General features: G+C 40.0%; 2 protein-coding genes across 7 annotated transcripts; both read left to right on the top strand.

The window, feature by feature from the left end:
* Positions 1 to 69,200: 69,200 nt before the first annotated feature.
* Positions 69,201 to 89,902, top strand: LOC108719064 (DOMON domain-containing protein FRRS1L). 4 transcript variants are annotated; one of them, XM_018267671.2, is made up of 7 exons: positions 69,201 to 69,427; positions 71,666 to 71,821; positions 72,895 to 73,091; positions 77,170 to 77,254; positions 83,300 to 83,438; positions 88,754 to 89,000; positions 89,463 to 89,902. In XM_018267671.2, the coding sequence occupies exons 2-7, from the start codon at positions 71,757 to 71,759 to the stop codon at positions 89,633 to 89,635; spliced, it is 906 nt and encodes a 301-aa protein (XP_018123160.1). In that variant the 5' UTR covers positions 69,201 to 69,427; positions 71,666 to 71,756; the 3' UTR covers positions 89,636 to 89,902. The 4 variants fall into 4 exon arrangements, with proteins under 4 accessions (XP_018123160.1, XP_018123159.1, XP_018123162.1 ...); XM_018267670.2 differs by having other exon boundaries at positions 71,625 to 71,821; XM_018267673.2 differs by lacking the exon at positions 72,895 to 73,091 and having other exon boundaries at positions 69,203 to 69,427; positions 71,625 to 71,821.
* Positions 89,903 to 110,139: 20,237 nt separating this feature from the next.
* Positions 110,140 to 143,575, top strand: bag1.L (BAG cochaperone 1 L homeolog). 3 transcript variants are annotated; one of them, XM_018267669.2, is made up of 7 exons: positions 110,140 to 110,161; positions 116,291 to 116,419; positions 132,991 to 133,073; positions 141,507 to 141,620; positions 142,597 to 142,704; positions 143,107 to 143,169; positions 143,287 to 143,575. In XM_018267669.2, exons 2-7 carry the CDS (start codon positions 116,356 to 116,358, stop codon positions 143,374 to 143,376), a joined length of 522 nt encoding a protein of 173 aa, XP_018123158.1. In that variant the 5' UTR covers positions 110,140 to 110,161; positions 116,291 to 116,355; the 3' UTR covers positions 143,377 to 143,575. The 3 variants fall into 3 exon arrangements, with proteins under 3 accessions (XP_018123158.1, XP_018123157.1, XP_018123156.1); XM_018267668.2 differs by lacking the exon at positions 110,140 to 110,161 and adding an exon at positions 110,231 to 110,415; XM_018267667.2 differs by lacking the exon at positions 110,140 to 110,161 and adding an exon at positions 110,943 to 111,167.
* The last annotated feature ends 604 nt before the right edge of the window (positions 143,576 to 144,179 follow it).

Below are 144,179 nucleotides of genomic sequence, written 5' to 3'. Positions count from 1 at the left end.
TCCCCCAGGAGATTCGTGAGTACGGGGGTGAGCCCAACTTATCTGTTTGCTTACAGGTAGTCCACAAGGGGCCCAATTCATGTGTTAAGGTAGAGCCCAGAGTGCAGGATTTATTTTTATGATTTGTTTTGTATTCTGAAATGGTCACCTCTGTGTGTAAATAAACTGCCTTAAAGAGAAGAAAAGTGTCTGTTATGGATCCCACAGCTTACAAGGGATAAAGCCTAACCCCTTATTGATAAGTTCTTTCTCATCATATATAATCACATACAGACTGTTCACTAAGGATAATTACCTTCTGTTGTGATTCAACTCTTGTTAGGGACGTTAAAACTGCCTCTGTGTTGGTTTCCTTTGAGATCTCCTTTGTATGCCTTCCTCTGCGCCGACGGCCCCTGTGGTGCTGTGTTCCTGTGTGCGGTTCCATTCTCCTCCACCACCCGCATCTCTCCCCTGCCAACCATGGCTGGAAAAAGGACGTGGTCGTTGGTTGTGATCATCCTGGTTGCTGTAGGAGAAGTCATTTGACTCTCTTCCACCGGGGCTCCACTGTGTCCATCCAGCATGGCGTCTCCCAGTATGCGCATCACGTGTTCTACGGTGTCCCGACAGTCCAAACTCAGTTGCACGTTGCTGCCTCAGGGACCCTTCTTTACAGGCATACACTTTACCGGCACCATAAATTTGTGTCATTTTAAGTAAATCAACTTAGAATAACATTTGTATCTTTTTTTTTTTATTCTTTATTTTAGCTTGTATAGTAGTAAAATATGTTTGCAAATTACACATAATCATGGCCTATCATCTTATGTTACATGTGACTTATTGCATGAAGTCTGTTCCTAAGTCATGATATGAGGTAAAAGCAGTTTAATGGATTTCGACATTGGTCTATCGTGAGGCAAGGGAGTAGCTATCAGTTGGTTAACTATAGTTATAGTTGTCTGTGAAGGGTCTTGGTGTAAGGAATGAAGTGGATCTGAGTTATTTAGGCTACCAGGGCAGAATATTTTAGGGATTCAGCAAACTCTAGCCAGTGAGACCATTTTTGAGTTAATTTCTCCTGCTGTTTTGATTTACTTCTTTCTACTTTATGTTGCCCGAACTGGTATATCTCATGCACCTTAAGTGCCCAGACTTTGAGTGTGGGAATAATGTTTGATTTCCAAAAAAGTGGTATCAGTGCCTTTGCCACTGTTTTTAAAATTGAGATTACTGATTTTTTTATATTGTGTTAGCGACATATCATTGTGGTGTAGCAGGAAGAAAGATGCTGAATCAGGTATAGCCATAAAAGTGAATCTAAACAAGATTTATTTAATATGGTTGAATATGGTTAAATGAGTCCAATATGGTTGAATGTTAGGGCATTGCCACATGATATGGGTAAGATGGTCATCTGCTTGACCACACCTCCAGCAGTTATCCAGGAAATCTGGCAACATTTTAAACAGTTTGCTTGGCACTCTGTACCATTGTGAAAGTATTTTATAGTTGTTTTCCTGTAGTTTGGCACATAGGGTTAACTTATATGATTTTGCCGCCATCAGTTCCCATTCTTTCTCTGTAAAAGTGAAGTGTAATTTTTTCTCCATTTTCATTTAAAGTCTCTCAGTGGTGCATCTGGGCCGCTTATTCGAATTTTATAGACTGCGGAGATTTCATGAGCGGTGCACTCTTGTTAATAGTTGTTTGAATGAAGTATCCTCTGGTCATGTAGCATCCATGATCAGTTTAGCGTTTAGAAAGTACTGGATTTGGTACAATCGTACATCAAGTGATGGGATATCCTCTGTTAGTATGATATCTTCTATGCATTTGCATATTCTGCCATCTAGCAGTTGGAAGGCCCATAATGACCGTGATTGGGTCCAGTTTTTAAAAATTTTCAAATATAAGAAGTTTTTTTATATTTGTGTGTCCCAGGTGGTGATAATTTCCTTAATAATTGGGTCATGTGCTTTTGACACAGGGTGACAGTCTTTAGGTAGCCACAAAAGTGTGTCCAATGGGATCTCATAACTTTCTTTGTACAATTGTAGTCCATCATTTAGAGGTCTTGGACATCTTTAAATCTATTATTCTTTGTAGGACTGTAGCCTTAGGGTGAGGATACTGGGGGAGATAAGTTGCCGAACGACAAATTGCCTCTTCTTCGGCGACTAATCTCCCCTAAATGCCTTCCCACCGGCGATTTAAATTCAAGCACTCGGAATGGTTCGTTTTCAGAAGTTGCCTCACGAGGAAACTTAGTGCGACTTTGTGTTTCAATGTTTTTTATTGGGGTTTTTCAAGAAAATTATTACAGCCATTGGAAAGAGAAAAAAAAAATAGGCATGTTGTAAATAAGTAATATGTTTACATTAAAGGTTGTACATATATGCAGCGGACCAACATCAGCATCGCAGCACAATAAACAAATTACCAATATGCCACTAACTGTAAAACAGTGTTATCAAAGTGGAGCAGAGTCTCCCTGGCAACCTCCGGAAGACGCATCCACATCTTTATATTAATATGTATCATAAGATGTGTGACACTTAACAATAAACTTGTGGAATACTATATTTTTATTACTTAATGATAAATTTTTATTAAATAAACTATTTTACCCCATGGTCATCAGGTAACTGTTTTTAAATTATCTAAACCTAAATCTAAGGGGGAACTAAAGAAAAAGGAAATTATCCAACCGGACAAATTGCTTAAGACTTAGTTATTCATTTTTCTCTGTCTGATGGAAATATTACACAGAGTCAACTAGAAAATATAGGACTGTGGGAGGTCAAGAATTCAGTGCTTCAAGAAGCTATATCTCAAATAATTTTGACTGAGGATATAATGAGGACCATAAGCTAGTTCTATTGAGGAATGGTTGTAAGTTGTCTGATTTCATTGCCCAGTACTTTTCTGCTCGTAGGTTGAACTCCACCATCTTAAGGATGTCTTCAAATCTTGGTATATGTTCAGATTTCCAGTTATCTACTATCTGCATTCTCGTTGCTATAAATATATGATTAAATAAGATTCTCTCTTTGGGGGGTAATTCAATTGTTTTTATATGCAGTAATGACATATATGGGGGAATATGGACAAGGTTTACTGGTAATTTTTTGAGACAGACTTCCACTTTTTTCCATAAAGGTTGAATCCTTGGACAATGCCAAAAAATGTGTTCCAAGGAACCCACTTGATTGCATTTCCTCCAGCAAAGTGGTGAAACCTGGGAATCAAACTTGGAGATTTTTTCAGGTGTGAGGTACCACCGCCAGATCATTTTAAGTAAATTTTCCTGATGAGAAACACAGTGGGAAGATTTCTTTACAGATTTAATAGCTAATTCCCAGTCACCCTGTTCTATATCTGTTTGAAAGTGTTCCTGCCAGCTTCTTAGCTGCCATTTAGGGATGCCCTCTTTGTTAGTTAATAATGTTCTATAAAACAAGGCAGTACCTTTCATATAAGTTTTATCAGGTGACAATAGTTTATTAATTTGTGGGGGTAAAGAAATTGTAAGAGGAGTATGTCTTGAGAAATATTTTTGTATTTTAGAGTATTTATGAGCCTCCGATCTAGGTATGTTATACAGATCAGACAACTCCTCAAAGGATTTTTGGCCTGACTCTCCAAAGAGTTTATCAATTAGTGCGACTTTGGAGAGCCAAAGTGATCCGAGTGCCATCCCGCTGGCGATTTACATTCTAGCTTGCAGGAAGGCATTTAGGGGAGATTAGTCGCCCCAGTCTGCCACCACCCTTATAGTATGCCCAGAAATATGGTAATCCTAGGCCTCCTCTCTCCTTTGGCTGTGTTAGATTGCCCAATTTCTGTGCAATTTTTGTTCTGTTCAACCAATGTATATATATATATGTAATCATGTATACCACATTGGATGAAGCACACAAACATTTCCCTGCAACAGCAACAGATGTGAATCCTGCAAATATATCCTGTGCAAATATCAAGTTGCTATACCAAATACACAAAAAGTCTATACCATTCTGGACTACTATTCGAATTCTTCATCCAATGTGGTATACGTAGATGATTATATCTGCTAGGTGCTCTACAGGAGGCATATACATTGGTGAAACAGCACAAAAATTGCGCACAAAGGATGAACCATCACAGACATAAAATCAACACCAAATCATGTGATACACCAGTGGTGCAACACTTCTGCAGTCAAAATCACAGTCTTCAGGACATGCAGGTCTTAATTCTAAAAGGGAACTTTAACACTGTACGGGAAAGGAAGATTTATAAATTCAAATGTATGGAGTTATTTAACACATTAAGACAGGGCCTTAATTTAGGGTCAGGTTCCATGTCACACTATGTGACATGACTGAATCCAGACTCCTGGATAATTACACCCCACCCTAATTCATTGTATTATCTCTATAATTGATCTCTATCTATCTGTAACTTCCTGATTGCCCATGAATACCTTTCACTGATCTAACAGTATATATGCTGTGCCTTTCTAGCTTTCATTTGTATTTTGCCTGACGAAGGGGCCTTGGTGCTCCAAAAGCTTGCAAATTATTTGTTTTGTTAGCAAATATAGGTATCACTCCAACAATACTTTTTGTATTTGTTTTTAAAAAACATTTTGGGTGCCTGGAACGGGATTGTTTGAAACAGGTACAGCAAGTGAGGAAGAGTGTTCATTTTAATTCTATTAAAAGTCATATGAAAAAGTTTGGGAACCCCTCTTAATTCTTTGGAGTTTTGTTTATCATTGGCTGAGCAACTTCCTTTTAATATATAACAAGTCTTATGGAAACAGTAGTATTTCAGCAGTGACATAAAGTTTATGCGATTGACAAAAAATATGCAATATGCATCATAACAAAATTATACAGGTGCATAAATTTGGGCACCCGTACAGAAATATTACATCAATACTTAGTTGAGTCTCCTTTTGCAAATGTAACGGCCTCTAGGCGCCTCCTATAGCCTTTGATAAGTGTCATGTATGTTCAATTTAGGTCAGCTCCATTTTGATGTACCGGGTGCTCAGCCACCAGCGTTCCCACTGTAATCAGATATGCAAAAAGATGGAAAGGCGGCACTCCGGTTAAAAAAGAAGGTGGTTTATTGCAACAGGTCACAAACCAACATCACCTGATGCGTTTCGGAAGCAACTCCCTTAATCATAGGCTTACAGATACATTTGTGTTACTTCCTTAAATATGCCATACAACAGTGACCTCTATAGGAATTACTGAAAAATACTACATAAAAAACAATGTGAATTCGCCTCCTGGTGTGTCTTATGTTGAATTAACCATATAAATGCCTGAATAAAAAACTTTTTATTAGACAATTTAAAATCAATAGTACTGTTTAAAATAGCCACAGTGCACTCCAAAGGGAGCCATTGTGGCTAGTAGCTGAGACATGTGTCTAACTCAGTCAATATCAAGTATTTAGGTTTTCGATTAGCTCAAGCATAAGAACTATGTGTTAAGTAGGGGTTACATAAAGTGAGCATATACTGGTGTTGTTCAAATTCCTGTGGGTCAATATATAAATGTAAATAATTATTTTATTGATTAAGTTAAGCTAGCCTTGCTGCTGGTAATTATGTTAGAGATGGCTAGGTATTAGATATTGATTATTTAAAAAGGGACTTAAAATAACTCCTCTTTCTTAAGTCAAGATAAATACATATGGTCTCTTTAGTCAATATACAGTAAATACATAAGATCATGTCTTGTGTTTAGACCTGTTGGTGTTCTGGTGTCCAATTCCAGAATCCAATAATCTTCCCTCAAATTCAAGGGGCGTAAAGTATCCCCTCCTCTCAGGGGAGTCTTCATCTGTTCTATGACTTTTACCCCTAGATCCTGTGTACCTCTAGGGGAGCATAATGAAGAAATGTTTGCCTATAGGTGACTTGTCGTCTTTACTTTCAATTGCCCTAATATGCTCCCTTAAACGTGTATTATCTAACACCATTAAAGCCTTAAGACATTATCACTACAGCTATGTTAAACCCTCAATTAACACTTATACATTTACTCACTGACTAGATGGGAGAAGGGCGTCTCTGTCTCACTTGTATGACACAAAACAATGTTCTCCTTCTCCAATGCTGTAACAAAAAAATGAACACAATTATAAAAAGCTGCTTAATCCCCAACTCTTGTTTAAGACCTTAGGGGACAATGTATCCAATCTTGCTTCCCTCTGTAACAGTTTCTTGTCAATATCTCTTTGGTTTGTCTTAACCTCTTCTAGTACTTGCCAGCGTAATTGGCATATATTATATTTATGTTGGCTCACTCAAGTAATCCTAGTCTTGGCACTGCGTATTGCGCTACGATGTTCATTAAGCTTAACCGTACCATCCTATTTGTTTTACCTACATATCCTTTCCCACAGGGGCATTTCAGATAATAGATTACACTTTTCGATATATATGTATGGTATCCTCTAAGATTTATTTTTGTCCCTTGTGTTGGATGTAGAACTACATCTCCCTTTATTATGCTATTACAATTCTGGCATGAGAGGCAGGGGAAGGTTCCCATTATTGGTTTAACCAAAAATCTTTGACTGGGTTCTTTTGGGATTTTTCGAATCAGCTCGTACCACATGATTTCCTAAATTCTTTCCCCTCTTATATGCAAATAAAGGGTATTCAATAAACTATTTAGATGTGGTTGGATCATTCATAAGTATTCTTTTTTGGGGTTCCAGTAATAGCTCTTTGCATTGGTTGTACCATACTGCCTGTGGGTTCAAGTTGGGGTTTGCGTTCTCTGTAAAATGATTTATCAATAATTCTGAAATATGTTTAGTGGCGGAGGTATCTTCAAATAGTGCTTCATTTAGTTTCCATTGCCAGTTTTTGCGCAGAGAAATTGTAGGAACACAGGTCTGACCATGTAATGGGGCCGATGGTAGCTTCTGCACATCTGGAAAGGGCATTATGGGGTGTAAGGAAGTATTCTATTCTGGAGTATTGTTGGTGCGCATTGGAGAAAAAAGAATAATCCTTTACTTTGGGTGTCAGGATTTACCAGTATAATCCAGACGTAGAAGAGGCTGGAGCAGAAGTTAATGAACCCACAAGCGCCTCACACAACCGCTACCCACCTGGAGTGGAACAGGGAGCAGGGTTGTGGAGAGTAGCCAGTGAGACGGTCAGCGAAGTACAAGGGATTAGGCAAAGTCGTAGTCAGGAGATCCGAGGTCAAAAGGCAGGCAGCAAAATTCGTAATCGATAAACAGGCAAGAAGGTCGAGACAGGCGGCAGTAATCAAAGTCCGGGTTCAGGCAAGGGTCAATAATCGGGAATCCAAAGTTCAGAGTCGCTAGGGTTTCAGTCAAATAACCTAATAACCAGGCAATGCATGTTAATCTGGTTTGGGTTTAAATACAGAGGTTTTGGCGCCAAACTGGCGTCATTGCGCTGACGTCATGGAACTGACGCCAGCACGTCCGTCACAGGCGTTTCCGCCTACGTCCTTGCGCCCGCGACCGTCGCCGGCGCCTCCGCGTCCACGACCGTCGCCAGCGTCCCGCGTCAGACGCCGACGCGCATCAGCGCGTCCACGCCTGCGCCGGACAGGACGCAAGCGTGCGTTCTCACATTGCCCCCCATCAAGGAGCGGCCTCAGGACGCGACCACCAGAAGGCTTACCAGGGTGAGTTCTATGGAATTTCTCCAGCAACTCAGGAGCGTGGATATTCGACGTTGGTTCCCAGGAATTTTCTTCCGGACCGTAACCCTTCCATCTCACCAGGTACTGGAGCCGCTTGCCTCTTAGTCTGGAATCCAGGATCTCCTCAACCTCAAATTCTTCCTGACCGTTGACCACCACAGGTAGCGGAGGAGGAGCCGAACGCCCAGGAAATCGGAATGTTGAGGCTGGTTTTAGAAGAGCAGCATGAAACACAGGATGGATGTGCCAGGAAGCTGGAAGTTTAAGTTGAAAAGCCACAGGATTGATTTGGCGAATAATAGGGAAGGGACCCAGGAAACGTTGACCCAACTTCCTACTGGGACAAGAAAGCTTAAGGTTAACAGTTGATAACCAAAGACGGTCACCCACCTTGAACTCTGGGTCACCTCTCCGTCTCCGATCGGCATAAATCTTGAAATTTTGTTGGGCCTGCTTCATGTTTTCCTGGATTTTTTGAAAATTATTGGATAAGAAAGTTAATCGGTCTTGGACAGCAGGAACTAGAATGTCAGAAACAATGGCAGAGGGAAAAGTTACTGGATGAAAACCATAGTTTGCGAAGAAAGGGGACTGATTGATTGAAGAATGATGGGAATTATTATAAGCGAACTCGGCTAAAGGAAGAAGATTCACCCAGTCATCTTGGAGGTATGAAGAATAACATCTCAAATATTGCTCGAGAGTCTGATTAGTTCGTTCGGTCTGACCATTGGACTGAGGGTGAAAGGCAGAGGAAAGGGACACCAAAATCTTGAGTGCTCCACACAACGATCTCCAAAACTGAGAAGTGAATTCCAAACTATATAAACTTTTAGTGGATACCTTGTCAGTAGGCCCAGACTCTCAACGTCAGGAATGGGCAGAAGAATTAAACATAGAGATAAATGATATTATGTGGAAAGACATTCTGAAATCCATATCTCTGACATCAAAAGCCGCCAGAACTAGAGAAGCGGCATATAAACTGCTAACACGTTGGCATTATACGCCAAGGAAGATGAAAAAACTTTACCCTAATAATACTGATATATGCTGGAGATGTAATATATCAGAGGGAAACCACACGCATCTGTGGATAACCTGTCCAGGTATTCAGGCATACTGGAAAGAGGTCCTCCAGATAATTAATGAGGTTACACAACAAGACATACAAATAGATATGCCCCAGACAATCTTGTTGAATGTGAAACACGATAGGAGTACAACGTTAAAAGACCCACTTACCCTGCATTTATTACAGTCCACTAAAGCTTTAATTCCAATAAAGTGGAAGTCAATAGAAGCTCCAACGAGTAAAGAATGGCTATATAAGTTAGATGAATTGAGACAAATGGAGGAAATTACTTGTCTTAGTCATAATCAAAGTGACAAATATTGGACAATATGGCATCCATGGGTAGAATTCATGAAGACGATAAAATAACACTCATGTGAATTATTTATTTATTTTTTTGTTTGTTTGGTTTTTGATCTAAGAAAGAACTTGCTGTTCTATGCCATAATTGTATTTAATGTACATAAGGTGAATTGGAACCATACTTCTCCCCCCCTTCCCTACTTTTTCTTCTTTTGTACCCCTTCCCCCCTTCCTAAATTTTATTTTTCTGTTTCTAAAAAAATGAGAAAATAAAGAATTGTTAAAAAAAAGATGGTGTAAAACTACAACCCACAGGCTAATTAGTGTGAAAGATAGATTAATTGGACGCCAGGAGGTTCTTTATGCAGTAAAACAGGTGAGATGGTTTATTGAACAGAATATGCAAAGACAATTGACCACAGGTTTACTCATGCAGGAGTTGTAGTAGGAGTTAGCATATCACAGAGGAGAAAGGATAGCATTGATGATGATGCAGTATGTACAGGTGTCACTCCTCAAGTCAAACAGTAGGAAGAATATCTCACTCTCAAAGACCAGCGACCAATGTGAAACAGGATCGATCAAGTAGGGGTCAGGCAGTGCTCTGCTAAACTGAATTCCCTATCACTGAGTTCCCTACACTAAAGGCAACCTTAGAAGCCTTTGGGAGGCTACTCCCTGCTATTCTCCTTGATGGAGCATACAACTGCTCATACTACATAAATCTGGCTATCTCTCTCTCCTAGAGAGACTATTACAGAATCTTCCCTAATGATAACTAATCCTCGATCACGGGATTGCCTGGTTCCCGACTTCAGCACCAAAGGTACAGGTCCCTTTGGGGTAAATGGTTTACTGGGGCCTTGGTGATCCCAGGCTCAATGGGAAACACCTAGCAGCACAGACACCAGGAGCCAAAGAGGAAGAGGCCACTCCCTACACAACACTATATAGCAGTGTGGCAGGGGAGTGTCATTACACTCTTTGTCCAATAGGTGTAGATGTTACACTTTACCAGTTAGAAGGGCTTGGCCCAATAACAAGGGAAATGAGAACTTAAGTAAAGGTAGGGGATTAACTCTATAGGAGCCTAATAGATCCTATAGGTCCCTACAGTTGTATAAAAGTTTTGAGTATGTCTGTATTGTGTGAGTGTCTGTCAGTGTGTGTGACCAGTGTGCGAGAGAGAGCAAACTGCTCTTTGTCCAAAGATATATTCAAAACCTGTGGGATACACCTCCCCCAGCCTACCCATAAGACATTCCATATGTTTCCTGTAACCTAATCCCTCCAGACTTTAAGGAACAAATGGAGTATGGGAACCAATGTGTGAAGGATGTGTGAATGACAAGTCATGAGTGCACAAATGAAACATATTCAAACTTAATCAATACCGGGGTATAACAATTTTTCCAATACCCAATATTTAACAAGCGCCAAACACAGAATGTTGCATTCCATCCATTCAGAGCTTACATGCGTCTGTGTCAGTATGGGAAAGAAAATGCAGCATGTGGCATCTTGATGAAACACTCAAACCTCAAATGCATAAAATAATACCCCTGTGTATGAGCCCTAGGAGTGAATGTTCTCTAATTAGAGAATCTGATAAGTCATTATTTTGATTTGGTATATATTATTAGGGATGCACCGAATCCAGAATTCTGCCTTTTTCAGCAGGATTCGGCCGAATCCTTCTGCCCGGCCGAATCGAATCCTAATTTACATATGCAAATTAGAGGCGGGAGGGAAATCGCATGACTTTTTGTCATGAAACAAGGAAGTAAAAAATGGTTTCCCCTTTCCACCCCTAATTTGCATATGCAAATTAGGATTCGGTTTCAGTTCGGTATTCGGCCGAATCTTTCACAAAGTATTAGGGGGTACGGCCGAATCCGAAATAGTGGATTCGGCGCATCCCTATATATTATAGTATAGTATCTATCCTGACAAAAATGCCTAAAATACATTATGCAGCAATCCAAATGAATCCCAATAACATTTACTTCTTTTCCCGATATTAAACTGGATCACCGCTATGATGTTTTGGCAAGGAGAAAGCATTTTCATGAGATTTCTTGCCCATAGTAAACATGAACTACAGGTATGGAATGCATAATTCAGAAACCCATTATCCAGAAAGATCTGAATCACAGAAAGACTCCATTCTATCCTAATTTTTAAAAATGATTTCCTTTTTCTCTGCAGTAATAAAACAGTAGCTTTTACTTGGGTTTATTTAATGTTTACTTCATTTTCTAGTCGACTTAAGGTATAAGGATCCAAATTCTGGAAAGATCCGCTATCTGGAAAACCCCAGGTCCTGAGCACTCAGGTCCCATATCTATACCACAACATGTGTGCCAGTACTCTGGGAATTCTGCTTTTGGTCGATATGTAATATGTAATAGTACCCTACTTTTCAAAACCATAAAAAAATCCCTGTAGCTAGTATTGTGTGTCGTTTGTGTATAAATTAGATTAAATAGCAATGGGGATTGATTTTTCACAGAAAACAGGTCAGTTTAAGTACTAGCAGCATTATCGGTCTATTAAATCTGACAAACACACAAAATTCACTACAGGTATGGGACCTGTTATCCAGAATGCTCAGGACCTGGGGTTTTCCAGATAATGGATCTTTCCATAATTTGGGTCTTCATGCCTTAAGTCTACTAGAAATTAATTTAAACATTAAATAAACCCAATAGGCTGGTTTTGCCTCCAATAAGGATTAATTATATCTTAGTTGGGATCAAGTACAACAAAAGCTACAGTTTTATTATTACAGAGAAAAAGGAAATCATTTGTAAAAATTTGGATTATTTGGATAAAATGGAGTCTATGGGAGACAGACATTCTGTGATTCTGAGTTTTCTGGATATCGGGTTTCCGGATAAGGGATCCTATACCTGTATTGTCCACCAGGCAGTTCTTCTGCTATTGCCTTTTAATATTAATACTTTATATCCTCATATTTGCACAATTATCAGAAATCCCTTACTGTATATATATATATATATATATTTTTTTTTTTTTTTTTTTCCCTTCATTGACACAGCTACACAGGAGTTGAAGGTTAATAATAAATCCCAGGGCTGCCTGGTTTTTACATCATGATTATAGAGTAATTAATAAAATAAATTCTCTTATTTCAGCAAATACTGCTAAAATGTAATGTATGTGACACAGACAGAGTTGTGTTTGGAAAGTTAAAGTGCACAGTCATTTGAGTATACAGAATACAGACACAATAAGAACACTCTGTTAAGGTGATGTTGAATTGCTCATTTATTGGTACAGCTTGTTGTGCAGAACATATTCCATTTTAAGTATCATATGAAAGACATACTCCATAACCAAGATGAGCCCCACCCTCTCAAGACTCTCTAGAATATGGAGTCTGTCAACTGTAGCACCCTATTATGTGTGCAGACTGTTTGAACATTATAATGCGGGACTATAATTAGTATTAAAGGAAAACTATACCCCCAAAATGAACACTTAAGCAACAGATAGTTCATATCATATTAAGTGGCATATTTTTTTTTTTATTATTTCAATACTTTTTATTTTAGGGCATATCAGACAAATTACAACATGGTTAGAAAACAAAAGAAAAAGAAAAAGATTTAGGTCCAATTGTACATCATGTTCTTCACACTTAAGAATCAGTTTATACAGAAAAATAAAAGTTGAGCATTAAAGCTTCGATTTAATTGACGCATGAAGATATGAAAACAGTCTCATTTACAGACTTTTAAAGAAGTATATATATATATTTATAATTGTTAAGAGCTACATTCCCAAGTCCCCACACAAAGAAAAAAAATGGTCTACAAATCTTTTGAGGTTTAAGATAAAACGGTAACCCCTGATGCTTTAATGGACAATGGATTACTAAATTGCTCCCCTGATGTGATAAAACAGAGACTGCAAACGTTTGATATTTCTGGAGGCAGAACTGTTGCTTGGGGTTAAGAACTACATTTCCAACAAGCCCTTGCTACAGGAAGTGCACTGAGACAGCCAATAGAACAGCCCAGAGAACCTGAAGAAGAGGGGGAATTAACCAGCAAGGAGGACTGTGCTGGAAGACTTGGTGACTGGGACAGTTGTGTTGCAGCCAGTTTTAGTGATTAGCCAGAAAGAGAAGCTGTCACTAATCTGCAGAGGAAAACACTGCAGTTTTGCTGAAAGTTGGTTCCTGTTATTCCCTGGAGGGAAAGTGCACAAGGTCCCAGTAGCCAGTGTGATCCTGGGTTGTGGCCTTCCAGCCAATTTGATCAGGACAAAGCTACAGTGAGAGGAGAAGCAGAATTCCCTTTGAACTGAGAGTCACCTTTAACCCCTGCCTTGCCCTTTTGGGAGATTAATATTCATATTGTATCAGTGAGACAGTGTGGCTTCTATGGACAGAGGAGCACCTAAGTTGCTGGATGTTTCCACAGTGCTCAGATGTGTCTCCCTCATTATTACAATCATCATCTGAGAGTGTTTCAGTGAACCTGCAAAGCTATTGAGGTGAATTCAGGGATTACACAGCCGCCTCATCCACCTGCAAGGATTGTAAGTAAGGCTGACAGCATTGCTTTCATCACAAGGGGCCCCCAACGGTGTACACTATATCCAGCTGGCAACTTGTCGGGGTGAACTTAGGTGTGCACACCAGGGTTATGCTGGGGCTTTTCTTATTGAAATCTCATTGTTGTTACAGTAATATGTTACCTATTTTACTCCATATCTAACCTTTTCTTACAGCTTCAGCTGTTTAATAAAATAAGGCTGTGCCTGTTGCATTGCCATTCTTGTTTGCCTGTTCACTGGATCTGGGGTGTCACCAGTATACTTTGCAAGATCAATACCATTTACTTACCCCCAAACACTGAAAAAGGGTCAGCTGAACCCTGCCTGAAAGTGACTGAGCTCTCCCTCCACATGCGACTATACACCAGCACTCCCCAAGTACAAAAACGTCACTTCTCTCCTCAGAGTGTGTTATCACTGCCACCCTCCACACACACACAAAAGACATAGTTCTCCCTCCTCACATGTGGTATCCCTAAGACAATTCGGGATTTTGGAAACAATAGGCTGGAGGTATTTATCTACGAATTTGGAGAAAGGTTCAAGTACAGACCCAATAGCAGATATTATAACAGATATTATAGGGCGTCCCGGTGGTGTTTGTAATGTTTTATGTATTTTAGGTAGTAGATACAGGACAGGGGTATGAGGGTGTTTAACACGTAAAAACTCCCATTCCAGTTTGGTAATTATCTTATTTTCATCTACCTCTTTTTTACACTAAACACTGGGTCATTTGTTATCCTCTCATAATGATCACTAACATTAACCCTTTAAGTGCCAGCAGAATTTCACATTTTGGTTACGCGAAATGCCAGCCGTTTTTGAAACATTTTGTGCTCTCTCACTTTAGGGGCATTTTCTGAGGGGAAACCTATAGTTTACCTAGGAAAACTATACATTGTTTTTTTCGTGAGAAACTGAGCTTTCTAAATCTGCCTGAGTTTCATGTATTTCCACCTGTGCAAAAAAATTTATAGCGCTAAATACAAAAAAAAAAGAAAAATTCGCCAGAGAGGGAAGGTCAGCACAAGATGGCGCCTCTCTCTCCAGGCCTAGCTCCCCGGACCCTGATGATCCTGCGACGAGCCGGAGACGGCGGAACCCACACTGACTTGTCGGCGGAGATCCGCTTCACAAGAGAAACATGTGCTTCCCTGATTACGGCCACAACGGAGGAGATCAAGGTAGATCTTTCCATTATTAAACATGATATGCAGAAAATCAGGGAAAGGGCCAAGATGGCGGAGCAGCGGATTAGCACGCTAGAAGATACATGCCTGCCTTTACCTAAATCTATACAACAGCTATAGCAGTCCCTGAAACAGGCCCAGCACAAAGCAGATGATATGGAGAATAGGCTTCGTCGAAACAACTTGAGATTTGTGGGCTTTCTTAACGATTGGCTTGACCGCAATGGGTGTCGGGGAGATCCAGCGCACCCGAACCCGCTGGAACTCTCTCCTCGACTTAACCCAGTATCATTCTGAGGTAACGGCCTCACACAACAGCGCCCTGATTACTCTTGCACTTATACTATCACTGCTTGACCCTATCCCCTGCTTAAAAATCCCTGTTATGAGTTGGTCCTTGGATCCCTGCACAGAAAAGGGCGTAAGAGCCACTAGGGTATACAATACCCTGTTTCTCATTTATTTATCATCTGGGGCATATGACTATCTAGTGAACCTAGAGGTATAATATGCATGTTGGACCTATTTAGGTACGCTGCCAATGTGCACCTGGACAAAGGAGGGAAGGCACCGCATGGAACTGTTCCAGTTGCTTCTCTTTTAGCTCAGTTTAAGTTTAATGTTTTGACCACCCCAGAGTGACCCCTCACTTATTGCTATGGGAAACATTCTACCTAAGGTTGGGGAAAATGGTAAAAAAGGGAGAGTTATTGAAAATCACAATGTTTGTTTTTGAAAATCTATGCTCAGAACATGTTCAGGAAAGGTAAAGTCAACAACAATGTAGATACACAAGATCAGTCCCCCTTTAGACAAAATCCTCCATGACTTTAAACCTGATTAGTTGGAATGTGAGGGGTATGAATATTCGCATCAAAAGGAGGCTGGTAATGGATTACCTGAAGCGATGTGGTGTGGGCATTGCACTCCTGCAAGAAACGCACCTGTCAGGTATTAAAATACTGGCCCTAAAGAAACCCTGGGTAGGCTGGCACTTTCATGCAACACATAGCACACACTCCTCAGGAGTGGCGATTCTGGTGGCCAAACATATCCCCTTCCAACTATTGGAGATTCAATCAGATGCAAAGGGGAGATATTTTTTTATGCATGCTAATGTTTTCCATCATGAATATATAGTTGCTAATATATACATCCCACCCCCATATGAGCCCACTTGTGTCAGACAACTAACTCAATTTATGGCCCAGCACCCTCATGCACGGGTTATAGCAGCCGCGGACTTTAATACTTTGCTTGACACAGAGTTAGATAGGCTACGGATCGCCCCCATGGTGGGTTAGATGCACGCTCTAATTTATCTGAATTGGTAAAGGGTGTGGGGCTCACTGAAATATGGAGACATTTACACCCGCTTGATTGATAAGCAATACTCTTGTTTTTCTACCTCACACTTAGTACTGTCCAGAATTGACTTTGCTTTTGTTAATGATATCTCTCTTGCATGTATTAAAAGGGCGGAATACCTTCCTAGGGGCACCTTTAGAGCTTACCCTTACATTGGATAAGCCACAGCTACAGAGCCGGTGGGCACTGAACCCGGTTTGGTTAAAAATCCTGGATAACGATAAAGAGCACAAGGGGTTATTAAAGGAATTTTTTCAAATCAATGCTAGTACTACGGACCTGAATGTTTTATGGGATTCCTTCAAAGCATACTTAAGGGGTCAGCTAAATAATGAGATTATAAGGTACAAAAAGCAGTCCAGACAACAGCAAACGCAACTGTTGCAACGCAACATTGCACATGCTGAAACCCAACTTGCCAACTCCCCCTCCCCTCTGCATTACACCCAATTAAAACAAATACAGGAAAAATACTCGCAACATATGTGGGAAAAGTCACAACATAAGCATCTGTTTACAAAAGCCAAGGTACTAGAGCAAGGGGAGAAAGCAGGCAGAATGTTAGCACTCCTTACGAGAGAACAGACTCCCCCCCAGTAATTACAAAGATTAATAAAAATGAACAGAGTTTACTTCAGACCCAGCAGAAATTAAGCAACTGATGGCAAGTTATTATGCTATGCTCTATAGCTCTAAATTAACTGATGGGGGCTCTGCTGTGGATGAGTTCCTAAAAAACTTAATGTTTCCAACTCTAGCAGAATTTAGGGAATACCTAGACCAAACCCTAACGGCTGCTGAAATTGTGGAGGCAATAGAATCATTTCCAGTGGGTAAAGCACCAGGTGCAGACGGGTTGCCCATAGAAATTTACAAGAGGCATGCTGCTACTTTGGCACCTCTCCTTCAAAGAACATATGAGTTTGCCCTGCAATAAAAGTGGGCATATTTATGGAAAGTAATGAAAGCTTTTGGTATTGGCCCATACTTTACTTCGCTTACTCAAATTCTATACGAGGCCCCAATTGCTTCCTTGAGAGTTAACTCCTCCCAGACCAGCAGATTTGAACTAACCAGAGGCACCCGTCAGGGGTGTCCTCTGTCGCCCCTGCTCTTTGCCCTAGCAATCGAACCATTGGGGCTTGCAATTAGGCAAAACCCTCAAATCAGGGATCTCCAAACTAGTAAACAAGAGGAAAAAGTACAAATGTACGCGGATGACACGTTAGTGTACTTAGGGGACACCCTGGGCTCACTCGAGGCACTACTGGTCCTTACTAAAGAGTTTGGAGAAGTCTCAGGTCTTCAAACAAACCTGGCTAAGTCCTCCTTATTCCTGATTGACCAAGTGGAGAACTATAAATTTCCTACAACAATTTCTTTACAGAAAGCCTCTGAATTTACATATCTGGGAGTGAAGGTGGCCTTACCAGTAACAGCATTTTATATGCATAACATTGCCCCTCTGCTACAATGGTCCCGTGACAAATTTCAAGTCTGGAAACAACTTCAATTGGGCCCAACAGGGTGTATACAGCTCATTAAAATTGTGATAGCCCCAAAAATTCTGTACATGCTATGGCAGGCGCCTATTAAAATACAAAGGCCTAACACAAATTTTTAGGCAGTTTATATGGGGTAAATCTAGAAGCAGACTCTCCATTGCAACCCTTCAAAGGCCAAAAGATTCAGGGGGAATGGCCCTACCGGATATGCAGCTTTATTACCTGGCATCACAGCTATCACAAGTATGGACCCTTAGACATTCAGATAAAGAGGAGGCACTATACCAGCTTTGGCAGGAGGTACTGCAGACAGAGCTACCTCCAATACATGCTTTAGAGACTACAAGCCCAGGGTGTTCTAAAACCATTAATAACCCAATACTAATTTCCCAGAAGTACATTCTCACTTTGGCAAACCACACTATCAGGGCTGAGAAGCTGGGTCCACTTACGCCACTTTGTCGAAATAAGCTTGCCCCACTTGATAAGCTATCCCACCTAAATCCTGGTTGGAAGCTGGCATTTACACCCTAGGGCAGGTATGGACAGATCAGGGTATAGCCTCCTTCGCCCACTTAAAAGAGACCTAACTCACAATGGTTTACCTACTATAAAATTCAGAAAGTGGTGCAATGATCCCTCAATTTTAGAAACACTCAGTTGTATGTATCCTCAGTGGTAGAAGTGTTCAAGCAGGAACAAACTGGCCACAAAATAACATTGTTTTATAGATCCCTTATGACACTCATAATACAGAGATCCCCACTGAAAGTTAGGGATAGATGGGAAACCAATATTGAACAGATATCAGATGACCAATGGGACCCCACTATTGATCTCTCCCATATATACGTATAGACTATTGCAACTATATTTTATCCATAGGGCATATTACACAAGAACCCTTCTACACAAATTTAACCCGGAGATTTCCCCCATGTAACATAGTAACATAGTAGCGACGAAGAGTGAAGCAGAGCACACTCCTGGAGATTGGATAACGAGAACTCCTGGTGCTCAGTGCTAGGAGTCCGGCGACCTCCAATATGACATCAAATGGTAAACACATTGGCACACAAGGAACTTTATGCAGGGTTACCCCTTGCGTTTATTAAGTGCGGACGTGCAACGTTTCGGGGGCGAGCCCCTTTATCAAGCAACATAGTAACATAGTAACATAGTAAGTAAGGTTGAAAAAAGACACATGTCCATCGAGTTCAACCTTTTTTTTTAACTACCTATCTGCCAGTTGATCCAGAGGAAGGCAAAAAAAACCATCTGAAGCCTCTCCAATTTGCCTTAGAGGGGGAAAAATTCCTTCCTGACTCCAAAATGGCAATCGGACTAGTCCCTGGATCAACTTGGACTATGAGCTATTTCCCATAACCCTGTATTCCCTCACTTGCTAAAAAGCTATCCAACCCCTTCTTAAAGCTATCTAATGTATCAGCCTGTACAACTGATTCAGGGAGAGAATTCCACATCTTCACAGCTCTCACTGTAAAAAACCCCTTCCGAATATTTAGGCGGAACCTCTTTTCTTCCAATCGGAATGGGTGACCTCGTGTCAGCTGGAAAGACCTACTGGTAAATAAAGCATTAGAGAGATTATTATATGATCCCCTTATATATTTATAAATAGTCATCATATCACCCCTTAAGCGCCTCTTCTCCAGCGTGAACATCCCCAATTCGGCCAGTCTTTCCTCATAGCTAAGATTTTCAATACCTTTTACCAGCTTAGTTGCCCTTTTCTGTACCCTCTCTAATTCAATAGTGTCCTGTTTGAGTGATGGAGACCAAAACTGTACGGCATATTCTAGATGGGGCATTATAAGTGCTCTATACAGTGGAAGAATGACCCCCTCCTCCCTTGACTCTATGCCCCTTTTAATACAGCTCAAGACCTTATTTGCCCTTGATGCTGCCGACTGGCATTCCTTGCTACAGCCAAGTTTATCATCTACAAGGACTCCAAGGTCCTTTTCCATAATGGATTTGCCTAGTGCAGTCCCATTAAGGGTATAAGTGGCTTGGATATTTTTACATCCCAGGTGCAGGACTTTACATTTATCAACATTGAATCTCATTTGCCACTTAGCTGCCCAGATTGCCAGTTTGTCAAGATCATGTTGCAAGGATGCCACATCCTGGATGGAATTAATTGGGCTGGATAATTTTGTGTCATCTGCAAACACTGATACATTACTTACAACACCCTCCCCTAAGTCATTAATGAACAAGTTAAATAAAAGTGGACCCAATACTGAGCCCTGGTGGACCCCACTAAGAACCTCCAAGTAGAGAATGTCCCATTAACAACCACCCTCTGTACCCGATCCTGTAGCCAGTTTCCTATACACGTGCAAACTACTTCATTAAGCCCAATAGACCTTAGTTTATAAAGCAGTAGTTTGTGGGGCACAGTATCAAACGCTTTGGCAAAATCCAAATAGATCACATCTACTGCCCCCCCCCCACTGTCCAGAATCTTACTTACCACATCATAAAATGCAATCAGATTCGTCTGACATGACCTATCCTTCATAAAGCCATGCTGATTGTTGCTCATAATGCCATTCATTAGGACAAAATTTTGAATGTGATCCCTTAACAAGCCTTCAAATAATTTGCCCACCACAGATGTCAAGCTTACTGGCCTATAATTGCCAGGCTGAGATCGTAATCCCTTTTTAAATATTGGAATAACATCATCTTTTCTCCAATCCATAGGCACCATACCAGATGACAGTGAATCTGAGAAAATCAGAAATAAGGGCTGATCTAAAACTGAACTATGCTCTCGTAGAACCTGGGGGTGTATGCCATCAGGCCCTGGAGCCTTGTTTACATTAATTTGTATTAAAGCTTTTTGAATCATATCCTGAGTCAGCCACTGACTAGATTGAGCTGAACCATTCGTGCAGTTATTAAGTGAGCCTGTGAACCCAGACTCCTCTATTGTATACACTGAAGAAAAGAACTGATTTAACACATTTGCCTTATCTGTATCTGTTACAACCATACTGGTACCATTATTTAAGGGAGCAACACTCTCAACCTGCATCTTTTTACTATTAATATATTTAAAAAACTTTTTAGGGTTAGTTTTCACCTCCACCGCAATTAACTCTTCATTTCTTTTCTTAGCCTTCCGGATTGCTAATTTACAACATTTATTAAAGTGTTTATATTCATTAAATGCAGCTTCTGTCCCTACAGATTTGTAGTTTTTAAATGCCTTTCTCTTCTTTCCCATTAACTTCTTTACTTCTGTATTAAGCCACACAGGATGATTCTTAGAGCTTCTACGTTTAGTCCTTAAGGGAATAAATTGAGAACAGTAATGATGTAATATCATTTTAAAGGACAACCATTTCTGTTCTGTGTTTTTAGCTGAAAACCTAATGCCCCAATCAATGCTCTGTAGGGCAGCCCTCAAGGCACTAAAATTAGCTTTTCCAAAATTCATGGTTTTTGTTGGCCCAGTATATTTTTGTTTTTTGCACCAGACATAGTTACATAGTTACATAGTTAAATTGGGTTGAAAAAAGACAAAGTCCATCAAGTTCAACCCCTCCAAATGAAAACCCAGCATCCATACACACACCCCTCCCTACTTTTAATTAAAATTCTATATACCCATACCTATACTAACTATAGAGTTTAGTATCACAATAGCCTTTGATATTATGTCTGTCCAAAAAATCATCCAAGCCATTCTTAAAGGCATTAACTGAATCAGCCATCACAACATCACCCGGCAGTGCATTCCACAACCTCACTGGCCTGACTGTGAAGAACCCTCTACGTTGCTTCAAATGAAAGTTCTTTTCTTCTAGTCTAAAGGGCTGGCCTCTGGTACGGTGATCCTCTTTATGGGTAAAAAGGTCCCCTGCCATTTGTCTATAATGTCCTCTAATGTACTTGTAAAGTGTAATCATGTCCCCTCGTAAGCGCCTTTTTTCCAGAGAAAACAACCCCAACCTTGACAGTCTACCCTCATAATTTAAGTCTTCCGTCCCTCTAACCAATTTAGTTGCACGTCTCTGCACTCTCTCCAGCTCATTTATATCCCTCTTAAGGACTGGAGTCCAAAACTGAACTGCATACTCCAGATGAGGCCTTACCAGGGACCTATAAAGAGGCATAATTATGTTTTCATCCCTTGAGTTAATGCCCTTTTTTATGCAAGACAGAACTTTATTTGCTTTAGTAGCCACAGAATGACACTGCCCAGAATTAGACAACGTGTTTTCTACAAAGACCCCTAGATCCTTTTAATTTAAGGAAACTCCCAACACATTGCCATTTAGTGTATAACTTGCATTTATATTATTTTTGCCAAAGTGCATAACCTTGCATTTATCAACATTGAACCTCATTTTCCAGTTTGCTGCCCAGTTTTCCAGACATTAAAAGATATAACATTATGGTCACTATTACCCAGGGGTTCAATGACTTGCACCTTTGCTATAAGTTCTGGGTCATTTGAGATCACTAAATCAAGAATAGCATTTTTTTCTGGTAGGCTCCTCAACAACCTGTGCTAAAAAATTGTCATGCAATAAGTTTATAAACTTGTTCCCATTAACTGATCTGGCAGTACCGTTGCTCCAGTCAATATCTGGGTAATTAAAATCCCCCATTATCATTACTTTACCTAAACTAGCAGCCTTTTCTATTTGCATTAGGAGCTTTGTCTCTTCCTCCTCACTTACATTAGGGGGTCTATAGCATACGCCTACAATTAATTTGCTGGATTCTTTACAATTGGTGAAGAACTCCACCCATATGACTTCTGCCCCCTCATTTTCTAACATAACCTCCTCCTTTATATGAGCTTTTAAATCCTGCCTAACATACAGACATACCCCTCCTCCTTTTCTATTGCCTCTATCCCTCCGAAACAAAGTATAGCCACTGATATTTACTGCCCAGTCATGTGACTCATTCAGCCATGTTTCGGCCACACCAATCACATCATATTTTCCTTCCAACACCAGCAGCTCCAGCTCTCCCATTTTACCAGTCAGACTTCTTGCATTTGTAAACATACATTTAATACTGGTACCATATTGAACATATGACATGTGGTCCTCCCTATCCTTAACAGTATCCCCAGCCAAATCTCCTCCCCCATTTTCCCTTTCTTTGCCCACTATCTCATCTAACCTGTCTTCCACTGAATCTTTTACTGAACCCTCCCCCCCCCCACACCTAGTTTAAAATCTCCTTAAAAATGTGTTTAAGATGTAACCAGGAAGAGGGGACTCTATTACATACCTTCTGGTCACGTAGCAAAATAAAACCATACTGGCTAGCAATACAAGAGAGAATTACTAAATTGCTGGGGTTTGAGATCCCGCTCGATCCAAAATGGTACCTTATGGGGATGGATCCTCCCAACCAGCTAACGCGCCCAGCCAAAAAAATCATACTTAAATTGTTGTTTCAGGCCCGTAGACTTATAGGTCAACACTGGAAGGAAATTACCCCACCTACCTACCCTGAATGGGAAAAATCAATTCAGGAAACACAGGCAGTAGAACATTTGATTGCTAGGAAAAATGGTACAGTCAAACAACACCTTTCTATCTGGCAGCTATGGATACTGGAAAGTGTTTAAATATGTGTATGCGAATGTAAGACATAGATGTACATGATAATTTTACGCTTTATTACACTGTTTGTAAACTGCTGAACTGTGCTTTTGTGATCTCATTGATGTACCTGCAACTGTTGTTCAAATAAAACTTACTTGAACAAAAAAAAAATGATTGCCAGGGGTTCGCCAAACAGTTTAGTGCCAATTGTGCATAGGTTTACCAAAGTATCTAGCATTTAGAGGCCCCAAAATAAAGTTAGCACATACAAATGGTCCTGTGGGTAACTTCAGCTAATAAAAAACCATATATTTTTGGAAAGTACACATTCTACTGAATCTAAAATGGGTACCCATGCCTTTCTGCTCCAAACTACTGAGTCGCAAGGCTTTCCCAAAATTGTCGGTTTTGGTGAAATATCTGAAAATTGCCTCGATGCTTCAACTTTCCAGCATCATATTGCCCATGTATCATTACGTACCAAGAAAAAGCATCCTAACTATGATTGCCAGGGGCAGGGGTGCTCCGCCAATGAGGCAAGTTGAGGCTGTCTCCTCAGGCGGCAGCGCCCCACTAGGTACCAGGGGCAGCAAAAATGCTGCTCCTGGTACTTTAAGAGCGAATTTCCAGGGGAGGGGGGGCAGCAGCAACTGCTGCTGCCTCAGGTGGTGGAGGTCCTCCAAACAGTTTGGTGTCCACTGTGCATAGGTTTACCAAAGTATATGGCATCTGGAGGCCCCAAAATGAAGTTAGCGCATAGTCCTATGAGTAACTTCAGCTATTGAAAAATCAACACATTGACTGCATTTTTGTGGGGTAAAAACACAGAAATATATGTTTACCCCCCCAGAACTATATATTTTTGGAAAGTACACATTCTACAGAATCTAAAATGGGTACCCATGCCTTTCTGTTTCAAACTACTGAGTCGCAAGGCTTTCCCAAAATTGTCGGTTTTGGTGAAATATCTGAAAATTGCCTCAATGCTTCAAATTTCCAGCATCATATCGCCCATGTATCATTACGTACCAAGAAAAAGCATCCTAATTAGGATTGCCAGGGGTCCTCCAAACAGTTTGGTGCCCACTGTGCATAGGTTTACCAAAGTATATGGCATTTAGAGGCCCCAAAAAGAAGTTAGTGCATACAAATAGTCCTATGAGTAACTAACTCCAAACTACTGAGTTGCAAGGCGAAATTTGGCGGTTTTGGTGAAATACCTGAAAATTGCCTCAAAGCTTCAACTTTCCAGCATCATATTGTCCATGTATCATTACCAGCATAAAGCATCCTAAATATAAACACGGGGGTCTACTAAACAGTTTGATGCCCAATATGCATAGATTTACCAAACTATTTGAACCCCAAGTTCAAATAGTGTATATGAATTTTCACGTATGACACTCTGGCTACCACAGTTTAAGCACCTGGTATGTGTATTATGTGCCATGAGACCCCCTAACAGTGAGTAGACCCTAGAAAACCATATATTTTCCAAAAGTACACATTCAAAAGCAGTCAATTACATCTTTCTACTGCAAACTACCAAACCGCAAAGCTATGCTAAACATAACGCTTTTTTTTTTTTAAATCTCTGAAAATCGTCACAAAGCTTGGATTTTCCCCCATTATATGCCCCACATTTTGTAACATATCAGCATAAAACATCCTAAATATGAATGCCAGGGGTCTACTGAACACTTTGATGCCCAATATGCATAGATATACCAAACTATGTTTCGCACAGAGACCCCCAAATGACAATAGTGTATATACATTTTCAATGCTGACGTGCTTGCTGCTGCAATATAAGCACCCGGTTAGTGTATTATGTGACATGAGACCCGCTAACAGTACAGATACCCTAGAAAACCATATATTTTCAGAAAGTACACATTCTGATGAATCCAATATGGGTAAATATGTGTTTCTTCTGTAAACTGCCAAACTGCAAAGCAATGCTGAACGTAACGCTTTTTATCAAATTTCTGAAAATCGTCACAAAGCTTGAATTTTACCCCATTATATGCCCCACATATCGTAACATATCAGCAAAAAAAAACTAAATATGAAGGCATGGGGTCTACTGAACACTCTGATGCCCAATATGCATAGATATACCAAACAATGTGTATATGTGTATATAAATTTTCACTGCTGACGTGCTGGCTGCTGCAATATAAGAACCCAGTTAGTGTATTATGTGACATAAGACCCCCTAACAGTACAGAGACCCTACAAAACCATATATTTTCAGAAAGTACACATTCTGACGAATCCAATATGGATAAATATGTGTTTCTACTGCAAACTGCCAAACTGCAAAGCAATGCTGAACGTAACGCTTTTTATCAAATTTCTGAAAATCGTCACAAAGCTTGAATTTTTCCCCATTATATGCCCCACATTTCGTAACGTATTAGCATAAAACATCCTAAATATGAAGGGGTCTACTGAACACTTTGATGCCCAATATGCATAGATATACCAAACTATGTGGCGCACAGAGACCCCCAAATGACAATAGTGTATATACATTTTCACTGGCTGCTGCAATCTAAGCACCTGGTGTGTGTATTATGCGACATTAGACCCCCCCCCAACAGTACAGAGACCCCAGAAAACCATATATTTTCAGAAAGTACACATTCTGACAAATCCAATATGGGTAAATATGTGCTTCTACTGCAAACTGCCAAACTGCAAAGAAATGCTGAACCTAATGCTTTTTATCAAATTTTTGAAAATTGTCACAAAGCTTGAATTTTACCCCATTATATACATAGTTACACAGTTAAATTGGTTTGAAAAAAGACAAAGTCCATCAAGTTCAACCCCTCCAAATGAAAACCCAGCATCCATACACACACCCCTCCCTACTTTTAATTAAATTCTATATACCCATACCTATACTAACTATAGAGCTTAGTATCACAATAGCCTTTGATATTATGTCTGTCCAAAAAATCATCCAAGCCATTCTTAAAGGCATTAACTGAATCAGCCATCACAACATCAACTGGCAGTGCATTCCACAACCTTACTGTCCTGACTGTGAAGAACCCCCTACGTTGCTTCAAATGAAAGTTCTTTTCTTCTAGTCTAAAGGGGTGGCCTCTAGTATGGTGATCCACTTTATGGGTAAAAAGGTCCCCTGCTATTTGTGTATAATGTCCTCTAATGTACTTGTAAAGTGTAATCATGTCACCTCGGAAAGCGCCTTTTTTCCAGAGAAAGCAACCCCAACCTTGACAGACTCCCCTCATAATTTAATTCTTCCCTCTAACCAATTTAGTTGCACGTCTCTGCAGCTCATTTATATCCTTCTTAAAGAGAAGCTGACACCAAAAAAACTTCTTTTAAAAAAATGATTCTTCATTTGAAGTTACCTATATGTCATGCTGACTGTTTTCTCCTTAAAGCTTTCTTTCACTTAATAAACCCAGTTCTGCATCCGACTGTGGCCGACTGTGGCAGCCAGACTCCTGCTTCCTGTCAGAATGTGAGCTTGATGATGTCACAAAGGGGGCGGAGCTTCCCCCTCCTCTCCTCTATATCTCTCTGGCGTCTGTGAACCACGTGTGCTTTAGTAACTGATTTGCTAAGTACTGTAACTTGGTCATCAGTTATATAGTTTCTTTATTATTATATAATGAAGTATAAATGCATATTCATTCTCTTTCTCACAGTGTCACACTGTTTCGGTGACTTGCGGCTGCCGCTGCGGAACTGTTATGTCCTCCTCCTCCTGGGGCTTCTCCGATCCAGCCGGCAAGACTGTGGCAGCAGCTGAGGACAAACACAGGCCCCTGTCCTGGAGTCGGAAGGGCTCTCCTCCTGACGGGCGAGTGTTGGCGCAGAGAAGATGCGCACGGAACTAGCACGTCTCTTAGCGCGCAAATGACGTCACCAAATCCATCCGCCCTCCACCCAGTGCACCGCGTGATGTATCAAGGCCCGGCGAGCAGACTGTCTTCGGTGCTAAGAGACGTGCTAGTTCCGTGCGCATCTTCTCTGCGCCAAAACTCGCCCGTCAGGAGGAGAGCCCTTCCGACTCCAGGACAGGGGCCTGTGTTTGTCCTCAGCTGCTGCCACAGTCTTGCCGGCTGGATCGGAGAAGCCCCAGGAGGAGGAGGACATAACAGTTCCGCAGCGGCAGCCGCAGGTCACCGAAACAGTGTGACACTGTGAGAAAGAGAATGAATATGCATTTATACTTCATTATATAATAATAAAGAAACTATATAAATGATGACCAAGTTACAGTACTTAGCAAATCAGTTACTAAAGCACACATGGTTCACAGACGCCAGAGAGATATAGCGGAGAGGAGGAGGAAGCTCCGCCCCCTTTGTGACATCATCGAGCTCACATTCTGACAGGAAGCAGGAGTCTGGCTGCCACAGTCGGCCACAGTCGGATGCAGAACTGGGTTTATTAAGTGAAAGAAAGCTTTAAGGAGAAAACAGTCAGCATGACATATAGGTAACTTCAAATGAAAAATCATTTTTTTAAAAGAAGTTTTTTTGGTGTCAGCTTCCCTTTAAGGACTGGAGTCCAAACTGCACTGCATACTCCAGATGAGGCCTTACCAGGGACCTTATAAAGAGGCATAATTATGTTTTCATCCCTTGCGTTAATGCCCTTTTTTATGCAAGACAGAACTTTATTTGCTTTAGTAGCCACAGAATGACACTGCCCAGAATTAGACAACGTGTTATCTACAAAGACCCCTAGATCCTTCTCATTTAAGGAAACTCCCAACACACTTGCATTTATATTATTTTTGCCAAAGTGCATAACCTTGCATTTATCAACATTGAACCTCATTTTCCAGTTTGCTGTCCAGTTTTCCAATTTATATGCCCCACATTTCATAACGTATCAGTATAAAACATCCTAAATATGAATGCCAGGGGTCTACTGAACACTTTGATGCCCAATATGCATAGATATACCAAACTATGTGATGCACAGAGACCCCCAAATGGATATATAGTAGATAAAATTTACAAGGCAAAACAAAATAAGGCAGTAAAGAGTGAAATGCAAAGAAATCCAATAAAACCACAAAAATCAATGTTTTTTTTCCAGACTAGTGTAATCGGACATCAGAATCACAGTTTGAATATTTTAGCTGGGCCAAATAGGTTATACAGACAGAAACAAGTGAACACGACATATGCAGAGCTGAAAATGCAATAAAATGGCTAAAAATTCAATGAAATGGCTAAAAATGCACCAAAATTGCAATATATCACTGAAATTACATACAAAAGGTATTGCACAGTAAGGTTATCAAATACGCTATTCGCAATGGCAATACAAATTTTTTTCAGCCAAAAAAGAGACGATGCGATAAGAAAAAAAAAAGCCATAATGCCATGTATGTGCGTATGTATAATTGGTAAATTACATGTTATGTGCGCGTGTGTGCATGTGTGTGTGAGTGCAGTGAATGACCCCCCCAATCCCCAAAAATGTATGTGTAAGTGTGTGTAAGTGTGAATGTAAGTGTGTATTACTGTAATAAGTGTGTGTTGGTGTGTTTGTGTGTGTAATTGTTGCACTAACCTGGAAAAGTCGCTGAAGATTATTGCAGACGATCTGGAGGGGCCCCAGGAAGAGATTTGCAATGTCATCCGTGTCCCTGTGCTGTGGGGGCGGAGCTGGGCGGCGCAGTGCAGGGTGCAGCAGCAGGACACGTAAGTAACACGTGCCTACTACTGCTTTGGGGCCCCTGGGCGATCGCGCCCCAGGGACCACTCGATCCCCCGCTCTGCTCGTTGCGTAGGGACAGGGGATGGAATAGGAAAGGAGCAAGCGGCTCAAACAGCCGCACCTTCGCTCCAGAACCCGGAAGTGCTGCAGAATGTAGAATCTATGTGGCATTTCAAGTTACTTTTCCACAGAACATAGATTCTACGTTCTGTGGCACTTAAAGGGTTAGGTTGTCTGTAGGCCTCTTCTACATATTTATGTTTGTCCATGACAACGATTGCACCACCTTTATCTGCAGATTTTATAATAATTTCTTTATTATTCTGTAGGGTTATAAGGGCTTGTTTTTGTTTTGATCAAATTGTCTGTTATATATACATTGTTTCTTATGTGACTTATCCCATATGACTTATACCATATGCTAGTTACTTCATTTAATACAATGTTCAGTAATAATGTAAGCATTATCAACAGTAGGTATAAATTTCCTAGGTTTTTTAAACTCATTTACTTTATGTAATCCTTCAAATTCAGGTAAGTCCATAAAATGCATTTTAAGTTTCCTGATAAATTTTAAAAATTCTATTTCCCTGTCCAACATCGTTCTCATAGAACGGCACATAACCTAGTCCCTTGTTTAAAATGGACCTCTCACTGGAAGAAAGCGTATAAGATGAAATATTAATGCATAAGTCATTTACCTCCGGTGGGTGTGGGTCCCCTGTGGGTATTCCTCTCGTGTGATAGGGGCTCTCGGATTCTTGTACTGACGCCTTGGCTCTTGCGCTATCTCCTGTGAGCACCGTTCTGGAAAATGGGTCGAAGAGGGTGACAGATTCACATAGTCGCTGCTCGTGGAGGTCCCGCTCCTCTGACCTCTGTAGGTAGGAAATCGCCCTCTCCGATGAGGGGCAGACAGTCTGGTCCAGATCTTCTCTAGGAGTGCTGCCGATACCTTCCCTTCTCTGCTCTGTATTACTCCCTCCTGCGATCCTCCCATTGACCAGCACGGGATTCCCACTCGATGGGGGCGGTGGTCGCTCCGTCATTCGCCAATATCTTTGTACATCATATAGAGCAAGCAATATTCACGAAAGGACCATACAGCAGTCAAATCATAAAGTATTGTAGATATGTGGATGACATACTTGTCATATGGAAGGGTACTGTATCCGAATTCCACAAAATGATTGAGATGGCGAATAGTAAATTTACCAGTGAAATTTCTGATAAGTCGATTAATTTCCTCGATGTAAGGATAAGCATTCATGATAATGACATAATGTCAACAATGTTCTCAAGCCTACAGATCGCAATACGTTACTTAACCCTGATAGTTTCCGCAACCCAAAGATTTTAAAAGCTATACCAAAGGGACAGTACACCAGGGCACGACGTATATTTTCCAACGCAGAACAGTTTCATGCCGCAACAGATACAATCACAAATAGATTCCTAAATAGGGGTTATAAGAAGAAGGATCTAACACCTGTTATCCAGGAAGTGGGAGAGATAGATAGAACTGTGCTCTTAACTAAAAAAAGTAGAACCAAGGATATTAAGGCTAGAATCCCCTTTGTATCCAAATTGGGCAAACAAAGCAAGTGTATAGAACGGATTATTAAACAATATTGGCCTATTCTGCAACATGATACAAAATTCGGACATCTCTTTAAAACCCCTCACCTGTTTTGCTACACTAGGGGTCGCTCACTAAGGGATATACTATGCCCCTCCAACAGCTCGGGTGTAGAAATGCAGAATTTGTTTTTTGGTAAACCAAAAAAAGGGACCTATCCATGTTTAAATTGCATTTGTTGCGCGTTCGTTATAAAAGGCAATAGAGTCTGTCTAAAGATTATGCTATGTGTGTGTCTAAGTAAGTAGTAGTAAGTAGTATATATGCTGAAATGCCCTTGTGGACAGGCATATATTGGACAGACTACCAGAGCAATTAAGGAGCACATAAAGGAACACAGAGGTAATATAAGAAATTTTAAAGCAGGTTCTGCTACAGACACAACAGTATCAAGACATTTTCATACCGCAGGTCATAACCTGAACCAGTTAAAATGGTTGGTACTAGAGAAGGCAAAGATGCCAAAGAGAGGTGGAGACATTAAAACAATCTTAGCACAAAAAGACGCATATTGGATTAAAAGAATGCATACTATGTCCCCAGTAGGTTTGAATGATAGTTGGTGCCTTTATTCCTTTTTGTAAATATGTAACCTATGTTTGCTTCTTTGTCCTCAGATACTAAAGACTGTATGTTAGAATAATTTAAATGCCTAAACTCATCTAATGGTAAGATTTATAAAATGTTTTTGTAAATTAGAGGGCTGCAGTTCAGTATGACACATAAAGTAAACCTATGCTAATTGAGGTAGGCTCAAAAAGATGAGCAGTTCCTTGCAATTTTTTTTTTATAATCTTTTTTATTGCTTTTTCAAAACAAAGTACAAAGAAAAAAGAAAGGTTGGTGGAGAAACAAGTCACAGTAATTGACATTCAGTGTTGTACATATGCATATCCGTACACATGACCAGGTACATAACTGTGCATTACACCCCATACAACATAATATTTACACAATGACAAATCTTACAGGTACAATTTCTCAGGTAGGATCAGCCCCTGGCCGCAAAGCTTCCACCCACCCCCTCCAGACCAAGTCAAACCTATGTGGTGTATCTCTCTGGATGTAGACTAACCGTGCCAGCGTAATATGTTCCTGCAAAAGGTTTTTCCACATCTGTACAGTGGGGGAGTCACCCGACAACCACTTAAGTGCTATGCATTTGCGTGCGAGGAAGAGCGATTCTCTCAGAGACACTAACACATAGGGGGACCCAGAGAGATATGTAATAACACCTAGCAGGCACACTTTTGGGTTTACAGGTATATTTATTTCAGTTATATGGGTGAGTTCCTCACAGACTTTCGCCCAAAACAAAGCCACCTCTGTGCAGCTCCACATCAGGTGAAGAAAATCGGCCCCTGGCAAATGACATTTGGGACAGCAGTCATCTGGTCTTATATTTTCCCTGTGCATATGTACAGGTGTGATATATGCCTGATGCAGAATAAGTGTTTGGGAGAATCTACTTCTTACATTAAAGGACACCAGACTGGAAGCCTCCAAAGCTTCCTCCCACTCCTCATCCTCCAAGTCACTCATAGCTGATTCCCACCTTCCTCTAAAATTACCCGCTATACACTTCTTGTTTTTCATTAACACAGAGTAGAGCCATGATAGGGGATGATTTCTGCAGAAGCTAGTGAGGTATTCCAACATATTTTCCAGTGGTGATTTAGTTATAACAACTGGGGATAGTGACCATTGAGCCCTGTTTAAGTTGTTAATATTGTAACCAGGCTGTAACCACCACATCATAATCAGTCTCAAACTGCTCGGAGTTTTAAAAACACCGTCCACATATAGATCCTCAATGACCTGTACCCCCTGTGTTTGCCAAAATAACTGCAAGTCTGCATGCCGGAAATGGGGGGTCCCCTCATTTTCCCAGAGTGGAGTATTTGGGGAAATTCCTTGATAATGAATAAGCTTCAGTGCCACCTCCCATACCTTAAAAAGTGTTCCTAACAGTGAAAGGGGGCAGTGAAAGTTCTGTATGTGTTCTAAAAATATTAGCGGCGGTACCGCCTTACTACCCCAACACTCCCTAGGAACCACATAGGAAGAATCAGTTACATCTAATTTAGACCACGGCAGGAGATGCTGCAATTGTGACGCTAAGTAATAAGATCTCCAATCTGGAAGGGCCATCCCACCTTGCAGGCTCGGAAGTTGTAAAACTGAGTACGCCAGTCTGCTGCGCTTGCCTGCCCACACAAATGTTTTAGTATCAGAATCAAGTCGTGTAAATACCTGTTTTGGTATGTAAACTGGGGAATTTACAAATACATACAAAAGCTGCGGCAAAAAGATCATTTTACAAATAACCACTTTTCCCGGTGGCGTTAAGGGGAGGGAACTCCATTCGTTTGACTAGATATTTTAGCAAGTATAGGGTTCAAGTTATCTTGCATGTAATTACGGTGGTTTTTGGTAAAGGATGTTCCTAAGTACTAAAGTCAGGTGACCCATCGCAAAAGCTGTCCAGGTAATTGATAATGAGGGGCTTCGTGATCCAAAGGAAATATATAAGATTTACCCCAGTTTATAAGCAGACCCGAAACGTTTTGACCACATGGAGGAGTCTATCTAGTGATTCCGCCAGATCTGCTAGAAACAGCAACATATCGTCCGCATATAACGCTATCTTTTCCTCTATATCCCCGTATTTACAGCCCACAATATTATCATCCGCCCTTACCATAATGGCTAGCACTTCAATGGCCAGTGCAAACAGGACTGGGGATAAAGGACAGCTCTGTCTGGTACCCCTTTCCAGTGCAATAGATTCAGAAATCGAATTGTTCGTACACACTTTTGCGACAGGGCAAGAATATAACAACTGCACCCAACCAATAAACTTTTCCCCAAAGCCAAACCCCGTTAGTGTTTCCCACAAGTAACCCCATTCAACAGTATCGAACGCTTTTGCGGCATAAAGAGAAAGGATAACCCTCCTGCCCTGATTTATGTGAGGTAACTGAAGATTTGCAAAAAGTCTTCTAACATTTGTAACAGTAGCCCTCCCTGGCATGAACCCCGTTTGGTCTCTATGTACTAACTTAAGAATAACCGTATTTAATCGGGCCGCCAGAATTTTTGCTAAAATTTTTATATCACCATTAAGAAGCGAGATAGGTCTGTATGACTCGCAATGTGTGGGGTCCTTCCCTTTCTTGGGAATCAATACTATGAGTGCCTCTTTCATGGAGAGAGGAAGAGTCCCAGCAGATAGTGCCTGACCAAAGCAGTGTTTTAAGCAGGGCACTAACATGTCCTTATATTGTTTATAGAATTCCATAGGGATTCCATCTGTCCCCGGGGCCTTACCATTAGGGAATGAACTGATTGCGTCCTCAATTTCCTGCACAGTAATGTCACCCTCCAAAGAGATTCTGTCTTATACACTTAGTGTGGGAAAAGGCACCTGTTTCAAATACTCCTGCAAGTCCCCCTGTGTGTAAGTGACTCTCGTCCTATAGGCCTCAGAGAAGTATTCCTGAAATGTCTTGTTTATCCCTAACATGTCTGAAATCACTACACCAGCTGCGGATTGGATATTCATTATCGTGGTAGATGGGGCTATTTCCCTACACATCAACGCAAGGAGGTGACCAGTTCTGTCCCCAAATTGGGTAATTTTATGTTTGGAATATAATATACTTTTGTGGGCCTGCTGCACCAAATAGTTTTGTTGGTCCTGCGACTTAAGAAGTCAATTTGCTTTATTTTCTGGATTAGGCTGTACAATATATTGGGCCTCCGCCTCAGATGCATCCCTTTCCAGGCGTATTCCCTTCTCCTCCCTTCTCTTTTTCCAGCTATTAACTCTGGACTTAACTAACCCTCTAACAAATGCCTTCATCACATCCCATTCACTGGAATCTGTTGCTGTGTGCTCATTAAGTACCCAATAATCAATTACTTGAGGGAGTCCCTCAGATACATCTGGGAGCTTCAACCAGTAGGGCTGCATCCTCCATGGTCTACTGCCACGTGCTGAAGTGGAGACCGTAAGAGAAATTGGTGAGTGGTCTGAGATCCCACGGGGCATAATGTGTATATGTTGTATCATTGGTAACAAATCAGTAGATAATAAGGCTATTCTGGACATTGACCCATGAGTTGTGGAGTAACACGTGTATTGTTTTAAAGTAGGGTTCCTAGCCCTCCATGCATCTACCAGTCCCAAAGCCGTTAAACATTGCTGAAACCTATGAGACGGTCTAGTAACTACCTGAGCATTGGGGGTAAATGTATCCAGTTGTACATCCTGAATGGAGTTGAAATCCCCCATGCAAATTATTGGCAAACGAGGGAACAGAGATATTGGGGAAAGACACTCAGTTAACATGGCCATTGTAAACGGAGGGGGAACATAAACCCCAACAATCAAGAATTCCCTCTCATCAATTCTAGCATGTACATATATAAATTTGTACCTTGGGTCTGTTTTGATGTTAACAGGCTGGAACGCGAGTCCCCTTCTAACCAATATTGAGACCCCTTTAGCATAGCTGGAGTAACATGCATGATAAGAAGCGCCTAGTCTTATCAGGCGTCATATGGGTCTCTTGCAATATAATAATATCATGGGGGTGTTTTTTTAGAAAATTGAAAACTAAGGACCTTTTAAGTTTGTCCCGCAGTCCCCTGACGTTCCAATTTATCAATCTCAATCCCTCACAAGCCATTGTATAAAGCAGTAAGGACTATGAAGAATATCAACTAGGACCCTCCAAACAGAATATGTCGGTCCTCCACAGCATTATCACCAGTGTTTGCATGCATAATAAGTAATCTCTCACCAACCTAAAAAACATTACCCCCACCCTGCTTTCAACCCATATCCCCAACCTGGGTTCAGCTTACATGGATCCCAAACCATCAAAAAACCTAAAAAAGGAAAAAGAAAGAAAAAAATAAAATAGAAAAAAAGGTCCTGAAGGTAGAAAGCTGCGGGGGAGCCAAAAAGGACTCAAATATGGGCAGCTAACCTTGTTAGTCACCAGTACCTTATCCACGTCCCAAGGCAAAGTCACTCCTGGATACAAGTGCCCATAAGATGCAAAGGTCGTTATTTTCAACTAGACCACAGATAAGGCCAAAACAGGTATAAGAAACAAGACCCGCCAACAGAAGAGAAGGGTAGCCTGCATATACCTTCCAGGTTCAGGCCTGCCCCAGCTGAATAGGGTCTGCACTGCTCCGTGGATGAGTAGATGGGGTGGACTCCAACCAGTCCACTGCTTGGTGTGGGGAGGAGAAAAAAAAGGATTTTCCAGCATGGACCACACGAAGTTTGGCAGGAAAAAGCATAGCATATTGAATATTTAGCTGTCGCAGCCTCCTCTTCACTTATAAATTGCAACCATTGTTTCCTCACCTCTATTGAAAAATAGGGAGACAGTAGAATTTTGTAAACAAAGCTCTTTGGTGTGTGCCTCTCTAAGTGCTGTGTCTCGATCACGATAGTTTAACAAGCGTGCAATCACCGGTCTGGGCCCTGCGCCTGGTGGTAATGGCCACGCTGGAACCTGATGCGCATGTTCAATTAGGAACATGGAGGAGAAGGCCTTCTCTCCAAGCTGTGTTAGCCGAAACTGTTCCACATAAGTTTCCATTGCAGTACTCTCAGCTCCCTCTGGCACTCCCACCAGCCGTATATTGTTACGGCGCAGACGATTTTCGAGGTCGTCCGTCTTAAATTCTAATGCCTGTATGCGCTTAGCAGCCTCCTTGGCTCCTTTTCCCAGTGGGCCACATATGTCTTCCAACTCCCCAATCCTGCGCTCCGCCTCGCTGGTACGGTCTCTCAGCTTAGAAATGTCTTGTTTCATCGTGGCAAACTCCGTTTTAAGCCCATCTATTTTATCAACCAACATCGCATGATGTTGTTTCATAATATGCGCAATTTCCAGCAGGGAAGGCTCCGCTCCATCATCCGGGCCAGCAGTTATGGCTGGTGAGTGAGGGGAGGACGGTGGACTGTCGGGTGGGAGGTCTGTCTCGACCGTGGCAGGGGAGCTGAGGGCAGAAGTAGTCGGGTCATGTGCAAAAACTTCCAAGTGCTTGGCCGCAGAGGCACTCACGTCCGCTTTCTTAGCACTGACCTTAGTTTTGGAGGGAGAGGTCTCCGATATGGGGCCGACGCCATTTTGGCCGTGTGCGGAGTCCTTACGATCAGACCTTTTCACAGCAGTTGCTGGGGCTTTAATCGCAGAATTCCTCCTCATAATGGCAGAATAGGTTCACCTCTATCTGGTACAGGCTCCGGTGCAAATTCCGTACTTCAATGTGCACTTTAAAACAGGATAAGTTCAGGATCAATGCAGGAGCAACGGGACACACGTCCTCTCACAAGCTCATGCCGGCCATACCCCCCTCCTTGCAATTTTTTAACTGTTTAAATTTTGTAATATTTGTATATTTATATGTAATTTATCACCAGTTTCTTCAAGATACGGCAAGATATGGAATTAGTTGCCGTTCAGTGACTTTAAATGTGGTATTCATGGACATAAAAAAAGACTATACCACGCAGGGGTAATGGTTTGTGCTGTGGTAATTGGGGGTGGGGTTTTTTACTCTGACCTTTAAAATGCTTGTTTTGCACTGATTTGAACACACTTGAGAAAGGGCCTTCAACGCCCAAAACATGTCGTGTGGACAAAAATAAATGCTTAATAGCAGTTAATTATCTGCCTAGTGTATGATTCCCAACCTTCTATGATGACATGAATACCATCTTGCCCTGGACCTTTGTTTATCCTAACATGTTCTAGTCTCTTTTGAATTTCTTCATGTGTGAATCATGCATCATTAGTTGTATTACTAGAATTGGAACCAGGGCCGGATTTACGTAGTGGGCGCCCCTAGGCCCACTGCCATTGGTCCCCCGGTCCCTCCCCTTTATTCGTGCAAATCTGGACAGGAGCAATGGGGATTGGTGCATGGGAATATTAAAAAAATGATTGTATCTCCAGTGCATCCCCAGTGTTTTGGAACTAATGTGGGTGTGGTTGGGCAGCATGCTGCCCCCCTAGGCCTGGGCCTAGGTGGCCTTTCCACAAATCCGGGCCTGATTGGAACTATTAATAAGGAAACCTTCATTAGCTGGTTCCTCATTTGTGTAGAGAGACGAAAAATAGGAGTTCAGAATCTGAACCTTTTTTTTTCAACCAGCTGACCCCCCCCTGATATTAAAGGTCCCACCCCTTCCTACTTAATTTTTTTTTTAGTATTAACATATTTAAAAAATAATTTTGGATACTTTTTACTACTTACTAATATCCTTTTCCATATCAATTTTAGCTTGCCTGATTTTTTTGCACGATTTATTGGCCTCCTTGTTCCTTATAAATGATTTGACTGTCCCAGCTACTTGAAAGCCTTAAAGCATGTCTTTTCTTACCCAGCTCAACGCCAACACTTCTATTGAACCAAAAAGGTTTTGCTTTGCAACGACGTTCCTTGCTTACAAGGGGAATATACTGACATGTATATTTATAAAGCAGCATTTTAAAGACTTCCCATTTTTGTTCTGTGTTTAGCCCTGTGAAAAGCATTTCCCACTTAATATGTTGCAGAGATGCTCTTATATTGTCAAAGTTTGCATGTCTGAAATTTAGTGTTTTAGTTACTCCCTTATAGAATTGTCTCTGCAACCGAATCTCAAAGGAGACCATGTTATGATCACTATTCTCTAAATGTTCACCCACACAAATGCTAGAGATGAGTTCAGTATTATTAGCTATTACAAGATCCAAAAGAGAGTTATTCCTAGTAGGTTCTTGAACAAGCTGGAACAAAAAGTTGTCATTCAGCATATTTATAAACCTAGTAGCTTTTTCTGTCTTGGCAACCCCATTACCCAGGGTAGGACTGGCCATGAGGGACACTGGGAAAAAAACAGACCCCCTCTCCTGATATTGGGATATGACAAAAAAATGTTTTTTGCCGGCGCTGCGCAGCCGAGTGACGCTGTTCACGCATGCGCACTGAGCAGCTCCTTCGTGCATTCACACTGAGCCAGCACATCACAGTAGGGGGCAGGGGGCTCTGGACAGCAGTCCCAGTGGCCCCCAGTCTGACGCTGCCATTACCCCAGTCAATGTATGGATAATGAAGTCACCCATAGTTATAACTTGACCTAGTTGTGAAGCCGCTTCTATTAGTAAGAGTAGCTGGGCTTCATACTCGTCACTTATACAAGGTGGTTTATAGCATACACCAAAGGGTGTCAGTTAAGCTTGACAAAGGGTCAGGTGTGACCCGAAACGTTGCTGTAATGCCCTAAAGGGTTCCAATAAAGGCGTTTTAATTTCTAAAAAGAAGGTGGTGCGGTTTCGTCTTGTACTACTAAGTGTATACCCGTGGAAAAGTGGCCACTGGATAACTTGCACCACAAGAAAGAAAAAGCCAGGAGGCTGTGCTGACTACCTTGTATATACCATTGGTTTCCACGTAAGTCGTGCATAGCTGGCAAAATGACTTTTGTTTATTCAGATGCGGACATTACTCGTATTACTGGCATGATCAAACAGACTGACAATTTTCTTAATATGCCAGATGCTGCTACCGAATTTAAGGAACTAGAGAAATTGAAACGTAAATGCATAGCATATGAATTGCACCAACAAACACTTGCAGAATATGTGAAATGTAACCGTATTCCTCGGGGACTCCGGTCACACCTGAGACCCACTATGTTCAGCAACAAAGAGAGCTTTTGCCAGAAATGGGAAGCTATTCTAAATAAATGCTCATTAGATCTAATGGTCGCCATTGTGGAAGAAATCCAAATTGAAACACCTACCCTGACACGCGCTAGTGAGGAACTGGAAAACAAACTCCGGAACCATGCTACTCCGGCGCTGTTTGCAGAGGGGGAAAGAAAATTGGCGGACCAGCTGCAGCGCTTCCGTGGAGAGGTGCAAGCGCGTAAGAGAAGTAAACTCCAGCGTGATGCTGCCGATTATATGAACGGAGCGGTCTATACCTGGGCCCCGATGTCGGGTGAATGGAGGGCCAAAGGAGTCCGGAATCCAAGGGATTGGACCCGCAGAGGTGTCACTCCAGCAAAGACACGCACCTCAACCGAGCGCTCTGATTCACATGACACGTCTCTTTCTTTTTTAAGTGGATCGCAAGGATCGCTAGCCCCAGACGAAGGAAACGAGGAGGGCGCAAACATCGCAAGAAACAAAACGCAGAAGCAATCCAAACGACGCCGGATGCGGTGGTGAATATTTCAAGCCTTGAATTAACCGATATAGAACTGCAGGTATTACAAAAAGGTCTCTCATTTAGTATAGTTAACCAACCTGATTTTTTTCTTCTTGATTTGGAATTATTCAGACTGTTCAGGACTTTAAGGTTAAAAACTCAATTTCATAATGTTGTTAACATAGAACAAAATGTGCCATGTAACACTTTCTGTGGGGATACACTAGGTTTGAAACCAGTTAGTGATTTTATGCCTAAATGTGACAATATGTTCGTAGAAGCTTATATTGGGCATGTGCTAAGAGAAGTCAAGGCACTTGAGGAGAAATATAAAAAAGGTGATATACATCTGCTGCCATGTAACATGTCGAAAATAGAGTTAAAAACATTGGATAATCTGACAAAAAAAACTGAGATTATAATCAAGGCGGCTGACAAGGGAGGGGCAGTGGTTGTAATGAACAAGGTGGATTACGTTAGCGAAGTAAAACGCCAATTAGCTGATTCATCTACTTACCAAAAACTTAATAGTAATCCTATAGGTGGGATTCAAGTGAAAATCAAGGCACTATTAGATGAGGCCATTAATTTACAGGTTATTGATAGCAAATTGGCGTTTTATCTACAACAACCGTATCCACTGACCCCTCTCTTGTATATTTTACCTAAAATACACAAGAGGCTTGAACATCCACCTGGGAGGCCTATTGTCTCCAGTGTGGATTCTGTTTTCTCCCCCATTGCAATTTTTGTGGATAAGATAATTAGACCTTATGTAAAGGAACATCAATCGTATATCCAAGATACTAGTGAATTTCTAAAAAAAGTAGAACAAATAACCGAAGATGTGAGTGAGTGGTTTTTGGTCACCCTGGATGTAGAGAGCCTCTACACCTCCATCCCACATGATGGGGGTGTAGAGGCTGTCACAGTTGAACTTCTGGGGGACCAATCCATGGATGGTGCTCAAAAAAAGTTTGTAATTCAATGTTTATCCTTATTGCTGCATAATAACTATTTTTCATTTGAGGAGGAATTCTTTATGCAAATCAAAGGTACAGCAATGGGGTCCAATGTGGCCCCCTCCTACGCAAACATATTCATGAATCAATTTGAGAAAAGATTCGTATATACGAATAATTTATATAAAAATTACTGTACGATGTGGATTCGGTACATCGATGATGTGTTTGCGCTATGGGCGGGGCCCCATTGGACCCTTGAGGCATTTGTTTCGGAAATTAATAATGCTCTTGGTCAAATCAGATTTACACTGAACTCTAGTCAAACTGAGATCCCCTTTCTAGACACGCTCGTGTATAAACAAAACAACAGATTACTCACTGATTTATATGTAAAACCAACAGATCGTAACCTTTTACTACATTTCAACTCTTTTCACCCGCCGCAGCTGAAAAAGGCTCTACCCAAATCACAGTTGGCAAGGGTCAAACGGATAGTTACGGCGGATGATAAAGTAGAAGTGAGACTATCAGAAATGTGCCAGAAATTTCAAGTAAGGGGATATCCAAAAGACCTCTTGAAAAAACAATGTGCTGATATGAAAACAAGAAGTAGGGTGGATATGTTTGAAAAGAAAGAGAAAAAAACTGGCAATCATGTAGCATTTGTGACACGCTACAATGTCTTAAGTAGACATATAGCAAAAATTTTAAGAGGCCATTGGTCTCTTTTAAAAGACAATTTTCCTCAAATTGAAGCCTTTAAGAGACCCCCAGTTATTGCCTATAAGAAAGGGAGGAATCTAGGTTCAGTACTAGTTAAATCTGACTTGAGCACGAAAAATGTAGATTTGAAATATGGGAATAAAAAAGGAACTTTTCCATGTCTTGACTGCAACTGCTGCTCCAATGTCCAAAAAGGCGAATTTCTATACCATCCAAGGAAGGGTAATCCAATTCAGATTCCCGGGCGGTTCACTTGTAGTTCCACCTACGCTGTGTATGTTATCAAATGCCCATGTGGGCTTGCGTATGTGGGCCAGACAACTAGAACCGTCCGGGAACGTATTCGTGAACATAAGTCGGCGATTAGGACTGGCAAAAAGGAGCAGGCAGTTGCGGGTCATTTTAATGCATTGGGACATAATGTGAACCAATTGCGGTTTCAGATCATTGAGGTAGTAGAACCAAAACGTAGAGGGGGTGATAGACTCAAGGAGTTACTATTCAAGGAGGCTTCCTGGATTAGGAAACTCGAAACATTAGCCCCTCTAGGTTTAAACAAAGAATATGATCTGAAACCTATTTTTAGATAAAACTATCTTTATACAAAATATTTTAATAATTTTTATGTCTCTACTTTGTATTTTTTTCACAGATTTGCTACACATGAATCGTGTTATCTTTTGCATTATTGGAAACAGTGTTGGATATTTAAAAAGGTTAATATGTTGGAAACATTGTTAGATATTTAAAAGGTTAATATGTTACCTATCACATGTTATGTATCAACCACTAGGTGGAGAGGTGGGGGTATAAATTGGTGTGTTGTAAAATGTCAGTTAAGATTGACAAAGGGTCAGGTGTGACCAGAAACGTTGCTGTAATGCCCTAAAGGGTTCCAATAAAGGCGTTTTAATTTCTAAAAAGAAGGTGGTGCTGTTTCGTCTTGTACTACTAAGTGTATACCCGTGGAAAAGTGGCCACTGGATAACTTGCACCACAAGAAAGAAAAAGCCAGGAGGCTGTGCTGACTACCTTGTATATACACCAAAGGGTGTAGCCATTTAAATTCACAGTCCAGTCACATGTTTCATCCCACCAGGTCTCAGTGATACCAATTATATCATCATTTTTAGAGCATGCAATTAATTCTAGGTCTCCCATTTTACCTGACAAAACTCTGTGCATTTGGCAGCATACAGCAGAGGTTACTACTTTTACTTTTTAAATTTGCATTCACCTCAGTCCCAAGGTGCAAAATCAAAATTACTGTGTCCAAACGGAATGTGAGGATCTCCAAAAAACGTGTTTCGTGCCTATTGGGGCACTTACTCCTATGAGTAAGTGCCCCAATAGGCACGAAACGCGTTAGGTATCATGTCCTAATACATTTTCTACTTTTTCATTTGTTTTTGCATTTTTTGGAGATCCTCACATTCCGTTTGGACACAGTCATCACTTGCACAGTCTTGATATGATGGTACATAAGTTTAAGATGACTATTCACATTACAACTTTAACATTGCAATTTTGGGGAAGGGGGAACTTTAGTACATAAAAACAGAATAAAGAAAAAAAAAAACTACAATAAAACTAAGAAAAGGAATGAAGACTACCTGTCATGTCTCCAGCATAAACTGTTATCATGCTATTTCATTGCTCCTGACGAACTCCCTCCGCTGGATGCTTGCTGTAATTGCGCAAGGCCACTTCCTGTATTTATTCTGCACCTCCACATGGCTTATGGCAGAACTGCATTTGGACTTTACCATGTGACCCAGTACAGTGCCTTGTGGGAGCCAAGACTCCATTTTACAGTCCATGCTGTGGAAGAAGCACACAGTTCTGTATTCTCCTTTTATGGTAACATCGCTGGTAAGCAAATAGACTGAAAGGGGCACCAAATCACCTCTACAACTGCCAGTATCCCCAAAAACATTACTGTATATATATATTTCATGTCAGCTAATGTGTTTATGTTGCAGTATGTACTCTTACATGTTTTATATTATTGTTCATTGCAAACATACTTATTGTATTTTCTGTATTTGTTACAGTTTCACCTCTCCACTCAGCTCTTTATCTATTCCACTTGACTAACCAGTAAAATCTACAGACTCCAAGCTCAGTCTCTTTATTGGATTATGGGGAGGTTTAGCTGCATGTCGAACTACACACTGCCCCAGGGTAATACGTAGGGAGAACATACACGCGCAAACCGACTACAACCACGGGGTAGGGTTCTCACCAATCCAGTCTGGTCACGTGGGTTGAAACAAGCAGAAGGAATTAAAGGCGCATCCGCTGGCTCAATGATAGGGTAGAAGAGCAACAATGTAGAAGTAAAAAATCACGTTTATTGTGTCAATTAAAAACATGAAAAAATTCAAAAATGGATGAGCGAGACAGGGGAGTGCATGGCTCTACACATTTTGTGACTACAATGGTCACTTCGTCAGAAGCCAAAAGCGCCCCCTGCTGACAATATTTATATTTATTTCATATATAGTGATCTTAACCCCTTCCACAATAATATTGTGCGTTATCTGAGATACATCGACGATCTGATCTTTATATGGGATGGTGATTTTTCTTCAGTTAATGAATTTGTACAATGTTGTAATGACACAGGGTGGGGCATTTCTTTTACCAGCGAAATGAGTTCTCATAAGATTGCTTACCTCGATGTCAAATTCATTTCAAATACAGGAGTGATAGACACAGATTTATATCGTAAGCCCATCACCCGCAATACCTTATTACATGCGAATAGCAGCCATCCCAAACATGTACCACATGGGACTCTTTTAATTCTCAAGCTATGGCCTTGTGGGACCGCTTTGTAGAAAGGGGCTATGCCACCATTGATATTAAAAGAGCATATCACAGAGCGGTAGGTGCTAACCAATGTGATTTATTAAAAGGCATGTCTAATTGTGGTGTCAGAACACAGTGTCTTAGGAACAAACATCCAAATAGATCCAGTGGAGAAACTTTGCAACTCTCTGATACTCTTTATGGGTTTCCCAGTGTTATTACTACATACTCTAGGGAAACCCTGTACTTAAAGAGAATAATACGCAAACATTTGGGGATTCTAACACAGGATCCTGTCTTGAAAACCATGTTACCATCTCAACCTGGATTTGTCTTTAAGTGGGGGAAAACCATTGGTTCCTCCTTATCCCCTAGTCTGTTTTTGGAGGAAACACAAATAGGCCCCTCTAATTGGCTTAGTGTCAAGGGCTTTTATAGGTGTGGCAGACCACGATGCCATGCTTGTGCCCTGATGAATCCCTTGAAGACTTTCAGGTCTAGAAGTAATCCGTATAATCATAAGATCAGGTTTTATGCCAATTGTCGTACCAAACATGTAATATATTTCATCACCTGTGCTTGTGGTGTACAATATATTGGCAAGAGTAATAGACCAGTGAGAAGATGGATATCAGAACACATGAATGGGGTATCGAGAGGAAACAAGAGTTCTGCTGTAGCTAAACATTTGATCGACCAACATGAACGAAAAAAACGTGTTTCTTTTCAAGTCATAGATAGAGTGGTTCAGGTATTAGGAAAGGTGATATTACAACACGCTAATTAATACTTTAATGAATATTTATGTTTATATATATTCATTCCATTAACTATTTTGATGTTATCGTGACTATATTTTTAATTGTATTGCTGAAATCACCTGGTGTTTTTAACATGTTATAAATATGATGTCAGCAGGGGGCGCTTTTGGTTTTTGACAAAGTGACCATTGTAGTCACGAAACGCGTAGAGCCATTCACTCCCCTGCCTCGCTCATCCATTTTTGAATTTTGAATTTCTTCATGTTTTTAATTGACACAATAAACGTGATTTTTTACTTCTACATTATTGCTCTTCTACCCTACCATTGAGCCAGCGGATGCGCCTTTTATTCCTTCTGCTTAATACGCAGGGAGGACAGAACACTACTGGTTCATTTCTTTTATGCTAGAGCCATTTACTGTTTGGATTTGCAATAATTTACACCATAGTTTTATATGTTTATCCATTTGGTCTGTTAATAAAGCATTTAAATACAATAAATTTTGTGTAGTGTTTATTGTAGTGTATTCTTCCCTCTAACTCATGAGTCGTAATAAGCTTTTGTAACCATTGTTTTGCTAGGTTAATCCTAGCTGCTACTAAGATCTGAGATCTGAGTTTATTGTGGTATTTATTTAGTGCCTTGGTAGGGAGTGCTAGCAAGGCTAAGTGATCTTTCTTTCTGTATTGGTTTCTGGAATAATGTTTGTATTAGTCTAAAAATATCTTCCCAGTATGCGACTGCCACTGGGCATGTCCACCAAGTGTGTATAAAATTGCCTATTTCTCCACGTCCTCGAAAGAACATTCGAGACGAGGAAGGGTTAATTTTATGCTTCCTTTTAGGAGTGATGTACAACCGTGTCTGTACTTTGTAGGCCAATTCTTTTATGGTGTATTGGGGGAGATCTTTGTAATGGAGTTCCATATTGAATTCCACGTCTTTTGTGAGATCTCTTGTTCCAGATCTCTTTCCCAGTCTGTCATATATTTTAGAGTGGTATCAGAATTTTGAGATAGTAGTATATAAAAGCAAAAATTATCCCTTGAGTTTGCCTGCCTGTTGGGAGCAAGTTTCTAATAGGGGGGGGGGTCATTCCTGAAAGAGGGGTTTATTGTTTTGATAAAGTGATGTAATTGGGTATATCTAAAGGTTTCTCTTTCTGGCATGTCCTGTGCAAATTGCATGTAGTCTATTGATTTGATGCCGGTGGTGAGAAGGAGAGCTTTGATTCTGAGGATATCATTATCTTTCCACCACTTGAATGCTGATTTAGCTAGGCCGGGAGGGAACAGAGGATTGTTATGTATGGGGGTTAAGCTGGCCATAGACGCAAAGATCTGATCGTACGAATCGAGGATTCGTACAATTTTCGAACCGTGTGTGGAGAGTCGCGACATTTTTCGTCCGGGGGAGATCGGTCGTTTGGTCGATCGGACAGGTTAGAAAATTTCTGTCAGCTGCCGATAATATCTCTGCGTGTATTGCCGATCCAACGATTTTCAGTGGGAGACTGTCACTAGCTTTGGTTGGACATAGATATCGTACGATTGCTGTCAGGGGCAAAACATTGCTGATCTGTTCTTTAACTAATCTGACTGGTAAGACTTTGATCTGAATGGTTAGTGGCGGGTCGGGAGATGGGAAAGTCCGATCGTAAGATGATTCATACGATCGGATCTTTGCATCTATGGCCAGCTTTAGAGTGCTTTGAGGTTAGGTTATTTAAGAATTATGGAGCTATGAGTGTTGTGGGGTTGTAATTTTCCTTTGAGTTTTATCCCAGGTCTATGGGATGTGCAGCAAAATGCCTCAAGGTGGACCCATCGGGACTCTGCATGAGGTAAATGCCACAATGTGGTTTGGGAAAGTCATGCAGCCTTATAGTAGGTCAATCAGTTTGGAAATCTGAGACCTCCATTAAAAGGTGGTCTGTACATTGTCATGGCATTAAAGCTGGTCATAGACGAAAAGATCTGATCGTACGAATCGAGGATTCGTACGAAATTCGGACCGTGTGTGGAGAGTCCTGATATTTTTCATCCGGTGGAGATCGGTTGTTTGGTCGATCAGACAGGTTAAAAGATTTCTGTCGGCTGCCGATAATATCTCTGCATGTATTGCCGATCGTACGATTTTTAGAGGGAGACTGTCACTAGCTTTGGTCGGACGTAACTTATGTATGATTGCTGTCAGGGGCAGAACATCGGCTGATCTGTTCTTTTCTACTTTATTTGATCGGAATGGTTAGTGGCAGGCCGGGAGATGGGGATGTCCGATCGTACGAATCTTTGCGTCTATGGCCAGCTTTACCCATGGGGGTTTCCCCAAACATATAAATGACTTTATCTTGCTTTGAAGTTGCTTTACGTCTTTATTGTTAATTGCTATTGGTAAGGTACAAAATTGATAATAATAAAGAATAACCTGGGAAGTAAGGTCATTTTGATTGTATAGATTTCCCAAACCATGAGATTGAGTATCTTGACCATTCTTCCATATTCCAGTTTTGGGTAGTTGGCTTTTTAGAGTGTAGCGTATGTGGGTGTTATGTTAACTTCTAGATATTCAACAAAGGAACGCCTCCAATAGAGTGGGAAGTTGAGTTGGAGAAGTTTTACTGTGTGTTTGGGGATATTTATAGGCATGGCTTGTGATTTTGGGATGTTAACCTCAAGCCCTGAGACTTGAGAGAATTTTTCTAGGAGTACAAACAAGTTGGGCAATGATATTTGAGGCCTTGTGAGGGTTAGACAGATATCATCTGCATGGGCTGTCCATATTAGAGTCGATGATAAAGCGTCATCTAAGTTATTTAAAGGAAAACTATACCCCCAAACAATGTAGGTCTCTATAAAAAGATATTGCATAAAACAGCTCATATGTAAAACCCTGCTTCATGTAAATAAACCATTTTCATAATAATACACTTTTCTAGTAGTATGTGCCATTGGGTAATCATAAATAGAAAATTGCCATTTTAAAAAATAAGGGCCGCCCCCTGGGATCGTGGGATTCACTGTACTCACAAACAAACCATACATGTTAGGTCACATGAGCCAATTAACAGACAGAGTTGTGTCTTTTGCTTCAACACTTCTTCCTGTTACAGTTAGAGTTGTAGTATTTCTGGTCAGGTGATCTCTGAGACAGCACACAGACCATCACGAAATGGTGGCTCAAGGCAAGAGATGTAAAAGGGCAATATTTACTTAAATATATATTCCAGTTTGGTGAGATTCTTTTATATGCCACTTAATATGATATGAATTATCTGTTGCTTAAGTGTTCATTTTGGGGGTATAGTTTTCCTTTAAGAAATATTCCTCTATTTCATTGGTAATTTGGTTAGCAATCACGGGGAATGATAATAAAGCTTCATTAAGACACCAATTTGCCCTGGGGCCTAAAATAGGTTGGTGTCTCAGTGACATAGTAATGGCTGCATGATCAGACAAAGTGATTGGTTGAATATTGGTATCAGTGATTGAAGGAATCATGGAGGTTGGTTTTATCAATTTGCATTGCGCGTCAAAAAATAATGTCACTTGCCAAAACACAGATGCGCATTCGCATCAAACTACTTTTGATGCGCAACATAATTGCTGCATGTGTCAAAAGAGTTTCACTAATTTTTTTTTGCTAAATTCACTAATTTTTCGGCAAAGCAAAATGCCACAGATTCGCCCATCACTAGTGTATTCATGTTTGCTTGTTTTTCCTTTTTCAGTTTGAATCCTTGGGCAATGAGGTGACCTCTGGTTACACATTTAATTGTTTCCCATAGAATGCCCCAGGTACACTGTTTTTCATTATTGTTTCCATTATTGTTTGTTGTATTTTTGTTGCTAGGAGTTTTTTTTTTTATTTCCCCATGTAGCAAATAGTTATTCAGTTCCAAATATATTCTGGTTTAGTGGAATTTGGTATGTTAAATTTAGTTATCACTGGTGCATGGTCAAAAAGTAGTATTTCTCCAATAAATGTTTTGGTGGTCAGATGCAGCCAGTTTTCATTAATGAAGAGCAACTGTAGTCTATTCTGTTGTAGCATTTAAAGACTTTAGAGTAATGGGTGTAGTCTCTTGTTTTGGGATTCATAAGTCTCCATGTGTCTAAAAGGTGCATTTTGGAAACAGCTTGTTTTACCTGCTCAAGTCTTTTTTATAAAACATTGAATTTATTTTTAGAGGAATAGCAAGTTGGATTGAGAGCTAAATTGAGGTCTCCCCCTAAGAGAATTAGGCCTTCAGCTAAAGATTCTAGTTCTGTTAGTGCTTGTCATAGGTCATTGACTTAGCCAGAGTTAGGGACGTATAAATTAGCAATTGTTAATTTTGTATTGTTTACCATGCCTTTAATCATTATGTATCTGACTTTTGAATCCTGTTTTGAGGAAATAAGTTTAAAGGGAAAGGTTTTGTGTAACATAATGATGACTCCTGTTGCTTTTTTAATAGGATTATTGCTCATATACCCAGAATTGTATGTGTGTGTGGGTATTTTCTGAGACTTATTTTCCTTTAAGTGAGTTTCCTGTATAATACTATTTTTGATCCTGCTTTTAAACATTCCTTATAGATCTGGGCTCTTTTCTTTGGTTCTTTCAAACCATTTAGTTCGGTGAATAAACAACACATTTATCTAATACCATTGTGATCATAAAATATATACGTTTAACATAACTAGAATATTGTGTATATAAACCCAAAATTCACATGGGCAAATACAAGAGGTCCTCTGCACACAACCCATTATCAATATATTAAATATATTAATATATTAAACACAAAATGTTTCAATCCCATAATATATTGTTAATGGGTTGAGTGCAGAGGACTTCTTGTATTTGTCAATGTGAATTTTGTGGTCGCAACTTCATTGCACCCCCACTTAATGTTTTGAAAATTTAGTGGTGAGCACAACTTTCCTTGTTTGTTATAATTTATACAGGAGCAGTGGCGAGCTCCATGTTGTAGCTCCCACCTTTTCCAGCAATAGTCAGGTGGCCAATAAAAGGGAAAACAAGTTTTGGAGTTTTACTTTGAAGGCAGCAAGTAAGTTGCAGGTAAAACTTAGTCCCTTTATAAAATGTATATTGAAGGAATTGAATTCTTAATGAATCAGATGAAAGTTCATTGTAGGACTGGCCATACCAGGGATGACTTAAATATATTGCAATATATGGACAAACAATCCCTGTTTTATTTAAAGGGTAAGGCATTTTTAGTAGCTTTTAGTAGCTTAAGGAACAAAATATTTCAATGTCCTTAATATATTGATAATGGGTTGAGTGCAGAGGACCTCTTGTATTTGTCCATGTGAATTTTGTGGTCACAACCTCATTGCACCCCCATTTAAAGAGATACTGACACAAGAAATTAAACCTTTTTTACATCTATCATAATATTGTCTTGCGATCTATAATTTTACCATGAAGGTATTTGCTGATATTTTTACATTACCCATGTTACATGACCCATGTTATGGGGGGCTGCCATATTTGAGCTTCATCAGTCTGTTAGAAACTCTAACTGACATGTTGAGCAGGGACAGTCAGGTTGGCAAAACAGTCAGGTTTAGGAACTTCAAGTAACAATTACTTACAAAAGCAGCCCTATCAGTGAAAAATGATCAATATGAGCTATAGGTAACTTTTGATGTACATTAATATTTTGAATAATAATTTTTTAGTGTCAGTATCACTTTAATGTTTTTAAAATTTATTGGTGAGCACAACTTTCCTTGTTTGTTATGTTCATAGAAACCAGCTCTCTGTTGAGGAGCGGTACAGTAGGTTGAAGTAATGTGAGTAAGTTAGCTGAGTTGGGAAAATAATGTATTAGGACAGTGCTGTCCAACTTCTGTGGTACCGAAGGCCGGAATTTTTCTGACCTACATGAATTTTTCTGATAATGGAAGCCAGCATTGGCCACTTGTTTTTATATATTTTAAACCACACCCATTTCACCACAAGACCACATCCACATTAATGGTGGTAACACACAAAAAAAATCAAATGGTTGGTGCTCTCTGCAGTGATATCACTCATCACTCAATATGTGAAAAAGTCATAGTAAGACATACCCTTTAATCCATATGCCTCATCCTCCCCTGTGGATAACACCACCCCAGCACATGATTAAACACCTTTGGGGCCCCTACCAATAATTTTCAAGGGAGCATGAGGCGGGCAGATTATGGCACATACAGGGAGCATGGGGCGGGTTGAGTATGGCACACCCAGGGAACATAGGGAAGGCAGAGTAAGGCACAAACAGGGAGCATATGGCAGGCAGAACAGAGAAGGAGACAGGGAAACATAATAGGACTACTCTAAGATGTACTACATAGAGTGACACAGTGCTGGTGCCCCTTCAGCCGTTTTTATAAGTGTGAACTATGTGGCCAGTTACAGTCTGGAATTTAGGTGTGAACAGTAGGTTGTGACTGTTGTATAAATGGGAACAATGCAGGGTGAATTACAGGTGTGAATACATGGGATTACAGACTGAATTTGAAGTTTAAACACTGCAGGGGCCAGTTAATCTCTGTAGTGATACCTTTTAAAGCTTGCAAATGGTAAGCAGACACAGCAAGAAGACTTTCATGTGGGGGGCCACACATGGGGGGTCGCCAGTTGGACAGCCCTGTATTAGGGTATCTTGCCGCAACAAAACAGGGCCAGGAGTTATCCTGGGGGAATCTGGGTTCCGTATCGGCTTTCATATGTGATAGGGAGGTATGTGGTCGCCGTGACAAGGGACGACCATATGGGATGTTAGTGTTAAGTACATTATTGAACCTAACAGTGTCAGGCCTGAATCATTTCACTAGGGTGTTATAATAAGGATAGCTAGAAGGAAGATATAACATAACTTCTATTTCTTTGTGTGTCATAGTGTGTTAAAGGAGACACTAAAATGGAAAGCGATTTTTAACACCACAAAACATTGCAAAACAATCAACAATCAACATACAGAAAATTGCCATTTATAAAAGTATAATAAAAGTATAATAACCGCATATATTTTTTACAATTGTGCTTTCTGTAACTCATTAACTGTCATTAAGCATAGTTTCCGATTGTTCAGAGATCCAATGACCTCTGTTTTTAGGAGTACATGGTGTACATCGGGGAGTACAATGTAATTCTCCTACCGCACACCTGTAGTTCACCAATCCTGCAAACTGGTGGTGCGTTCCTTCCGTTGACCCAGCCGGGTCCCTTAGCAACCAATGTGTAAAAGAAACGGATCCGCACACACACCGATTAGTGCAGTCTGGGATTATCCCCTTTTATTCAGCCACCAAACATCAACGTTTCGGGGGGGAACACCCACCCTTCATCAGGAACATGATGAAGGGTGGGTGTTCCCCCCCGAAACGTTGATGTTTGGTGGCTGAATAAAAGGGGAACATGATGAAGGGTGGGTGTTCCCCCCCGAAACGTTGATGTTTGGTGGCTGAATAAAAGGGGATAATCCCCGACTGCACTAATCGGTGTGTGTGCGGATCCGTTTCTTTTACACATTGGTACATCGGGGAGTAGCTGTTTTCCATTCACCCTGCAAAGTAAAATCCAGATCTGCACCTTTGTCTGCTATGTCCCATCCTGGTAATGCGAGTGATTCAATTTGTAGATTGTGTAGAAAAGATTCAGTATCTCGGGAAGATCTGAGATTGTACTGTATTCCATCTTTCCTGGCCATTAGGCTGAAAAGGTGTCCCCATTTGTATTGAATACTTTTGTCTCTTAGAATGTCAGTAAGAGGTTTCAATTGTTTCCTCTTTATAAGCGTGAGCCTGGAAATGTCTTGAAATTGAGATTCTGTTTCCTTCATATGTTATTTGCTTGACTTACCTTGCTTTTTGTAGTATTTTTTCTTTTTCTTTAAAGTAATGTATGCAACAGAGTATGTCTCTGGGCATTTATAGGTGCATATTTTGGTTTTGGTACCCTGTGTGCTTTGTCTATGTGGATTTCGGTTGCAGGGTCTCTATTTAAAATGCTATTGAATATCTGCAGAACAGTATGTATTTCCTCAGCTTTAATCATTTCTGGGAACCCTCTCACTCTGATATTGTTCCTTCTCCCTTTATTTTCTAAATCGTCTATCTGACGTTTTAGGTCCTCTATGTATTTATTTTGTTTCTGCAGCAAGTTGTTAAGTGATTTTTGGTTGCATATCAACTTACTTTGATTTGTCTCTATTTTGTATGTTCTTGAAGAAAATGTCAGCATGTCTTTTTTTATTTCCAGTAGGTCCTCTTTTATGGTGGATGTAACCTCCTGCAGCATTGCCTTAATATCTGACTTGGAAGGCAAGCTTTTCAGGTCCTGTTCCTCCTCACACTCACTTTCAGCATCTGATGTGTCAGGCTGCAGCGAGTCTCTCTCTCTCTGCCCAAAATGTATCTGACTTTTTAATTAAAAATGTCCAACCAAACAAGAATCCACGATTTGTAGTATTGATAAAAAATAATAATAATCAGGGACAAGCGGAAAAATAGAGCGGAAATTTGATTTGTACGATATTTTTTTTCTTTTTCCTGAAAAGTCCGAATTTTTTCGGATTTTTGTCCAAAATAGTCGGATTTTCAGGCTAATTCCGGCGCAGACCTCAGAAACTTCCAAATATAATAGGTAACTCTCCCATTGACTTATATACATCCTCGGCAGGTCTGAGATGCCAGATTTTCGTATTCTGACTTTTTTTCATCCTTTTTTCCACTTTAATAATAAAAACCCTAGATGTGAGATTAAGAATGTTATCTACTTATTGAAATATCCTTGTGGAATGGTGTACATTAGACAAATGTCTAGGTCAGGTAATGAACACAAGAGTGATATAAGACTTGCCAAAGACAATGACCAGACTGTAAGGCGCCCCGCAGGAGACAGGCGCACTTTACTTACAAACAAGCCGGTCCCGGTATTCTCTAGGCTCAGGTACACTGAAGCGCATGCGCAAGGACGTATGCGATGACATGCGCGATGCGTGCGTCGTGATGTCAGCGGCCAATTTCAAAAATAAAAGACGATTGATGCTATTTTTCTTTGCCCAAGCTGGTCTTCAGTTTTGCTGATCCTGCCTAAGCCTTGTATCCTTGTTTGTGACCCTTTGCCTGAACTTAACCACTGAATCCTTGCTGCCTGCCATCAACCCTTGCCTGAACTTGACCACTGAATCCTTGCTGTCTGCCATTGACCTTTGCCTGTACGACCACGTCTCTGCTGGATCCTTTTGTTACCGCACTCAGATCTACCTTGGCCGTGTGTAGGATCCTTACCTGCCCCTCGCAGCAGAAAGCCCCGGGCCCCAAAAGGGCGTCGGTGAACACCGGGGGGTAGGCAGGGCTTTCTATTTCACCCAAATGGTAAGCCCTAGCAGTGTTAAGGGCTTCTAATACACGGGTTCGTAACACAGACATTTAGTAGAACAAGGACATAATGTGCCACAGTTATTCTGGCAGAACTTGGAAAGGTGAGCCTTAAAGGGAGGAAAGTTTCACTAAAAGACTGCTTAGAATGGAAAATTATTGGATTTGGACGTAAGATCATTGAAACCAAAATGCATTAATGATGAATATAATCTAGCTTGTTTTCTGTGCAACCTACAGTTCTTTCTTTCGAGGTATACATAAAGTAATTGAAATAATAGATATGCAGTCAACTAGACAGTCAGGGAATATTTATACGTTTTGCATGCTCTTTCATTGGCTGCTGCAGAATATTGTAATGTTAAGAGATTACTTTGCTATTGCTACTCATTATTATAATAAAATCTACTACTAATACTTGTCAGGATCAGCCCAGGACTCAAACTCTTGTTCATGCTGTTCTGGACATTATTGCACTTACCATGTGAGCCACTGGAGGCTCGTAGGGCTGGTCCTGATCTTGTCTTTGATGTTCCTGTATTTCTGCCTGTTTCCAGTTTGTCTCCTCCCTTCTCGTTACCCTCATGTGCTTTCTATTCCCAATCACCTGCCCTTTATAAACCCCACCCTGAGCTTTGCTCAGGGCTGAGTCATTGAATGTTTTTGTTTGTTCCTGGATAACCTTTGTTCCTTGTTCCTGAAATCCTAGTTCCAGTGTTCTTGTTCCTGTGATCTTGTTCCAGTATTCCTTGCCCTCCTCTTTGTCTTGACCTTGTATTTGATTTTGCCTGTTCCTGTTTTCTTCTGTTACCATTAAACCTGCAATATCACTATGTCCTCTACAATGGTTTATGGCTATCCCCCTGGGCTTCCACAATACCCACTTCCCGCTGTGAATGTTACACTACTGTTGGTTATAATAATAAATGATTGTCAGCTTTGTCAAATCTGTTTATTTAATAAGACTCACTATTAAAAAGATTCTGTCATGGTTTTTATGGTGTTGTTGTTATTACTAAATTACACTGTCTATGTTGTACCATTTAAAACTGTATTCTTGAACCAAAAAATTTATTTGTTTAGTTGTAATATTGGTGTGTGGGTAGATATCTCAGGCCATTGTGCCAGGTCATGTGCTTTCAGAAAGAGCCAGCAATTCACAAGGGAACTGCTTTCAGATAAGCTTTTGTTTCTCCTACTCAATGTAACTTAAGGAGTCGCGACTTAGGTTAGCCGGACCTGGATTTTTCTCTATTGATTGCTGTTCTCATATCTACCACTAGGTAAATGGGAGCATTTCTAACAATGCAGGTGTCAAGGAGCTGTTTTCTAGTTACCTTCCCATTAGTAATATCACTCCAATTTGCAGTGCAGCAGTAAAGAGTCAAAATATAATAAAGGGAGCACTCACTGATCCATACAGCATGTTCCGCTGTGCTGCCACGTGTAGACGCCGCTGAATGGGGGAAAGTCTGAATTAATTTCTTGGACACGGAGCACTCGCAGAGCTAAAATCAATGCTTTATAGAAAATATTTTAAAATCATAGAGTGCACAAAAAGATACACGATTGACGTGCTTCGTGGTCAAAGCCACTTCCTCAAAAGCCACGAAATATGTCAAGCGTGTATCTTTCTGTGCAATATATGATTTTAAACTATTTTAAATAAAGCATTGATTTTAGTTCCGGGAGTGCTCCGTGTCCAAGAAATTCATTCAACAGTAAAGAGTGACTGAAGTTTATCAGAGCACAAGTAATACGGCTGGTTGCACCTGGGAAACTAATAGCATGTCTAGCACCACATCAAATTTCAAAATTATATATATATATATATATATATATATATATATATATATATATAAAAATCTGTTTGCTCTTTTGAAAAATGTTTTTCAATGCTGTATTCTGCCGGGTGAGCGCAATTAACTGATGCAATTTGTTAAAAAAAAACCATATTCTCCCGTGACAGAATCCCTTTAACACACACATGGAATTGTTTTTTCCCCCTTTAACTTGCACTAATTGACTTTTTTCAACATGTGGACTATGATATGGACAATTGTTTTGGACTGTTTGGAAGTTTTCATGCAACACTACGGAACACCTTTTGGTTAATTACTTGTCAGCCTTGCACCTCTTTGGGAGTAAATCTGGAGGTATATGTATAAAGATGGTTTGTAATCAGTCACTTGAACAGAATAGAATAGTTGTGCACCCCTTTTTCTAAAATAAATGTGGCTATAAGCCTTGCACCTTTCTTATCTGTGTTGCTCCATGTTCCTTTATAGGACTGTTTTTCAACAACTTTCCCTGAGTATCTTGAGTATCTTGGCTATTACATTATATTTTTTAACGAAAGATGGAATCTGTTTAACTGTAACTTGTAAATTCAGTGCTGTACTCTGTATAACCTTTGGACAGAGGACATTGACAGATACACAGAGGACACTGTAATTTACTATATACAGGCTTGGCAGGCTGCAACTCCCTGCAAACCCCTAGTATAGCTTGCAGTCAGGGTTGGACTGGCCCAACAGGATACCATTAAAACTCCTGGTGGGCCCTCCTACTCACTCAATAATTTGGTTTTATATGCCTCTACCATGGATATTGTCCATTTCTGTACCAGATCAAAAGGTTAAATGGAGGGAAGGATAGAGAAGAGACCTGGGGAATAAAGAAGTTTATTGAGGAGTGGAGGAAAAATAGTATGGAAAGTCAGCCTGTGGACTAATGTTTTCTGTAGGACCCCTGCCATCCCTGTCCAACATGGCATGTGGTACAGGTGACTGTACCCAGGATTTCAGGTGCAGCGTCACAGGGACAACATATAGAATGCACATGAACGTTAATTGCAACACTACTTGTGGTTTGTCCTTTAGTGTCCTTCTTGAACTGCAACAAGCAGTATGTAGGGTTTACTTCAAGACTCAGGAATCGAATAGGGAGCACATTAATTAAGTGGTATCAGGTCAGAGATATCCACAGTATCTAAGCACTTTATGGAGTGCAATGGTGGTAAAACTGCTTGCCTACAAATACAGGGTATTGTGCAAATTTCCCATCAAAGGGGGCTTTTGTGTAGGGAGGTTTATTGGATTTTTACAAGACATCCCACAGGTCTTGATAAAAGTTTTGATGTCACGTGTTTTGTCAGACTTTGCTTTTGATAACATTAGTTAATAACTGTGGCACTGGCAGTTATATATGTTTTTGTTTTAGCTCTTTTAATATTACAGTCAAATCTGTATTCTTGCTTTAATGTCTGGAAGTTGGTACCATATCTGTAAGGCTACTCACCGTTGTATGGAAGGGATGTCTGGCCCTGTACGTCCCTGCAGGCAAGTAGTTGGTCGCAGTCGCCGGTGAAAGCGCGCTTGTGCGCGAGCGTGCGCCTTGATGCGCGTACGTTCGTGCGTTGAGTCGCCCTGCGTTTCTGCGCATGCGAGTTCACGCTAGGCCTATATCAACTCAGTTGACATACAAACAAATTGCTAGGTTATCTTAGTTCATTTCCAAGAGACCCCAGCATTATATATTTGATCTCCTGTTGTTGACCCGGCTATTCCGGACTCGCTTGAACTCTGCCTGCACCCGACCTCGGCCTGATATTGACTACGAACCTAATCTGCCTGCATCTGACCTCGGCCTGACTCCGTTTACGAATCTGAGCTGCCTGCCTCTGACCCGACCTGTTTGACCACGGCCTTCACACCCTTGTTACTTCGTCCGGACTCTCCGGCCTCTTTTCACAGCGCATTCTTCCTGTTTCACCTTCAGGTTAGTCTGTCACTGGTGGAAGCTGCTTGTGAGCCCTCTTCTACAAATTGATCCGCATAAAGCCTTATACATATCGCAGTTAATGGTAAAACAATGTAATTATCTGTATTTAGTATTTCAAATATTTTGACTTTTTTATTGCAAATGTATCAATTTAGTTACTAGTTTCCCATTAAGGTTTATGAAACATTTAATAACTTTACTATTGATATTTGTTTTTAAATGGTGTGCGGAATTTCTGTAACTCTTTTCACATCATTGCATTTGTTCTAGAAAGCTTTGAAGTGAGAACTGACATTATGAAAGAGAGAGTTCCCCTTTATTGTTTGAGAAGCATACAAATATTACAAATGTTTGTAAGTACCCATCGTTGTTTTGTGCTAGGGTATGCACTATCTCTTAGCGGTTTAAAGGGCAACCTAACCCTGGCACACTATATCTTTTGGTGGTATAAAGGGGAACTCTATCCAGTGGATGTGGTGTAGATAACATGTGTAACTTCCAAAAGTAGTGTAACATCAAAAAAGGTGTGATACGTTTTGAAATCAATATTACACTATATTATTAATTGTTTTGCTGTCTATCCCTGAGCTTTTTTTGAAAGCCCTGTTTCACAGTATTTGGATTTTTTTTTTTTTTTGCAAAATTTACCAGTTGGAGAACAAATTGTATAAAACAGCTAAGGGAGTGAACTTACAGATACCCTGTGAACTTTTCTTCAAGTTGTCCTCACTTCCTATTTACGGCTTTTTGAATATGTATACTTTAGCCTATGACTACGTATAGGTATATATGAAATACATCAGGCAATTTGTGATTTTAATGGTGTGAAATAAAAGCTTTGTTTTACCCTTTATGCCGGTGCACCAGAGTGCTTGCCGATTTTGAATCTTCAAGAGTCTTTCTCCCACTTCAAGCAACAGGTCTGGGGCAAGGCACCCAGACCACCAGGATGTACCTGTGATCTTAGTCGGGTCTTAGTTGATTGGATTACATTTGTAAATTTCTTCAAGCAACAGCCTAGAGTCATAATTTTATATGGTTAGCGTTCATTTTACTTTTTAGCTGAGTGGCATAAGATTTTTAGAGACAAGATGTGTCACCCATGTTAAGTCTACGCTACCATGGGCGACACAATTTCCCAAACCACCCCCTTCACTAACATTTGTATTGCCACAAATAAATCACATTACTCTTGACAATCTGGCTTAATGGCAGGGAAATACCATATTTTACATTTTCCCATGATACTGCCAAATCACATTGAGTACTATGTTTTACTTGTAATTTAATTGTAAGGCTAGTGGCTACACAGGCAATAGCCTCCTCTTCTTTTCAAATCCAAAAACGCAAAGTCTTGTTAACACAACGGTTCTGGATGTGAAAAGAAGAGGAGGCCTGCATATTTCAGTAGACTGATTTCAGCCAGCATTGGGCTTAGAGAAATAAATGTTATTTTCAGGAGATTTGTTGTCTGTGCTGATTTACTAAGGGGGTCAAATGCTCTTGTCTGCCATGGTCCTTACATTGGTTGCATTGATATAATTATTATTGATATCCTGGCCTATTTAAAGGACATGTAAACCCTCCACAAAAATGTAATCAGTAAACAGCCTCTTTGAAATCTTCAAATACCTGCCAATCAGGTTATTGTAAGATTTATAGTAAGGCTGCTGCATCTACTTAAAGGACCAGTAACATAAAAAAAAATGTTTAAAAATTCGTTAGTGCACAACGAAAAATAAACACTAAGACAAAAGAAACTTTTAGATAGCAAAGCCTTTATTAAAAAATAACTTACAGAATGTCCACTTCCTGTCTGCTTCAGAAACGGCGAAAAGGCGACCATCCATCCTGCAACGATCAATTTCTTCTCCCTGGCTATTCACTGACAGGCATCGCTTTCACCACCTCCTGGTCTCCCGACGCACACTTCTTTCTGCTACTGTTGTGAGGAAGTGAGTTCTGGAGGCGGCGGTAGTGCTGGTTGACGGACCGTGTTCACTGCCCTGCCGGCTGCGCTGTAGTCTGTACCATTTCCCCCCTGAGGGGAGTGCAGTGCCCCAGCCGCTACCCCTCCGCTTCCTGCACTACCGCCGCCACCAGTACTGAAGTGTCGGCTGCGCTGGGACCATGGGAAAGGGATGGCTTGGCAGAGGCAGCGCAGGGAGCACAGTGTCAGCAGCCAGTCACGGGCACACAGCGGGAGCAGCAGCCACGGACACGAAGCAGCAGCCATGAAGGAGGGACATGACTACAGCTCCTACTCCAGGACTTTGCACATCGATCCAGCCGGCTCCAAGTTCCCACCAACTGGAGGCCCCTCCAGCCGAACTCACTTCCCCACAACAGTAGCAGAAAGAAGTGTGCGTTGGGAGACCAGGAGGTGGATGAAAGCTATGCCTGTCAGTGAATAGCCAGGGAGAAGAAATTGATCGTTGCAGGATGGATGGTCGCCTTTTCGCCGTTTCTGAAGCAGACAGGAAGTGGACATTCTGTAAGTTATTTTTTAATAAAGGATTTGCTATTTAAAAGTTTCTTTTGTCTTAGTGTTTATGAATTTTTAAACATTTTTTTTATGTTACTGGTCCTTTAATCACTTAGGATTCCTTCTCCTTCCTCTAAGCCCCTCTGCTCCCTCCCTTGGAAATTTACTTTGGCTGTTGGCTACTTATCATGCTCAGTTCTTCTCAACTCAGATTATTAAACACACCCTTCAGTCTAGTAGCCAATAAAGATATGGCATTGATGGTTCCCATAAAGGCTCTAACTGTCTACTCCTGTTTTTTTTCTGCTAAGCTACTCTCCTGAGCTCAGCTTAACCATTACAGTACTCAATCCATGCAGAACTTTTTATAAAAGTACCGTATATACTCGAGTATAAGCCGACCCGAGTATAAGCCGAGGTACCTAATTTTACCTACAAAAACTTGTAAAACTTATTGACTCGAGTATATGGGGGTGAGAAATGCATTTTAGGACATCTTCGGCAGAACACATGCTCCTGCGTGCACTCTGCTAGGGAAGAACTCACCTAGGGTAATTTAGACTCTAACAACCAGACTGCTGAAATTGCAAACTGCTGAATAAAAAGCGAAATAACTCAAAAAACCACAAATAATAAAAACCAATTGCAAGTTGTCTCAGAATCTCACTCTATCCATCCTACTAAAAGTTAATTTAAGGGAAGACAGAGGTTACAAATTATCCAACCAGCTGTTGGTGAGACAGTGGGAGGTGTAGTCCAACAACAGCTGGATTGCTGCAAGCTTAACATTCCTGATCAGTATAATGAATATATCTAACATATGTTTTACATGGATTGTAAATAATATTGAGGATTACTGGAGGCCTAGTGCAAAAGCCTTCTCTGCCCTCCAGTAAAACCGACCCTGCTCAGTAGACTATTACGATAAATCTAACCGGCAATCGCCCTCTCTCTCCTCACCGGTGGGCACTGAGCTACAGGGAGCTTCCCGATCAGACGCAACCCGATATACCGGTAATCTTCTCCCTCCATAGCAGGCGAACTAGCACAGGTCACATGACTTCTGTCATGCCACTTCCTATTTCCTCAACTAATCTGCAGCGCAAACATCGGCTTTCCTGGAAGACGTCGCTTCGCGTCATGTGACACAAGAGTCAAGAGTCGGCGTCGTGTCAGCAGTGCACTGTGCTTGGGAAATGAACTGTGTCAGGAGATAGACGTGAGGCACTGCAGGACTGCAGCGGCGGGGAGGCTGCAGTAGGAGGAACATACTCTGATGACGTCACATGAGCAGGAGGTGCCGGGGAGATGCAGGCCTGGTAGGAAGTGAATGGTGTGGGCATGCAGTGTGTTCTGCTGAAGCGGAGCCATTGACTCGAGTATAAGCCGAGGTAGACTTTTTCAGCACATTTTGGGTGCTGAAAAACTCGGCTTATACTCGAGTATATACGGTAAGTTCCGCCTGTGTAAGCCTGCATTTTTGATTGCATGAACTTTACAGAGGACATGTGCTTTTTGCATATGTAAATATGAGGAAAATGTGATGGTGCTGATGAACAGCGGGGATATATGTAGCACAAATGATGTGGTTCAGGTGGGGGGCATATATACATGTATATATGCCCCCCACCTGAACCACATCATTTGTGCTACATATAGACAAGATGGTACGAGAATGTAGAGTTTACATGAACTTTAAACAAGTAACTGATTGGTCGATGGGGCAAGAGTCTGCACCTACTTTGGCCTCTCAGAAGTGAGTGAGATGGGCAGAAGATAGTGTGGACTCAAATGGTATTTCTCCCAGTCTTTGACTGCTCAGCCCCTTTAATGAAGAAAAAGAGAATGAGCAGCACCCGAACAACCTGCCCAGTAAATCCTATACACCAGAGTAGCCCAGCAAAAGTGTCCCAAACCTCCAACACTCCAGTGCAAATCATCAGTTCTGTGAATGACCTGTGAATTTATCCTTGATGGTCCTAATGTAGGATTGAAAATGTTAGAATCGCAGTAACATGGAGGAATAAAGAAAATGTATTATTTTTTTTAAAATTATGGAGTGCTGGTCCTTACACCTTGCATAATGTAAGGGCCCGAAGGCGCAGTTGAAGTGCGGACCAAGGAGGAGGCAGGTAGTCAGCGAGTTCGTGGTACAAAGGGATCAGGCAGAAGAATAGTCGAGGTACAGGCAAAGGGTTCAATCCAGGCAGCAAAGGGTCAATCCGAATAACAGGCAAGGTTGGAACACAAGAAATCAGTCAATAATATAAAACCCAGGAATCACGAAGATGAACCTATACTTGGGCAATGTTAGCAATGTCCAGGGGGTTTAAATAGGCGAGTTTTGGCGCCAAGATTTGGACGTGATGACGTCATGACGCTGATGCCGGCGTCAAGACGCTAACGTCGTGGCGCCGATGCACGTTCTGACGCCGGCGACCGTTCCGTCGCCGGCGACCAATCGGAGAGCGGGAGGCAGCCGACGTCATCACACAGGGACCAGCAGGATCCACATGGGGGAGGAAGGAGTCACCATCTTGGACGCCGTCGCCATCTTGGACGCCGTCGCTATCTTGGATGCCATGGCCAACACGAGGGTGAGAAACTTCAGTTTCCATTACAGTACCCCCTTCCTTAGGGGGGGCCTCAGGACCACCGAAACCGGGACTGGAAGGAAATTGCTTGTGGAATCTTCGAATAAGAAGAGGAGCATGGACGTCAGAGTCCTTCACCCAGGAGCATTTCTCTGGACCAAAACCCTTCCATTCGATTAAATACTGTAACCTACCCCTGGAAATTCGAGAGTCCAGAATTCTTTTGACTTCAAATTCTTGGTGTCCATCAATAAGAACAGGAGTAGGAGAAGACGAGGAAGAAGAAGAAGAATCTTTTGCCGGTTTGAGAAGAGATACATGGAAGACATTGGGAATCCGCATCTCGGGGGAAAGCTGAAGACGAACTGCCACGGGATTGATGATTTCAACAATGGGGAAAGGGCCGATGAACTTGGGGCTGAGTTTAGGAGGAGGAACTTTAAGATGAATGTTCCGTGTAGACAGCCAAACCTTATCACCGAGGCAATATTGTGGGGAAGAAATTCTTCTCTTGTCCGCGAATTTCTTCTGAGACAGAGAACTCTTTTCCAAATTAGCTTTAGTGGCAACCCAGATAGCAAGCATATGAGCGGCCTGATCATTGGCAGCAGGGACGTTAGTGAGAAGAAGATCTTGCGGAAAAGCTAGAGGATTCTGACCACAGACACAAAAGAACGGAGACTTTTCAGAAGAAGCGTGCATAGCATTGTTGTGAGCAAATTCTGCCCAAGGAAGAAGGTCTGCCCAGTCGTCTTGGCACAAAGAGACATGGCAACGAAGAAATTGCTCCAATGCTTGGTTGACTCTCTCAGCAGCTCCGTTAGATTGAGGGTGATAGGCAGAGGAAAACTGGAGAGAAATATGAAGTGCCTTGCATAACGATCTCCAAAATTTGGAAACGAATTGGGAACCTCTGTCCGACACCACTTCAGCCGGGAATCCGTGAAGACGAAAGATATGTTGGATGAATAATTTGGAGAGTTCCTGAGCAGAAGGTAGCTTTCGCAGGGGAATAAAATGGGCCATCTTGCTGAATCGGTCAACCACCACCCAGATAACAGTATGACCGAGGGAAACAGGCAAATCCACAATGAAATCCATCGCCAGGTGAGTCCATGGACGAGAGGGAATAGGTAAAGGTAAAAGTAATCCTTTGGGAGGAGAGTGGCCAGACTTGAAAGCTGCACAAACAGAACAGGAGGAGACGAAATCCTTGACGTCCTTTCGGAGAGAAGGCCACCACACTAGGCGAGACAGGAGTTCAGTAGTTTTCTTGATACCCGGATGGCCGGCTTGTCTGGAATTATGAGACTGAGCAAGGATAGAATGACGAAGATCAGGAGGAACAAAAGCAACCCCCAAAGGAGTACTGTCAGGAGCAGAGGACTGTGCGGACAATAACTGAGAGGCCATGGTGGGGAATAAGGCAGCAATAATTTTGACAGGAGGCACAATGGGTTCAGGGTCTTCGGAACACGAATCCTCGAGAATGAAGCTTCTGGAAAAAGCGTCAGCTTTCTTGTTTCTGGACCCCGGGCGGAATGTGATCACGAAATTGAATTTGGAGAAGAAAAGTGCCCATCTAGCTTGTCTGGGATTGAGGCGTTTAAGGGACTGGATGAATTCAAGGTTCTTGTGATCCGTAAAGATAGATACTGGCACCGAAGAACCTTCCAACAGATGTCTCCACTCTTCAAGAGCTAGTTTAACTGCCAATAGCTCACGGTTTCCCACGTCATAGTTCTGCTCAGAAGAAGAAAACTTTTTAGAAAAGAAAGCACAAGGATGAAGTTTGCCATTATTAGAAGACCTTTGGGACAACACCGCACCAGCCTCTACGTTGGAGGCATCCACCTCAATGGGGCCAATCCTGGATCGCTGAGACTTTGGCCGGATCCATCTTGAAGCCTTGTTGGGAAATAATGTACCCCAAAAAAGGAATAGAAGAAACTTCGAAGGAACACTTTTCCAACTCGGCAAACAGGTTATTTTTCCTTAAACGAGACAAAACTTCCCGTACCTGGATTCGATGCTCGGAAAGGTTTGAAAAAAAAATTAGAATGTCGTCTAGGTATACGACCACACTTATGCCAAGTAAGTCCCGGAAGACATCATTTACCAGCTCTTGGAAAACCACAGGGGCGTTACAGAGTCCAAAGGGCATCACGAGATACTCGTAGTGCCCATCACGAGTATTAAATGCGGTTTTCCATTCGTCCCCTTCTCTGATCCGAATGAGATTGTAGGCTCCACGAAGATCAAGCTTGGTAAAGATGCTGGCGCCTTTGATCTGGTCAAATAACTCGGAAATAAGGGGGAGCGGATAGCGGTTTTTCACAGTAATCTTGTTCAATCCGCGATAATCAATGCAGGGACGTAGACCGCCATCTTTCTTTTCTACGAAGAAGAAGCCTGCTCCTGCAGGAGACGAAGAAGGGCGAATTAAGCCCCTAAGCAGATTTTCCTGGATGTACTCTTTCATCGCCGCAGTTTCAGAGGGGGAGAGTGGGTAAGTACGTCCTCTAGGAGGCATGGTTTCAGGAAGAAGCTCAATGGGACAATCATAGGGCCGGTGGGGTGGCAGGACTTCAGCAGATTTCTTGTTGAACACATCGGAGAAATCTTGATAAACAGGAGGAATTGAAGAATTTGAAACAACAGAGGATACCTTGACCAAGGACTGGGCTGGAAGACAGTTCTGTTGACAAAAGAAACCCCAACGAGAAATTTGAGTTGCGGACCAGTCAATGACTGGATTGTGGGTGCGCAACCAAGGGAGTCCAAGGACTACAGGAGTCGAGGGGCAATCAATAATCAAGAATGAAAGTCTCTCGGTATGCAGGGTGCCCACTTTGAAGGATAATTCTTGCGAAGACTTGGAGATGAAGGCAGATGAAAGAGGCCGATCATCAATGGCAAGAACACGAAGTGGAACAGCCAGGCTTTGGAGAGGAATAGAATGTTGTTCTGCGAAGGCTTTATCCAAGAAGTTCCCAGCTGCACCGGAGTCAAGGAAAGCTTGGGTAGAGATGGTCTTGGAAGCCAACTGGAACTGTACAGGGAGAAGGAAACGATGAGTAGAAGCTTGGGGAAGTTGATTAATCCCACCCAGGTAAGTTTCCCCAAACTTACCTAGGCACTGGCGTTTCCCGACTTCGCAGGGCATTCATGGGCAAAGTGGGATTTGCCCCCACAGTATAAACAGAGTCCAGCAGCCCTTCTCCTTAACTTTTCCTGTTCAGAAAGACGGGCACGACCAATCTGCATAGGCTCTTCTGGGGTGGAGGGAAAAGAAGCCGGAGTAGAAGAAGAAGAAGAAGAAGTGCTGGGAAGAACAGGTCTCTGGAAACGAGGAGCCAGGGGAGGTTGAAACTTCCTCACACGTTCCTTTACGGCAAGATGCTCTCTTTGGCGGGTGTCCACTTTGACTGCCAGAGCCACCAAATCTTCCCAACGAGTAGGCAATTCACGTGAAACCAAATCGTCCTTCAGACGCATGGACAACCCGTTGTAGAAGGCAGCGTGATAACTATCGTTGTTCCAGCTGGTCTCGGCCACCAGAGTACGGAATTCGATGGCATATTCTGGCACCGAATGTGTACCTTGGCGGATCTGGAACAAGCGAGAGGAGGCAGATGCAGACCGGCCAGGAGCATTGAACACTGTGCGTAGCTCACGAATAAAGGCCTTCGAATCATCTATCAGGGGGTCCTCTTTCTCCCACAATGGTGATGCCCATTCCACAGCTTTCCAAGTCAAGCGGGTAATGATGTATCCCACCTTGGCACGCTCTGAGACATATTGATGAGGTAGCAGAGTGAACTGGATCTCACACTGGTTGATGAATCCTCTACAAGCCTCAGAATCACCACTGAAGAGCGGAGGTGCCGGAATCCGGGGTTCGGAGACATGGAACGGCGCCACAGGAATAGTGGCCGGAGCAGGAACCTGAGCCGTAGGAGAGAGAGCCGATAACTTGTCCAAAATGGCCTCAAGAGCTTGGCCAAAATGTGACTGCTGAGCTTCATAGGCCTCCATGCGTGAGGCAATCCCACGAAAGGCTCTTCCGAAATCTGGTTGAGCCGCAGCCTCCTCAGATGGGTCCATGGCCCAAGTATAATGTAAGGGCCCGAAGGCGCAGTTGAAGTGCGGACCAAGGAGGAGGCAGGTAGTCAGCGAGTTCGTGGTACAAAGGGATCAGGCAGAAGAATAGTCGAGGTACAGGCAAAGGGTTCAATCCAGGCAGCAAAGGGTCAATCCGAATAACAGGCAAGGTTGGTACACAAGAAATCAGTCAATAATATAACACCCAGGAATCACGAAGATGAACCTATACTTGGGCAATGTTAGCAATGTCCAGGGGGTTTAAATAGGCGAGTTTTGGCACCAAGATTTGGACGCGATGACGTCATGACGCCGACGCACGTTCTGACGCCGGCGACCGTTCCGTCGCCGGCGACCAATCGGAAAGCGGGAGGCAGCCGACGTTATCACACAGGGACCAGCAGGATCCACATGGGGGAGGAAGGAGTCGCCATCTTTAGAGTTATTGGCTGTGCACCATTTAGTGGTTTAAAGGAGAATTTAACCCTGCCAACTAATAAAAACCCCTACCCTACATAGTCCTCCCTCCCTGCTCCCCCCCCACACACAGGTGTTAACACCTGTAAATGCCACTAATCCTGTAATTACCCCTTGTTGCATAGTCAGCGCAGTGGAGCTCACGGGTGCCATCTTCTTCAGAAAGTAAGTACTGTATTGGCGCAAGCACAGTTGGAGCAGTCTTCCGCATCGTGATAACTGCGCATGCGCCAAAAGTGACAAAAATTGCAGAAGGGAAGGAAAAAGACCTGAAGATTACCGAAGCGCCTGTAGATGGAGCCTGTGATCTCCACTGCGCTGACTCAGCAAAGAGGGGTAATTACAGGATATGGGGCATTTACAGATGTTAGCACCTGTGCGGTGTATTATTATTATATTTATTAATACAAAATATAATCGTCTGCCTGGGTGTTGGTAACAAATAATGTAATAGTTCAGTAAAGTACAGCACTCAACAGGTCTTGTGCAAACAAAAACTAGTTTTTTTTATTTAATTTACAAACCTGACATTTCTGTCACTGCCTGTGACCTTTCTCAAGGGAATACAACAAACAGTGGAATGAAAATGCAGAAAAACAGCAAAAAACAGCATTCAGAGCAAAATCAGGCATATAGTGTTAGAATATAGATATGCCAAACTGCTACTTACAACTACATCCACATGACAGAAGAGACAGCTTGCTGGCCCTATTAAAATATGATTATGAATTTTATATAGATAGATAGGATAGTCCAGTGAAGTACAGCACTCAACAGATCAAAAGGTGTCAGCAGCAAATACTGTTGTTTCACAGGGAATATTAAAGGAGAAGGTAACCTGGAAAAATAAATTCACTCTCTGCTGTTAGTCTAAACGACCTCACCTGAAACGCCACCTCATTTCACGCACTAGTCATTCAAAAATCACCCCATTTCATAGTTTGCATATTCTTCTATCAGCGTCACTTCCCCTCCACTTCCCGACTATGTCATAAATCACATGCACATGCCTGTATAATAAGAAACCTGCAGTATATCTGCATCGCCACTGGCTCACCGCACATTCAGCTGCTCCTCAGCTCGTTGCTACACTCAGAGTGGTATCTTCAAAGCTGCCCTTCACCTCGGGGGCGTCTCCATGGCAAAAGCATTCCATTAATCCTACAGGCATGTGAGCTAGAGCAGACGGTGGCAGAGAGGTCAGTGATGACAACGGTTAGGTCACGTGACCTGAACGGCATCACTACACGGGAAGCTTAGGTACTAATACGCATGCACAGGGTTCCTCAGAAGATAACAGCGCTTGTGTGTCCTAAATGAACGAATTTATGGACTACAGCAGAGATATATTTTACAGAACATCTTAAAACCTATTTTAAAAACGATTGCATCTTCAGAATAACTGACTGATTGCAAAAGGAAATTACTAATGGTATGTATATATACATTTACTGGGCAATAATTTGAGCTTTATTTAATTTTAGCCTTTCATTTTCCTTTAACCACAGACCATAAAAGAGGTGTAAAATATTGTGTTTAAGGGTAGCATACACCACCCAGAGAACCAAATTAATAGAGTGAAATACTAGAAAAGAACTGTAAAACAAAGCAGAATACCTAAAGTAAATCAACTGGCAAACAGGAATACCTAAATACAAGTTTCGAAACAATCAGCGGTGGGACAAGTTTTCTGTGCCAGGACTGTCGCTCTGTATCTAAGCCTGTGAATAAACCATAAGACACTGTTTTGTAGAGGTTGCGGATAACGGAACTTAGTCTCATATTTATTTGTCCCTTATTCTAGAGCATATTAAAGGCCTTTACAGGTATATTCACTCAGTTATACACATGGCAGGAAACCCTTTTCATGCAGAAAATTATATTGGGCCACAAAAACACATACTAGCAAGTTGAGAATTATAGTTCTGCAATAGTGTAACAGCAAAATTGGCCATTATTGCTCAGGGACTAATCTCAAACAGTGGCAACTGGGTTTAATTGTTATAGTCCTTTATTATTGCCCAAACCGCTTGTAATTATAAGTGAGAAATTAAGTAAGGAAGCCATAAAAACCCTAAAGGCTGATTGTGAGCTGTGCATAAAAGGGGTGCTATAGTCCGTTGTGAGAGAGTTTAGTAGTGGGACATTCATGATAAAGGCTAATTCGTACAGACATTAAAATACACTGTAAATAAATAATACCTTGGTGCTTTTATGATCCTGTAACAGTGCCAAACACTATGAACAGGCAGACTTTAAAGGAATTGTTCAGTGTAAAAATAAAAACTTGGTAAATAGATAGGCTGTGCAAAATAAAAAATGTTTCTAATATAGTTAGTTAGGCACAAATGTAATGTATAAAGGCTGGAGTGATTGGATGTATAACATGTCAGTCTGAACTCTACTTCCTGCTTTTCAGCTCTCTTGGTTTACACTGACTGGTTGCCCTGGCTACCAGCCAGTAACCAATCAGAGACTTGAGGGGGGGCCACATGGGTCATTTCTGTTGCTTTTGAATCTGAGCTGAATGCTGAGGATCAATTACAAACTCACTGAACAGAAATGTACCATGTGGCCCCCCTTCAAGTCGCTGACTAACTCAGAGTTATAGAGCTGAAAAGCAGGAAGTTGGATTCTGGCTGTTTTATTAGACATCTGTTCACTCCAGCCTTTATATATTACATTTTTGGCTAACTAACTATATTAGAAACATTTTTTATTTTGCACAGCCTATCTATTTACCCAGTTTTTATTTTCACACTGAACTGTTCCTTTAAAAGAATAATATAACTATGCTACACTGTGAGCTGTGGATAAAAGGGGTGCTATAGTCTGTTGTGAGAGAGTTTAGTAGTGGGACATCATACCTCCCAACATTTTGGAAGTAAAAAGAGGGACACAAAAAAAATTTCTGCACGTAGCGCAGGAATTTTTTTGACCACACCTTTCTGTGGCCACACCCCCTAATTACCATGTTTGTTTTACAAAATTTGGCAGGTTATGAAAGTTTGAAAATATTTCTCCTTATCTAAACTGTGTTTTTGTGTCTCAAAATTGTTACAAAGTATCTTATTTGCACCTGTTAGGTGTTCTGGGCTCTCTGCTAAAAGCCAATTAAGTGAGAAACTTTGTTTATTTTTCTGGCTGTTCAGTGCATAGAAAAGAGGGACTTTCCAGTACAAATGAGGGACTGCGGGTTGAGCTGTCAAAAGAGGGACTGTCCCTCCGAAAAAAGGGACAGTTGGGAGGTATGGGACAGTCATGATAAAGGCTGATTCGTACAGACATTAAAATACACTGTAAATAAATAATACCTTGGTGCTTTTATGATCCTGTAACAGTGCCAAACACTATGAACAGGCAGACTTTAAAAGAATAATATGACTATGCTACACTACAACTCACATAAGCTCTCTTGCAATTGCTGTCATGTGGATGTAGTTGTAAGTAGCAGTTTGGCATAACTATAGAACACTGTATGCCTGATGTTGCTCTGAATGCTGTTTTGTGCTTTTTTTTTTTCATTTTCATCAGGAGGAGGAGAATAACATAAAGCATGGCTGTACAATCCCTCTTCACAAGTACAGATTTTTAAACTGCTTTGTTTTACCATTGTTATTCTTTCCCAGACCACAGATGGAAATCAATAGTGAAATCATTGTTCCTTTAGGGGAGTGAATTCTGCTGCCTCTCTCCCTGCCTTCTGGCTCAGCGTGAGCATTTGGGGGAGGGCAAAACACAGTAGAGGCGAAAGGAGCTGGATGCTTTATTTGATTGTCGGTTGGGTTCATGTTAAACCAGGGCATCGCTTTTCTCGCAGACAAAGGTACTTTTTTGGTTTTTGGGTTATTTTTGCTTGTTCTTACTGAGCTGCAGTGTAATGTCAGGCAGTACATGTCTTGTTACATATAAAATAGCTGTTTCAGCACCATAACTCCCTGTTACTATTGGCAAACATTTGTTCGATAGGATGCACTGCAAGATGTCGGTTTTCATGCCCTACATTTTGTAGTGTGCCAATGATTTCAAAGAAAAGCATGACAAGATGAATACTGTTATTGGTATATTTTTAAAGAGGGCATCTAGCCCTGCTCTGCATTATTTGTTTTATGCTTGCAGTATGACTGGAATCGAGCATGTTTGTTGCCTTAGCAATGCAACACCAATAACTGGTGTTGCAAATTAATTATACTGCTCTTCTTAGGAGCTAACAGTATGGAATTTCCCTCCCTATATCTGTAGATATAAACATACAGGGGATGTTTAGTCTGTGTTTTAAACAGGATACATATACATTTCTTTTTGTATCAAAATTCCCTAAACATTTACTATATTTTCATTCTGCTGTATTTCTGGCAACACCCCTGATAAAGTGACTTTGTTTGGGTGATCCAGAACATAATTAAGAGGGGAACTATTGCAAAAATGACAATTTAATATTAGCTTCATCATACTGAAATAAAAAAAAATTAAATAAAATCAATTAAAAAGTCTGTACTGTTTCTGAAATAATCAAGTTTATCTTCACTATTCCTCTCTCAGCATCTTGTGTTTTCCTCATTCTGTCTTCATTCAGGAGTTGGGTGTCAAATGAATGTTGCAGATATAGCAGAACTAGTGGTATACTGTATAGGGGGTTACTTTTGCCTAGAAGATGTATTAGAGCTGACTATTAAAATCACCAGAAATCCTGTCTCTCTCTGTATGCAGAATTTGTGCAAAAGGCAGTTATTTTGTTTGTAATGGAATCAGTTATTTGAGTGAGCTCTAATACATCTGCTGGGAAAGGGAGTCCCCCTATAAGATATATTGGATCATTCATCTAACACCCAACTGCTAACAACTGCCTTCCATCTGCCCCCTCACCTCTACTTCCCCATACATCTCTTGCTCTTTTAGTGTGATGATTCTGCTGTGCCAGAGTGTGGGAGCCTGGTTACTTTTTGCATATGCAGTTAGTGCCAGCCCTGCTGATGAGAGTGCCACGCGTGGGAGCCGGAGAGACAAGGGTGATCCAGCATTAGATGAGAAGCACCAAGATACTTACGGCACATTTGCTTCTGAGTTTTATGACTTGAGATATCTTTCAGAAGAAGGTGTGATTTTTGATAAAATTAATATAACATTAGCATAACCTAAGCATATTTCGAATTGTTATGGACAATGTGTAACCCCAAATTTAGCTTTTCAATGTGGGGTCATGCACAGTTAGTATATGTCTTCTAATTTACTTTTTATGTACTGCATAGTGATGCAGGAAATTCAACACTTAAGCGGGTACTCTACAGGGCTGTATTTATGTCTATTGCCAACCGACCTTTCTACATTGCTAACTGCACTTTTGGGGGTAAGTGATCCCTACTATCTTTATACAGATTATCACAAATACATGATTGAATTATTTTCTTTGCTGAGTGTAAACACATGCTGCAGCTAGGCTATATATTTTGGTTATTTAGTTGACCATTACTACATGAGCAAGTACAGATGAAGGCATCATATGGATGCAGCCTGCCAAGACCACAGAAACACTGCATTTTTGGGGATATTCTAAGAATAACACTGGCGGAACAAAAAGGGGATAGGTTTATATATGTTTTTTCTTATTTTGTTTTGCATTAAATAGGGCAATAGTCACATTCTACTTCCTGTTCGTATAAACCCAATCAAAACAAATCACTAGTACACTTAGGGCAGGACTCATTGTTGACGCGACCCGACTGTCGGATGCAAACGCAGCGTCTGCATCTGTCAGTCGCGTTGCGTCGCATCAATGCTGCGACACGATCCGACAATAGAATTACTTACCTTATTTCCGTCGCATCCGACGTGACGCCTGCATTTTTGCGCCGGAATTGTCCGCGGAGTCCTGCCCTTAGAAGCCCTGTAAACAAACCACTCCCTTCACCCAGCTGCAGTTTGTTAGGCTTTTAGACAAGGAATACCTCATTACAGTTTGGGCTTCTGTTCCATATAAGAAATATAAAATAACATTGTTCATAATTAAAACAAGCCCAAGCAGTATTAATTGAAGTTGATTTTTTCTTTTTTCACTATTTTTTAGTGAGTGCATGATCCATTGTCTTGTTGCATATACATTTACTTTACATTTAGGGACATATTTATCATGCTGTGTAAAAAGTGGAGTGAAGCATTACCTGTGATGTTGCCCCGAGCAACCAATCAGCAATTAGATTTCAACAGTTAGAAAACAAAAGTGACGATCTGATTGGTTGGTTGCTATAAACAAAATTGCTGGTAATATTTCACTCCACTTTTTACACAGCATGATAAATTATGTTGGTTGATTTAGTTGCTATTTTCCATGTACCTTGTGGTTTACTCCAGCAATGGAAGAGTCAATCCTTCTAATGGTGGCCATAGACGCATCAATAATATCGTACGAAACACATTTTTGTACGATATTCGATGCGCGTATGGTGGAAGACGTCTCGTCTTGGATAGAAGACTTGGATATAGGTCAGCTCATTGATCAAGCTGGTAGGAAAATTTTGATTGGGCGCCTTTGAAGGCATCTTTAGTGCTGAATTGTCAGATACAGGTAGAATTCTATTGTTTCTACCTATATATCTGACGATTCAGTTCTACATGTGTGTATTGAAACAAACGATCTTTTCCAGGAAAGATCGTAATTGTAATGGCTATGGCCACTATGAGTGGTAACCAATCAGCCCCTATGGCCACTGTGAGTGGTAACCAATCAGCTTTGTTGGGAAGCTAAAAATAAACCTTGGTCATCTAATAACACTGTTTGAGCTACAGGTTGTGAAGAGTGAGACATGGGTTAGTTTCCAAGAGTTTTGGCTAAATTATATTGAGAGATTTTTAGTAACTCAGTGTGATTCCTGACTCTGCTTTAGCTACTATTTCGGCAAGTTGCTATTTTTTTAATAGTTTTGTCTGTCCGAGCCTGTTTGTGCTGTTGCATTCAGAATCTCCTGAGCTGTATCTCTGCTGTTGCTACACTGTTCTGGCAAGTGTTTCTTTTCTTATCTAAATTTTGGTACATGTCAGGATAATCCACACATGGTTTGAAAATCCCATAAATGTTTTATAGCTTCATCTTTGTGTCTATGGCCAGCTTATGCATTTAAAGTGTCTGATTAAAGGGGTCACTTTTAAATGAACCTTTAGTTAATTTTTCAATTGGTTTTCATTTTATTTTATTTAGTTTTTTATTCAGCTGCTTTTCAGTTTGCAATTTCAGCAATCAGGTTGTTAGAGTAATTTGGACCCTAGCAACCAGATTGCAATGATTTGAATAGGAAAGACTTGAATAGAAAGATGAGTCATAAAAAGTAGAAATAATAATACATCTATAGCCTTACAGAGAATTGCTTTTCTAGATGGGGTCAGTGACTCGAATTTGAAAGCTGGAAGGAGTTAGAAAAAGGCAAATAATTAAAAAAAACTACAAAAAAAATAAATAATTAAGACCAATTAAAATGTTGCTTAGAATTAACCATTCTATAACATACTAAAAGTTAACCTAAAGGTGAACAACTCCTTTAAAGTGATACTGACACTAAAAAATGAATTTTAGCATATGAATGTACATTAAATGTTACCTATAGGTCATGTTGATCATTTTTTGCTGAGAGGTTTGTTTTTGTATATAATTGTTAGTTGAAGTTCCTAAGCCTGACTCTCTGACACTCTTACTTTGCCAACCTGACTGTCCCATCTCAGCCTGTCAGTTAGAGATTCTAATACTAACGAACTCCTGCTGCACAAATATGGCAGCCCCCTCATACAGGAACATGGGGGATGCATCATGCAAATACTTTATGGCAAAGTTAGAAGTAGCTTGCAAAGCCAATATTATAATAGATGTAAAAAAAGTTTAATTTCAGGTGTCAGTATCTCTTTAAGACAGCTAGTCTATATTCTTCCTGCAGCCACTGCTAGTGGGAGCTTAATCCTTTCAAATCAGCTCCTGCTAACTACCTACTAGCTATTTGTATACAACCACTTGCTCCTTGCTACAGGGACCTCATTGTGTTCCTAATATATTTCAAAAACTCGAAAAATTCTTGCTTTTTGACAAAAAAAAACAAAAATTTGAATTTTTTAACCTGAAAATTCGAGTTTTTGACTGAAAACTATCCTCGAAAATACAACTCAACCTTTGATAAATCTGCCCCTAAATGTTGTAGTCTGGTGAATAAATTTTATTTCACCAATCTGCTATTAAAGGGAACCTGTCAACCTAAGAAATAATTAAAAATCTTTTTCTATAACGTTAGTTCAGCGAAATTTTCTTATGCTATATATATATATATATATATATATATATATATATATATATATATATATATATATATATATATATATATATATTATTTAAATTTTATTTCCTTCAGTTTTGAAATTATACAATCACAGCCTCAGGCATAGAGGAGGGGCAGGCAATATAAGATTGACAACTCAGATATTTAAACACCTTTTTAATAGGTACAGATGTTCTAATAAAAAAAGAATAAGGGATTCATGTTTCATTTGCAAAGGACTTTCATTATTATTCACAACTTTTTAAGTTTCCACTTTACACCATTACACTGTTTTTCTTGCATTGAGCATTGTTGTCTTCTGATGAAATCAATTAAAATGCACCTTTCATAAAAACTGCCCCCCCCATCGGAGCTGCAGGCTAATAGAAACCACACTCCAGATGGGGTAAACATTGGTATTTTTGCAGGATAATGCCCCCTTAAAGCTTCCCGTGCGGATGGGCCATGTTGGGGAACATAACCACATAATGAATATTCATTACAGTTCTGTTCATCGTGCTGTTTAAAACATTGGTGAAAAATATCCCCGGTGATATTGCCCATAGCAAGAAATCAGCAATTCGATTTCAGCAATCACCTACAAAAAAAACAAAAGCAGAGCTATGATTAGTTGCTATGGCAACATCACTGGTGATGTTTGTCTCCATTGTTTTATACAGCATGATAAATAGACCCCTTAAAGTATAAAGATAGGACCACACATCCCACACATCCACACGTGCACAGTGTGGGTGAAACAGCTTTTATATGATATGTGCCTTTTGAACATGGATCGGAGTGGATTGTTAAATTATGGTGCATTTCAAAGTATTTCTCAATAGTTAACAGGTATTGTATAATGATTATTGCTTTTATATTTCAGGTTATCCTTTTCCTACAGCTCCTCCGGTAGATCCGTTTGCAAGAATACGTGTAGATGACTGTGGTAAAACAAAGGGCTGCTTTAGGTCAGTATACTTTATGGGTAGGTAAGCTTTTAGTAAGAGTATGTTATAGCACCTAGATTTATAGACAAGTGGTCTTATTTGGGAACATAGATGTTAAAGGAGAACTAAACCCCCCATGGTGATAAGTCCCCACTGGCCCCCTCCCCTGGCCCCCTTCCCTGTCTCCCCCTGCTAAGTGTTACTCTAGAATTGTGTCCCTTGTAGGATTACTGACTGTACATGCAGAGTGAGCACAGCGGAGCTCAAGGGCGCTTTGGTAATCCTCGTAAAGTGAGCGGCGCATGTGCAGTTGGAGCAGTTTGCTGTGACGGAAATTGCCGAAGCGCGGGAAGAAGACCCGAAGATTACCAAAGCCCCAGGTAGATTTTGCCCGTGAGCTCCGCTGTGCTCACTCTGCATGTACGGTCAGTTATCCTACAGGGGTGGGACGGGGGGCCAGTGGGGACTTATCACCGTAGGGGGTTTAGTTCGCCTTTAAATTGACAAGTGCTGTTGACCATAACAGCCATTCTGGTCTTTGTTTCTAACATGTAGTGCACTAATCAGGGGCGTAACTAATACTCTGTGCACTGCGCACATGCTTGCACAAATAATCCCCAACCCTACTATCTGTATTTTGCCTTGTTTTAAGGCTCCAGTGGCACCCAAGGGGGTGTGGGGCCACCTAAGGTAGTTATGCCACTGACATTATTCAAAATTAATTGTTGATTTGTTGCTATTGGTACACTAAATGCACTTGTGTCATTTAGCTCCTGTGTTCCCAGGGTCACCTTGGGGCTTAATTCTCATTTGTGCCTGGCCACTAACCCATACCATTGCTATCCAATCGAGTTGTCATGGTTTACTGCCCAGGTGCAAATTTGTTAGGGGGTTATTACAACTGAATTATTATATGGGGAGGCTCATTTGGTAGCATGTTAAGATTTGATAATTTTTCCACAGTGTTGACTCCTGTACCGACTGAGCATTTATGAATTCTTTTTAAATTTCTTTTAAATAAAATAAGGGTTGATCACACAATTTGCAACCCTGTTATTGTAGGGAAATGGTGGGGCCACTTCCTGAATTTTTGGATTATTACATTAGACTGGGTGGATGGGATATTCAGAACAAGATGAGCGAACAAAATCAGATACGTGTAGACCTGCTGTTTCAACACACACCATCCATCATGTGATAAGCAATTAATATGAAGATATAAGAAACAGACCAGGAACAGGCAGTACTTTAGTCTGCAAACACCCTTTATTGGTGTATTTTCACTCACGACATGTTTCGGGAGCCAGTCCCTTTTTCAAGTGAAGAACAAAAACAATTAACACACATTAAGTAACCATTGTAACCTCACCCCTTTGGTGTTCCAGGTGATACATTGTGACATAACAGTCCAACCTGTTGGAATAAATACAATTAAATACTTTAAATACTTAAGAAACTGCACCAAGCCTATCAAAAGTAAAAACATATGAGCACTACAAATGAATGTCTGTCCATAGGCAGGGATCACCCTCGCATGTCGCTCACTGCTATTTTATATAGACTAGCTAGTCTCAATAAACAATTTCTCTACACTTACTTTTGCAGTGTTCTCTTTTTATTTCTGTGACCTGCATAAAACAAAGATACATTAATAATTCGTTACAGAAAACATTTGTAACTAAGTTTATCATTAAACCCTTTTGGTTTCATTGTATCAAGCTGCCTAATCCATTTGTTTTCTTTTTGAAGTAACAACTTTACTCTATCCCCCCCCTCTGGGAGGTAGTTCAACTTTATCCAGGACTTTCCATCTTATTTGTGAAATATGGTGCTTAGCTTCAAAAAAATGTTTGGCTAGTAACGACTCATTTGGTTTTTGGGGGTCAAAATTTCTTATATAACCTTTATGTTCTCCTATACGCACTTTGACTGGTCTAGTGATTTGTCCCACATATGCATACCCACACGGGAATTTAAATATACCACATGTGTACTTTCACAGGTAGCATATGTTCTTACTGGTATGTTGAATCCTTTGAAAGGATGTGCCACTTGGTCCCCTTTTATGATAGAATTACACAGCCCACAATTTAAACAGGGGAACGTTCCCATTTTTGGTTTACTAAAGCATTTCATAGTCTTATTTTTCACCCTGAAATCAGAACTAAGTAAGTTATCTCTAAGTGTCCTACCTCTTTTATACGAAAAGAGAGGTTTGTCTTTAAATAGATGTCCATACATCATATCACTTTGCAACGCTGGCCAGTACTTTTTAATTACACTTTCAATTTTGTTACTTCTATGATCGACGGTAGGTACAAATGTGTTTTGCTAATGAACCTGAACCGGCCGTTAGAGGCCCTTTAACTGCCCTAGGCCTTAGGAAAAAAAAGTAACTTTATACCCACTGTTGAGAATGTTTCAATTGAGATGTTTGAAAAATTGGTTGTAAGTGAAGTAAAACATTCATGGGAAATGAGTAAGAAAAAGCAAAGTAATATGACAAAAGCTGATTGGCATGTTTTAAAATCCCTTAAAAAGAATACTGAGATAATTATTAAAAAGGCGGATAAGGGAGGAGCGATAGTTGTCATGGATAAGGATGCATATATAACAGAAGCCATGAATCCGCTGCAGGTTACTGACCATTATGAAATGATTAATTATGATCCAGTGTGGGAAGTGAAGAAACTTGTTGATCACACTGTACTAGACGCAGAAATAAATGGTGTAATAACTAAAGAAGTAAAAGAATTCTTGCTGATAGATCATCCTGTAACACCAGTAATATACTTTTTGCCAAAAATCCATAAAAGGTTAAAGGGATACTGTCGTGGAAAAACATGTTTTTTACAAAATGTATCAGTTAATAGTGCTACTACAGCAGAATCCTGCATTGAAATCCGTTTTAAAAAACAAGAAATGGATTTTTTTATATCTAATTTTAAAATTTGCTATGGGGCTAGACATTTTGACATTTCCCAGCTGCCCTCAGGTCATGTGACTTGTGCTCTGAAAAACTTCAGTCACACTTTACTGCTGCACTGCAAGTTGGAGTGATGTCATTACCCCTCCCTCCTACAAGCTGCTGTAATGTAAACAGAGCCTTGTCTGCTGAGCCTGTCAATTGAACAATAGGCAGGAATCAAGATAAGCTCCCACTGACACCACTTCAGAAGGACTGAAATAAGATAGTCCTGTGATCACTGCCCCCACTTACGTTTAAAAAAATAAATATATATATATATATATATATATATATATATATATATATATATATATATATATACATACATACACACACAATTCATTTTGGACACTGGAAAAAATATTTTATATAGATAGTTTATTATATTTGTTTACACAAAAATGAATGGCAGAAACACAGGAGTACACTCCCAGGACTGATAACAGGGAATAGAAAAAAAGGATAAAATAAGGAGGACATACTTGAAAACCAGGAAAATTTAAGAGGAAGTCTAGGAAGGGTTAAAATAGCTCAGGAGAAAGGAGGCAGTAAGTAGTTGCTGTGCCTGCTGTTAGAGCAGCACAGGATGAATGTGTAATGAGCAGAAATGGAAGCCCCCATGACAAAATACAAACTAAAATAACTTATGCATGGATTTGTGGATTAACATTTTATTTGCCAGACAGTGTTTATGGATGTGTGTTTTTTATAAAAATGCAAAAAAAAAAAATTTTTTAAAATGACGACAGATTCCCAATTGTGGCCAGTATGGGGTCTGTATTGGAACCACTAGCCCAGTATGTCGATAAATACTTGCAACCCATTGTATCAAAAATCAGCACTTGTCTAAAAGACACATCAGATCTTGTGAAATTGGTAAAATTGGAGAATCTGGAGAATGTTGTGCTGGCATCTATCGACATACAAAGCCTATATACCTCTATACCCCAAGAGGAGGGAATACGGTATATAGAAGAGGCATTGCTAGACACTACGTTATCACATAACACTGTGTATTTCATATTGGATTGCTTACAGCTGGTTTTGAGTAAAAATTATTTTCGGTTTGGTGACCAGTATTACTGGCAGAGGCAGGGAACGTCGATGGGATCAGCGGTCGCGCCCTCCTTTGCCAATATAGTGGTGCACAGACTAGAAAAATAATATTTTTTGGACAACAAAATGTATAGTCAAAATATAAAAGCATTTTTTCGCTTTGTGGATGATATCCTCATATTGTGGTCTGGATCCAAGGAAACGTTCCAGGAAATGATAGAGAAAGCAAATAATAGCCATAAGAGCATTAAGTTTACATTTGAATATGCAGGCAACTCTATCAATTTCCTGGACATTACTATAACTAATAACAAGGGAAAACTGGGTACTAATATGTACCGTAAACCTATGGACAGAAATAATCTATTGAGAGCAGATAGTTTTCATCATCCTAAAGTTAAAAAGGGCATTCCAAAAGGCCAGTTTCTTAGGGCTAGGCGATTAACTAGTGATATCAAAGGATATAAGGAAGCAGCTACTGATTTAATTGAAAGATTCACGCAAAATGGGTATGAGAAAAGAACTATGGAATCTACTGCAGCCCAAGTGGAACAAGTTACAAGAGACTCACTATTACTGACTTAATTAAATAAAAAAAACAGTAAACGTACACCATTTGTATCTACCTTCGATCATAGAAGTAACAAAATTGAAAGTGTAATTAAAAAGTACTGGCCAGCGTTGCAAAGTGATATGATGTATGGACATCTATTTAAAGACAAACCTCTCTTTTCGTATAAAAGAGGTAGGACACTTAGAGATAATTTACGTAGTTCTGATTTCAGGGTGAAAAATAAGACTATGAAATGCTTTAGTAAACCAAAAATGGGAACGTTCCCCTGTTTAAATTGTGGGCTCTGTAATTCCATCATAAAAGGGGACCAGGTAGCACACCCTTTCAAAGGGTTCAACATACCAGTAAGAACATATGCTACCTGTGAAAGTACACGTGGTATATTTAATTAAATGCCAGTGTGGGTATGCATATGTGGGACAAACCACTAGACCAGTCAAAGTGCGTATAGGAGAACATAAAGGTTATATAAGAAATTTTGACCCCCAAAAACCAAATGAGTCGTTACTAGCCAAACATTTTTTTGAAGCTAAGCACCATATTTCACAACTAAGATGGAGAGTCCTGGATAAAGTTGAACTACCTCCCAAAGTTGTTACTTCAAAAAGAAAACAAATGGATTAGGCAGCTTGATACAATGAAACCAAAAGGGTTTAATGATAAACTTAGTTACAAATGTTTTCTGTAACGAATTATTAATGTATCTTTGTTTTATGCAGATCACAGAAATAAAAAGAGAACACTGCAAAAGTAAGTGTAGAGAAATTGTTTATTGAGACTAGCTAGTCTAAAATAGCAGTGAGCGACATGCGAGGGTGATCCCTGCCTATGGGCAGACATTCATTTGTAGTGCTCATATGTTTTTACTTTTGATAGGCTTGGCACAGTTTGTTAAGTATTTAAAGTATTTAATTGTATTTATTCCAACAGGTTGGACTGTTATTTATGGACTATTTTTATGGGATTTTTTCAAATTTTTGAGATGGTATTCCTGTTATTGGTATATATTTTTTCATGCAACAAAGGAATGGAGTTATCCATGATGTCACAATGTATCACCTGGAACACCAAAGGGGTGGGGTTACAATGGTTACTTAATGTGTGTTAATTGTTTTTGTTGTTCACTTGAAAAAGGGACTGGCTCCCGAAACATGTCGTGAGTGAAAATACACCAATAAAGGGTGTTTGCAGACTAAAGTACTGCCTGTTCCTGGTCTGTTTCTTATATCTTCATACTGGGTGGATGGGGTAGACTATGGCAGCTTGACTTATTTTGGGGCAAATCAAGATAACTAAAGTGGGCCAACGTATGCGAATCTTTCTTGGCACAATGGCACAAGACTTGCACCACAGCAAAAATATTTTGTAAAAATTGCATAATTACGTGTAGTATGTTTAATTTATACAGATAACCATTGAATGACTGGACCTTCAAAATGTCTGAGCATTATGTTTGTTGGCATTTTAGGTATGGCAAACCTGGATGTAATGCAGAGACCTGCGACTATTTTCTGAGCTATCGCCGCATTGGAGCCGATGTAGAATTTGAATTGAGTGCAGACACTGAAGGCTGGGTAGCTGTTGGGTTTTCCTCTGATAAGAAGATGGTATTCAGCCTTTGCTTTTAATTTGATACCCTTCTTGCTTAATTAGTACTATATTATAGCATTACATTTCTGAATTATTCTAGCCTGTCTACTAATTGAAAACTAGGATAGTAAAGATATATATAATGTATAGTGAATAATCTACCCTCTATTGTAAAATATAAGGATATTATAAGCTACCGAGGAGTTCCATGACCATATTGGTCATGGAACTCCGAGTAGACTTCTAATATCCTCATATTTTAAAATGGGGTGCATTATTTGTTATAATGCACAAGTTGTAATAAGTCAGGTTACAGAAATTAAATCATTAAGCAAAAATTATAACAAATAACATCACTAAGCACCATTCATAAGGATATAAAAATGATATTACAATGTTTTTTCATAATGCACTAATAGACACATGCTGATTATAAGCTAAATTGTAGAACTTAAAAGAGCAATATCATTTCATTTTCCTCATAAGCCCAATAAATAAACGTCACACAGATTGCATTAATAAGCAACTGAAATACCAGATAGAGCCGCTGCCAGACTTTGCTTGGTAGCGCCCTAGTATATCTTGGTTTGTGCTGTTTCTTGACATCCTATTATCTGTGTTTGGCTGGGCACACCACAGTATAGCAGCTGGCAAGCGTGAACAGTTGAAAAGTTAGATTTTTTTTTTAATTTAGGCAAGGTTTATTTGGCATTGCAAGAAGAGGTTTGCAGTTACAGACAACAAAAACCTAGGTACACAGTGCAGCGTAAACAGTACCAAGTTATTAATTACATTGCATGAAAGTTTGCATTAGGTATTTGTAGGGGGCCATAATTTCCAGATACCGATGTGCCATGACTGTCTACACGTTTGGGTGTCTGTGAAGGTTCTCATTCATACAGGTCATTGTATTTCTATAATAATAAGTCTCTAATGAGCACTGGTTGTCCATATTTGTGCACCAGGCTTCGAACAGGGGTGTGGATTGATTCCGGTTTAGAGTAATTTGCCTTCAAGCCACAAAGGGGCTATGGAGAGGAAAATAACTTTGTCTGGAGGTAGCTGTAAGTGGGCATTATATTTAGCAGACAGAGCTTAGGATCTTTATGTATAATTGTCCCCGTCAAGGTTTCTAGTTTACCCAGTATCCTGTCCCAGTACTCACATAGCCCGGGACACTCTCAAAAGGAATTAATTAACATACCTGGGAGTTAGAGGCATCTCTGACATGTAGAGGAGACAATGGGTTCATATGGTGCAATTATATTGGGACTTTCAGGGTTTCCTTCTATTGGTAGTCTGTTAATTGCCCCAGGTCCCTTTTCCAGGCAGTCCTGCAATTAATGGGCACCTTTACCAGTCTTGCCTTTACCAATAAAACGTACAATTTGGAAGTTTTCCCTTTAGACTTTTTGGCTTGTATGCTTTCAGCTAAATTGGAGTAGCTGATTAATAAAGGCCTTTCTGTGGTATCTATTTATATTGGTAAAGACTGGTTGTGAGTTTGGTGGACCCACTATTTTCTTCAACGCAGCAAAGGATGTAACACCCTTGGCTGACCACACCTTTCCTATTGTCAGCAGACCAAGTATATTTGGGCAGCTAGGAAATAAAACTCAATGTCTGGCAGACCAAGGCCATCTTCTTGAGCAAAAAAGGTGCATATAAGTTTTTAGGGCGAGAATAATCTGTATAAGCTGGCCCCAGTGGCAGGTTTCACCAAGCTCTACACTTACAGGGTAACATTAGGTGGTGTATTTTTTTGCAGTTGGAATGATTTACCTTTATGTCCAGATATGTAAAGGTATCTGCTACCTGAAGGGGCAGCCGTCTAGCCTCTTCTCTGGCAGTGGGGGGGGGGTCTTTTGAGAACAGGACAGATTTTGATGGACTGGTGAGTCTCAAACCTCACCAAATTGTTGTGTTATAGAGATTAAATGGTTCAGGGACTGGTCTCTGTCATCCAGATTGACTGAGGTATCATCCGCATATAGCTGTATTTTTTTCAGTGAGCTGTCCTGCCATAAACCCGTGAACTTGGTTACTTTTCCGGACTGCCCGTGCAAACAGCTCATTCACTCTTATTGTTTCCACTGGAGTTTGGTTAGAGCCTAACCATTTCTATGTATTGTGGTCCAATGTTAAGTCTGGTCATAAGGATCCACAGGTATGGCCACTCCAGTCTTTGCAATGTTTTATGCCGCTATTGCTCTTGACCCTGTATTTGTGTTATTAATAGACCGGTTTAGGAATAGTCTCCTTATATTTAGTGCAAGTTTTTTTTGTTGGTATAAACCCGGTTTTAATAATAAATCTGAGGTTAGGGTCTCCAAGTAGAAAGTGATTACTGTATTTTTGTTATTAATAGACCGGTTTAGGAATAGTCTCCTTATATTTAGTGCATGTTTTTTTTGTTGGTATAAACCCGGTTTTAATAATAAATCTGAGGTTAGGGTCTCCAAGTAGAAAGTGATTACTCCCCACATAAAGGAAGAGGCCCAGGTGCACCGCCCTGAGCCCTCATCATGGGGAGCAGACAAACTGAAAATTCTTTGGCGCAGGCACTCAAGTTTATTGTGTCCACAGCCTTACGCATTTCGTGTACAAACACTTAATCATAGGCCTGGTTATCCAGGTTTACTATAGTGGTAATGACTTTACCGAGTCTCCTACCCAGCACCTTTGCTAATATCTTTACATGGGACATCAGCAGAGATATGTATGCCTCATATTACTCAATAGGCAGCCCATTAGCACTTGCTGCTATGTTTAGGGGGAAGGAGTTTATAGCCTCTACTATTCCGGTTTGGCTGAGGGGGATGTCTAGGAATTGTCTGTATTCACTGGGGTGTGATATAGAGTCCCGAAAGGAGTCAATGATACTTTTTCTGGTTGTTTGTTAGAATAAAAGGTAGAATAGAACTGTACCAAGATGTCTTTAATACTTTGTGGGTCAGTTCCTAGGGAGCTTGATAACTGTGGGTGTATACTACAGGCAGCCATGAATGCCAGCAGTTTTCATGTGTGTTTGCCCTACTCAAAGACTTTAGCTTTTGTGAAATAATATTTGTGATGGTCTTTTTCATGCATATAATCTGCATACTGTGCCTGTGTGGCCTTTAACTGTGCAATCATTGCCAGCAAGTGTGAGAGAGCAACCTGATGTTCTAGCTGTATTATCAGCTTTTTTATTTGTAACTTGGTGCTCTAGATTGTCCTTTAAGGCTAATGATTTCTGCATTCAGAATCCATATACTGTATGCCTTAAAGGAATCCCATGTCACTAATAAAGTAGAGGGGACCTGTTTCATTTTGAAGAAATCCAATATAAGCTCCTCCGGGTGTTGTTTATTATCTAACGGGTTTAAGGGAACCGCGTGGGGCAGCGGGAGCTCCGTAAAAGCAAATGTGTGAAAACAGGGTCTTGCTATTTAGCAACACCACATCAATTTGGGGAAGCATTATGAGGCGCATGAGAATTGTTTTGTGCTGGGTTTAAAGTGCTACCACACTTCTGTGAGACCCATAGTAGAGATTAAATTATTAATATTAGGTGCAAGTTCTGGAGCTGTATCCTTTTGCCCATGTCCACATGCCTAAAGTTGGTCATAGAACTGTGTTAAAGTCTCCTGCTGCTATATGAAATGCCAGTGGGTATGCCCCTGCAAATGTGGTGAGCAGTGACCGTACCATATGGAGAGGGTATGTTTGTATGTTGATGCAAGAATGACCTCAAAATTAAAGATGAACCCATGCACAAAAATACCTTTGTGGGTCTGTGCAGACTTCATTTAATTTGAAAGCAACTGATTTCGCAATTAGGATTGACACACCAAATCCTTTCCACTCATGGCCTTTTCAGAGCCAGCAATTTCCCACCAGTCAGGTGGGTTTCCTGCAGGAGTATAATTGTAGTGTTACACTTTTTCATGGTCTACCACCAGACGCTTTTATAAAGCCATTTAACCCTCTGGTGGTCCAGCTAAGGACATTGATAAACATTTATAATATAGACCTATATTAGCCTGCTATTACTTACATAGAAACTCGCTTATCATTGTGTCTCCTCAGTAAAACTTACAGAGATCCAAACTTGTAGAAATATAAGTAACCCTAAAATTTCCCATCCTTCCCCTTCTACCCAAACCCCAACTGCAGGTTGAACTTACACCCTGAACATAAGGCATTTGTTAGGTGAAGGTGTGCATGCTGCTGAGACCTTAGTCTGTATTAATGTTTGATCTGAGAACAGGGAAACTTAGTCTTTTTGAGCATTGTCCATAGTGTTGTTCTGCTACCAAAAGTCTTATAGGAATGTCCCCCAGTGGCAGGGTCTTCCCCCCCCATCCCCTGCAGGATCTGCCATCAAGCCAAGTGGTGGATTTTGGTAGAGGTCAGCATATATCGATATACTAAATGCTTGGTGTCGCAAGGGGTCCTTGGTGTGTGCGAGAGAGAGGACTCAATCAGTGGACGTGCTGGGCCTCCTGGAAGAGCTTGTTTTGTCGGCACTCTGTGGGGCCTGTGGTGAAGGTAGTGGATAGGTTGGACTCTGAGCACTGCTTTCAGTCTCTGCTCAAGGAACTGCTCTGGGGAGTTTCCCTCTTTCCAGGAACCCGATGAAGTGGAGATTGTTCCTACGCAGACAGTTTCTAGATCATTGGCTTTCTGCTGATATTCAATAAGGGTTTTTTTACTGTGCCTGATAACTGGATGTAGGGTGTCCTCCATTATGCTAAACCTGCTCTCCAGTGCTATTTTCCTTTCCTGCAGTTTTTACAAATCTTTTTGATTATGGACAGGTCCACTTTAAGCTCCTCTGTCCTGGTTTTAATTAGGCTTGTACATGCTTCTTTTGAGGAGCATATTTTGGCAAGCACATCTAGCAGGGCTGGCTCCAGTTCTGATGGGTATGCAGGAGGTGATTACACCACCTTCTTGACGCATATTTTTCCAGGCACGTGGCTGCCTCAGATACTTTTCTTGCACTTTGTTTTGACCCGTTATTGTTTGCTGTAGTAAGGGGTCCCACCACAAGTTAGTTGGATCTGTTAGTTGGATCACACTCCTATCTGAAACCACTGGCTGCTGTTACTTTAGGAGTTGTTTCATGCAAATCTCTATACATATGAATGTATATATTTTTTCAGGGACATGCTAGTGTACCTTTATTTACAGTAAATATATCCATATATTAGCAAGAAGTGTCAGCCACTGATTTGCAACTACATAATACTTACTGCTTATAAATAAAGGTATTGTATGATGGGACTGTTATTGTTCATACAAAATTGTAGCTCATACATTTTCATTATCTTTTTTGTTCTTTCAGGGAGGGGATGATGTCATGGCCTGTGTTCATGATGACAATGGAAGGGTTCGCATCCAGCACTTTTATAATGTTGGTCAGTGGGCAAAAGAGATTAAGAGGAATCCTGCTAGGGACGAGGAAGGGGTGTTTGAAAACAACCGTGTAACTTGCAGGTTCAAGCGTCCTGTATATGTACCAAGAGATGAGACTATAGTGGATTTGCACTTGAGCTGGTACTACTTATTTGCATGGGGCCCAGCAATACAAGGTAAGAAAAAAATGTATATGTTATAGAACAAAAGTAGCTGAGTATAGTTGTGGCAATCTGTGTGGATTATTGCAAATCTTTTGATATAATCTAAATATAAAAATTATGTCTACAGACATAAAAAAAAGATTGCAAACTATATACAGTAGAACCCGGATTTAACAGTTTTCCAAAATTACGTCTTCACAGTCCCACATAGGTGAGGTTTTTTTTTGTTCCCGTTTTGTCCCAAGGACAATTCTAGAGAGGGTGCTGGGTATTAGCCTTGCAAGAGTAGTTGCTCTTTGTTCCTATAATTGTTGCTAGAATTTAAAAATTGATCCTAAAACCACTAACATGAGTTCTGCCTATGGACAGTTATTTCCAACTATGTAGTATATTCTTTGCAACAGCCCAGTACCTTGTATACAGTATTATGGAAAGTGTTTACAGATGTTTTTTCTTCTCTTTTGCTTCTGTCAGGATCTATAACACGGCACGACATTGACTCACCTCCAGTGTCAGAGAATGTAGTGAGCATTTACCGATATGAAGATATTTTCATGCCTTCAGCAGCTTATCAGACCTTCTCTTCTCCTTTTTGCCTTCTTCTCATTGTAGCACTGACATTCTATTTGTTGATGGGAACCCCATAAATTGTTTCAGTCCAAAGTTGCCAGAATGTCAGTGTCATTTCTGTACTGTTTAGTCTGAGACATTGTTTTGCCATTTTATGCTATGGTGGCCTCCAGTATGCAGTATTATAAGTTGTGAGATCATGGAACAGGGTCTGATTGTATTGCCATTTCAGAGGAAAATGACCTGACCTAAAAGATATTTTGTTAAATATTGATTTGATAAGTTTGTTTTGTTTGGTTAAATGAGAAATTAAATAAAGGTGCCAACATCATGATTAATATAGACATGATAGTTTTCAAAGGGATTTTATGCACACCCTATGCTGAATGTCTACTGTCAATAAACAGGAAGTGGGAATGTAGAGCGGTGCCACAGTTATACAGGCATGGGACCTGTCATACAGACTGCTCGGGACCTGGGGTTTTCGGGATAATGAATATTTCGGCAATTTGGATCATCATACCTTAAGGCTACTAGAAAATCATGTAAAAATTAAATTAACCCAATAGGCTGGTTTTTCTTCCAATAAGGATTATTATATCTTAGTTGGAATCAAGTACTATTATATTATTACAGAGAAAATAATATAATTTTTTCTGTAATTTAGAATTATATATATATACACATAAATATTTGAATAGACAACTTTTTTTTCTTCTAATTTTGGTTCTGTACATAACCACAATGAATTTTAAATGAAACAACTCAGGTGCAATTGAACTGCAGACTTTCAGCTTTAATTTAGTGGGTTGAACAAAAAGATTGCATAAAAATGTGAGGAACTAAAGCCTTGTTTTAAAACAATCACTTCATTTCAGGGGCTCAAAAGTAATTGGACCAGGGGTTCAAAAGTAATTGGACAATTGATTCAAAGGCTATTTCATGGGAAGGTGATGGCAAGAAAAAAGTATGGAAAAGGCGTGGAACAGCTTATGATCCAAAGCATACCACATCTCTATAAAACATTGTGGAGGCAGTGTGATGGCTTTGGCGTGCATGGCTGCCAGTGGCACTGGGACACTAGTATGTATCGAGGGTGTGACACAGGACAGAAGCAGCCGAAAGAATTGTGAGGTGTTCAGAGACACTGTCTGCTCAAATCCAGCTAAATGCAGTCAAATTGATTGGGAGGCATTTCATAATACAGATAGACAATGACCCAAAACATACAGCCAAAGCAACCCAGGAGTTTATTAAAGCAAAGAAGTGGAATATTCTTGAATGGCCAAGTCAGTCACCTGATCTGAACCCAATTGAGCATGCATTTCACTTGTTGAACACTAAACTTTGGACAGAAAGGCCCACAAACAAACAGCAACTGAAAGGCGCTGCAGTAAAGGCCTGGCAGAGCATTAAAAAGGAGGAAACCCAGAATCTGGTGATGTCCATGAGTTCAAGACTTTAAGCTGTCATTGCCAACAAAGGGTTTTCAACCAAGTATTATAAATTAACATTTTATTTTCAGTTTTTTAATTTGTCCAGTTACTTTTGAGCCCCTGAAATGAAGTGATTGTGTTAAAAAAAAGTCTTTAGTTTCTCATATTTTTATGCAATCTTTTTGTTCAACCCACGAATCTGAAAGCTGAGAGTCTGCAGTGCAACTGTATCTTAGTTGTTTCATTTAAAATTCATTGTGGTAAATTAGAAAAAAAGTTGTCTGTCCAAATATTTATGGACCTAACTGTATATATATGTTTGCTAAGTTTCTTCAACAATTTGCAAAAAAACACATTACAGAAGACTCTGCAAGCATATCAGTGCTGTGGTTATCCTTTTATTAGTTGACTACTTGTACACAGTGTACAAGTAGTCGACTAATAAAAGGACAACCACAGCATTGATATGCTTGCAGAGTGCTCTCCTCATTTTCCTACAATTTGAGTTATAGATATCAGGATATTGGTGACCTGATCGAGGAAAGTTGCACCCTTTCCTGAAACAAGCGGGCAGAGTGTTTTTGGACAATATATTTCTTAGATACATTACAGAAGACATGAGGCATGTGAAATATATACTCCAGGTAACTGCAGGTTAATTTTTTCACATTTGCGTGAGATATTGTACACCCCATTAAAGAACAGAACGGTGAAATAATGAGTTGGTGCAAACTGCTTAGAGTCTTCTTCTGACCTTTCCCGGAGGAAAATAAGTTTCTTGGCATCCTTAGCCAACAGTGAGTTTGGCTCACATGGATAACTTCTCTCATTTTAACTTTGGCATTGGGAATGCACAGTTTTTATCATGCAAATAGTGATCATGTCAAAGAAGACACGTGAGTCATGTAGAAGTCCTGTACATCATAACTAAGCCAAAGATGGAGGAAGCAGAATTCTGGGCTTGCTGATTTGCCTTGGCACCATGGAAACATAGATACACCGTTATGCTATTACTACTAATTTGGTGAAGTTACAGGTGGGAGGAGCTTATTGAAAACAGGATGTTTTTCGAATTTACTACTTTACAAGTCCAGGCCCGGACTGACAATCTGTCTGTTCGGGCATTTGCCAGAGTGGCCGCTGTACACTTTATATAAGTGGGCCACTCCTGAGCTATAATCCAAATTAGAAATGTCCTTGCAATGAGGGCTCTAGGATCGCTCCTCGGTCCAATCTCCTGGCTCTGCACCTCCCACACCTCTCTCGTCTTGAGCTGCTGCTGCTGCTTGCGCCGCTGCAGTGTGGGGGGGGGGGGTAGGGCTGCGATTGGTCTTTGATTGTTCCAGGACGTGACCCCCAAAACTCCTAGCAGCCCCCGAGAGAGAGCACTCCCTTGACTCGCTGCCAGAAATGGTAATATTGCCAGATCAGGCCTCTCCTCCCCGGCCCTTGTAATAACCTTACACCACTCGCAGCTTCCTGGGTCTCGGGGCACTTGTTTCCATGGCAACGCAGGACGATATCTGGGAGCCAGTGCAGCGCGAATACACCTCCCTGCGTTGCCTCATGGTTCTGCCAGAGGATGGGATGGGGCCATGGGGGAGAGCGCTGCAGTCTGTGTGTGTGTGTGAGAGAGAGTGCTGCGAGCTCTAGTTCAATTCTCTGTTCCACTCTCAGTGCAGATTCTGGGAGACAGGGTGCAGGGAGTTGTAGTTTGTCATGACTTGTCTGCAGCAAGAGGAGCTCAGGACAGGGAGAGATCTCTCATTCCTCAAGTGCAGACAAATGGAACATTAAAGGGAAATGCATCTTTGCAATTGGTCATTAATGGGACATTGGCAGCACAAGGGCCTCAGAAGCAAAGCCTCATGATGAGCTGATGTAGTTGTAACCATAGCAACCAACAGGTGGGCACTAACATCTCATCATTTGCTGCTGTCTGAATCTGCAGGGAAAGAAGTGTAAGCTTAGAGGGTTACTGGACAGTTGGAATATTTACCCTTGGGGAAAGATGACGGGGCAGTTTATGTGCCAGCTCTTGCTTAAAACTTTCCATTCATTTACTTGTCAGGGCTCCTGTATTTCTTGGGCAGTCAAGCAGTTGTAGGGCCTGCTTCCGCTATACAGTACTTGCACCTACTTTAAATTAGGGTCATAAGTGCAGAGAAAGTTGCTTATGCCACATAAGACTTTTCCTTAAAAAATTTAATAGTGTTGCACTGGTATGTAATCATCCCCAAATATGTAAGGAAGTGCACTGGTCCCAATTAAAAATTAAAACCAAAAAAGAAAAGTTCTAGTAACCATGCACACTAACACCAAATAAAAATCGTATTTATTAGTGTGAGTATTAACATCATTAAAAAGTGCACTTGTGGGGTCCAGCCCCACTTTTTGTTAATAAATGTATACATTGTATAAAAACACAAAATGGATACCGGTGACATTTTAACATATGCAATTAGATTACATCTACAATAAATGCCATATAACTTTTCCAACTACTGCTTATTGGTCCATTATCATATATGTTCCCTTTAGCAACAGGACCACTTCTGTAGAGAAACTCGGAACACCTTATCATTATATCATTATTGGTTCCTAAAATTGTACAATGTTCAATCAAACTGTTGATAAATCAGTGCGGATCACCTTTGCTCTCAGTATGCTCTCAGCCCACAATAGATAGATAGTTGAAGTGGGCTTCCTATACAATCTGTAGGCTGCCCTCAAAAATCTTGATCGTAATATCCATAAAAGTCAGGCTGCCATAAATGATTTATAGATAAAGTAAACTTATTCAAATGTGCTACAAATCTGTGTAATTGTCATAAGGTGGGCCTTTCTATAATAAAAAGATGTTATCCACAAAGCAGCAGTAGGGACTCTAGAAATTTGTGTCAAGCTGGATAGTTGCCAGCATTACAGGATATTCTGACACTATTGGACACACAAGTATAATCATTAATGAGAGTAGCGGATGCCCTATAACACTTAAGTAATACCCAACCTATGGCTGTCGTGGAAGGCTTCTTTGCTATGCAATATTGTTGGATGTAAGTTGCAACTTTACACATGGAAGTACTCCACAAATACAAATGATTTTGGTGGTCTAATAGACTATATATACTGAGTACATACAACTCCATAAAAGCGACTACCACATAACAGCAGTTGGAGCATGACTAACTACTTGCATGCATCTAAGCATAGAACAATGTTATTTTGTGTGCAATATGATCATTACTGAACTGGGGTGCATGGACTCCTAAAGGATATTGAATATGAACTATTGGTGCCTGCTTGTCGAGAAATGATAAATGTATCTATTGTATGACCTACACTACATTCTTTACAGAAGTGGTCCTGCTGTTAATAGGACCATATATGCTAATGGGCCAATGAAGAGTGGCTGTCGAGTTATATGACATTTTTCGCAGAAATCATAATCATCATTTATTTATATAGCGCCGGCAAGATATGCAGTGCTTTACCTTAATTATAATTAACAGGGGAAAATGGTGAATAACTAACAAGGTTTTATAGAGTACAATAGGACTAGAATGCTCTACAAATTAGAGTTTACAACTGAGACATAGGATTTTAGAAACAATTTTAACTCCTAGGCAGTGTGCCTGTGTGGTGGAATGAAAGGTGGTGTTGTTTACGGTGTGTGATATCTGAGGGACAGAGGAAGATATTGGAGGAAATATAATGAGTTCTGTTTTTGAACTCACTTAATTCTGTTTTTGAACTTCCTTAATTACCACCATACCTAAATAAAGTAAGTGCTAGGGATTCATTTTCTTTTTTGTAATAACAAAACAAACAAATAGTAAACTAGAAACAAACATGCTCTTTATTTGTCCTAGATATAGTAGGACATCCATAATCACCCATTGTGGACTCTGGGAGGCAACTGTTGTTTTTGTCAGGTTGAAGTCGTTAATGGATTAGTGCGTTGTAGGCATTCTAAGTCATACCACGGGGTGTAATGGAAGGTGGGTACTGTGAGTTGTCTGATATCAGAAGGAAGGCTTAAAATATATGTGGTCCAGGTGTAAAAAAACCATCAGTTTGGACAGTTTTATTTAAGGAGGTTTCCAACCAGTCCATGTGGAACAAAAAATGCAATTTATTCTTAACTAGGTTCATAGATGGTGGAGTAGGGGAAAGCCACTTCTGCAATAAGGCTTTTTTGGTTGCTGCAGCTAATCTTTCTGCTTATGCTTTGTTAGCTTTAGATACTTACTGCGTCCCTCTAATTTTGCTAAATAGAGCCCACTCTAGGTTAGGCTCAAATGTTTGTTTGGTTAATGCGTGCCATAATTTGTACACTTCTAGCCATAATGTGTTACTAATTCGCCAAGACCATATACAGTGTATTAGTGAGGCTTCCATTAATGAGCATCTTAGGCATGTTGAGTTGGGTAATATGTAGGGATGCACCGAATCCAGGATTCGGTTTGGGATTCAGCCAGGATTCGGCCTTTTTCAGCTGGTTTCGGATTCTGCCGAATCCTTCTGCCCGGCAGAACTGAATCCTAATTTGCATATGCAAATTAGTGGCGGGAGGGAAATTGCATGACTTTTTGTCACAAAACAAAGAAGTAAAAAATGTTTTCCCCTTCCCACCCTTAATTTGCATATGCAAATTCGGATTCGGTTCGGTATTCGGCCAAATCTTTCACGAAGGATTCGGGGGTTCGGCCGAATCCAAAAAAGTGGATTCGGTGCATCCCTAGTAATATGCCCATTTTATATCTCTTTAGGGAGTCAAATATGATTGATGTAATAGTTGTAAGGCCATTATCTGGTATTGCGTAGATGGTATAATTCTCATAGAATGGGAGTGAAATTTAATGACGTCAGCTGTGGTGATGGTTGATGTAGTTTCTGACCATTTTCCAAAGTGAGTGGGGATAAGAGATTTAACAATAAAAGACAGGGTGCTGAGATTGAAAGAGGGTGATGGGAGCAGTGAAGAGAAGATTACAATTTCAGATTAGTTTGATGGATGTTGGAGTGCAAAGGATATATGCAGAAGTATAGAGGAGTGAGAGAAAAAGAAGGCAATCAAATTAAACATAGTTAAATGGTACAATGAGGCTTATAGAAATATTGATGAGCAATGATGTCTTGATGAGATGTCCAGTGTTTGCTGGAGCTTCCAATCCAACTTCTGTTCAACTGCTATCCAACTCTGTCTAACTCTATGGGGCAGATTAGATTAGGTTGAGTTGAACTTCGAATTTCAAACTATTTTTTGTGTACTTCGACTAGGGAATAGTCCAACTTCGATTAGAAGTTGAAACAAACTTTAAAATTCGAATATCGAAATTATCATGTACTGTCTCTTTAAAACTTTGACTTCGACCATTCGCCACCTAAAAGCTGCCAAAGTGCTGTTTTAGCCTATGGGGGACCTCCTAGAACCTATATGGAGGCAATTGGTGGAGTTTGAGAGATCGAAGTTTTTTGGGGGAAAAACTTTGAATCTAAGTAGATCGAAGGCGCTATTCCTTCGATCGTACAATTCGAATACGGACCACTTCGACCCCCAAAAACCTTCGACCTCTATTCAGTTGGTCTATTTGAATTCGAAGTTCGAAGTTTTTTTAACCACGAACCTCGACCCTTGATAAATATGCCACTATATGTTGTACTTAAAATTTCTGTACTTTAACTTGCTGGACTTAAGTTGTTAAATCTGCCATAAAAATCAAGGGGGGGGGGTTAGTGGAAGCACTCTCAAGGTTAAATCAAAATATATTCAAGTATAATGGAAGTGCTACTTACAATGCACTTCCCTGGACCCCTGTCTCATAGGTAATTCAATATAAATGCAAATGCATATGTTTACAAAACAGGGGTTTTTAGTTACAAAGTTATGATCATAAAGTTGAAAAACCACCATACCACGTCAAGGTAAACCCCATATGTCGGTCCCTAACTTACTTAACTCGGGTCATAATATAAAAAGATACTTCTCTGCATAATAGCATTACCTGTACACTGTGTGTGTGTTGAGCATTGGTTTCAATCTGAAAGCTAAATCCTCCCCCACCAGTAAAGGCTTTTAAGTGAGAGAGATTACATAAAACCAACGTCCATATTTAAAAGCATAGGACCACCATTAATATAATGGGGTGGGTATGGGGTGCTATTAAAAACCACATGGAGCTGAGCCACAGCTTCAGGCGAATATACAAAAATCAAGGGGGGGGGGGTTAGTGGAAGCACTCTTATGGCTAAATCAAAATATATTCAAGTATAATGGAAGTGCTACTTACAATGCACTTCCCTGGTCCCCTGTCTCATAGGCAATTCAATATAAATGTAGTTTATTGATCCCACATAGTTTTACTGAGATCCCTCTCAATATTTTTCCTGCCATTCTGTAGGGATTTAGGTTCTATGTCATCCGCAGCAAATGAAGTCTCTTCACCTGAGTCGTTTGCGAAGGAGACAGTTTTGTTGTGTTGGCTAGTCTTTGGCTTCCATCGCAAAATTGATTTAGGTTTATGCCATGTATACACAATATTATTTTCGTAGTCCCATTAATCCTGCCTTAATTTCCATTTTTCTTCTAACCTTCTCAGATATTTATATATATATATATATATATATATATATATATATATATATATATATATATATATAAGGTTCTGGAAGCCAGCACAGCTAGCAAGGGGGTGCAAAAAGCCCAATAAGTAGAGATATAGCAACGGATGAAGTCTTAAAAGAAATTTTCAAGTGTTTATTGGATCAAAAAACAACTAACGTTTCGGCTAGCACTCTAGCCTTTCTCAAAGACCCAACCACCAGGACGCCCGATTATTTCATCAAATGGATCTTTTAATGAAGGGATAGCTGAATATGTTGACTTTTTACTCCAACCTTGTATTCAGCATATTGGCAGTTACTTGAAGCACACAAATTACTTTTTGAAAATGATAGAAAGCATCAATTTTCCTCTATCTGAAATGACCTTTGTTGCCATGGATGTGCAGAGCCTGTACACTTGTATTCCCCATAAAGAAGGCATAGAAGCTGTGCGTGACTGACAATAGGAAATGATTTATACAGGGGACCCCCTGTGGAATTCACTTTGTCTTTGCTTAATTTCATTCTATATAAAAATTACTTCAAATTTGAGGATCAATATTATATACAGTGTACAGGCACAGCCATGGGATCAAAGGTCGCTCCTGTTTACGCGAATTCATACATGCATGCATATGAAAGTGAGAACATTTTGGGTCATTCTATGTTTAAAAAAATATGGCGCGTTTTATTGACTTACAACAATTTGTGAATGAATTAAATGAATTGGTTAGCCCAGTCAGATTCACTATCATAAAATATGATAGTGAACAAATTGATTTTCTTGATGTTAAAATTTATAAGAAAGAAGATAAGATCCACACTTGTATACATGTTAAACCAACAGATAGAAATACTATGGTTCACTACCATAGCAACCATCTGAAACATTTATTGGGTTCCTTGCTGAAATCACAGATGTTAAGGGTGGTGCGCATAGACAGTGACCTTGAAAAACGTGCCCAAGACCTTGAAACCATGAGCAAAAATTTCTTGGATAGGGGTTACCCAAAGAAATTGGTAGAGAATACGAAACAGTGGGCATTAGCCCAAGATCGAAATAAGGCATTATGGGAACAAAATGACACTGAAGGAAAACGCAAAAATACCACGAAAGACATGTATTATGTGAGCCAATACGGGATACAGTCTAGTCATGTTCGAAAACATGGGAGTTAGTTGCCAGTGATGACAATCTGAATAAAAAACTGCCAACCATGCCAAAGTTCAGTTACAGGAGGGATAGAAATTTAAAGGAGAATTTAAGCCCCTCAGACCCCACAGATAAATATATAACAGCACAAATACAGCATTTTTTAACACAGCGCCCGGGAGTATATAAATGTGGGGGATGCATTTTGTGTAATAGCTTAATTACAGGAAACAGCTTCACACACCCCCATGCGGACAAGAAATATGATATTAAGCACAGGATGACCTGCACTACGTCCATGGTCATTTATATAGTCAAATGTCCCTGTGGCTTAATATATTGCAGCAAGACTGTTAGGCAACTGAAGGAGAAAATGGGCATGCATAGGTCTAGCATCAGAGCATCATTGAACCCCGTTAAGAATGAAAAGGTGACAAAAGAAAAAATCAAGAAACAGGATATATCACAACAACTGGTTGCGAAACACTGGGCTGAGGCAAAACATAGCCCAGCATCTTTCAGGTGTATGACAATCGATCAGGTTCAGTTTGGACCACGAGGGGGGGGATTATGCACAAACCCTATTGAAAAGAGAGGCTTACTGGATCCATGAACTGAATACTGTTGCTCCAAAAGGTTTAAACGGCCAACTAGTGCTAAATTGCTTTTTAAACTAGGAAGCTTTCCACATAGCAATTTACAGTTAAGACAGTAAATGAAAAAGCAAAAAGATTGTGTAAATAAACGGAAAAACAAGGCTAAACATTGATTTAGTGTTCAAATTGTTTTTAACTGATGATTTTATTACATTGTTTCCTTTTTCCAATAATTGACACTAAGAGACAGCGCTGTTATTTCTGTAACTAAATAGATACTTTGTATGAACTTCACAGATTTCACGGCATAAAATGTTACTATATGGACTATTCATGTTTTGCTGCACAACGGTGACACCCAGTGGTGAGATAAGAGATTTTTTTCTCTCTTTGATGCATTTTCAACTGGCTAATTAGTGATGTGAAGTTTAAACCTTTGATGACATCATACTTGGCGCCAAAATTTCAAAATTAGGTGGGGGTATAAATACACTGTTACCACTGCATGTATGTATCCTTGAAAAAGGCCCTAAGGAGGGCCGAAACGTTGGAACACAGATTTATGCAAATAAATATTAAAAAAATGGAGTGTGGCTCTATGTGAAAACTATATATAGTTTTCACACACACAAATACTCAAACCGGCAAACCTCTTTGCTACATTGTACAAGAGTCCATCTTCATCCTTGAGAAAGGTCCTAATGAGGAATGAAACATTGGACTGTTGTACTAAAAATAAAAAGGCAAAGATTTTTTAAGGGTGTGCTGGTTTGAAGATTTGTGTACATATCAGTTATAACTGTGCACCCTGAATTATACAAATTTTGAGTGCAGAGTTAATGAGTTTCAAAACAAACTTATCTTACAAAACCAGTGAATGGTACCTTTCTCTGTAGAAACTGTGCACAATGTAATAGTATTATTAGGGGAGAACAAGTTATGCATCCCAAAATGGGAAAACCACTAAAGATTTCAGGATACCACACTTGTCTTAGTACACATGTAGTATATTATCTCAAATGTCCTTGCAGATTGGGTTATGTGGGAAAAACAATCCAGTATGTAAATGACCAGGTCTCAAAACATAAATCTGATATCGCTACTGATAAAATACTCCAATTGCAAGACATTTTAAGGAAAAGGAGCACAATGCATCCCAGTTCACATTTCAAGTACTTGAACATGTCACAACAATGATTGTTCTTACACTCTGCCTGTGTTTAGATAATATATTGGTGCGTCGGATCCTCAAAAGGGTTACCGCAACCCTGTGTGAACTCATAAATCAATTGTTAGAGGAGAGCACTCAGAAGCAGTTTCTGCTGTAAAGATTTATTCAAAGACTACATATCACACTATTTGTGTGTTTTATGTAATCTTTGAATAAATCTTCACAACAGAAACTGCTTCTAAGTGCTCTCCCCTGACAATTGATTTACTTGAACACGTCCCAAGATCGAGAAGAGATAAAATAGAGAAAGAATTTTATTACAACGTGAAGCGAGATGGACTTATAGACTTAACACAGTTGCACCAAACGGTCTTAATGAACATATTGCACGTAAACTAAATTGTACGATTATACACAGTAAAGTTGATATAATGGAAATTTTACATTTGTTTTAATATGTCGATGTATAGCATCACCTGTTTGTGTAAATTTTTATATTTAATGTAGCTTTCTGAGTCACATGGAGCCGACATACTTCCACAGCCGTACTTTTAGGGAGAAATGTGCTAGACCATGTACAGCCACCTTTAGAGATGACTCGTTGTCAAGATGACATGTTGCGATTGGCAAAATGGCGACCATCGAAGATTGGCAAGATAGCGCCCTACTCCATTAATTGATTGGCAAGATGATGTTGCCTGCTATTTTATGAAAGTGAACTGTGACGTCTGACGCATAGTTATGTCTTACGATATGGACACGTTTGTAAAGGTGGAGTCATGTGGGTATTTGAGGACTTGCGGGTTGGGTTTCACATTTGTGTACATCACTGACGAAGGGGGCAGGTGGCCCCTGAAACATTTGATCTTTTGTACTCCACATAAATACATATTTGGAGGTACATCAAGTGCAACTTTTTTCTACTTTGGCTTCATACTACGTTCATGCTGAGTCACGTGACTCTGGGAAAGTTTGCACCGACATTACAGGAAGCGCTTCATTAAAAGTGTATTGTATGTATTGAACCTTGGCTATCCAATACACCTAAGCAGTCTGGAAAAATGTTTTTTGTATAGAATTCATCTGCAGTTTTCTGGCATTGCTGTTCATCTGGAGATGGCATAATAATATCTCACAGCTCTGACAAGTCTTCAGAAAATGTGGCTTATAGTAGTCCAGTCAACAAAGAGTTGGTAGTATAGTGAAGAAAAGGGCTGTCCAGTTGCTAAAAATCTTAAAAACACAACAAAAATGTAAATAATAAAAGTTAAGTACCATCAACTCTGGGATGTTCTCAGCTAAATTTACTAACAATGCTAATGCCACCTAGCACAAATTGAAACAGTATCTTTAAATAATTATATTGATAGTACAAAAGATTAAAGCATGATAGCAGAGTGCAACATTTGTGTTTTTTAATCATAAAAAAGTAACAGCCAATCTTCCTCCGATGAAATAGAATATCTCTGCAAAGTCTGTGTGCAAACAAGCTCTGGTGTTAAAATAGAAAGCAGCTCAACAAATGTAGTTATTCACATCCTGAAGTAGTTTTGGAACTTTTCAGTGTAGCTACATGAAATTGCCCTTTGCTGATCCGCTGATCCGCTGATCCGTGAGAGGATGCACTCATTGTATTGTAGCTCTATGTCTTTTATTTTGCTCTTTTTCCTTCATATATTGATAATTTAAAGTGAACACCATCAGCTGTCATCTAGAAAGCATTTTCTTTGTAGAGGGGAAAAGACGCAAATAAACACGCAGCAACTACATGCTGCCTAGGATAGTTTGCTCAATGTCTCCTGGGTAATGACTATAGTGGCTGATAAGTCGTCAGTACAAATCGCCAGCCCTGTCAATATGGAAATTAGGTGCCGCGATCAGAGTTTTAAAAAACGCACCAACCGTCAGCCGTGTCATAGCCTTAGGGCTAGTCCACACGGGGAGATAGCCACGCGTTTGCGGTTGCGGCGACAAAGCGCCGCGCCAGTCGCCGCGACCGGCGCAGGCGACAGTTTTGTATGGGCGCCTATATAAAAACGCCTGTGCTAACCACACGAGGCGATGCGCTTTTCAACAGTCGCCTGAAAATGCCTCGCCAGGCTTTTTCAGGCGACTGTTGAAAAGCGCATCGCCTCGTGTGGTTAGCACAGGCGTTTTTACATAGGCGCCCATACAAAACTGTCGCCTGCGCCGGTCGCGGCGACTGGCGCGGCGCTTTGTCGCCGCGACCGCAAACGCGTGGCTATCTCCCCGTGTGGAATAGCCCTTATAGTGAAGCAGCTTCATAATCAGCAATCGAAGCAACAACTAAAACAGGGAACCATTGCTCATACAACAATCCTTAGCACATCCCTCTCAGAAAGGTAAATTGATGTTGATGGATAGGGGAACATACATTTACATTGCACACTGCTTAGATTGCTGATTGTAAAACTGCTTCATTATAAATCCGCCATGTGCTGACTTCTGGTTCGGGAACAGGAACAAACACATAGAACTATACAGATTGGAAACAACGATTAGAGTAACAAGGAATAGCTTATGAGGCATATTAACTGCTAAATGTGATTTATTGTTTGCACAACATGTTTTGAGCCCACTCACTCTTTGTGAAGTGGGCTCGAAACATGTTGTGCAAACAATAAATCACAATGAGTAGTTAATCTGCCAAACAGGCTATTCCTTGTTACTCTAATCATTGTTTCTAATTGAATTTGTACCTGTGGCAGAGGTGCATACAAGGAATTGACTGAATAAGTATTTTTAAGCTTCGTGTTCAAAGGTACCAGTCACACCTGATTATAGCTATACAGATCATATACTGTCTTATTATTTAGAGACTCTCAGGAGATGTTTTGTATTGTGTATTTCTGGGGGAATCACTTTAGAAGATTAAGGGGGGAGTATGAAACAAAAGCCACTTACTCCAGCATTGCTACGTTTCTGAAATAGTTGATGTACTTTCAGTGAGAGAACTGGACTAGTAGGATTGAAGACGGCAAGATCATGGGCAGGGTGCCAGAAGAAGTGAAGAATATATTCATTCATCACTTTTCCCAGCACAGTGCTAATTTTTGTTGTCCAGCCTGCAGCCCCATATAACCCCTTAAAGGTTCTGTTTTCTTGCTTGTTGGTGAAACCACTGTTACTGTCATAAAATACACATCACCATGTCTATCATGAAATACTTGAGGGCCCCCACAAAAAGCTTAAAGACTACCACTGTCTTACAAAAAATACTTGAGGGCCACCACTGTCTGTAATAAAATATTTGGGGGCCACCGCTCTATCGTGATTAAATGCTTGGCAGCCACAACTCTTTGTCATGAATTGCTTGAGGGCCACTGAGTCTACCACATAAGTATATCATGGTAGACTCAGTGACAAGCACTACTGTGTTTGTCATGAAATGCTTGGGGGCCACAATTGTCTGCCATGAAATACTTGGGTATTAACTTTTTTAAATGCTCAGGGATCACAACTTTTTCTGTAATGAATGTTTGGGGGCCCCACTGTGTCTTTGATATCTCATGAAATGATTGCGGCTTCTAACAGTCTGTCATGAAATGCTATGTATCTACAATTGTCTGCCATAAAATATGAGTGGGACACCACTGTATCAGTAATAAAATGCTTGGGAGCTATAACCTTTTGTCATTAAATGCTTGGGGGCGACCACTGTTTCTGTCATGAAATGCACATGGGCTGAAAAAGTCTGTTATGAAATGCCTGGGGAAAAAGCTGACCGTCATAGAATGTTTGAGGAGCAAAACAGTCTGTAATAAAATAGTTGGAGGCACAATAGTCTGTCATGAAATGTTTTGGGGTCACAAATTCTGTCATAAAATATTTTGAGGTGACCACTATATATATGATAAAATGCATGTGGACTACAAATATCTGTCATGAAATGCTTGGGGACCACCACATTGTGTCTCTCGTGAAAGGCTTGTGGACCACAACATTGTGTCTCTCATGAAATGCTTGGGGCCACAACTGTCTGTAATGAAACACTTGGGGGCCACACTTTGTAATAAAATGCTCATGGACAATCACTTTTTCTGTAATTAAATGCTTTGGGGATTGCCACTGTGTTTGCCTGGGAGGCCACCACTGTTTCTTTCGCAGTACTACCTGGGGAAACTTGGGGGCCACAAATTTCTTTCATGAAATACTTTGGGGCCAATACTTTCTATTGATATGCTTATGTGGACACCGCTGTTTGTCATGAAATGCTTAAGGGCCTCCACTGAGACTTTCATGAAATACTTGTGGCTGACACTATCAGTCATGACATGCTCGTGGACCATCACAGAGTCTGTTATAAAATGTTTGAAGGCCACAATATTTCATGGACAAACTTAATTAAGTTTCAGTTTTCTTAAATATTGGGATGTCTACTATACCTGAAGATAGAAGGGATCATTTAAATCCACTTTCCCTGTAGTGAGTTGTGCCAAAAATAAGGTTACCATCCATCCCCGAGCACTGGGGATCCTCCCTGTTTCAGAGCTGCTCTCCCTGTGACAAATTGTCCTTGTTGTCAGTCCCTGTGAATCCCCTGGATCCTGTAATATGATCCCCCCTCTGCCCCCCTCCTGCTGCACAGAACTGGTTTCAGCTACAGACGAAAGGAAAGGAATGCAGCAAGACAGCAGCAATGCTCGCCTAGCTGGCATGAGAGAACTCCATGAAGTGTTACAGGGATCAAAATTGATAGCCAGGTCAGGCCCTGCCCTACAGCAAAGTCTATTGTAACCTCTGCTCCTAATCTGCTGCCTCCCCAGTAAGTATCTACCACTCATAATAATTTACTTAGTCAGTACTGTCAGTACTGCCATTCTGATATGAGTTCCGGGGGGTATTATACATGAAATAGTCACTGTGCCATCCTGCTATTAGTTCTGGTGGTATTACACATGGAACTGTCACTGTGCCATCCTGCTATGAGTTCTGGGGGTATAGTCATCGTGACATCGGTATTCCACTCGCATTTTCCATTGCTTCTTTAACTTAGAACTCTTGCGAGGTTTCCGGACTTGGTTTCTAGTTTCTTCAAATTATATAGCCAATATGCTCTGAGGTATTATGATTATTATAAGGGCACACAGATTTAACCCCTTTTGTCCAAGTACATTCCTGTAGTGATTATAATGGTTGTGTTGAGGGGACAGACTTAACCTTTTGTGTCAAAATTATTTATAGTTAGATATACTCACATAATTATTGTTCTATGTATATAAATCATTAATGTCTTTTAAAATGTAACTTTTATTTCCATGCTAATAAAATACATATACTTGTGTGATTAGTATCCCATTAATTAAATGGCCATTAATATGAAACCACTTATTTTTACTTCATATGTATGTTGATGAATCTCTTATTGGAATTCTATCATTTTACCTCCTCTATGGGAATTATGATCTTGATTGTTATCTTGCAAGATAACTTTTATTAATGAACTTATTTGCGTGAGTGATTATTTTAAAGTCTCCTAATTTTTTTAATTTTATGTGAGTTACAAAGTATCTACAGGAAAGATGTAAACAAATTATTCTTATTAATGCCATGCGGAGAAACGGTGTTCATTTTAAAGATCCAATAGCTTGTTGTGCTACTGTGGACAGTGTGCTTTCCGATTTTTTGGGTTATCAGTTGTTCTAATGGAGCTGCAATGTTGTTGGATTCTGGTTTTAAGTTTTTGAGTTATCATTCCAACATATTGCATGTGACACGGAAATTCTATGCAATAAATCACCCCTTGACTTTTTCTGTTGATAGTCATCAGGACCGGATTTGTGGAAAGGCCACCTAGGCCCGGGCCTTGGGCGGCAGGATTTTAGGGGGGCGGCATGCTGCCCAACCACACCTACATTGGTCCAAAAACACTGGAATGTGCTGGATTTTTAAACTCATTTTTTAACCTTCCCATGCACCAATCCCCATTGCAAGAATAAAGGGAAGGGGACAGTAGCGACGAACGGCAGTGGGCCTAGGGGTGCCCATTATGTAAATCCGGCCCTGAAAGTCATTGACTTTGTGTTCTTTCTCAAATCTATCTATAAAGCTGCTAACATTCATTATCTTTTCACAGATGTTACATTCTCCACAACAGAAACACCCCGGATTTCTAGTTGTATGATTTTAAGTTTGGAAATGACTTCTCGACAACATATCTTTTAAATTTGGGCTTCTCCTATAGCAAACGGAAACCTTATCCTGAAGAACTGACCTTAAAGTCGTATCTTCCAACAGAACCGACCAATGTTTGTTCATAATGTTTTGTAATTGTGTAGTATTACTACTAAAAGATGTAATAAATCTAACAGTATCGTTATCCGATTTCTTTGTTGTTTTTTTTCTAGTAGCTGTTATCTTTCCGTGTGGAGGGCTCTGTGATAGGCTTTTTTAACACATTTGCCCGAGTAGCCTCTGACTTTTAATCTTTCTCTTAGTTCTTGGGATTGTTCTTTTAATAATTTGACTGAGGAGCATTTCTTTTTTAGTCTTAGAAATTCACCTATGGGCAGGGATCGCTTTACAGCTTGTGGGTGGATGATAAAAGGGAGTTGGTAGCAGTTTCTTTTCTGAAGTTTTGAGTGATCAGTTTCACTTGATTGTTATTGATGATAAGTAGATCCAGGAATGAAATTGATTTATTAGATATTTCCATGGTTAATTTAATATTGAGTTTATTGTCATTTAATTTGTCTACAAACTCTATTGCTTCCTGTGTGGTGTCATTCCAAATAATCAATATGTCGTCGATGTATCTTAATCATTTGATTACGTTATTGTGGAATGGCAGGAAGGTGTCTCCTTTGACTACTGTTTCTTCCCAATGTCCCAAAAATAAATTGGCATAAGAGGGAGCACATGATTACGTTGGATGTTTGTGAAACAATTGCGCAACAGCGTCATTACTCTGGACGGAGTTTACACAAAAAATTGGTGATGTCATTTAGAAAAGAAATAAATAGTCAGCGTCCACAACCAGACACATTGCCTATGAAAAAGCACTATTGCGAAACATGTGTCGGCAGTTGATTTTAAACAGACAGTTTATACCATTTTATACAAATCTTTGTTTTTTTTTGTTTTTTTAAAAAAAAAAATCTTATAGAAAACGCATCGCCGCGTGTACATTAGCGCAGGTGACTTTTCATTATAGCCTATAGGAAACATGCTGAGGCAGTTCAGGGAGGTAGTCGCTCAGAAGACAAGGCGATTAGTTGACAGGTGACAAAATCTCCCCGAATCTCCTCATGTGGCCTTACCCTTAAAGCGAATTTTTTCTTCTTCTGCTCAGAAATCTTATCTACACTCTCCAAAACTGTTTTATCACTAAGTACTCTGGGATTTGTGGTTTTATAGATAAGTTAGCTCTCAAAACAGACAGATAAAGTTACAAATCGAGACCACAGTCCCAGAAGTGCTGATTTCTCCTCCTTTGTGGGGTCCCAAAGATATAGTAAATTTCAAAAGAGTAGCCTTCCTATGTAATACTTTTGTATTATTCTAAAGTGGTAGTGCAAAGCAATGTCTTAGGAATTAAAGTTAATAAGTGCTTAGTTTAAAGTGACTAAGTGCTAAATTCATCAAAGATTAAACCACAAATTAATTTCGAATTTCACAATCACTTGTAATTAATTCTCACCATTGTATATAACATTTTACAAAGTATATGTCAGATTCAATTAACTATTAAATTTAAAAAAATTATAAAGTGAATAAATGCCAAATTAAACAATTTATTCAGTGAAAATTTGAAATAATTGCTCAGAATGTTTAAGTAAATGAAAAGGAAATCTGAGAGAGTGGAGAAGTCCTGTAGTAACTATCTAAATTTTTTCTAACAGTTGTTTTTACTTAACACGTTGTGTAATTCTTAAGTAACCGTTTCAACTCCATAAGTCAATAACATTAATTTACATGACATCTCTGATAAAGAGGGGATATCTTTTTCTTTCTACTATAGGGAATTGCCTTTGTGTCATCCTGTTAAGAGTTCTCGCGGTATTATACATGGAATTGCCTTTGTGCCATCCTACTATGAGTTCTGGGGTATTTAGACATGAAATTGCCTTTGTGTCATCCTGCTGTGATGATAGTATTGAACTAGTGCCATTTTTAAAATAATGATTTTGAATGTAATGATGTTTGTTTCTTGTTTTGCTGGTTTTTTTAATGTATTTTGATAGGTATTGTTTTCCCTTTAATCTATAATTATGATATTGAGGGTAGGACTACACGGCCGACTCAGATGCGATCCGAAGGTGGGCGTCAAAATGCACGCGTCAAGTCGGATGCAACAGGAACAAGGTAAGTAATATAAAGTCGGACAGTGTTGCAACAGTAATCCGACGAGACACGACTGACAGATGCAAAAGCAGCTTGCAGCATTTGCATCCGACAGTCGTGTCGCGTTGGATTACGCGTGCGTTTTGTCGCCCAGCGTCGGATCGCATCTAAGTCGGCCGTGTAGTCCTACCCTTTAATGTGAAGCAATATGAAGAAATGGTATTTAAGGATCCAAACCAAGTAGAGAAAAGAATGCCATTATTTATGCTATAATAATGCTATGAAAATAATGAAGCTTGAAATAAATGCATAGCAGACACAGCAGTTATTGAGACCACAAATTCTGGCTGAAGAATGCTATAGCTCTTGGATCAAACAGCAAATCCATGGCAGATTTGCTGGCAGATTTATCGAATTCTAAAGTGAAAAAAACTTCGTAATTCGACCATCGAATAGGTTAGTCCGACATTCGAAGTCGAAGGATTTTTAAGATCGGACAATCGTACTTCGATCGTACTTTGAATCGACTGATTCGAATGATTTAATTGTTTGATTGTACGATTTTACAAAACTTAGCCAAATACTGGCTATAGGTTTTAGGAGGTCCCCATAGGCTAACATAGCAATTCAGCAGGTTTAAGGTGGTGAAGTGTCGAAGTTTTTTAAAGAGACAGTACTTTGGTTTTCGAATGGTCGAATTTGTGAATTATTTTCAATTCGAATTGAAGTCGAATTTGGCCTATTCGATGGTCGAAGTACCCAAAAATTACTTAGAAACTCGAAGTTTTTTAATTCGAAAATTCACTTTCGACCCATAGTAAATGGGCCTCCTGGTGAATAACACGCGTTTCTGATTCAGAACGAATGCGCTGTTAGCTGGAATGCATTGCCATTTTCTGTAAGCGTAAAGTGTAGTGGGAGCGACATTGCATACCTCCCCACTGTCCCGTTTTCAGAGGGACAGTCCCTCTTTTGACAGTTCAACCCGCAGTCCCTCGTTTGTACTGGAAAGTCCCTATTTTCTCTGCACTGAACAGCCAGAAAAAGAAACAATGTTTCTAACTTAATTGGCTTTTAAGAGAGCCCAGAACAGCCACAGCTACAGATAAGATTAATTAAGAAGTAATTGTAAGATTACAGGTACCTTGCCTCAGACGGCAGCTGCCCAGGGGGTGGCAAAAAGCCACCACAAGGGGTGGCAAAAAGCCGCTCCTGTAACATAAGAGCCGAATTTCTGTTTTTTAAACCGGAAATTCGGCTTTTCTAGCGCAGAGAGTGCAATTTCGCTCTCTGCGCTAGCGATGCGCCCACTTCCAACCCCTGACGGCGATAGTGAGGTAAGCACGGCGTGCAGGGGGGGCATTTAGAACGCTGCCTCTGACTCACTCACCTGCCCCCCGCTTCTTTCTAACACGCACCCGGTGTAATCCTTATATACAGACAATATTAATTTCTTGCATCAACACAGTACCCCACTATTGGACTCTCTGTGCTGCTAATAATACAACCAACATTGTGGTTTTGTGGAGAGGTTATTGGACTTGAAATATTTTGGAGTCAACCTCTAGGATTCGACAATCAGCAATTAACAGTAAGCAGTTTAAACACTTTAACCAAGTTGCTCCCTGTAGGGCTACAGATATAAATTTGTCACCTGATATGCTTTTGAAACATTAATTGTCTCTGCCGAATTGATTGGGCTTTTACTCATATTTAATTAGAACTATTTTTAATGGAATTATATGAATTTTAGCCCCCACCACCAGCAGGTAGAATTTTTTTTTGAAAAGGTGAGTTATATATTAGTTGATCGGAATATTTTAGTTGGTTTGGAGCCACCAACACGTGGAAATAAAATATCAAACATTTGACATAATGCTGAGAGGTGTTTTTACCATTACTGAATCTGGAAAAAGACGCTGCATTGTAGAGAAAAATGCGTCTGTGGATATATGTCCAGAGTGCAGTGGGCACAGACTGGTGAGTGTTCTGGTTCTTTGTTCTGTTCCATAATTGTGCAGTGACCTCCCGTATTAACACCATGTATTATTCTTTAGAAAGTTAGTAAATACAAGCTATGAGCAGATTAATTTTCTCACAGTTCAATTAAAAGTAAATTTATTTTAAGAGGCACAGGTAAATTCATTATCTGAAGTAAGGGCAAACTTTCCCTTAAGAAAGATGGCTGCATTATGCTACAAGTTAGATTCACCTGGAGAGGAAACGGACGTGACATCACCTGACATGGTGACGGCACGCTGAAGCACAATCCTTGGCTAAGGGAGAATCTCTTGCAACAGGACATGAGCTCCAGCAGCGGGCTGGTCGTTACACTTACACATGGTAAGATTAGTAGTCTCACTTCACTTGGCTGTGTTCGTGTCTGGCATTTAGGTTGCTTGCAATACATTTATTTTATAACTATTTCAAAGCACTTTGCGTGTTTTAAACATTGGTTAGAAAATTGGTTGTTTCTAAGAATTCTGACAACATAAGCGCTCCAGGGCCGGATTTACATAAAGGGCACCCCTAGGCCCACTGCCATTCGTTGCCCCTGTCCCCTCCCCTTTATTTGTGCAAATTTTCATCATCAATGGGAAAATTTAAAAAATGATCGTATCGCCAGTGCTTTCCCAGTGTTTTTAAACCAATGTGGGTGTGGTTGGGCAACATGCCGCCCCCCTAAAATCCTGCCTAGGTGGCCTTTCCACAAATCTGGGCCTGAAGCGCTCGCATACTTAGAAACATTTATGAATATACACAGTGGGGCATATTTATGTTTAAATGGTCAAATGAAATCCCTTCTTTACCTCAGCTGCTGACCTGTTGAAAATTCTTACATTGTGACCCTGTCTCTCCTCTCTCAACTGAGCCCTTAGTGTTAGTGTCTAGAGGATGAGTGATGTAGCTGTAATGCAAGACAAGTTAACAGTAAAAATCTTTTGGCAACATAATTGCTTGTATATTTACAAACATTTATGAATAGACAAAGTGGGAGATATTTACGTTTATAAAAGCATGTTAAATAATACAGAAGCATTCCCCGTTGCCAGAGATTATTTTATTTGCAACTACTCTATTATGCTAAGAAAGCCATTTTGCTGACCTGGAAGGATACTTGCCCCCCCTCTTTAAGTCGATGGAAACGATTAATAAACGAAATTCTCCCCCTGCAGAAGGCTGTGTATTTAGCTAGAGGGTGTCCCGAAAAATTCCTAAAGATATGGGGTCCTTGGCTTGAGTTGCCTGACACTGCTACTCACTCATTTCAAGCAGTGACTTAGGCATGGTTGTGTTGCTCTTCATGAAGCAAATGCAGGCATATCGCTTTGTTGTACCTAATATGTAACCTCTGACTACCCTAGGTAGACAATTGTAAGACTTTCTTTTGTTTTCTTCTGTACTTTTGTATGTCTTTTTGAAAAAGTTAATAAAAACAAATTTAAAAAAAAAAAATAATACAGAAGCAGAAACACAAAACATCACCAATTTTCTATAACAGCATGCAGTTTGAAACAGCCATATCTATAAAGGTTTGAAATTGTTTTTCGATGAGTGCAAAATACTGTTGTACAGCAAAATGTTATTATATTATAAAAAAATAAAACCTGGTATGGGACCTTTTATCCAGAATGCTTGGAACCTGGGGTTTTTCAGGCAAAGGATATGCCCATAATATGGATCTTTACCTTAAAGGAAAGCTACAGAGGCATTTTATTGCTGCAATAGTGCAAGCTAGAATGCTATATTTATTCTGTAGAATGTTTTCTACAGAATGTGCTCTAGAAACTATTTTTGTTTAGGATAGGAGCTGCAGTATTAACATGGTGTGACATCACTTCCTGCCTGAGTCTCTCCCTGCTCTGGGCTCAGATTACAGCAGGGGGGGGGAGAGGAGCAAACTGAGCATGTTCTTGCCCAGGGCAATGAGGTTTAAACTGAAGGCAGTAGAAGGAAAGAAATGCAGTGTTTCTTTTGACAGGGGACTCAGGGCAGCACTACTTTGGGGGTTTACTGGTATATTTAGATGGACCTTTCTGATAAGGCTTACTTAGTTTTAACTTTCCTTCTCCTTTAAGGCTACTAGAAAATCATGTAAACATTAAATAAACCTAATAGGCTGGATTTGCTTCCAATAAGGATTAATTATATTTTAGTAAGGATCAAATACAAGGTACTGTTTTATCATTATAGAAAAAAGTAAATAATTGTATAAATTTAGATTGCTTGGATAAAATGGAATCTATGGGAGACAGACTTTCTGTTATTCTGAGCTTTCTGTATAACCGGTTTCCAGTTTATGGATCCCATACCTGTCATAGCTATCATAAAAAGTGAGCCTTTAATCTTCATATCTGTATGTAGAAGCAACAATATGATGAATAATATTGAAATATTTGTAGATCAGTGATGCAACAATAGTTGCAGTGGCCAACTATCATCCCCCCGACCAGTGGGGAAACTATAGAGAAAGCAGACCCTGCGGTCCTGGAGGGTCCCAGACCAGGGGGTCTGCTACGTCTATAGCAGTGCTGTCCAACCTGTGACCCCCCTTGTGTGGCCCGCATGTGAAAGTCTGCCTGCTGTGCCTGCTTACCTTATGTAAACTTTAAAAGGTATCTCTGCAGAGATTAACTGGCCCCTGCATTGTTTACATCTCAAATTCAGACGGTAAGCTCCTGCATTGCTTTTTTTGCAAGGGGCCAGGGCCACTTAGATACTCTGATGCCCCTGAACCACACACATACTGCCTGATGCGTAGACAAGGGCTTGGGCACCATACATGATGGAAGAGATGGAGGACAGGAATCATTTTTACCCCCAATTATAGCTTTGGCACAGTACCATGCTAAGGGCAGTAATCTTTCACAAAATATTAGTAAGATTGCTCTCAAATAGTTGCCAATCACACTTTGGGAAAAAAAGTATCTTTGAAGCATAGCAGTGTTCTTAACATATAGAAAAGACAACGGGAATTTATGCAGTAGAGCACAACAAGAAGGAAAATGCATCTTGTAATTTTACAAATGCAATGTGGTTTAAATGCAGGGTTGGACTGGGCTAGCGAGGTGCCGGGGAAAAAACCTGGTGGGCCTGCTTTTGCTGCCCCAATTTCTGTTTTGGCCTGGGTCACTTCAAAACCAGGTACGCGTCTGCGCACGGGTGGGGGTAGCCTGGCATGCCGAAGGTGGCTGCAGCCAGCTCCGGAGGAGGATCTGCGGCAGGGTCGGGGCCCTTAGACAGCATCCCCGGTGGGCCCTGGGCCCCCCAGTCCGACCCTGTTTAAATGTAACCGGTATAATGGAATCAGGAAGTGCTGTCATTGTAAACCGGAAGTGACTTCATCGGAAGTAGGCGTGATCAGGAAAAAGGAGTTAAAAATCGATATTGAGAAGACTCGATGCCCAACCCGCAGAACCGCCGACTCGCGTCTATACCCACACCCGGAACTTCTACCCACAACCTGTAGGGTACCGCAGGTTTTGCGGGTACCCGACCCGCTGCAGGACTCTAGTTTCTGTCATTATTTTTATGATGTCGTTTTTATTCATAAATTAACGTACACGGTTTACACTGCAAATAATTTACTCTATAATATAAAATTTAATTACTAATCCAATAAGTGTAGTTTTTTATGTTATATTGGTGTGTGTAGGCAGCCATCTCGGGTAATTATGCCTGGTCATGTGCTTTCAGAAAGAGCCAGCAGTTTGATTGAACTGCTTTCTGGCAGGCTGTTGTTTCTCCTACTTAAAGGGATTCTGTCATCGGAAAACATGTTTTTTTCAAAACACACCAGTTAATAGTGCTACTCCAGCAGACTTCTGCACTGAAATCCATTTCTCAAAAGAGCAAACAGATTTTTTTATATTCAATTTTGAAATCTGACATGGGGCTAGATATTTTGTCAATTTCCCAGCTGCACCTGGTCATGTGACTTGTGCCTGCACTTTAGGAGAGAAATGCTTTCTCGCAGGCTGCTGTTTTTCCTTCTCAGTGTAACGGAAGGAGTCTCGGTGGGACATGGGTTTTTACTATTGAGTGTTGTTGTTAGATCTGCCAGGCAGCTGTTATCTGGTTACCTTCCCATTGTTCTTTTGTTTGGCTGCTGGGGGGGAAAGGGAGGGGGTGATATCACTGCAACTTGCAGTACAGCAGTAAAGAGTGATTGAAGTTTATCAGAGCACAAGTCACGTGATTGGGGCAGCTGGGAAATTGACAATATGTCTAGCCCCATGTCAGATTTCAAAATTGAATATAAAAAAAACCTGTTTGCTCTTTTTGAAATGGATTTCAGTGCAGAATTCGGCTGGATCAGCACTATTAACTAATTCATTTTGAAAATTTCCCATGACAGTATCCCTTTAATGTAACTGAATGGGTCGCAGTGGGACCTGGATTTTAGTATTGAGTGCTGTTCTTAGATCTACCAGGCAGCTGTTATTTTGCGCTAGGGAGCTACTATCTGGTTACCTTCCCGTTGTTCTGTTAGGTTGCTGGGGAGGGAGGCGGTGATATCACTCCAACTTGCAGTACAGCAGTAAAGAGTGACTGAAGTTTATCAGAGCACAAGTCACATGACTGGGAAACTGACAATATGTCTAGTCCCAAGTCAGATTTCAAAATTAAATATAAAACAATCTGTTTGCTATTTTGAGAAACGGATTTCAGTGATACATCTATGGTATTAGGGTCTCCAAAAGACCACATAAGGGAAGTGGCCCAGGTGCACTGCCCTGAGCCCTTAGCGTGGGGAATGTACAAACCGTTTACCAAATAGGAGCAGGCACTCAATGAAGGCAAACTTCCACCAGGACAGCAGTTCAAAGTGAAGAAAGTTTGTGTCCACAGCCTTACGCGTTTTGTGTCATAACGTGTAAGGCTATGGACACAATAAACTTTCTGGTGGAAGTTTGCCTTCATTGAGTGCCTGCTCCTAATTGGTAAACGGATTTCAGTGCAGCATTCTACTGGAGCAGCACTATTAACTGTGTTTTAAAAAATAAAAAACATTTTTTGCCATGACCGTATCCCATTAAGCAGTGGTTTATTCTTCTTTTAGACCCTTTCTTGACTATCAGAAAAGTATTGTTAAAAGGGGAAATATTGAACTTGGTATCATTCAGGAGACCCAGTTCAGTGTTTAATATATCTTCCCCTCAATTTGCCAGTTCATTAAAGGAAAATGATATATCTGAAATTTCTGTCTCACACACAGTGAGACATGTCTCATGATACCAAGCATAGACAACATAGTTAATCACAGGAACCAAACCAAGTGAGAGTTGCCATACTGTTAATGTACAGTTTCCAGTAGTAGAATCCTTGCTTAATTTCTTCAAATCATTTTTGAATGTAGCCTTTTTGCCTTTTATTCAGAAAGATGTGATTTATCTGTTTCAAAATTATTTCAAGCATTATTATATTATGGAAAACTTAAATTATAACTGACTTTTTCTTTGCAGGCACAGAAAAGCATACCCTCCTGGTGGTAAGTCCAGAAGAAAATGGTGAACCTACCTTACAGGACATGGCTTTGAAAGTGGAGCAAGTCACTGGGGTTCCACTCCACTCACAGAAGCTGATATGTAAAGGTACTAACATGTTTCACCAAAGACTCTGATGCTTACCACAGTCATTATCCAAACATTGCTTAGTTAGTATATCACTGCTAAAATTACAATATGGTTTCAGTAGTGTGCAAAAATGTTATAAGATTTTGCATTCCTGTAGGAAGAAATTAACAAGGTAAAATAACCTATATGGACTTCACCAGAACTGCAAGCGTGATGGAGTCTCAGTTTGAGAAACATGTACCTTGCTAATAATACAATCCTATTATGTTATTTACATTTATGAAAAAATATTATAAAATACTCCAATTATCTAAAATGGGCTGAAGACTGTAGGATCTAGTTGTCCCTAACCAGAAGAAAATTGTAATCCCTGCGTGGAGCTGATGTAGAATTTGTAGGTAGGTGGTACTCTTTTTTGGTAACTTTGCTGCTTATGCAGGTAATATATACATAAATCAAAATATTCCCAAATGGCACTCACATGACACTTCAATGTGTAGTTTTATTCAAGATCCCAGCAACGTTTCGGGGCAACCCACTTCAAGTGCCTAGTAGTCACATATGCTAAGCTAACCATAGATTCAGATATTTTTTTATATAACTGTTTTATTTGTTTTTAGAAATAAAATACATACATGTAACAGAGGTGACATATCAAGAACCATGCATTATCTATTTGTTGTTAAATTATGAACGCCTTTGCATTGTAAGTGTTTATACTCGATTTGCAGTGGTAGTCACTTGTCGCATTACCACTTTTTGGGTCAGAGTTGCACGGTATCATACATTTGGCATGTGAGTAGCAATTTACAAAGAAAGAAAGATGAGTGGAGGGGGGAGAAAGAGAGAGAAGGGGGAGGATAGATTCCTTTTCTGTGTCTGTTGTAGTCTTCTCAGGGCGGATCACCTTGCGTGGGGTTTGTGCATTGGAGGAGGAGGCGAGTTTTTTTTATTTATTTTTTTATTTATTTTTTTTTGCATTCATGAACTTTCCTGTAGTTCTCCCCTGAGGGAGGCTTCTGCCCACCATTTAGTGTATCGGAAGGGTGCTAGTAGCTTATGGTATTTTTGTCTCTTCAGTGTGTCTAGATATTTCTGCCAAATGTCAAAAAAGTGGGAACCTTTGGATTCTTTGTCCTGTAGTGCTAGTACCCATTGGAGTTGCATTGTGTATAGTAATTTGCGTTTCCATAGCTGTGTTGGGTGGGTTGTGTATTGGTCCAGAACTCTTGGATGGTCTTAACTGCAGTTATACCATTATGTCAGCTAGTCTATCACCTTTGATAGTATTGTTGGTGGGTGCTGAGTATAGTCCCAATAGGATTTGCGGATTTGTGGATTTGTCTGTGTTGCCTTAATATCACACAGGTTTGCGATATGTGACTGTACTAGGTTCCAAAGAGTGTTTAGTTTTGTGCACGACCACAGAGCATGCTCTAGTGAGGCCTCTGGGTGGTTGTGCACTTTGTGCAGTTAGGTGTCTGCATTAGGCCTATCTTATGTGCTATTTTGGGTGACAAATATGCCCTGTGGAGAAGTCTAAGTGCCGCGTTCTGGAAGTATATTGCAGATAGGGTTTTTGTACGGTTTGCGTACACTGTTATAATTTGTGTTGCTGTGATATTTGGTATGATACTTAAAGGGGTTGTTAGCCTTCCAAACACTATCTTCAGTTCAGTTGTTTTCAGATTGTTCTCCAGAAATAGACTTTTTTCAATTACTTTTCATTATTTATTTTTTACTGTTTTTCCAAAATCTAAGTTTAAAGGGGACATTTTATATAAACTTCATAATCTGATATATGATTTATCCTTCCTCAAAACAAGTAATGGTGCAGTAAATAAAATGTTTTGATAGCATTTTACCTCCTAAAGCTGTCGTTATATCTGAGCTGCAGAGAGAACCTCTCGGCTCGTTGTCTAGGCTGAAATGAGGTGTGGGAGTGTCTGTTCATTTTCTCACAGGAAGTGGTCACAGCATTGACTGACAGGCTGAACTCTGCAGCTGTAGCAGCCAAATGCCTCCCACCTTCTGTCCTGTGTGTGCACATAGCTGTCTTATGCTGCTGCCTGATCATTTAACCTATAACAGTATATTTTAAATGCTCAGCATAAAGCAACAGATGTTAAGTTTAATACAAACTATAAAGAAATATAATAGTAATATTTTCCTTTATTTAAAGTGCAACGGTATGGTCCGACTGTTCCTCAACAAATGTACATCAGTAACAAATGTATATGCCCAAATGGACATGATCTATAGTTCATAATACACTAACACTCTGCATATATTATTAAATGATATACCGTGTGCATTAGTACTGTTTGTATAGTCATCTAATTCAAGAACAGCTGCTGTAGGTGTGCGTTCTTTGCAGAGTAAAAAAAACACAGCAGAGATTGACAGAAATGAGTGAGCAGTGGAGGGAGGGGGAACAAACAGAGGGGAAAGAAATGAGCAGGGGAGGAGTGAAAAAAACCAGCAGAGAAGGGAAACGAGCAGTAAGAATGATCCAATTTGTAGAAGGAATTCAGGGACGGACTGAGAGTCACATCACGAACAGCACCTCCCACCTATTACAGAGGCCGAAACATCTGTTGGCTCCAGATACCAGAGAGTCTCAAGCTCCCCATAGACGCAACGATTCTTCTTGCCGAACAACCGTTTTTAGGGAAGCCCGACCAATCCTTCGAAATTATTGTGCGGTTAGTGGGATTCGAACGATCGTACATCTTACGATTTTTCGGCCATCTGTCAGGAAATTGATCGGCCAGGTCAAAAAATCTTTGTCGGTCCCAGTGCAATCTATCTATGTTTGCAGGGCCAAGCAGGCAGCTCCCCATTGTTTTCCTGCCAAATTGGTCTTTTTAGTTGATGGTAAATTCGTACGATCGTATGATCGTTCTGAGAAGATCGTGATCTCACGATCAGGATCTGATCTTTTAAAAATCTCAACATCTATGGCCAGCTTCAGACAGGAAACTTAGCAAAGGGGCGGGCTAAACACAGTTTTCGTGCTAATATGGACATATTTGTCCCAAAAGGTATTTCTTCTATTTTACATTATTTTATATGGTTTTCTGCGTTGTAAAAATATGGTATATGTCCCCTTTAAAGTTGAATGTCCCTGTCTCTGGTGTTTGAGTCTGGCAGCTCAGTAATTCAGGTGCAGACTCTAAACTGTTAGCATTTTGCAACATTTAGTTGATACATTTCTCAGCAGCATCTCTGGAGTATTAACAACGATTGTATCAATTCTAACAGCTGCCTGTAATGAAACTCTCAGATTGCAGCAGGGGCAAAGATAAGACGTGTATCAACTAAATGTATCAATTCAGAACAGATTACAGGGTCTGGGACCCCCCCCCCCCCCAGAGTTACATAGTTAAATTGGATTGAAAAAAGACAGTCCATAAAGTTCAACCCCTCCAAATGAAAACCCAGCATCCATACATACACCCCTCCCTACTTTTAATTAAATTCTATATACCCATACCTATACTAACTATAGAGCTTAGTATCACAATAGCCTTTGATATTATGTCTGTCCAAAAAATCATCCAAGCTATTCTTAAAGGCATTAACTGAATCAGCCATCACAACATCACCCGGCAGTGCATTCCACAACCTCACTGTCCTGACTGTGAAGAACCCCCTACGTTGCTTCAAATGAAAGTTCTTTTCTTCTAGTCTCTAAAGGGGTGGCCTCTGGTAGAGTGATCCTCTTTATGGGTAAAAAGGTCCCCTGCCATTTGTCTATAATGTCCTCTAATGTACTTGTAAAGTGTAATCATGTCCCCTCGCAAGCGCCTTTTTTTCAGAGAAAACAACCCCAACCTTGATAGTCTACCCTCATAATTTGTCTTCCGTCCCTCTAACCAATTTAGTTGCACATCTCTGCACTCTCTCCAGCTCATTTATATCCCTCTTAAGGACTGGAGTCCAAAACTGCACTGCATACTCCAGATGAGGCCTTACCAGGGACCTATAAAGAGGCATAATTATGTTTTCATCCCTTGAGTTAATGCCCTTTTTTATGCAAGACAGAACTTTATTTGCTTTAGTAGCCACAGAATGACACTGCCCAGAATTAGACAACGTGTTATCTACAAAGACCCCTAGATCCTTCTCATTTAAGGAAACTCCCAACACACTGCCATTTAGTGTATAACTTGCATTAAATTATTTTTGCCAAAGTGCATAACCTTGCATTTATTAACATTGAACCTCATTTTCCAGTTTCCTGCCCAGTTTTCCAGTTTAGACAGATCACTTTGCAAAGTGGCAGCATCCTGCATGGAACCTATAGTTCTGCACAATTTAGTATCCTCTGCAAAAATAGAAATAGTACTTTCAATGCCCACCTCCAGGTCATTAATAAACAAGTTGAAAAGCAAGGGACCTAGTACAGAGCCCTGCGGTACTCCACTAACAACACTGGTCCAATTAGAAAATGTTCCATTTACCACCACTCTTTGTAGTCTATCTTTTAGCCAGTTCTCTATCCAGGTACAAATACTATGTTCCAGGCCAACATTCCTTAATTTAACCAGTAACCTTTTGTGTGGCACTGTATCAAATGCTTTAGCAAAGTCTAAGTAAATCACATCCACTGCCATCCCAGAATCGAGGTCTCTAATTACATTCTCATAAAAAGAAATTAAGTTAGTCTGGCAAGATCTATTACGCATAAAACCATGCTGGCACAAACTCATAGTATTATGATTTGCTATGAAGTCCAGTATCTTATCCTTTATTAACCCTTCGAAAAGCTTTCCTACCACTAGCCTATAGTTTTGAGGCTGAGAACGGGATCCTTTTTTGAATAGAGGCACCACATTAGCAATTCGCCAGTCTCTCGGCACTATGCCAGATCTCAATGAATCCTGAAAAATTAAGTAAAGAGGTTTGGCAATCACAGGGCTAAGCTTGCTAATTACCCTGGGATGAATACCATCTGGCCCCGGACCTTTGTTAATCTTAACATGTTCTAGTCTCTTTTGAATTTCTTCATGTGTGAACCATGCATCATTAGTTGTATTACTAGAATTGGGACTGTTAAGAAGGAAACCTTCACTTACTGGTTCCTCATTTCTGTAGACAGATGAAAAATATGAGTTCAGAATCTGCGCTTTTATTTTGTTTTCATCAACCAGCTGACCCCCTCTGATAGTAAGGGTCCCACCCCTTCCTGCTTCATTTTTTTACTATTAACATATTTAAAAAATAATTTTGGATTTTTTTTACTGCTTGCTGCAATATCCTTTTCTATAGCAATTTAAGCTTGCCTTATAGCTTCTTTGCATGATTTATTGGCCTCCTTGTACCTTATAAATGTTTCGGCTGTACCAGCTAACTTGAAAGCTACGGAGGCATTGTATTGCCAATAGATTAGCTGCAATAGTGCAAGCTAGAATGCTATATTTATTCTGTAGAATGTTTTAATATACCTGTGTAAAAAGCTCTAGAAACTCTCTGTTTGTTTAGGATAGGAGCTGCAGTATTAACATGGTGTGACATCACTTCCTGCCTGAGTCTTTCCCTGCTCTGGGCTCAGATTACAGTAGAGAAGGGAGGGGGGCGGGGGAAGAGGAGCAAACTGAGCATGCTTTTGCCCAGGGCAATGAGGTTTAAGCTGAAGGCAGGAAGTCTGATACAGAAGCCCATGTTTACACAATAGAAGGAAAGAAATGCAGTGTTTCTTTTGACAGGGGACTCAGAGCAACATTACTTTGGGGGTTTACTGGTATATTTAGATGGACCTTTCTGATAAGGCTTACTTAGTTTTAACCTTTCCTTCTCCTTTAAAAGCACGTCTTTTCTTACCCACCTCAAAACCAACACTTCTATTGAACCAAAAAGGTTATGCTTTGCAACAACATTCCTTGCTTACAAGTGGAATATACTGACAAGTATATTTATTAAGCAGCATTTTAAAGACTTCCCATTTTTGTTCTGTGTTTAACCCTGTGAAAAGCATTTCCCACTTAATATGTTGCAGAGATGCCCTTATACTGTCAAAAGTTTGCATGTCTGAAATTTAGTGTTTGTTACTCCCTTATAGAATTGCTTCTGCAACAGAATCTCAAAGGAGACCATGTTATGATCACTATTCCCTAAATGCTCACCCACACAAATGTTAGCGATGAGTTCAGTATTGTTAGTTATTACAAGGTCCAAAAGAGAGTTATTCCTAGTAGGTTCTTGAACGAGCTGGAATAAAAAGTTGTCATTCAGCATATTTACAAACCTACTAGCTTTGTAAATATGCTGAAATATGCTTTAGGAAGGTGAAAAATGACAATTAACACTTCAATATTAGAGAAACGGTGATACATAGAAAATAGATAGCAATTAGAAAAAGTTATTTCTGGTGATCTATCTGAAAACAACTAGATGTTTGAAGATGAACCACCCCTTTAACCATCTCGATATTCCCTCTGTGCATAGGTTGTAATCTATTTTTGGTTTAATAATGGTGTATACTGTAGATTCTGTGAGTAGTCTTCCCTTGTTTGCCTTTATTAAAATATCTAGTGGGTTATTAGTTGTGGCTTTATGCCCCAAATTACCCGCTCCACATAGCTTTTTACCTGTAAGTATGCAAAGATGTGACTGTTAGCAAGGTCGTGCTTGGATTGTAGTTCCGAGAATTTGTATATTGTTCCGGTATTAAGATTAAGAAGTGACTGATCATTGTTAGCCATGTTTTAAAGTGGGAGCCTGCTTTGGTGTCTTGGAACCGGTTGTTGTTGTTTAACAGAGGGAGGAAAAGTGATAATTTAGACGTGCCAAATAGTTTGGTTCTGATTGTTTGCCGGGCTTGGATTACTGTATAGATCAGCGGGTTTGTTTGGCAGTGGGAGGAGATTTCTGAGGGTAAGGCATGAAGTAGATAGGATAAGGAGATGGTTGGTGTGAAGTTTTGGTCTCTATGAACATCAGTATATGCACTTGTTTTGCAAGTGGTACATTAAGTCCTCCATTGCTTTTGGGTTGTGCTAGTTTGGATAGTGCTATCCTAGGTTTTTTGTGTTTCCATATAAAGGCTTGTAGTTTTTTGTTAATTTTGTTTGTCTCTGTGGTTTTTATTATGATCGTATTGCTTGCATTTTATAGTATATGCTTGAGAAGGTGACCATTTCGAAAAGGTTACGTTTACGAATGTAGTTAATCGGCAGGTTTTCCCAACTTTGAAAGTCTTGCAAGGCTTTGTCTAACTTCTGTTATATTTAGTGTGTATAGCTGTGTTATGTTAGCTGGTATTTTTACACCCAGGAATTTTAAGTGTGAGGTGGTTTGTTGGAACATGGCGGCAGCTGCTCTTGTTTCATTGTTAGGGGGGGGCTCCCAACCATAGCAGCTCTGACTGATTTGAAACCCTGAGATGGCCCCAAAATCTTGTATTTCGTTGTTTGTGTGGGATTGCCATCACTGGGTTAGCTACGAAGAGTATGATATCATCTGCGTATGCAGATAGGTTTCTTTTCAGTTGTGCCTATTTTTACACCGTTGATAGATTCAGATATTAATCATTGTACGATGAGCATTCAGATATCAATTGTTCCATTTAATACACCGATCTAAAACTAACCAATCAAATTGTACGTGCTGGCAGGCAAGGGCTCAATCCACCAAGAACTTTCCATATTCGTTCCTCTGCAGTTGGCGGCTTTTGCTGCCTCTGCAGAGAGTCTGGAGGAGTGGCAGCCTCCTGGGCAACAAGGCGATGTGGCTGTTACTTTGGCCCTGCGGCGCGATCCCTCCTGCAAGAAAAAGTGCCCTTTTTTGCACACTTGCACACACTTATGTACACTTACATACATGTATACACTTCCACACATATTGCAAAATAAAAAAGTTAAAAGAGCAATCCACTACAAACTTAAAGGACCAGTAACATCAAATTTTTTTTAAAAAATATTTTTTTAGTATACAACTAAAAATAAACACCAAGACAAATTAAACTTTTACATTGCAAAGCCTTTATTAAGCAATAACTTACTGAAACTCCACTTCCCCTCCTCTTCAGAAAAGGCAACAGGGCGACCATCCATCCTGCGGTGCTCGATTTCTACTCCCTGGCTATCCTACTAACAGCATGTGAAGGAGGCTGAGGCTCCGCTCTCAGGCTCTGGGCAGGCATGGCCTAGGCTGTATCACTGTTGGCTGGCGAAGCAGGGTTTATAGTGGGGTTCGTGCTGGCTGTACGGGTCCCCTGGGGAAGGGGAGAGATGGTAGCCCCCCGAAGCGTTCAGGCTTCTTAGGCTGTTGGCCGTTAGTGCTGCAACTTTGCCAATTGGAAACCAGAAAAAGGAGCAACAGGGAACTGCGCGCACAGCACCTTCCCCATTCTGCTGCCCCACAGCCAAGGCTCTGGATCCCCGCACTTTCCCTGGCCCATGGACAGAGTGAAACAGAGCGTTCACAGCTGTTGTAAACTCATTTAAATATCTCGGCTGTCAATCAAATATTAGCAACCCCTCTATGCTTTAGGCATAGAGGCGGCGCAAGCAATTACTTTAACTTTCCATTCAGCACTTTCAAGATGTCACTGCTCCTCCCACATTCCCCCCTCCATTTAATTGTGTAGCCAGTGCATGGTGATGGACATCAGGTCCCCCAATCTGGTGCACAAACAAGATTCTGAGATGATGCAAGGCTTGCCTTAATAACAGTGTCCACAAAATGGCTCCTGCCTGTTTGCTATAATTATGAGCTCCCAGACTGATGGAGAAAAGATTCAAATAATTGATACAGTGTAATTGAAGTTAATTTTGCTTGACTAGTGTGATTATAATAGGATTTGGAATATTTTTTTTGGGTGATGGGTCCCCTTTAAACGGGCAATCTGTTTTTTAATTTGTGTAAATGTAAGTATGAAACGAATATGCACAAGGTACATTTTGGGGACCGTAAATGCCACATAATTAGGTAAACCTATACACATCAGGCATCAAACTGTTCAGTGTACCCCTGGCCTTCATATTTAGGGTGTTTTATCTTGATACCTAATGGTATGTGGGAGATAGGATGCTGCAAATTGGATGCTTTGAGGTGATTTTCATCAAAATCGGCCAACTTTAGGAAAGCTTTGCAGTTTAGTACTTTGGAGTAGAAAGCCATAGTTAACCAATTTTGATTCTGGAAAATGTTAACTTTCCAAAAATATGACTTTCTGGAGTTACCACACTTTTTTTTTTTTTTGTAACATTATCCTACATGAAATGAAGTAAATGTGGTGTTTTTGCAGTGGCTGGAATGACATAGCTTGATAGAACATATGGGGTGTCTTCCTTTTGGGGCCCATATAGGCTGCATACTTGGGTAAACCTATGCACATTAGGCATCAAACTGTTCAGTGAATCCATGTCCTTCATATTTAGAGTGATTTATCTTAATACCTAGATAGGAGATAGGATGCTATAGTGGAAGCTTTGAGGTTATTTTCTGAAATGTAATCAAAATTGCCAACTTTAGAAAAGCTTTGCACTTTGGTACTTTGGAGTAGAAATACATATTTTCCTATGTTGGATTTAGGGGGATGTGTACTTTCCAAAAATATGACTTTCTGTGGTTACCACTCATTTTTGTAGCTTTATCCCACATGAAATGCATGTGTAACTTTTGCAGTGGCTGGAATGACATAGCTTGATGGATCATATCTTCCTTTTGGGGCCCCTAAAAGCCAAATACTTAGGTAAACCAATGCACATCAAACTGTTTAGTGTACCCATGGCCTTCATATTTAGGGTGATTTATCTTGATACTCAATGGTATGTGGGAGATAGGATGCTGCAAATTGGAAGTTTTGAGGTAATTTATATGTCAGCAAAAAAAACTAGTAACTTTAGGAAAGTATTGTGGTTGAGTAGTTGGGAATACAAAGACATATTTACTTATTTTCTATTAGTTACAATCTGTTCTTCCCAAAAATGTACAGTTGTTTATGGTAAAGCCACTGTTAGTGGAGATTTCGGCCTTGAAATCAGAATTATTTAGGTTTCCGGAGCAGCTCTTTGGAAACTTGGTAGTTTTTGACCTATACAAATCCGAAATCTCCACAAAACTATATATATTTGGTATTGCCATGTTCTGGAGCCTTTCCAAATCAGTTGTAATTTCATGCATTAAATAAATGTTTCTACTATATCTGTTTATATTATGGAATATATGATATATTTTTTTTTTTTTCAGAATTTTTACATCAAAATTCTAGGATATTTTGAAAGTTAAGGTTGTTCTTTTTCAGGGTAAACTTAAACAGAACCTGTCACAATTGATTTAACACTAGGAAGGCAGTAAAACTTTTAAAACAAAACACTTACCTCAATTTATTTAAATTAAATCTCACTAAATATCAATCTATAACTACTTTTGAAAATGTCCACAAGATACTGATTGTGCCCTGACTTTTCTGAAAGTCGGGAGAGCAAGGCAACATGGGTAGAATCAGCCTTGCAGACTCCTCTTGTGATATCCCCAGTATCTGCAGGGGGTAGAGCCTGGAGGACTCCAGCACGTGAATTTTAGTTAGCCATTGGAAGAACAAAAGCTCTGAACAGAGAACCAGGACATGGTTTATCACCATGGAAGAGGGAGGGGGTGGATTTCAGATAAGGGGCTCCTTTTGCCAGCGTTACAGAGCAAGAGTAGCAGCTAAAGTTTAACCATGGGTAATGGTGCGGCTGCTTTCTGCTCTTTATGTAAACAATTATTCTTGACAAGGAAGTAATTATCTTGATCAGAGCTGGAATGGAAGTAGAAACATGTGCTTAGGGCACAAAGTGCCTATATTACTATAGGTTTGTCCCTTCTCTTTGCCACCCCCAAAATTATGTAAATGTGTTGATTTTGCAGCACCTGAAATGAAAGACCATGTGGGAGGGGTCATCATTTTAGGGCCCCTATATGCCACGTGCTTAGGTAAACCTATACACATTTGGCATCAAACTGTTCACAGGCTTTCATATCTGGGGTGATTTGTCTTGATACCTAATAGTATGTGGGAAATACGATGCTGCAGGGTAGAAGTTTTGAGGTGATTTTTAAAAATGTAACCAAAATTTAAAAATTGAAAGGTTTGCGGCTTGGTGCTTTGGAGTAGAAAGACATGCATAACCAATTTGGATTCGGGGGATCATGTACTTTCCGAAAATATATGGTTTTCTGGGGGTGAATGTACTTTTTTTTACCTTTGCCCCCCCCCCCAAAAACTATGTAAATGTGTTGATTTTGCAGTATCTGGAATTGCAGAACTGATGGCTCAAATAGGGTGTCTACATTTTAGGGCCCCTATATACCACATGCTTAGGTAAACCTGTACATATTGGGCATCAAACTGTTCAGTGGACCCCTGGCTTTCATATTTGGGGTATTTTACATTGATACCTAATGATGTGTGGGAGATATGATGCTGTAGAGTGGACGCTTTGAAGTCATTTTTCAAAAAATTCACCAATTTCTATAAAACATTATAACTTTAGGAGACGATTGCAACTTGGTAGTTTGGAGTACATAGATATATTTACCCATTTTTGATTCACCAGAATCTGTTCTTTCTAATAATGTTGTTTTCTAGGGTAAATCTTCAAGTTATTTGTATATGTACTGTTGGCCCCCTTTCTATCCTCTGCCCTGGTGGCTCATAATGTTGAAACAATGTAAGACAAGCCATCTGTTTAACAGACCTGTCTTTGCTGAGGAAGTAAGACTTTTGCAACATTGTTTAAAAAGTTAAGCAAATGCTGCTTCAATAGCAATTTCTTTTACAAATAAGAAAGTAGTCCCCGGAGAGCACAACACATCTTATGGCATCATGGTATGTTTATTGCAGGAATGTCATGCACTACATGTTTCGGCCAAACAGCCTTCCTCAGGATCTGGCATGGCATGATGCCATAAGATGTGTTGTGCTCTCTGGATACTACTTCAATTTGGAATCTTGTGCAACACCCACAGAAGTGTTGAGAAGCACCCTACCATACACTAAACCTAAAGGACAAGTCTGTTTCCATTGATATCATTTATATTTTACTTATTTTTGACTATAAGCTAAAGGGTTAAAGTAGGAAAAATAACAAAGTTTTGGCCATTAATTGACAGATGGCAATCTTATGAAACTTATATCCCGGAAATATTAGGGACAGTCACCCATGAATATCATCAGATACACAATACATACAAGCGCAATTGAGGCAACTGTTGGCATGGTCGAGCACACCTCCCCCAACTGTCTGGGCCATCATTGAAAACATGATTTCTCTAGACATATCTAATAACTTACGCATATGGTCTTACAATAGCAAGGATATCACTAGGAAATGCCTGCTTCCAACTACTCAATTGACCTTGAAATCATGGGACAAATTAAAATACCAACAGGGCTTGATGTCACAGTGGCCCTTAATTACAAGCTATCTTCAAAATCCCAGGTACATATGTTTCATTCTGCAAACGGTGGGGACAGACAGGCCTATGTACAGTAGGGGAATTAATTAACAATCTTACGCTCCAGGAACTGAGAGATTTAGCACCCCAATCCACTCTATACCAGTTTAAATACTTTCAACTTCGCCAAGTTATACACCCGTACTTAACTGCTGCAAGGTCAAGCGCAAGTACAGTTTTTGAAACCTTAGCTAAACGGGGAATGCCACAAAAGCGACTTATTTCTAGGATATATGAGCTTCTTAATGAACCTCTAGCCGCTAGTCTGGGGCAACATACCTATATGAGTAAATGGAATAATGTACTTCAAAACAATTTGTCTTCAGTGGATTGGTCAGAAATTTAGAAAAATGCTGGATGAATGGTTACCTGTGTTAGACAGAAAGATCATATTTATAAGATATTGATGTTCTGGTATTACACTCCCGATAGGCTCCATATGCTTTTACCTGATCATTCACCATTATGCTGGAGAAATTGAGGAGAACAGGGTACACTTCTACACATTTTTTGGGAATGCCCAATTATTCAACCAATGTGGCTAGAGGTTAAGAATGTATTAGAGCAGGTTCTGATAACCCAAGTCCCTTTGGATATACCTACCTTTCTTATATGCAGACCATGTATGGGCAAAAATTGGCTAATCATATTCTGACAGCTGCATGAATCGAATATCAATAGCAGCCAAATGGAAGGCCCTCAATTGTCCAATCATCCAGGAAATAATTAACAGAGTGAACGCTAACATCGTTTGTGAAGCAAATATAGCCTATTTACAAAATAACACCTAACATCTAAATACTTGGTCTATCTGGGAAGTAAGAGGTTTTGTTTCACTCAATACTCCCCTAGCTGATGGATTGACCTCATAAAGCTAAGCTGTACCTTGGATCTTGATTACCTATCAGACTAGTACATCTGGGGCAAATTGGAGAGGCTTCAGATGGGTTTTTTTTTTTTTTTTTTTCATAACTGTTTGCTTTTGAATCTGACCTGTATACTAAGGATCCATTGAAAACTCACTGAACATTTGTCCCGTGTGGCCCCTTTTAAGTCAACTAAAGAGAGCTGAAAAGCAAACTGGGTTCTGTCCTGTTATGTTAGACATCCAGTCACTCCAGCCTTATAGATTACATGTTTGGCTAACTATATTAGAAACATTTTTTTATTTTGCACAGCCTATCTATTTACCCAGTTTTTATTTTTATGCTGAACGTTTCCTTAAAGGCTTTTTGCGCATTTGGTAGATTTCCACAATATAAACTTATGGGCCTTTTTTGTGTTAAAGATATCAAAACACTTCTGTTGCCTTTCACTGTGTAGAACGAGAATTGCCTGAAAGTACAGGTTGGTTGCTTTTCTAGGGAAACCCATATGAAATACTCACTAGAGCTGTTCATTTGACACCTGAAAAGCATTAGTGGTGCCTTCATAAAAGGGTGGCAGCAGGAGACAACTGTTAAATTTACCTTATGTTTTAAAGGAATTGTTCAGTCTAAAAATAAAAACTGGATAAATAGGCTGTGCAGAATAAAAAATGTTTCTAATATAGTTAGTTAGCCAAAACTGTAATTTATAAAGGCTGAAGTGACTGGATGTCTTAACATCACAGAACACTACTTCCTGCTTTGTAGCTCTCTTGCTTTCCACTGATTGGTTACCAGGCAGTAAACAATCAGAGACTTAATGGGGGTCATAAATGTTAGCTTTTGAATCTGAGCGGAATACTAAATCAATTGTAAACTAACTGAACAGTTATGTCCCATGTGGCCCCCTTTATAGTCACTGACTAACTCAGAGTTAGAGAACTGAAAAGCAGGAAGTAGTGTTCTGTTATGTTACACATCCAGTCACTCCAGCCTTTATACATTACATTTTTGGCTAACTAACTATATTAGAAACATTTTTTATTTTGCACAGCCTATATATTTACCCAGTGTTTATTTTTACACTGAACTGTTCCTTTAAAGGCAGTTAGATATCTTTAGGACCAATACAAATATATAAATTATCCTTCACAAATCATCATGAATTTTCAGCATGGAAACAATCCATGTATGGCATTTTTATGACAATTTGGATTGCCTTGGATTTGGAGTTTTTCTGAAAATATTTCTAAAAATGTTTTAATTTGGATCACCACACCTTGTATGTCATTTATGACCACAAGTTGCATCAGTGCAAATTTCGCTGCAGTCAGTCTGTATAAAGCCCCCTTAAAGGTACTTTAGTCAAAGGGTGCTTTGTGTACTGAGCTTTGTGCTCAGTGCTGTTTCAGTCTTTCATTTGCACCTACTGACACAGAGAACCCTGAAGCTACAGCCACCTCTGGACCAGGTGGTAGCTCCATGGTTTCATCAGAGCCCTGTGTCAATAGGTGCAACAAACTTGCATCTATAGAATCAGATGCACATGCCATTTTCATGCTGAACACCAGAAATAATTGCAACTGGATTAAAACTTTAAAGACAATTGTGTCCAATTTATGCAGAAGTGTGAGAGCAAAGCTGCATTAATTTTGATGTATCATCTGCAATTGTGTCAAATGCAACTCGCCTTGGCAAATTCAACGACTGTGAATTTCTGGGAAACCTCTGAAAATTCTGTTTGCTCACTGCACTTGTGGTTGTAAATTACCCCTATTAAGTATATTAAAAACATCCACAAAAAAAATTCAGTAGGATTAGTTTACTACTAATATGGATTTATTTATCTTAGTTACCACAGAGTACTATTCAATTACTACAAATAAAAAGTCATTAAAGAGATACTCACACCAGATATTGAACCTTTTTTTTTTTTTTTTTTTTTTTTTTTTACATCTACCATAAAATTTACTTTGCATGCTTCTTATAATTTTGCCATAAAGTATTTGCCCAAAACTTTTACATTACCTATCTGACTACCTGTGGTCACCTATGAGGGGGCTGCCATATTTGTGCAGCAGAAGTCCGTTCGCATTAGAAACTTTAACTGACAGTCTGAGATTGGACAGTCAGGTTTAGGAACTTCAACTAACAATAACTTACAAAACTAAAAAACGATCAGCATGACCTATAGGTAACTTTTAATGTACATTCATATTTTAAAAAGTAGTTTTTTAGTGTTTATCCTATATACAAAAGAGGACTTATCCCCCTATCCACTTGCACTGTAGAAAATTAACCACAATATAATACAATAAAAAGCAATATTTATTAATAACCATGCTTGTGAAACAAATTAAAACATATTTAAAAACCAACAGCGCTGCTGGAAACAAAAATCGGGGAATGCCCTGATATTGATTAGTGATCACTATTTTCCATGCTTGTTGAAAAGCCGTGCATAGGTAAGAGATGTGATTGGAGCAGTAAAGATGATTTGATATAACGTACTAGATGTAAAATCCCGGCAAAGATAAAGCAATACTTTTCTGCATTAATGTGAGTTAGTTTCAGACCAACTTCTGGGCATACGTGCCAGAATATCCCTTCTTTTCTGTGTAAGAAGTATATCCCAAACAGGGTGGGGGCTGGCTCTCCTTGCTAGTCCCTTATATGGGCGAAAGCCCCTTTAGCCGAGGTTGAGTACAGTACATTAATGCAGAAAAGTATTGCTTTATCTTTGCCGGGATTTTACATCTAGTACGTTATATCAAATCATCTTTACTGCTCCAATCACATCTCTTACCTATGCACGGCTTTTCAACAAGCATGGAAAATAGTGATCACTAATCAATATCAGGGCATTCCCCGATTTTTGTTTCCAGCAGCGCTGTTGGTTTTTAAATATGTTTTAATTTGTTTCACAAGCATGGTTATTAATAAATATTGCTTTTTATTGTATTATATTGTGGTTAATTTTCTACAGTGCAAGTGGATAGGGGGATAAGTCCTCTTTTGTATATAGGATAATTGCTCTAAATGTGGTGGACACCCCTCCCCCTTGCACTGATATATAATTGAGTGTTGGCGCACCTTTGGATGGTCTGCTTTTTTTTTTTTTTTTAACTTGGTGTTCTAAGTTTTTTAGTGTTTGTATCACTTTAAACAAATGCAAATTATTTCACTAAGGAAGATGGCTTTGCCTTATGTCAGAGCTTTGTTGATAACTGGTTTCTGAATAAAAGATTACTAAAATATTATTCTGTTTCACAGGAAAGTCTTTAAAGGAAATGGAACAGACTCTCTCAGCGCTTGGTGTGAAAAACGGTTTCAGAATCATGTTGATTGGAAAAAAGGTAATTTTGGGTTGTTTGTTCTACAGTTCAGCATAGTGTAAGTTTTTTTCACTGCATATGTGGAATGAAAAAATATTCTCTTTCAATAAAAAAATCAAACACCTTTTAGCATTCTTTAAAAAGAAAACAAATGTCACCTCTGGTGGGTGACAGGTGCTTTTTAAGGACTGGGGTCCAATACATCACTTCATACTCAAGGTGAGGCTGTATCAGTGATCTAAAGAGGCAAAAATATGTCCATGTCTTTTTATGCATGACGGCGCTTTATTCACTTTAGTAGCCACTGACTAACACAACTAGAGGCACATTTATTAAAGATCAAATATCAAATTCATGTGAGGTTTTTTTTGTAACTTATATTTTTATTGAATGATTTTTCAAGTATATAGTCATGCATAACAGAAATAATAATGTGTATATATAAAAAGAAAAGCAAAGGAAGAAGGTTAGATCACCAAACAAAAAAAAAAGTAAAACATGCATGATGTCTATGAAGGGAATAAATAAAAGCATAGCGGTCTCCACACAATTCTGACCATTACAAGTTGTGTTTTGCAGAGTATAAATGCATATACATGTTCGCAAACAGTTGTTTTCAGACAGAGTATTAACATAGTAATATCTTCAACTATGTTTCTAAGTTGGATTAAAGTAGAGCATAGTTAATTTAAATTCCCAACAAAAATAATGTCTCGATTAGTTGAGAGATATTTGTGGTTAATCTATATGTAGATCGCTTAGTTAAGCTGGGAGAAAGCAACATAGTAAGTTAGGTTGAAAAAAGACACCAGTCCATCAAGTTCAACCTTTTTACTTTTTTTAACCTGCCTTTCTGCCAGTTGATCCAGAGGAAGGCAAAAAAAAAAAACCCCATCTGAAGCTTCTCCAATTTGCCCCAGATGTACTAGTCTGATAGGTAATCAAGATCCAAGGTACAGCTTAGCTTTATGAGGTCAATCCATCAGCTAGGGGAGTATTGAGTGAAACAAAACCTCTTACTTCCCAGATAGACCAAGTATTTAGATGTTAGGGGGTGGTATTTTGTAAATAGGCTATATTTGCTTCAAAAACAATGTTAGCGTTCACTCTGTTAATTATTTCCTGGATGTTTGGACAATTAAGGGCCTTCCATTTGGCTGCTATTGATATTCGATTCATGCAGCTGTCAGAATATGATTAGCCAATTTTTGCCCATACATGGTCTGCCTATAAGAAAGGTAGGTATATCCAAAGGGACTTGGGTTATCAGAACCTGCTCTAATACATTCTTAACCTCTAGCCACATTGGTTGAATAATTGGGCATTCCCAAAAAATGTGTAGAAGTGTACCCTGTTCTCCTCAATTTCACCAGCATAATGGTGAATGATCAGGTAAAAGCATATGGAGCCTATCGGGAGTGTAATACCAGAACATCAATATCTTATAAATATGATATTTCTGTCTAACACAGGTAACCATTCATCCAGCATTTTTCTAAATTTCTGACCAATCCACTGAAGACAAATTGTCTTGAAGTACATTATTCCATTTACTCATATTTATGTTGCCCCAGACTAGCGGCTAGAGGTTCATTAAGAAGCTCATATATCCTAGAAATAAGTCGCTTTTGTGGCATTCCCCGTTTAGCTAAGGTTTCAAAAACTGTACTTGCGCTTGACCTTGCAGCAGTTAAGTACGGGTGTATAACTTGGCGAAGTTGAAATTATTCAAACTGGTATAGAGTGGATTGGGGTGCTAAATCTCTCAGTTCCTGGAGCGTAAGATTGTTAATTAATTCCCCTACTGTACATAGGCCTGTCTGTCCCCACCGTTTGCAGAATGAAACATATGTACCTGGGATTTTGAAGATAGCTTGTAATTAAGGGCCACTGTGACATCAAGCCCTGTTGGTATTTTAATTTGTTCCATAATTTCAAGGTCAATTGAGTAGTTGGAAGCAGGCCTTTCCTAGTGATATCCTTGCTATTGTAAGACCATATGCGTAAGTTAATAGATATGTCTAGAGAAATCATGTTTTCAATGATGGCCCAGACAGTGGGGGGAGGTGTGCTCGACCATGCCAACAGTTGCCTCAATTGCGATGCTTCGTAATATTTTTGCAAATGGGGCACCCCAAAGCCTCCATGTTTAGTAGATGTAGTCAAAACTGATCTGGCTATTTGGTGACTTTTTTTTACCCCAAATAAATCTATGGAATAAACTTTTAATGTCTTTCAGTGTTTTTGGGGGCATTGTAACCGGCAAAGTTTCAAACAGGTACAAATACTTTGGCAAAATACTCCTTTTAATTGCAGCAATCCTGCCAAACCAGGATGTCGGAAATTGTGACCATTTTGTAAGCATCTTTTTGGTTAAACTTATAAGTGGGTTAAAATTAGTCTCATATAAAGATTCGTACTTGGTTGTGATTTGCGTACACAAATAAGTAATAGTCCCCCTTCCACCTATAATTAAAATTAGCTTTCAACGCCTGGAGATCTGTTGGGGGCAATGTTGAGAGATAGAGCTTCTGATTTAGATAAGTTCAATTTATAGCCAGAGAAAGAACTAAAATCTTTAATCAGGTCATGTAGATTAGGCAATGATATAGTCGGGTTTGTTAATGTTAGGAGGACATCATCCGCGAAGAGGGCAGTTTTAAATTGTGTTGAACTAATTGGGACACCAGAAATATTGGGATTCAATCTGATCGCTGCTGCTAAAGGCTCTATACCGAGTGCATACAGTAAGAATGAAAGAGGACAGCCCTGTCTCGTACTGTTCGTTATTGGGATAGGCTTTAAGTAAGTTGAAGGTTGACTATATAGATTTTGTAGAGCTGTTAAGTATGGGCCTTTCAAGTTCAAATGAGGGAGTATGAAAAATAAAAGACGAGTTTAATCTATCGAATGCCTTTTTGGCATCAAGGCTTAGAACTACGGATGGAACATGGGTTCTATTGAGTATTTCAATAAGGTCAAGGCCCCCCTGGTATTGTCCCCTGCCTGATGACCTAATATAAATCCTACCTGGTCGTAATGTATTAATTTGGGCAATATTATATTATAGTATAGTTTTTAAATAGAGTATGATCTTTTCCTTCCTTAGGGATGAGAGAAACATATGAAGCTTGGGTTGTCTTAAGCTGGCCATAGATGTTGAGATTTTTAAAAGATCAGATCCTGATCGTGAGACCACGATCTTCTCAGAACGATCGTACGAATCTACCATCAACTAAAAAGACCAATTTACCAGGAAAACAAAGGGGAGCTGCCTGCTTGGCCCTGCAAACATAGAGAGATTGCACTGGGACAAAGATTTTTTGACCTGGCCGATCAATTTCCCGACAGATGTCGGCCGAAAAATCGTAAGATGTACGATCGTTCGAATATCGTTCGCACGATAATTTCGAAGGATTGGTCGGGCTTCCCTAAAATCGGTCGTTCGGCAAGAAGAATCGTCGCGTCGCGTCTATGGGGACCTTTAGTTATTGGGACTCCTTGCAAAAACTGATTGAACAACTTCAGCAAATAAGGGGAAAGGATATGCGAAAAAAGTTTATAATACTTGTAAGGAAGCCTTTCAGGACCTGGAGTTTTGCCATTAGGCATGTTTTTCAGAGTGTATGCTAACTCTTCTGGAGTAATTTCTTCGTTTAATGCCTGCAAATCGTTGGATTGAAATTTGGGCAAATTAAGATCTTTCAGAAAGGCACTTATAGGGTCAGTATATTCACTGCTTTTCGATGGAGTGGGCTGAGTTAAATTATATATAATTATATAATACACAAAAGCCATGAATATCTTGTAAATTATATCCTTATAAACAGTGAGTTCTGATGTCATCAGTTATAAACAGTGAGTTCTGATGTCATTTCAGTCACATGACTCAATGAAATTTGTGTATTATAATAAATAAAGTATCCCCAGTTGTAAAATATGAGGATATTAGAAGTTACCTCGGAGTTCCATGACCTATATAAAAACACTCGGCCTTTGGCCTCGTGTTTTTATATGGTCATGAAACTCCTCGGTAACTTATAATGTCCTTATATTTTACAAGAGGGGGTACTTTATTCACTATATATACAGTTTTATGAATTATACCATAGACTACTGTATACAGTAGTCTATGGTATAATTCATAAAACTGTGCTCCAATTTGGTTAGGGTCATATGTAAGTTGCCCAGTTTCACTTTGGATTGTATTAATTTTGGAGGATGCTCGTTGATCTTTGAGCTTTCTCGCTTAAAGGGGTTGTTCACCTTCCAAACACTTTTTTTCAATTCAGTTGTTTTTTGATTGTTCCCCAGAAATAGACTTTTTTCAATTACTTTCCATTATTTATTTTTTACTGTTTTTCCAAAATCTAAGTTTAAAGTTGAATGTTTGTGTCTCTGGTGTTGAATCTGGAAGCTCAGTAATTGTAATGTAGACTCTGGACTGTTACAATTTTGCAACATTTAGTTGATACATTTATCTTTAGCAGCTCTGGAGTATTAGCAACTATTGTATCAAGTCTAACAGCTGCCTGTAATGAAACCCAGGGATTCTGCTCAGCAGGGACAAAGATAAGAAATGTATCAACTAAATGTATCCATTTAGAACAGTTTACAGGATCGGCGACCCCCCCCTCCCAGAGCTGCTTTAGAAGGTGAAAAATGACACTTCACACTTAAATATTAGAAAAACTGTCACACATAGAAAATAGAAAGTCATTGGAAAAAGTCATTATTTCTGGTGGTCTATCTGAAAACTACTAGTTGTTTGAAGGTGAACCACCCCTTTAAAGAGTGTGTTGTCTATCAACCTTTTCATAAAAAGCTTGCTTTGTCCAATGTGATGAAGCTTGTTAAATTTTCATTTTCTCGCTAGTTCCCCTTTAATTTCCAGTTCAATATTCCTTAATTCAATCAATAACTTTCTCTGTGGTACTGTTAAATGCTTCAGCAATATTTTAGTAGAACACATCCACTGTCACCCCAAAATCTAGGTCTACTCTTCTAATCTAATAACTCATCTTATGCTAAACTAAATGAAGGTAAGCTTCTCTAAATAAATGTGTTTTAAGAGATCTTTTGAAAGCAGAAAGTTTGGTAGCAAGACAGGCGGTGGGAGTGAGTTCCATAGTAGGGGTGCAGCCCTTGCAAAGTCTTGCATGTGAGGAGATGATGAGAGAAAAGTTGAGAAGCAGGTCAGTAGAGGTGCGTAGCAAGCACTTGGATGAGCATCTGAAGATAATTTCAGAGATGTCTGGTGGGGCAGAAATATGAAGTGCTTTGAATGTGAGGGTTATTAGTTTGAAATTTATTCTGAATGGTGACATAAGCTAGTGTAGGGATTGGCAGAGTAGCATGGTAGAGGAGGAACAGTTGCTGAGGTGTATAAGCCTGGCAGCAGTGTTCTCTATGGGCTGGCCCCTTCCCCAATTTGGCCAGTCTTTCCTCATAGCTAAGATTTTCCATACCTTTTACCAGCTTAGTTGCCCTTTTCTGTACCCTCTCTAATACAATAATGTCCTGTTTGAGCACTGGAGACCAAAACTGCACGGCATATTCTAGATGGGGCATTACCAGTGCTCTATTCAGTGGAAGAATGACCCCTTCCTGCCATGAATCAATGCTCCTTTTAATATATGCCCTTGATGCTGCTGACTGGCAATTGCTTGCTACAGCCAAGTTTATTATCTACAAGGTCTCTAAGGTCCTTTTCCAAAATGTATTTGCCTAGTGCATTCTCATTAAGGCTATAAGTGTCTTGGATATTTTTACATCTCAGGTGCATGACTACATTTATCAACGTTGAACCTCATTTGCTACTTAGCTGCCCAGATTGCCAGTTTGTCAAGATCCTGTTTCAAGGATGCCACATCCTGGATGAAATTAATTGGGCTGGATAATTTTGTATCTGCAAACACTGGTACATTATTTACAATATCCTCCACTAAGTCATTAATGGACAAGTTAAAAAAAAAAAAAAAAAGTGGACCCAATACTGAGCCCAGAGGGATCCCACTAAGAACCTTACTCCAAGCAGAGAATGTACCATTAAGAACCACCCTCTGTACCCTATCCTGTAGAAAGTTTCCTATCCATGTGCAAACGACTTCATTAAAGGGCACCTGTTGGGTAAAAATGTTATCCCCAACCAAAGGTGCGGGCTAATAGAGCCTGCATTCCTGTTGAAATAATAAAAAATGCACCCTGCCAGCGCTAGGCTCCCGGGGTGAGCAGCCATGTCCGGTCACTCGTATGCGAATAACGTGCATGTGACGTCATGCGCATGAGCAATTTGGGGGATTTATTTCATTATGCACATGCGAGTGATAGGAAATGGCTGCTCGCATTGGGAGCTCCCTCCCGTTGCGGGTAGCCTAGCGCTGGTGGGGGCATTTTTAAAACAAAAAACAAACTACTGTTATCCCCCACTGGAAAGCGGGCTCTATTAGCCCCCCCCCGCACCTTTGGTTGGGGATAACATTTTTACCCAACAGGTGCGCTTTAAGCCCTACAGACCTTAGTTTAGAAAGCAGTCATTTGTGGGGCACGGTATCAAACGATTTGGCAAAATCCAAATAGATCACATCTACTGCCTCCACTGTCCAGCATATTACTTAACATAAAAAGCAATCAGATTTGTCTGACATGACCTATCCTTCATAAAGCCATGCAGATTGCTGCTCATAATGCCATTCACTAGGACAACATTTTGAATGTGATCCCTTAACAAGCCTTCAAATAATTTACCCACCACAGATGTCAAAACGTACTGACCTAAAATTGCCAGGCTGAGATCGTAATCCCTTTTTAAATATTGGAATGAAAAGATGAAAAGCGAATCGGAGAAAATCATAAATAGGGGCCGGTCTAAAACGGAACTAAGCTGTCTTAGAACCCGGGGGTGTATGACATCTGGCCCTGGCACCTTGTTTACATTAATTTTTATTAAAGCTTCATGAATCATATCCTGAGTCAGCCACTGACTAGATTGAGCTGTGCCATCACTGCAGCTATGAAGTGAGCCTGGGGATTCAGACTCCTCTATTGTATACACTGAAGAAAAGAACTGATGACTGCTCTGAATGGCAGCCCTCAAGGCACTAAAATTAGCTATAGATAGTATATAGAATGACTAATTCTAAGCAACTTTTGAATTATTTTGTATAGCTTTTGAATTATTTGCCTTCTTTTGACTCTTTCCAGCTTACACTGGCCCCATCTAAAAACAAATGCTCTGTAAGGCTACTTTTTTTTTATTACTCATCTTTCTATTTAGGCTCTTTTGTAATCATGTTCCAGTCTCTTATTCAAACCAATGCATGTTTGCTAGGGTAATTTGGACCCCAGCAAATAGATTGGTTAAATTGTGCAACTTCGGGAGACTTCAGAAAGCCGCAGCTAGAGTTAGCTAGTCTGTTAGACTGGAGAATTTGTTTACTGAGCATGCTTATTAGCAAACAGCCAAAGTAAATTCCTGATGGAGGGGGCAGAGTGGGTTTGAAGAGAAGGAATTCTATGTGATTAAGGGGATGCTCCAGCAGCCTTACTGTTAACCTTTTAACAACCAGAATGGCAGGTATCTAAAGATTTTAAAGAGGCTGGTTACTGATTAAATTTTAGAGGGGGTGGGTTAACATGTCCTTTCTAAGTGTATGTGAATATCTTTGGGAGATCTTTTGTATGAGCAGTATGCCAAGGTTGAAGCTGTTCAGGTCTAATATATTTTGTCTTGGCAGGAGCAAGCTCATTAAGGGCAGTGGTGAGTGTGCTATAGAAGACAGAGGTTGTCCGATTAAGGCAGGAAATGGTTGAGATATAAGAGCAAAGAGAGTCAAAGGAAGAAGAGAGACCTAACATGTCTAATGTTTGGTGTTTTAGTCCACAATATGAAGTTCTACAGAAGAAAAGAGCTTAATAGAGTGAACATCAGATGAGGTAAATGACAGAGAAGGAGCAGGTAGAAGAACTTTAAAAGTACAGTAGTAAGCCTACCCCACCCCCTCCTATGTTTCCAGTTCTGGGAGTGTAAGTGAAGCCCCCCCCCCCCATATAGGACATGGCAGCAGGTGAGGCAGTGTCAGTAGAAGAAAGCCAGGTTTCAGTAATTTCAAGTAGTTTGAAGCAATTGGTGAGGAAAAGGTCATGACTAGAGGTATGTTTGTAGGAAACTGAGCAGGCATTCCAGAGAAGGACAGATGAACTGTGTTTTTAGGTATAGGGATAAGAGTTCTGTAATGTTGGAATGAAAACTGAAGGGTAGGGTACCGTGGTCATGACGATTGTACATTTAGAACAATTATGGGTGTCAAAGAATTTGAGTTTAATTTGAAAAGGCATTTTATTATACAGATTTTTATATCCGGGTGACATAACCCCCTCTCTTGACCAATATTTAAAGGGTTTTTATTTAATACAGTGCACACATTATTGCCAACTTTGATGTTTGTGCAACAGAACTGCCCAGAAGAGGAATCTGAATTAAAGAAACTAAAAGATCTGGAGAAATCCGTAGAACAAATGGCAACCAAGCTGGAAGATGTGAACAAGGAACTTTCAGGAATCCAGAAGGTATAATTACAATGTACTGTCCACTATTTTTTGTCATTCTCATTGTCTCTGGAAAGCATTGTTAATGTGGCGATAGACGTTACAATTACGATCTTTCTCGTTCGTTTTAGTACACGTGTAGAGCTGAATCGTCAGTTATACAGGTAGAAACAATAATAGAATTCTACCTGGGTCTGATGATTCAGCACTAACAATGGGCGATGTTCGGGTGTCTTCAAAGGTGCCCCGTCAAAATTTTCTGGCCAGCCGGATCGACGAGCCGACTGATATACAAGTCTTCTACTGATATCGGTCAGCTCGTCTCCCATCATATGTGTACCGAATATCATTGGTGCGTCTATGGCCACCTTTAGTTGTTTCCTCTGAAATTGAAGTTTACCTCTCCTTTGTCCAGATTTACTTCACTTTGTCCAGATTTACTTCACTAGGTTTGCTTAACAGTTCAGTGTAAAAATAAAGACTGTGTAAAAAATGTTTCTAATATAGTTAGTTAGGCAAAAATGTAATCTATAAAGGCTGGAGTGACTGGATGTCTAATATAATAGCCAGAACCCAACTTCTGCTTTTCAGCTCTCTGAGTTAGTCAGCAACTTGAAGGGGGGCCCACATTGGACATCACTGTTCAGTGAGTTTGCAATTGATCCTCCGCATTCAGCTCAGATTCAAAAACAACAGTTATGGCCCATGTGCTCCCCCTCAAGTCACTGATTGGTTACTGCTTGGTAACCAGTAAGTGGAAACCAAGAGAGCTGAAAAGCAGGAAGGAGTGTTCTGTTAGACGTCAGTCACTTCAGCCTTTATACATTACATTTAAATGTTTCACATTTGTTATTTTTTATGGACAAATATTTCTATATTCTTTTTTTACAGTTCCGGACATTGAATAAAACTGATTAGCTCACTAAAAGCTTTCAGATTTTTTTTCCCTTGAGTTCTGATTAAGTATTGATACAGACATTTTCTTTCTCATTTGCAGGGGTTTCTTAATAAAAGTCTCCAAGCAGAAGCTCTTATCAAGCTTGACAAAAGAATAAAGACAACTGTGGAACAGTTTATGAAAATCCTTGAAGGGATTGATGCCATGGTGAGTTGATCTCATGGTGGGTTGATCTACCATTGTGGTAGAGTCCTGCATAGGGCTATGTTGGGCAAGGAATTTCTTGTACTTACAATCCTTTAATGCCATGGAACATGAGGCATATTCTCTGCTTGCATTTTTGTACATTGACGCGCCCCATTTATATTTTACAGTTGTTGATAGGCAGGATACAGAATAATGGAATTAATATTGTACCTTTAGACTGTGAACAATGTGCAATACCTTCTCCACATCTGAAGTTTCTAATGTAGCTATAAAATTCATATTGCTTGCTTGAATAGCATACATTTTCTGTGGTAATGTGCAAAAGCAAATGGAATCAATAGGAATAAGTAATGCAATATACAGCCTACAATAATAAATATTATATAAATGTTTTGCATACAGACAATGCCTGAGAATTTCTGTGACTGTAGGCTGAAAAGGAAAGGATTGGTGAAAAAGGTTCAGGTGAGTTACAGGACCTACTGCAGAGAATGGCCATTTTTTAGTTAAGCTGATCTGCAAATGTAAACGTTACCAAAATATTATGATGGAGATCTTCAATCTATTTCTCACTGTTTTTAGGGTCTTCTTGCCCAGTGTGACACCGTTGAAGGAAATATTGGTCAAGAAATAGACAAACTGCAATCCAAAAATTTAGCACTGTCCAAGTAACGATTGCTGATGTGGTAATGGAGAATAACAATTGCTCTGTGAGCAGGCTCTTGTATTGGAGCATCTATCCATATTATATTCCGGTATATAAAGTTTGTTCGCACTAATGCATTATTTTTTGCATGTATGAGAACTTTGTTGTGCTTGTGTCTTGTTCTTCTGGACACATGATAAACAATAAAGGGTATCCTTTTTTTTATTTCGAAAATATTTTATTTGATTTTCATGATAAACAAATAATAACAGTATGACAGCAAATTTTATGCAGATGAAAGACAAGTTATAATCGATACAATGGCATAAAATTATTAAAAACTAAATACCATTTAATGAGACTGACAACAACTAACTAAAATTAACTAAGCCAGTGGATGTAAACATATTGAAAGAAATAAAGAAAAATGTCCATTCATTGACTGGAATGTCTGAAAGCACATCTTATAAATTGAGAAACCGTCCTATTTGATCACCTATATTAGAATAACAAGCTTCAAAAAAAGGGAGACCAAATCAGTTTAAAAGAGTCAATGGAATTATTTCCTTTGGTTTTGGTTAATAAGGCTTCTTGCCAACTAAGCTGGTTCATAAAAGAAATAACGTCTGTTAACGAAGGGGGTTCTTTTAGTAACCAAGAATTAAATAAAGCTTTCTTGGAAGCTTCTAGAAAAAAAACTGTCTAATTTATTTTCAGGGGAAATAAAATTTGTGTTGGGAACTGAAGGAAACACTACATTATCTAGATGCAAAAAAGTAAAGCACGGAGACAATTTAATCCTTATCTTCAATTGATAATTCAAAAACCC

The sequence above is a fragment of the Xenopus laevis genome, chromosome 6L, assembly GCF_017654675.1.
Source record: "Xenopus laevis strain J_2021 chromosome 6L, Xenopus_laevis_v10.1, whole genome shotgun sequence".
In the NCBI taxonomy this organism is placed as follows: Eukaryota; Metazoa; Chordata; class Amphibia; order Anura; family Pipidae; genus Xenopus; species Xenopus laevis.
Note: the sequence above shows the minus strand (reverse complement) of the source record. Positions and strands in the feature narration are given on the sequence as shown.

Bases quoted from the DNA above. Each gene is read 5' to 3' on its own strand.
- LOC108719064 (XM_018267671.2), top strand. From the start codon at position 71,757: ATGCTTTATTTGATTGTCGGTTGGGTTCATGTTAAACCAGGGCATCGC. The intron at 77,255-83,299 runs GTCAGTATACTT...TTGGCATTTTAG, and splicing joins AAAACAAAGGGCTGCTTTAG to GTATGGCAAACCTGGATGTA. The intron at 83,439-88,753 runs GTATTCAGCCTT...TTGTTCTTTCAG, and splicing joins TTTCCTCTGATAAGAAGATG to GGAGGGGATGATGTCATGGC.
- bag1.L (XM_018267667.2), top strand. From the start codon at position 111,128: ATGAGCTCCAGCAGCGGGCTGGTCGTTACACTTACACATG. The intron at 111,168-116,290 runs GTAAGATTAGTA...TTTTCTTTGCAG, and splicing joins GGTCGTTACACTTACACATG to GCACAGAAAAGCATACCCTC. The intron at 142,705-143,106 runs GTGAGTTGATCT...TTTTGCATACAG, and splicing joins TTGAAGGGATTGATGCCATG to ACAATGCCTGAGAATTTCTG.